Source organism: Salvelinus alpinus, chromosome 36 (assembly GCF_045679555.1).
Source record: "Salvelinus alpinus chromosome 36, SLU_Salpinus.1, whole genome shotgun sequence".
In the NCBI taxonomy this organism is placed as follows: Eukaryota; Metazoa; Chordata; class Actinopteri; order Salmoniformes; family Salmonidae; genus Salvelinus; species Salvelinus alpinus.
The window spans coordinates 9,281,581-9,425,759 of record NC_092121.1 but is presented as its reverse complement, the minus strand read 5'-3'; the positions used below and the strand labels follow the sequence as shown (position 1 = coordinate 9,425,759).

Below are 144,179 nucleotides of genomic sequence, written 5' to 3'. Positions count from 1 at the left end.
GATTAATGGAAGTAGTTTGGAAAACATTTCTGCAATGTCCTGCTAATACTGATGTGTAATGTAACACTATTATATGAAGTTGCCAAACTTTTAAATAAATGTCATTTCAATATTTTTACATCACTATATTTTATTAGGGTATTGTCCAAACATAGCTATAGCTTTTTTAAAGAATAGTAATCAAGTCATCTTCAAGCCCTGTAGGTTATTTAGTCTGCTGCCAGGATCCCAATGTTTCAAGTGGATTTCCCTTTGTACTGAAATCAAAATCAAATCAAATGTATTTATATAGCCCTTCTTACATCAGCTGATATATCAAAGTGCTGTACAGAAACCCAGCCAAAAAACCCAAACAGCAAGCAATACAGGTGTAGATGCGTAGAAATCCTTAAATTATGATCCAAACTATGGCTTAATGTCCTAGTACATATTCACATCTATGTGCACATCAACGCAATCTGCCAGGCAATAATTGAACATGATTTCTGAAATTAAGTTTGTAGGGAAGATGAAAGTCAAAACATCCCAACTTTACTGTATATAAAGAAGATTGGTAGAGTAAGAAATAATAGAATATATTTATTTTTCTAGATTAAGACAAAGACCACAAGCTGGAAGTCAGAATAAAGGTATAAACACCTTTATATTTGTCTTAGTCTCATTCAAGTGGCGCAGTGGATTAATTCCAGGACTAACATGCCAAACCTCGATCCCCTCTTGCGACTATCAACAAAATACAGTTGAACTGTTTGTGCAATAAATGTGTAATAAATTGTAATGTGATTCCAAGTAATTGTCACATGTTGTTGTACAACTCATTTCTTCAACAATAAGATAACACGAACACATGAAAGAAACCTCAAGGACTGTTCAAAACTTAATTTTATAATTCTGGGAACATATACAGTGAATTATTGTTCTTGAATCATCAGGTGAATGTTTTTTTGCACCCCAAAAGAAACATTGTATAATCAATTACGCTACTGGACAGTTTTGTGTTTTGGGAACACATCTTTTGGGATGCCCCTACAACGTTCTCACCAGACTGTTCCCACAACCTAATGAAACATTCTGGAACCTTTTGAAGAACAGACTATGTGCTCTGGGAACATTCTTGCAACGTCAGCCGAATGTTTTATACAAACATTGAAAAATCATCGGCACAACTGGACAGTTTCTTGTGTCATGAAAACCTTTGACGCAACCTAACGAAAGTTCGGGGAACTTTCACACAACCAATTTGGGTTTGCTGGGAGGATTCCTACTGACGGTATTGAATGAGCACCATACATTGCAGTATATGATTTATGTCCCATAGCTCTTATGTCTGTGGTTTGGAATGCTCGGGTCTTGATGGAAATAAAGTGCTGTGTATGTTTTACCAAGACATGTAATCCCAAAGATGAATGGCTCGATTCTATTTACTCTCAAGGTTAGTGATCCTCACCCAGTCGGTGGGGTACAGATGGAGATGCTAAATGTATCACTGAAGACCATGCTGGCCGTCCATGGTACTAGTGTAATTGAAGATCATGGACCACATCTGCATGATGCAAAACTCCCATTAGGGTTGCATGGTAAGGAAATGGAATGCCATAGGTTTGTGTAGTCATGGCTATCTACAAAACCATGTCAACCTGACAGAATGTTGACTCGCTTAAAAGCTTTTAGATCATGTCATGCATATGGAAACTTAGACACAGCAAGACAGAGCTGTAGAGACTACTACCAAACCACAGTGTTGTGGTGCATAGCTTTACTGTAAATTGTGCATTACATTTAATTCCTAGCATCAGATTGTCTAAAAAGTTTTCAAACATTCCTCTGGATTTGCTTGGACTATCTTTATGTAATGGTAAATTATTTACAGATGGATGCTCTGAAATCCTATATTCCAGATATATCCATGCAGCATTTCCATACATGAGCTACTTGAATGAGCACAGTCTTTTCCATTGGGATGGTGGGGAATTTGTGTTACTCAGCAAATCGACCCCCCCGATAGCCGGATGTTTAATTCCCCTGTAGCGCTACACTGAAATTAACAACCCGGCAGCAGCAATTTGAAATGGGAGTGTAGAGCCTGTCATCGGTCACAAAGGCATCAGGACATCTGTGTGTGTGTGTGTGTGTGTGTGTGTGTGTGTGTGTGTGTGTGTGTGTGTGTGTGTGTGTGTGTGTGTGTGTGTGTGTGTGTGTGTGTGTGTGTGTGTGTGTGTGTGTGTGTGTGTGTGTGTGTGTGTTCTTGTGTGTAAATGGTTGATGGGCTTGGTGGGCCCTGCTGTGGTGGTTCTCTGTGTTGATTGCTTTACATCCGAGTGTGTTTTCTCAAGTGTACTTAGTGTCCAGGGCATGTCTGGCAGCAGGAGCAGAAATCTGTCAGGTTCATGTGCTCACTGAGCAGGAACATTATGTTTGACTTCACCTGGTCATCTGCCCCTTGGTAGTATCCTTCTTGTGCTCTAATTTACTTTCTTCGGAAAGGCATTTGTGTAATTATATTATTCAAATGAAGACTACCACAGAATGCATAAATATTATCGAACATGGCACAAACTCATGTAAGAGAGTACTGTTTCTACAAATAGGCTAGTTTACAGGGGAAATCATTCCCCACAAATCCTCCAAAGGGCCTGTTTCAATTCAAATGTTACAGGGGAACCTCGACAAAATCAGAATTTCATTAGATCTGTTTACCAAATCCTATTCTATGGTGCCAGCCAGACTAAGTAGCCCCTGGCTGCAATGCTTTATTAACTTCTGAAAAGTGATATATATACAGTATATACAGTGGGGAGAACAAGTATTTGATACACTGCCGATTTTGCAGGTTTTCCTACTTACAAACCATGTAGAGGTCTGTCATTTTTATCATAGGTACACTTCAACTGTGAAAGATGGAATCTAAAACAAAAATCCAGAAAATCACATTGTGATTGGCAATATGGACTTTCAGCTCCCTCCAAAGATTTTCTATTGGGTTCAGGTCTGGAGACTGGCTAGGCCACTCCAGGACCTTGAGATGCTTCTTACGGAGCTACTCCTTAGTTGCACTGGCTGTGTGTTTCGGGTCGTTGTCATGCTGGAAGACCCAGCCACGACCCATCTTCAATGCTCTTACTGAGGGAAGGAGGTTGTTGGCCAAGATCTCGCGATACATGGCCCCATCCATCCTCCCCTCAATACGGTGCAGTCGTCCTGTCCCCTTTGCAGAAAAGCATCCCCAAAGAATGATGTTTCCACCTCCATGCTTCACGGTTGGGATGGTGTTCTTGGGGTTGTACTCATCCTTCGTCTTCCTCCAAACACGGTGAGTGGAGTTTAGACCAAAAAGCTCTATTTTTGTCTCATCAGACCACATGACCTTCTCCCATTCCTCCTCTGGATCATCCAGATGGTCATTGGCAAACTTCAGACGGGCCTGGACATGCGCTGGCTTGAGCAGGGGGACCTTGCGTGCGCTGCAGGATTTTAATCCATGACGGCGTAGTGTGTTACTAATGGTTTTCTTTGAGACTGTGGTCCCAGCTCTCTTCAGGTCATTGACCAGGTCCTGCCGTGTAGTTCTGGGCTGATCCCTCACTTTCCTCATGATCATTGATGCCCCACGAGGTGAGATCTTGCATGGAGCCCCAGACCGAGGGTGATTGACCTTCAACTTCTTCCATTTTCTAATAATTGCGCCAACAGTTGTTGCCTTCTCACCAATCTGCTTGCCTATTGTCCTGTAGCCCATCCCAGCCTTGTGCAGGTCTACAATTTTATCCCTGATGTCCTTACACAGCTCTCTGGTCTTGGCCATTGTGGAGAGGTTGGAGTCTGTTTGATTGAGTGTGGGGACAGGTGTCTTTTATACAGGTAACGAGTTCAAACAGGTGCAGTTAATACAGGTAATGAGTGGAGAACAGGAGGGCTTCTTAAAGAAAAACTAACAGGTCTGTAAGAGCCGGAATTCTTACTGGTTGGTAGGTGATCAAATACTTATGTCATACAATAAAATGCAAATTAATTACTTAAAAATCATACAATGTGATTTTCTGGATTTTTGTTTTAGATTCCGTCTCTCACAGTTGAAGTGCACCTATGATAAATTTAATACTTGTACTCCCCACTGTATATAAGTTTTCAGAATATAAAATATATATAAATAAAATATATATACAGTATATACACATTTTAAAAAGATATATATATATTAAACTTAAAAAAAAAAAAATATATATATATATATACACACACATACACACATACACACACACGGTTGAAGTCGGAAGTTTACATACACCTTAGCCAAATACATTTAAACTCAGTTTTTCACAATTCCTGACATTTAATCCTAGTAAACATTCCCTGTCTTAGGTCAGTTAAAATCACCACTTTACTTTAAGAATGTGAAATGTCAGAAGTTTACATACACTCAATTAGTATTTGGTAGCATTGCCTTTAAATTGTTTAACTTGGGTCAAAGCCTTCCACAAGCTTCCCACAATATAAGTTGGGTGTATTTTGGCCCATTCCTCCTGTAGGCCTACTTGCTCGCACACGCTTTTTCAGTTTTGCCCACAAATGTTCTATTGGATTGAGGTCAGGGCTTTGTGATGGCCACTCCAATACCTTGACTTTGTTGTCCTTAAGCCATTTTGCCACAACTTTGGAAGTATGCTTGGGATCATTGTCCATTTGGAAGACCCATTTGCGGCCAAGCCTTAACTTCCTGACTGATGTCTTCAGATGTTGCTTCAATATATCCACATAATTTTACCTCCTCATGATGCCATCTGTTTTGTGAAGTGCACCAGAGGTCTTGGCTGATTTCTTTTGACTTTCCCATGATGTCAAGCAAAGAGGCACTGAGTTTGAAGGTAAGCCTTGAAATACATCCACAAGTACACCTCCAATTGACTCAAATTATGTCAATTAGCCTATCAGAAGCTTCTAAAGCCATGACATCATTTTCTGGAATTTTCAAAGCTGTTTAAAGGCACAGTCAACTTAGTGTATGTAAACTTCTGACCCACTGGAATTGTGATACAGTGAAATTATCTGTTTTTAAACAATTGTTGAAAAAAGTACTTGTGTCATGCACAAAGTAGATTTCCTAACCGACTTGCCAAAACTATAGTTTGTTAATTAACCAGAAATTTGTGGAGTGGTTGAACAATGAGTTTTAATGACAACAACCTAAGTGTATGTAATCTTCTGACTTCAAACCACCCCTCCCCTAATCAAATCCAATTTTATCAGTCACATACACATATTTAGCAGATGTTATTGCGGGTGTAGCGAAATGCTTGTGTTCCTAGTTCCAACAGTGCTGTAGTATCTAACAATTCACAACAATAGACACAAATCTAAAAGTAGAAGATTGGAATTAATATATAAATATTAGGATGAGCAATGTCGGAGTGGCATTGACTAAAATACAATATAATAGAATACAGTGTATACTGTACATATGAAATGAGTAAAGCAGTATGTAAACATTATTAAAGTGACTAGTGTTCCACTATTAAAGTGACCAGTGATTCCATGTCTATGTTTATAGGGCAGCAGCCTCTAAGGTGCGGAGTTGAGTAACCGGGTGGTAGCCGGCTAATGATGGTTATTTAACAGTCTGATGGCCTTAAGATAAAAGCTGTTTTTCGGTCTCTCGGTCCCAGCGTTGATGCACCTGTACTGACCTCGCCTTCTGGATGGTAGCGGGGTGAACAGGCCGTGGCTCGGTTGGTTGATGTTCTTGATTATCTTTTTGGCCTTCCTGTGACATCGGGTGCTGTAGTTGTCCTGGAGGGCAGGCAGTGTGCCCCTGGTGATGTGTTGGTCAGACCGCACCACCCTCTAGAGAGCCCTGCGGTTGCAGGCAGTGTAGTTGCCGTACCAGGCGATGATACAGCCCGACAGGGTGCTCTCAATTGTGCGTCTGTAAATGTTTGTGAGGGTTCTAGGGGCCAAGCCAAATTTCTTCAGCCTCCTGAAGTTGAAGAGGCGCTGTTGCACCTTCCTCACCAAACTGTCTGTGTGGGTGGACCATTTCAGATTGTCAGTGATGTGTACGCCGAGGAACTTGAAGCTTTTGACCATCTCCACTGCGATCCCGTCGATGTGGATAGGGGCGTGCTCACTCTGCTGTTTCCTGAAGTCCACGATCAGCTCCTTTGTTTTGTTGATGTTGAGGGAGAGGTTATTTTCCTGGCACCACTCCACCAGAGCCCTCACCTCCTCCCTGTAGGCGGTCTTGTCATTGTTGGTTTTCAGGCTACTGCTGTGTCGTCTGTAAACTTGATGATTGAGTTGGAGGCGTACATGACCACGCAGTCATGGGTGAACAGGGTGTATATGAGGGGCGAAGAAGGTGTTTAGCTTGTCTGGGAGCAAGACGTTGGTGTCCGCGACGTGGCTGGTTTTCCCTTTGTAATCCGTTGAATTGCGACTCCACTTTGTCTCTGTACTGACGTTATGCCTGTTTGATTGCCTTATAGATGGAATAACTACACTGTTTGTATTTGACCATATTCCCAGTCACCTTGCCATGGTTAAATGCGGTGGTTCGCGCTTTCAGTTTTGAGCGAATGCTGCCATCTATCCCCGGTTTCTGGTTTGGGTAGGTTTTAATAGTCACAGTGGGAACAACATCCCCAATACACTTCCTGATGAACTCAGTCACCGTGTCCGTGTATACGTCAATGTTATTCTCACAGGCTACCCGGAACACATCCCAGTCCGCGTGATCAAAACAATCTTCAAGCATGGATTCCAATTGGTGAGACCAGCGTTGAATAGACCTTAGCACGGTTACATCCTGTTTGAGTTTCCGCCTATAGGAAGGGAGGAGCAAAATTGAGTCGAGATTTGATTTACCGAAGGGAGGGTGGGGGAGGGTCTTGTATGCATCCCGGAAGGGGGAGTAACAGTGGTTGAGCGTTTTAATTGGAGTAAACTAATGGAAGACAACACTTAGGCTTCTACTTCCAGCTTATACATACTATATACATTTTACGGACACAGTATATTTTACAATAGTCATATTTTGTTTGTTTTTAGTCCCATCCTTCAGCTACCCTCAACCCCTCCCATCTATCTCTGAAGACCATCCAGAATTGATTTCTAATGATGGAATCTTTGGTTATAACTCTGACCCGTAACACATCTACTTCATATGTTTTATCAATGAAACAGGATACTGGAAAACTATATTAATGGATTGGTTCACCACATGGCTAACACTCAAAGAGCCCAAATATCTCTAGGCTTAGTATTGCATTCCATGTGTATGGTGTACATTTTAGGACAGCCAAACTCACTGTTTTGCAACTCACTGTTATGTAGCGTATGCATATTACTATGATGCAATTAGCCCATTACTTGATTGCATATTCTATAGAGCACATACTGAGGCTGTAGCTGAATTATATAAATTAATTCACTCCCATTGCTTATTGAAAATGACAACTTTGGATAATTGTAATTGCAATCAATCAACTCATATGAATTGAGTGACTCCCTAGTTGATTGTGTTGAAAATAATGCATACTTGACTTTGTAACATTAGCTTGGTTTCTTATTCCAAATACTTCATTCTTCTTTGTAGTGCATTTGTATATTAGTGTGTACTTTGTATTGCTCATGTCAAGGATACACATTTAGACAGTGTTGCTTTTAGAATGGCTCCACAGCCCATGATATTGAATTAATTATAAGTCAATATGTCAGAGGCCCAGTTTAATAAAGTAGCAGGTCATGACTAAGGATTTACCTCTTCATTGGCTATCCACAAGCCATGGCCTTGACTTTGATTTATAATCCCTGACCTCTCCCAGGGTGCACAGTAGGACATTTGCTAATCCTACAATATCATTTGTCCATATACACACAGAGACATCTGTTAATACGTGTTGCTTTATTATTGTCCTTCTCCACCCTCGGTAGTCGTTTTTGAGGCTGATACACATACTTGTTTTCCCCTGAGGTTTGTTGTACTGGTAGTAAATTATTGGGATGCATAGTGCAGACTTGCATCTTTCATGTGCTGTACATCACAACGCTTACAAATAAAATTGTCAGAGACTCCAGTCACATTTACATTTACATTTAAGTCATTTAGCAGACGCTCTTATCCAGAGCGACTTACAAATTGGTACCCAAGTCATAGACTGTTTTCTCTGCTTCCGCACGGCAAACGGTACCGGAGCGCCAAGTCTAGGACCAGAAGGCTCCTTAACAGCTTCTACACCCAAGCCATAGGGCTGCTGAATAATTAATCAAATGGCCACCGGATTATTGCGTTGACCCCCCCTCCATTTATTTTGTACACTGCTGCTACTCGCTGTTTGTTATCTATGCATAGTTACTTCACCCCTACTTACATGTACAAATTACCTCAACTAACCTGTACCCCCACACACTGACTCGGTACCGGTACCCCTGTATATAGCCTCGTTATTGTTATGTTATTGTGTTACTTTTAAATTTGAAGTTTTTGCATTTTCTACTTGAGTTTATTTGGTAAATATTTTCTTAACTCTTCTTGAACTGTTGGTTAAGGGCATTTAAGTAAGCATTTCACGGTAAGGTCTTGTATTACGCACATGTGACGAATAAAGTTTGATTTGATTTGAAACCAGCGGACCCGCAGGCTAAAGCTAATTTGTCACAAATCACCACATCAGAATTTGCGAAGAAAGAATGTACTGTATATGGCGTTCTTGGAAACTGCTTTAGATCATTTCAGTTACTGTCAATAAGTGTCACGATCGTCGTCAGGGAAATGACCGGACCAAGGTGCAGCGTGGTGAGCATACATTTTGCTTTATTTTAAATGTCGCCAACAAAAACGACCGTGAAGCTTACTAGCTTATACAGGCCACTAACAAAGATAACTACCCACACCTAAGGTGGCAAAACAGGCTGCCTAAGTATGATTCCCAATCAGAGACAACGATAGACAGCTGGCTCTGATTGGGAACTACACTCGGCCAAACACACAGAAATACAAAACATAGAATGCCCACCCCACATCACACCCTGACCTAACCAAATAGAGAAATAAAACAGCTCTCTAAGGTCAGTGCGTGACAATAAGTAATTAGAACATATTTCAAGATCATATAACCTGCAGTAAAATAACCTAATATGACCCGATATGACAACGTTAGAGATGCGTATTAGGCCTAAAATCTATCAAGTCAAGATGAACCTTTTCCATGCTCTGGGTCCGTTTTTGTGAAAGCATTTTGACAAAGTAGGCAACTGCTGGGCATTGCTGCGAGGCAACGATATTGTCAAAAATACTATATTGGCATCGATATCCCCCTTTTAACCCAAAAGAGTCACCCTAAAACCTTTAAAGTGGTACTTGATTCAAAGTTCACAAACATTTGAGACCGATCTGAAGGCATCCATCCTGGCCTTTTTTAGATGGTTTGACTTCATCTTTTTCAGATAAAACTCTCTTAAGGCTTGGCATTTGAGATTCATAGAGGATGTTGCTGCCTGTAACCATGCCACATATTGTGATGATTCTCAGATGTTGGTATATGTGAAAGGAACCATTTGTGTTAAAAGTGAGACGTGAATAGTGCGTCTCAAGCTGTTACCATTTCACAGTCTGTGTGATGCAATCACAATACTACGGTAGTGTATTTGCTGTGGGAAGGTAACAAGTGGTGTTGAAAATCCCTCCTGTAATTTGCATGGATGCTGTGTGGCACACAATGTCAAGTTAACACTGTGCCAGGTTTCAGTAGAATCAAGTGTTTACAGCTGTATATGTTTCACATGTTATTTTCAGAAGGGAATACAAGACCAAAACAATTCTAAAATCCTATAAACACATGTTTTATATACCTCGGTTCAAGAGAATAACAGGCGCAAAGTTTGCACCAGAGAAATGCAGGGAATCAGCCCCTACGGCTCTTAACATTTAATTAGAGCCTCTCATGATAAAGCCACGCTCATGAATAATCCATTGCTCTTCCCATCTCATCTGCTATAGAATAACATAGCACACGCTGCCATCAGGGAGAGCATCAGTTATGTTTCTTATATTTTGTAGGCGATGCATATCACCTTCTGCTATCTACCATCTAATACAATCTGTCTGTTGTAATGGATTAGTTTCCCTACAGAAGTCTCCAGAGACCAATGCTTCAGCATACAGCTTCTTGTCACTACAAATCAGGAGGACAGGTTGGAACTTGTGCACTCAAGCGGATTCTGCATGGCCTTTAAAAAAATAATAATTTCAAATTTCCTCCAATTATTATTTTCCCGTCCATGATAAAGAATCCAAAAGTTCAGGGGCCTACATGCCACATTTGAGAGCTTTCATCAGATAGTCCTGTACTTATTCTGACCCCATCACACCATGTGTTTAATGGACTGTCTGTTGTCGGCTCTTTTTTACCCATATCTCATCTCAACACTCCGCTAATATTTCACGATGTGTATGTTTTTCCCCCAATTTGGTATCCACTGAAGTTTTTAATCTTACCAAATGATTTGTCTTTGAAACGCTGAATCTGTCTCTGAGAGTGGTTATTATTATTATAACTCATAGACTGCTGCATTACCTGAGTCCATTGCGTCAATGTGTGTTGTCTTGAATCATTTGGCGTTGACGACTGCTGCTGAACATGCAGGTTAAATATACTGAGTCATATGTGATAAGAATAAGTTAAAAGATGTGGGTTGCTATGGTAGTGGTAGAAATAACTCTGGTGGTAAACGCCTCAAAATAAATATATTATAGAAAGTTAACTTGAACTGACGTAGGTGGATTGAACAGGTTCTAGCTTGTTCTCTGATGATTCATTAAGATAATCACGATGAGGACCATGGGGTAGCAGAGGTTCTCGACCTTGACTATACTCAATGTAGCTACTATGATAACAACCCAGTCTGAACCCTAAACAAATCATATATTTTCATGATTTAATGTCTGCCACTAAAGTAAAACGATAGACAAGTCACATGCAAGCTGAACTGGGTCATAGTGTTCCTATATAAAAAAGTACTTTGTAATGATTTATGCTTTGTTAAATAAATAAAAAAAGTAGCTTCATATCTATTTGCAAACAACACTCCTGCCTTCAGAGCCAAACTGTAAACTTAGTTTGTGTAATGGAGCGAGAATGTGCACCAATAAACTTAGAGATCAATAACTGCACACCCATCACATATTCTAAAGACGGACATTTACCCTGCATATGATTAGTAGCTTTAGTATATATATAAAATAATATAAACTGCTGTATGAAAACAACAATTGACCATGAAAGAGATTTGCTTCTCTCATGTACCTTTTGAATAAAGAATGTCAGAGTACATTTCTGTGTTTCCTCTCCAGGGATCCCTGCGTTAATTATTCAGTGAATACATAACTATGGACACCTACTTCTTCCGCTCACTGAGTCTGTGTGCAATGGCGTGCCGACACCCCGCAGCCCCACAAGGTGGGGGGCCCATGGCTGACATCCATGTTAATTTACAAAATAATTTTGACAGTAACCATCCAAAAGTCATTCATAAACCTTTTTAATTTCCATATGTACTAGGAAGCTAAGTATTTGTTTGTTGGGCTTCAAGAATGAGACAAAGTGCCTCAGGCCTTGAAAAATAAATAATTTAACTGATATTGGTAAGCAAATGTTGTGTTCAAGGCTACGACGACGCCACTCGCCAGTGCCATCAGTGGAACTTACTCAGGTGTTCAAAAAAGCATATCAGACCGAGAGCCTAATGCTTCTTAAGTAGTTCTTTGTGAGTCGTTCAGAGTGCACACTGGACGCACTGGCTGAGGAGTAGGGTTGATCCGAGTGTTCTGACCTCACAACGGCAGTCAAGCACCCAAGCTTACTGGCTAATGTTGGCTAGCTTGCTAGCTACTTTCCGACACAAATGAGAGAACACCTCACTCTGACCATTTTACTCGCCCTAGCAGAGCTGGTAGGCTGTTTTCATGTTATTTAGAGCGCTTGTGACTAACTGTGCTGATCGCAACAATTGAATAACGTTTTTTTTCCGCAGACGTTTACTGACACCGGTCATATTCAACAGGTGTTGCTCGTTAGTAAATGAATCAGTTATTCTGTGGATTGGCACACTCAGACGAGAGTGCTCTGAAATCAGAGTAGATAGCCTGAGTGAATTTACGAACGCTCCCTTAAAAAATGATTTCTCCAGAAGCGACAGTTACAGGGATGGTTAAAAACAGCTTGATTGCCATAGCAACATCAGGGAAACTGGATAGAAGGAAGTGGTGCTCCAAATACTAATTCTCCTTAATTGCCGTCCTCAACACGTTACGGAAAGAGATTAACTGTATAGGAAGCTATGGGGCAGGCCGTCTGGATACTGAACAGCCAATAAATTAGCAGATGCAAATAGATGATCATCTTTAGTAGACAACAGTTCTTGAGGGCTCAAACAAAAAAAGCGGTTTGCGGTTTTGTTCATAATGGTGAATCTGCATTTGAGATGTGTGATTGCAATATCAACAGTCCCTTATCTCTGGTAAAGCTTGCAATACATCATTCAAGATTAAGTTCAAATTGTGTGCAGTGCAATGGACATACAGTGCACAATGTCTCAGGAAAGACTGTCTGGGTTGTCAATACTCAGTATAGAAAACAGTCGGGCCTGCAGCCTGAACCTACAGGCCGTGGTGAAAACATTTGCACACAAAAATGCAAGGCGACACGGTCACATACTGTAGCTACTATAGGCCTCTACATAGAATAAAGAGATTGATATTAATAGACTGGTTTTACACACAACAACTTTCTATTCAAGCTGGGAGAGAGCGTGAGGACTGCTCATGTCATGCAGGTTCAGGTAGGATAAACAGGACAGGTGTGTGTGTGTGTGTGTGTGTGTGTGTGTGTGTGTGTGTGTGTGTGTGTGTGTGTGTGTGTGTGTGTGTGTGTGTGTGTGTGTGTGTGTGTGTGTGTGTGTGTGTGTGTGTGTGTATACAGTGCATTCGGAAAGTATTCAGACTCCTTCCCTTTTTCCACATTTTGTCACGTTACAGCCTTATTCTATAATTCATAAAATATTTTTTTCCTCATGTTTTTTTAATCACAATACCCCATAATAATAAAGCAAAAACAGATTTTTGTAAATATATTTTATTTAAATCCCTGAAATATCACATTTACATAACTATTCATATCCTTTACTCAGTACCGTGTTGAAGTACCTTTGACAGCGATTACAGCCTCAAGTTTTCTTGGGTATGACGCTACAAGCTTGGTACACCTGAAGTTAGGGAGTTTCTCCCATTCTTCTCTGCACATCCTCTCAAGCTCTGTCAGGTTGGATGAGGAGTCGCAGAACTCCACGTGCTTTACCACGTGCTTAACCGTAGGGATGGTACCAGGTTTCCTCCAGACATGACTCTTGGTATTCAGGCCAAAGAGTTCAATCTTGGTTTCATCAGACCAGAAAATCTTGTTTCTCATGGTCTGAGGATCTTTAGGTGCCTTTTGGCAAACTCCAAGCGGGCTGTCATGTGCCTTTTACTGAGGAGTGGCTTCCGTCTGGCTACTCTACCATAAAGGCCTGATTGGTGGAGTGCTGCAGAGATGGTTGTCCTTCTGGAAGGTTCTCCCACATCCACAGAGGTATTTTAGAGTTCTGTCAGAGTGACCATCGGGTCCCTGACCAAGGCCCATCTCCCCCCCATTGCTCAGTTTGGCCAGGCGGCCAGCTCTAGGAAGAGTTTTGGTGGTGACAAACTTCTTCCATTTAAGAATGATGGTGTCCACTCTGTTTTGGGGGGCCTTCAATGCTGCAGAAATGTTTTGGTACCCTTCCCCAGATCTTTGCCTCGTTTCAATCCTGTCTTGGTGCTCTACGGACAATCCCTTCGACCTCATGGCTTGGCTTTTGCTCTGACATGCATTGTCAACTGTGGGACTTTTATATAGACAGGTGTATGCCTTTCCAAATCATGTCCAATCAATTGAATTTACCACAGGTGGACTCCAATCAAGTTGTAGAAACATCAAGGATGATCAATGGAAACAGGCTGCACATGAGCTCAATTTCAAGTCTCATTACAAATTACTCTGTTTATTATTTTGATACGTTTGCAAAAATTTCTAAAACCCTGTTTCCGCTTCGTCATTATGGGGTACTGTTTGTAGATTTCCGAGGAAAATGTTTTATTTAATCCATTTTAGAACAAGGCTGGACAAAAATGGAAAAAGTCAAGACCCTTTGCTATGAGACTCGAAATTGAGCTCAGGTGCTTCCTTTTTCCATTGTTCATCCTTGAGTCCACCTGTGGTAAATTCAAATTATTGGACATGATTTGGAAAGGCACACACCTGACTGGACATGATTTTGAAAGGCACACACCTGTCTAAATAGTGGCCCACAGTTGACAGTGCATGTCAGAGCAAAAACCAAGCCATGATGTGGGATGAATTGTCTGTAGAGCGCCAATTCAGGATTGTGTCGAGGCACAGATCTGGGCAAGGGTACCAAAAATGTCTGCAGCATTGAAGGTCCCCAATAACACAGTGGCCTCCATAATTCTTAAATGGAAGAAGTTTGGAACCACCAAGATTAGAGCTGGCCACCAGGCAAAATTGAGCAATTGGGGAAGAAGGGCCTTGGTCAGGGAGGTGACCAAGAACCCGATGGCCACACTGACAGAGCTCCGGAGTTCCTCTGTGGAGATGGGGAGAACCTTCCAGAAGGAAAATCATATCTGCAGTACTCCACCAATCAGGCCTTTATGGTAAAGTGGCCAGACGGTAGTCACTCCTTAGTAAAATGCACATAACAGCCCATTTGGAGTTTGCCAAATGACTCTCAGACCATGAGAAACAAGATTCTCTGGTCTGATGAAAAAAAGCCTGAATGCCAAGAGTCATATTTGGAGGAAATCTGGCACCATCCCTACGGTGAAGCATGGTGGTGGCAGCATCATGCTGTGGGGAGGTTTATCAGTAGCAGGGACTGGGAGACTAGTCAGGATCGAAGGAAAGATGAACGGAGCAAAGTACAGAGAGATCCTTGATGAAAACCTGCTCCAGAGCGCTCAGGACCTCAGACTGGGGCGAAGGTTCTCCTTCCAACAGGACAACAAACCTAAGCACACAGCCAAGACAACTCAGGACTGGCTTCGGGACAAGTCTCTGAATGTCCTTGATTGGTCCAGCCAGAGCCTGGATTTGAACCCGATCGAATATCTCTGGAGAGACCTGAAAATAGCTGTTCTGCAACGCTCCCCATCCAACCTGACAGAGCCTTTACAATCTGCAATATTTGAATTTACAACTTTAATTACTGAACAAGTAATTACTGCGACACCATATATAGCTTTGTGAAATGTTAGGCTTAACATGAGAAAATTATGACCAAACTGGCCTACCAATAAACATTTATCCATTAGCTAAAGCAAAGCTACAGGCTGCATGCCACATGCCCTGGCACCACAGAAAGCCTATCATCGATTCAATACGCAGCTGCATAGACATGGACATTTCAGCACCATGGACAGCGATCGGTAGTCTATATTTTGTGAGTGGCTGTCTTGTAGGCGCATTCAATTTTATTGCGGGGGTCCAGAGAAACTGTGTTATATCTGTGTGTGTGTGTGTGTGTGTGTGTGTGTGTGTGTGTGTGTGTGTGTGTGTGTGTGTGTGTGTGTGTGTGTGTTTGTGTGTGTGTGTGTGTGTGTGTGTGTGTGTGTGTGTGTGTGTGTGTGTGTGTGTGTGTGTGTGTGTGTGTGTGTGTGTGTGTGTGTGTGTGTGTGTGTGTGTGTGTGTGTGTGTGTGTGTGTAAAATAAGTGCAATGGAGTTGCCAATATTTTGTATATACTGTACCATATGGCAACTGTATGTGTGAGTTGAATGTCACAGTACAGCAGGTGCGTTTGTTTCTCTGGAACAAGAGGGTACTTGAATTAAGCATATTGAGGGTTTTCGTGGCACCCTGTCGTATACGAGTAAGTAATACACGACAATTGAGCAGCTATTGACAATTACAGTGTAGCGTGTTGGTTTTAAAATCCCAGCTCTTCAAGGAAATAGACACATCATATTAGATGACATGCTGTGTTTTGGCCTATGAACATGGTCCCTTGTGTTATTTTAAGAATATAGAGGCCTCCTATACAAACTCCCCGGCACTCAGATTGATTAGCTATTGCATAACCCGTAGCCATGCCAAAGGGTTAAAGCCCAGTTTTAATCTAGTTCATGCATTAATGGGTTTCAGTAGATTTCTTGGGCTGCAATCCAAGAGGACAATTTAAGAGAGTTATTGGAGACACATTAACTTGTCAACGTAACCATTGCTTCCCCTGAAAGCCTGAAGTAACATGTTATTAAGAGGAGAGGTGTACCACAGCCTCCACTGACAGCGGAGATAGTTGGATGTCTGGAATAAATAGGATAGAATGTGGATTATGCATTTGTTTACTGTGGTTTTTTCTGCCACACTTTTTTCTTTCTTGTTTCGAAGATATTTTGGTCCTTTTTATCTCACTGTCTTCTTTGTCAACAATTTTTGTTGTTGTTGCGCTTTCATTAAGGCTCTGGCTGTGTGTGTGGGTTTCCGTACGGTGTCAGTTTGTGTTAATGATAGAGACAACATGCTCTACAGAGTAATCAATGATGCATCCTCCAAACCTAGGAGGATTCAGATCATTCCCCAGTTGTCTCCGTTGTCTATTGATCAGTCTCAAATCGCGGCTCGGCTTGACATCCATTACAGTTAATTAGTGATCACAAAGTGTTGTGTTATGACATTGGGATGTTATGATGATGTCATGAAGTCTCAAAATGGCAAGGGGTTCTAAATAGTTCTGTATTCAAACTTTTTGCACATTGAGCAGTCTGTACTTCGTAGCTATACAGCCAGTGATGGGAGATACGTTCTACGCGAGACGTTTATGGAGACGAGCAACGCTGTAGCAACCTCATTGGGACATGGTCATTCACTGCCAGTTATAATGTCAGGGTTCCTCTGTTATTCTTCATGCCTTGAATACCATGCATTTTACATGTGCATGATAGGCTTTTATGGAACATCACATTTCTCTTTATTAACCAAATCATACTTCTCTAAACCATATGTGAAAGATAAAGCCATTTAGGATCCCAACGTTCAGTACAGCTCTGAAAAGACATGATGTTTTATTGTCTCAATGTCTGTGTTGTGGACCAAAGTATGACGCCTTAAAGTGGGAAATGATAATGTAGATAATAGAGGCTATAGTGGGAGTTCCCCATAATAGATGTTTGCAGATGATCTTTATCTCCCACACATCTGTGCTAGACACTGCAGTGTTTGCTTACTGTATGCTTTTAAAGTTACACTGGAACACATCTCGGGTGTATTTAAACATTGAAGCCTTTGAAGTTACTGCGGAGGAGTTTGATGGTTTAGTTCCCTTCGCAATGCACTTTCATGGAGACTGCAGTAAACTGTCATTGCAAGGCAAATTTATCTAAACTGAAAGTGTCACAAAGTGCAGCTCGTAAGTTCAGTTAGGAAATGGATGCCATGAAAGGGGGCTGTTTAGCAGAAGGGCTACTTAAAAAAACACGAGTCTTCCTTTTGGGGAACTGGACAGAGTCTGGTAGAGTCTTCCGTAATGTAACTTGCAATCTTCTAGTCAGTATCTCATGCCTCCCACCCCCATCCCACCAACCTCTCCATCCTCTTTGATACAATGTCCCTGGATGGATGAGGGCTGTGGAGGAAGTCAGACCAAGTGAGGGATTTGACAGAAAACCCAGCATCCATCTCTCAGGAGAAGTTATATTGACAGGACCACACCACCCACAGCATCCATGTTAACTTGAAGCTATATAGTATTATGATTGGATAGGGACTGATACCATAAAATAACATGTGTCCATGTAATTATTAGGCTGCAGTATCTGGGAAGCCATGAGGGATCATGGAAATATTTAAATTCTTCTGATCATTCTGTAACACTGTTGCTTGTCTCCCTGTTCCTTTTGTCATACTATGATGTCTAAGAAGTAAATGACTGATATGTGGAAATTATTTTAACAGCATGATGAAATGTACAGCATGTAAGTTACACTCATTTTATATACACTGTATCACGTTTCAGGTAAGACCCAGATGCAGATAGTGTCGAAGTAACAAAAGTGTATTACTAGTACAGGGGCAGGCAAAACGACAGGTGCAGGCAGAGGTCAGTAATCCAGATAGAGTACAAAAGGTCCAGAATGGCAGGCAGTCTCAGGGTCAGAGCAGGCTGTGGTCAATAATCCAGTGTGGTGTGGCAAGGTACAGAACGGCAGGCTGGCTCAGGGTCAGGGCAGGCAGAATGGTCAAAACCAGGAAAAACTAGAAAACAGGAACTAGAACAGACAGGCACAAGGGGGAAAATGCTGGTAGGTTTCCCGAAACAAAACGAACTGGCAACAGACAAACGGAGAACACGGGTATAAATACACTGGGGATAATGGGGAAGATTGGTGACACCTGGAAGGGGGTGGAGATAAGCACAAAGACGGGTGAAACAGATCAGGGTGTGACACACTGAGTCATAGCAGAAATGCCGTTGAAACATTCAAGAAGGAAGTAGGGCATGGATCATCCATGTTTGACAGGACAGCACTGTGCTTGCCATCTTACAGAAACCTAACAAAACATCCCATTTATAGGACGATTAGCCACATTCTATATTCTTCCTACTTCATTCTGTACTTCATTCTGTACTTCATTCTGTTCCCTAACTGCATTAGCTCTAATTAGCCGTCTTAAGAAAACACATTATAACGTCAAACAAACATTAAATTCATTATCAAGTTATGAATATTACAAGGACGATGCTCCAAATCTATTATGGACCACTTTAGTATGGGCTAAGAGGCAAGCTAATTAATAAATGAATGAACCATTCAAAGTTTCTCACCATTAATGTAAATGCTAATGTGCTTGTGTTAAGGGCTTGCTGTTCTGTCCAAGCTTTTTAGTAAAATAGCAGTCGGTATTGCAATTCAAACAATCCTGTGTTGCTGTGGTTCACTTTAATTGGGATTGATGCAATGCCAACCCAAGGGGGACATTACAGATACACCAGTAAACCAGATATGACAAGATTTACTGAGGGGCAATCTTGCATTTCCTCAAAATATTCCTTTGTCCACAGATGATCAGTCAATGGGTATTTGACACAAACAGAAGGCATTTTGAGAAAATATGACATTAGTCATGTTGTTAGCGTTCCCATTGACATTGGCTGAAGGTTTTTGTATGTTCACATTCTGTATCATAGTTTTCATTGTCATGGAGAGTTTTTTTAAGTACATTATATGATTCCATATATTTTAGTAGTACACAGAATTCCATATACATTTATTAAGGATTTTTCCCCCAGGGACCTGAGCATTCATCAGATTCATCATGATGTAGTTGCCTGAACTCCCAACATTTGTTACCAAATCCAATGTTAAGGTCCATAACAGTAGTCAGTAAACCAGCTTAGCTCTTCTCTTGACTGCTGTTGAACGTAATCATCAGTGGCGAAAGTACATAGTATATTTTCATAGTCTCTTGCTTGAGAAAAACCCGAGGCACCCTCTAATCTCAATGCAGCACGTGGTTCAAAGTAGGGATTTAATGCTTACAGGTCGAAATTAAATTAACTCTGCCAAGGGTTCCAACCAGGAATCAAAGACCCACAAAATACTGTATGTGTCCCCTCGTATGTTTTCAGTTTCCATTCTGTTTCATGTCAAGTCGTCTGATGTGTTGTCCATCCCAGCAACAGTCAGGGGAAGAAGTGGGAGGTCGGAGTTCTTCCCCTCTGTGGCAAGGCCAATCAGTATCTCCTCTGTTCATACCTGTTATATTCTGATAGGAATTCAATACCTCTGAACATTTATCAGTCAACTTCAAACACCGCATCTGTCCTTAGTTTTAGAAATTGGCTATTTATTTGGTAAGGGACTCCTACTAGTGTACTTGTCTGATTCAGTGGACACTTATAAGGTTTGTTGTGTAACCCTTGTTGCTATGGTTGCTCCTGTGTAAAGCCTCTTGTGCCATGTGTGTTTATGTTCTGATTTGCTCCCTGGTCACATCCGATGAGGTTTCATGTTAGTGGCCACAGTGTGTGGTGGCACTTGAACATATCTGAATCCGATCAAGATTGTATTTAGCATGACCATAGCCAGAAGTTGATGAGCAACCACAGGTCCATATTCAATCCATTTTACTTGCAGCAGCTATGACCTAGAGGACATTGGCAATAAAGTACATTGCTGTGGTTCTGAGTGAAGGCCTTGTTCGGGAAATAGAGGAGCTGTCAAAAAAGCACTGTGTTCTTATTTATTTTTGTGTTTGTTTTCAGACACCCAGCTGCGTTACCTAGGAGATGAAAAGGGGCGAAAGTAGGCAAAATACACTAGAAACTGGAACAACCAAGTGAATGTTTGCAAAGGCAAACAAATGAAGAACACTCGCACTTGACTTTTCTTACTAGCACCGACTTGGCTGATAGCCACCTATTGAGGGAAAATGTGCTTACTATGACTGTGATTTGCGGTTGTCTCTTATCTACCTGAGATGAATGAATGAAGAGCGTCTGCTAAATGACCTAAATGTAAATGTAGAATGTACTCTTTCTGGGTTAAATGTCTGTATGCATATCCGATAACAAAACATACACTGCACAGAGATGCTTGTTGTCTTGTAAGTCAGTGAAACAGAGCCTTGAATATATGCTTATCATCCTGTAACCCGAGTAAATGTTAATCAGACAAGGCCATCATGGTCCGCATAAAATTATCATTCTTAATACCTTCATATTCACAGACCCACTCACCCTGCTGACCCTCACAAAAGAGTAGAAATGTCCTCTGAATTTGAAAGCACCAATAGAAAGATCTTGTTGTGAGAAGGTCAAAAGGCTTCTATTTTCATTCACCAATGGAGTGAGTCCGTAATTGATGCATACTGGCCAGCAAGTCATGATTGACAAACTAACTTGAAAATAGTTGGTTCTAAATCACTAGTGCTATCAAGTGTATTTGATGTCATTCATGGACCAAAACTAACTTTGGCTTGTTTTGCCAACCTATTAAGTATTTATCAAGTTATATTATTCATTTTGAATTAAATGTGTCATCTGTGTGATAAAACTTGCATGGCGTATTTATTGATTAAACAGTTGGGAAGTATACAGAAAGCAACCTTTGAAGTAAATAAGCCATTTTTAATGAACATACGTTTTCAGGATGCATGTCATTTTGAGTGGGCTGCATTGATGTGCCATCTTCTTTGTGTAACTATCTCAATATTTTCAGCTGGAACGCTCCAGGAGTTGTGGTTAAGTTGTTTCTATAGACAAATCCCATGTCGAGCTGCAGTGAATGACAACTTTTTGCAAAAGTGACCTAGAAGAAAATGAGTGTACGGTGATGAGGAAAGGGTTAGAAACTGGGTTTTAAGAGCTGTTCTCTTGGTGAACGGCAAATAAAAGATGCTCAACAAAAATCCTGTGCAGGAGCCAGCAGCAAATTTCAATTACTAATAATGTAAATTCACTGCCTAATTGGCAGCACGCCATCTGTTTCTAAGAAAATAATGAGTCTGATTTTTTGCCATTCAGAGAAAAATATGATCTACTTATTTTTGACAGTGCAAGCTCATTTTTTATTTGCTAGCTTTTAAGATCTGTCTTAAGCACTCTCCAAGGGATCCCTATACAGCAGATCCAGAGTTTACAGCTTTGAGAGTTTTCAAAAGAGTGGGAAAAAGTTTATGGAGGAAAAAAAACAGGCACTCTCCAAACCGGTGAGTGACTGATTCATTTCCCATCCGGTCATTCGGATCGCATACTCTTCATCGGGGTTCTGCTATGTGCTCATCCTCCACTTCCTAATGGCTGGCTGCACAGTTTGATGTATGCAGATGAGGGGACCTGATGAAGATACTACGTGTGCACAGTCATAGCTGCAGGGTTTCAGCTCTGCCACTTGAGTCCCACTTATTAATGATCTGTGGGAGATGAATACTTACCTATCTATGCACGGAGCAATACTGAGCTTAATAGACTGCCTTTCTTTCGGAGTTAAAGTAATCGATGCAGGGAAGGAACGCAGGAACTGGTGGTTAGACTAAAATCTATGTTGAGTGGTTAGATTAGAATCTATGTTGAGTTTCAAGGATGTTATCAGCGTTTTTAAAAAATGTTTTGAGTTTTTGGATAACCATTAGCAATGTAGTATGTTTTTGTTCGTTAATGAGGTTACATCTGTAGATATGTAGCTTCTAATTAAGTTCCTGTTTGCACCTAATTAGCAGACTTTACACAATGTCAAGGAAGGCACTTGAACAATGCCTACTAGGTACTCTCCGGGGCTAAATACAAATATGAATACCTCAAGTAACCCACTGAGCAAAACAATAAGTAAGAGATGCCAAGTACACAGCCTGCTCATTGCACTGCTTATTTTATTGAAAAAGTGCATTTGAAATTTAGGCTGACTTTCAAAAAATACGTGCCAAAACGTACCAAGACCTAAGGTTTTGTTTTTTAACTTACAGGGTAACACTAAATATTAAGGTGTACTTTATGAAGAGTTTATAAAATAACCTTGATTTAAAGTGTTACCGTTTACATAAGTGATAGACCGACATTACAGCGATGATCCAAAGAAGTACATGATGTCACTTAAAGGGAAACTTCAAAATGTTCTACTTCATGTTCATCGTCTCCAGCACCACCCCAACATCAACATATGTGGAAATGGTTCTTTTCTATGTTTTGTAGTCAAACAAAATAGAGGAAGATAAGGGTTTCCAATTACATCATCGGTGTGCATCGTGTGATTTTGACTAATTGTGAGTAGGCATTGCCTACTGATTGCCTACTAATTGGTAGAGGATATCACTGGAAACCCTTATCTTTCTCTATCTTTTTTACTACAAAACATAGAAACACACCATTTTCACATATGGTGATGTTGGGGTGGTGCTGGAGATGATGAATATGAAGTAGAACATTTTTTGTCATGTCAACAGTAAGACTAGAGGCAAACAACCACCGGCAACAAACGGGCTACTGTGGTTCCTACAGAGAACTTCTTCATTTGCATATTCATGAATGCTTATGTTTTATTGTGTGGTAGCACTATGTAAACCGTCTTTGAAATGGATAGTTCCGGTGCTTTGTACATCTACCATTTGGCTGTTAATCATAGAGAATGACTTTGCGGTGACCAGAGTGACAGAAAAATAATGAAAAACTCTCTCTCTCCAATGCAGAACTTCCCATTAATTCATTTGAACATGTCTCTCCCTCTGCTCCTTTGGAGTGTCACAGCTGATGGCAGCTGTGGAACACTACGTGGGTGCAACGCTCGTTAACTGGGAGGAATAAAATCCATTCACAGTTGAAAATATCCAATACAATTTACACAGAAGTAAATCTAGAACAGTCATATATGTTCTCTCTGCTCTTCTATTGTCAAAGGAACCATTGTAACAATATTAGAGTGTTGAATCAGAGAAAATGTATTTAAGTGTGTGAGAACTGAGTTTCAGATTTATCCCCCGCTAAAAATCCCAGTTTGTAAAGTCTCGCATTCAGATACCTTTAGATTTCAATTTAAAATTGTGCATCTAGATAACTTCATTTGTAGTCACAGAACAAAGCTGATCAACTGTCCAGTCTGCAGCCTCAGTGCCTTCTCCTGTTGCTCAATGTATTCAGGAATGACTGCGGTTTGCCCTTGACCTCAATGAAATATTCAATGAAAGGCCACACACATTCAGCCATCCCTCTTTATTGAGAAGTACAGGCAGGTCTGGCCCTACTTTCGGACGGTAACTATTGGACACATTCATCTCCCGCTAACAGTGCTGAGGTCACAGGGTCACCGTTGTCCGACTGAACTCTTCCAAGCTGCACACAGACAGACCTGAATCATATGAATGGTCTCATTCGAACATTCTGTCTCAGAAACATTAGAGAAAGGACTGAGATTTGCTCTGTCCCTGGACAGTGATATGTGTCTGGCTAGTGAGGTCATATTGCAGTGGTGTGTCCGCTGTCCAGTATCCAGTATCCAAGCTTGTGCCACTACGGGCAAAGCACCTGTAACCTACACCAAAATGCTTTTCCATTATGAAAGAACACAATCAACACTGCAGTGTGTATGGTCTTACAGTTCATTTAGATGCTAAAGCCCTCTGTTATGCAGCTTTCTCAAAGTGCATATATTAGCCGTAGATATGTACAATTGTACTAATGCACTTACCAATTACAGTAGCAGCTCCGAAGAAAACACAGCCAACGTCTATGTTATAGGAGCAGTATCACAGGTATACATGGATCAATACATACTTTGCATATGTCTCGTTTCAACCTGATTCAGTCTGCAGAACTCACAGCACTGCTTGGGTACTTGGAGATGTGATCTGAAACCCTTGAGTCTGCAGAATAGTAATGTACTGCACTGGCTCGATATGATTCAATTAAATGCATAACAACAAACTCCAGTATTTTTTTGTTTATATTTCTTACAAAAAAAGTTTGATGTGACGTCATATCAAAAAAGAATCCCTGTAAGTATCCTGGTTCAGTTCCATATGTCTGGGACGGAAACAGAGATTTGTGTCATTTTTTCTTAAGCACCTGGTAGGCTTTTCACTCGACTGCCTCCATACGCTGTATTTTTCACACATGAGAGCCGCGGGCCTTAGACAGGAGTGGAGCTGCTCTCAGCGGGATTGGCTCCATGCTGCCTCCTCTGTCTCTGGGGCTCCACCGTGCACATATGTGAGGCCTAATCCATTCAGAGCACTGGAAACTCTTCTGCCTCACATACAGTACCACACATAGCCAAGAAGCATGTGTTTTCAAATCATCATACAACTGGCAGTACAAGGCAAAGAATAGGTTGTCGTGTGTGTGTGTGCGTGCGTGTATGCATGCACATTGTGTGTGTGTGTTTTGTGTACTGGACAGGGGCCAAGCTCTGTCTATGTTTCTCTATCTATATCGGAGCACCCTATGGTAAAGCAGTCAGGAAAACACTCCCTTAAAGGGGCAGACCCTATATACCGTTGCCTTGTAAGCAGCTTTGTGCTTTTACTTCAGCATTCAAGTATTCATCATTCAGAATGGTAGATTAAGTCTCTCAGGAAAATTGGCATTTGCCACAGGCCATGAAATGAACAAAGCCAGCTGTGGAGAATGAGAGAGAGAGAGTGCAAGAAAGAGGGAGAGGGCATTTGAAAGACACATTAAAGTGGCGTTTCACAATAGCTGCAGACAATGAGTTACAAGGAGCAGGCAAGAAGTGGTAAGGATTATCATCGATGGGAGATGTGTTGTGTCAGCTGTTTGGACTCCTGATCCCCCAATCCAACCTCCTTACTAGACAGTGGGCTGGGTTGTAACATGGCAGCTGTGGATGTGTTAAAATATTCACTAATCTAACTGTTGACTTGTTGGGCTATTTTTTATTTATTTAACCAGGACAAATTCTTATTTTAAATGCCGGCCTACCCCGGCGACGCTGGGCCGATTGCGCGCCGCCCTAAGGGACTCCCAATCACAGCCTGGATTCGAACCAGGTACTGCAGTGACACCTCTTGCACTGGGATGTAGTGTCTTAGACTACTACGCCACTCGGGAGTGACATGAATGTTGTGTTCTAAGTCTCCATGGTGAATATCCATCATCATCACCCATCCTCCTCAACATCATCATGAATACAATGCACTAAGATGTTCAGTTGGTTAAGTATTCACAACATTTCCAAATGTCTTAACCTTTTGGGTTAAATCAGGGTCACAGAGTACTATACTTTGAAACAAAAGTACCCACCTCACACCATGTCAGATATAGAGTTGAAATGTAATACATTTTGAGTTTGCGTTCCAATATTACACTTTATATGCATCACAGAAGACTGAAATATAACAACACTGTTTGACATAGAAACACCGGATTTTCAACGGCTTTTTAAAAATCATGTTTATTAATTATGAAATTATACATATTTTTTAAATTGCATTTCACCCATGAGGCCACTAAGTAATTTGACTGCAGGAAAAGGCTACGTTTATATGAAGGTTCCATGTCTTCTATGAGACCATAATTCTCCATTTAAATCACTCTCTGATCATTTGCATAGGATCGTTTTAAAATGCAAATGACTAGACATAGATATGTCCCCAAATGTCATTTCAATAATCTAAACTGCTTTAAAATATATAGTATCGTGCTCTTTTAGCCTTCACTTGCTTGCTAATGCTAATCAGTGCCATTGTCTCATAATGCAAATGTTTGTTGGAGGCCAGAGTGGAATTCATCCCTTAGATACCACACAAAGCCGATTTGTGTCAAAGCACCGGGGCACATTACTTTGCAAATGAAATGCAGGGAAAGCACAGATTATAATCCAGTTACCAGGAGAGAGGGGCACTACATAATAGTAACACAGCAGACACATACAACTGAACTAGTTGTCTCTAGCATTGAATGTTCTCTAGCATTGAATAGTTATCTGGCATTGAATAGTTATCTGGCATTGAATAGTTATCTGGCATTGAATAGTTATCTAGCATTGAATAGTTCCCTAGCATTGCATGTTCTCTAACATTGAATAGTTCCCTAGCATTGAATAGTTATCTAGCATTGAATAGTTATCTAGCATTGAATAGTTATCTAGCATTGAATAGTTCCCTAGCATTGAATAGTTATCTAGCATTGAGTAGTTCCCAAGCATTGAATGTTCTCTAGCGTTTAATAGTTATCTAGCATTGAATAGTTCCCTAGCATTGAATAGTTATCTAGCATTGAGTAGTTCCCAAGCATTGAATGTTCTCTAGCGTTTAATAGTTATCTAGCATTGAATAGTTATCTAGCATTGAATAGTTCCCTAGCATTGAATAGTTATCTAGCATTGAATAGTTCCCTAGCATTGAATAGTTATCTAGCATTGAGTAGTTCCCAAGCATTGAATGTTCTCTAGCATTGAATAGCTCTTATGAAAAGAGTGGATTTAAATATGTTTCCTCAAGGCTAGTTAACAAGTTCAGCTGATGACTCCGAGCCCACAGATACATGCATCTAATTAGTGCAAATCTCTTCAGTGTCATTAATCTATTGCCTGCCTGCCTGCCCATGGGCACTCATACTAGTGGAGCTGGTAGATTGCTAGAAGCCAATCAATGGCTATATTTGGATATGTTCAAAAGCAGGACCTTTTTAGAAACAAGGTAAAAAGTTGGAAGCGAAGATGTGGAATGTGAAGGAACACTGTGCATGTCCTCGAAGTCATATTCCATTTTTTGAGTTTGTGGAGAATGGTCGAGTGAGATACTTCAAGATAAGGTTGTTATTTGTTTCAGATGTTGGGTACATCTTGGAACTTGTGATATTGTGATTTTAGGGCAATAGTTTCCCAACTCCACAATATATGTATGAAATGCGATATAACACTTACGTTTTAGTCATTTAGCAGATGCGCTTATCCAGAGTGACTTAAATGTATGCTTGATCCAAAGATGTGGTTGGAGGCTCCGTATGGAGGGTGTGACGCAATTGCTAAATGCAGAGGCCAAATCGAGCTCCGTACCACATCGCTGTGCGCCTCCCAAATTTGCATTGCCATGATTGATTGGTTGACGGTAGGTGCTGGCGGGAGGTCCTGTAGAAACACAAACTTCCTTCACAACAGCTCTGTGCTGCTCCGCGAAGCACAAGAAGTACTTCAGCGGAGGCCATATCACGGTAAATGCTGCACGCCCAATGCAGACGTTGGATTGACCATGCGGTGCCTTTTACAGTAATGGGTGCATATGACACGTGTATTTTACAGTAATGGGTGCATATGGCAGTGTCTTTTACAGTAATGGGTGCATATGGCAGTGTCTTTTACAGTAATGGGTGCATATGTCATGTGTCTTTTACAGTAATGGGTGCATATGGCACGTGTCTTTTACAGTAATGGGTGCATATGGCACGTGTCTTTTACAGTAATGGGTGCATATGGCAGTGTCTTTTACAGTAATGGGTGCATATGTCCCATGTCTTTTACAGTAATGGGTGCATATGGCATGTGTCTTTTACAGTAATGGGTGCATATGGCACGTGTCTTTTACAGTAATGGGTGCATATGTCACGTGTCTTTTACAGTAATGGGTGCATATGGCACTGTCTTTTACAGTAATGGGTGCAAATGTCACGTGTGCCTGCGGCTCTATTTAGTAATTTTTCTTTATTACATTATTTGCTTTATTTTGAAAGTATTAACCCTTGAAGGGCTTTAAATATTTATCCTATCCTATCATGTGCTGTGTTTTGGTTTATTTTGTATTTACTAATTAAGTAACTTCCTTTACTTTGAATTGGTTAACCTCCTTGAGTGTTTGTCTCCTTGTGCAAATGAGTGTCTTAGTAAGGGACCTGAGCCACGCTCCCCCACACCTGAGGAACTTTGGGGCTAACGAGCTGTACCTGCACAAAGGCAGCTCTCTGACATTGTTCAGCAGAGTCAAGCCAGCAACGGGAGAGGACAGGTGCCACAGGCTGTATTCAGCCACGGTGGCGTCTGGGGAGAGGGGACCGGATGAGTGTGACCCTGCTCGGGATGAAGAGTTGACCGGAATGACCCTGCTCGGGATGAAGAGTGGAACGACGTGAGAGTGTGTACCAGTGGTTCCCAGTATGTTGACGGTACTGATGAAGAGTGGAACAACGTGAGAGTGTGTACCAGTGGTTCCCAGTATGTTGACGGTACTGATGAAGAGTGGAACAACGTGAGAGTGTGTACCAGTGGTTCCCAGTATGTTGACGGTACTGAGGAAGAGTGGAACAACGTGAGAGTGTGTACCAGTGGTTCCCAGTATGTTGACGGTACTGATGAAGAGTGGAACAACGTGAGAGTGTGTACCAGTGGTTCCCAGTATGTTGACGGTACTGAGGAAGAGTGGAACAACGTGAGAGTGTGTACCAGTGGTTCCCAGTATGTTGACGGTACTGAGGAAGAGTGGAACAACGTGAGAGTGTGTACCAGTGGTTCCCAGTATGTTGACGGTACTGATGAAGAGTGGAACAACGTGAGAGTGTGTACCAGTGGTTCCCAGTATGTTGACGGTACTGATGAAGCTTTCTCCACTCTCTCCAGACGTAGCCTGCTAGACTACCGCATCGGAACCCCATGATGCCAACTACGATGCGACAAACCACCATGCTAATTCAACAACAATGGACTAGTGTGTATGTGGAGTGAGTGTGCCCAGGGCCTGTCCTTGTGTTTTGTTCTGTGTTGGTTTTATCCTGTAACCCCCTTTTTTAAATACTAAGGAAAGAAAGATATTAAAGAACTGTAGACACTGATTCTGTTATTGAAAGAACTTACTGGTCCCCCATGGGAATCAAACCCACAACCCTGGTGTTGCAAGCACCATGCTCTACCAACTGAGCCACACGGGCTAGACATGTGGCATCATATTGGAAGCTTTAGGCTAAGGACTTCATGAGGAAGTCATTTTAGGACACGTTAGCTTCACTATTGCAGCGAGCTGAAAGTGAAAAGAGATCTCCTGGAGCCTATTAACAGTCACTGGGAGTTCATCCATCGTTGAATTTAGAGCAGCATAGATTCAATCTTTTGGGGAATATAAATTGTCAAATTTCCCTTAAGCCATAAAAGATGGCTGTCAAAACATGGCAGCCACATTTTGAATGGAAAGTCTGAGTCTTCATATTGAGGGGAACCCAGTGTGTACAGTTTATATTGACTGAAGTAGGAATGTGCAGGGAACTCTATGACCACACATATGTAAAGAAACGTATCTTGTTCTAAAACAAAGATGAGCCAGTTAGTTGACAGATTAAAAGTAATGGGAGTCTTAGTAAATAATGGACATGGTGAATTAAATTGTCATTCTCTTTTAGGAATGGGAATTATTTCTCCTAAACAGGAGATCATGAAAAGCAGACTGTATATAAAGGCAGGCAGTGCCGCAGGCTTTTGTGAGGAAACGATGGACCCAGCCTTAAACTTACCTGGAGTTCTCTGTCAGCAGAACCCCTGGAAGCGGTTTCCCAGCCTACCTTGAAATGGACGAGGCTTGATACCTCCACAAACTGCAGGAGTGACGGTTGGATTTTTCATCATTCTTAAAGTACTAAAAGTACTGAAACTATGAACATAAAGTGACTGTCAAAGTCAACATTCTGGACTCTTTCACTCCGTTTTGTGCACTGTATATGGTAAAGTGCACAGTATAAAGTACATCTTAAGCATGCATATCTTTACGTAATTGAGAATGTAGACGTTTTACTAACATGCTATTTTAACCCCTGACCATGTATTTTTGGTTACTACATATTTATCAATATAATTTTTTTGGTGGCTGTGACTCAGAATAGTATACTATGAATATATACGGTTATGCCATGACACATTCACTACAGTCCAATCACTCTGCCCTTTGAAAGCTTTGTTGTAAATATTGCATTTAACTGGGTAGTATTTTAAGTACGGTTCAGCTCACTAAAATGTATTTCTGGGTCATGCCTTACTAAAACATTTTGGTTTGATAAAAAAAAAGTCCTGTCTTAATGTCAATCTTAAATCTGCTTTTCAAATGAATAATTTTGCATCGACCTTCAGCATGTTTTTATTTATGTTGCATAATATCCATTGCTGACATTTTATCCCTGTTTATTAACGTATACCAAATTAATTTCTAACATACTCTAGCGCAGATGGTGTGAAGAAACACAGAGGTCTCAGAAGTATTGTAAAGAAAAGAGAGAACAGTTAGTCTCAGAATTATTGTATAGGAAACAGCAAGTCTCAGAAGTGTTGTAGAGAGAACAGTAAGTCTCAGAAGTATTGTAAAGAAAAGAGAGAACAGTTAGTCTCAGAATTATTGTATAGGAAACAGCAAGTCTCAGAAGTGTTGTAGAGAGAACAGTAAGTCTCAGAAGTATTGTAAAGAAAAGAGAGAACAGTAAGTCTCAGAAGTATTGTAAAGAAAAGAGAGAACAGTAAGTCTCAGAAGTATTGTAAAGAAAAGAGAGAACAGTAAGTCTCAGAAGTATTGTAAAGAAAAGAGAGAACAGTAAGTCTCAGAATTATTGTATAGGAAACAGCAAGTCTCAGAAGTGTTGTAGAGAGAACAGTAAGTCTCAGAAGTATTGTAAAGAAAAGAGAGAACAGTTAGTCTCAGAATTATTGTATAGGAAACAGCAAGTCTCAGAAGTGTTGTAGAGAGAACAGTAAGTCTCAGAAGTATTGTAAAGAAAAGAGAGAACAGTAAGTCTCAGAATTATTGTATAGGAAACAGCAAGTCTCAGAAGTGTTGTAGAGAGAACAGTAAGTCTCAGAAGTATTGTAAAGAAAAGAGAGAACAGTAAGTCTCAGAAGTATTGTATATGAAACAGCAAGTCTCAGCAGTGTTGTAGAGAGAACAGTAAGTCTCAGAAGTGTTGTAGAGAGAACCGTAAGTCTCAGAAGTATTGTAAAGAAAAGAGAGAACAGTAAGTCTCAGAAGTATTGTAAAGAAAAGAGAGAACAGAAAGTCTCAGAAGTATTGTAGAGAGAACAGTAAGTCTCAGAAGTATTGTAAAGAAAAGAGAGAACAGTAAGTCTCAGAAGTATTGTAAAGAAAAGAGAGAGCAGAAAGTCTCAGAAGTATTGTAGAGAGAACAGTAAGTCTCAGAAGTATTGTAAAGAAAAGAGAGAACAGTAAGTCTCAGAAGTATTGTAAAGAAAAGAGAGAACAGTAAGTCTCAGAAGTATTGTAAAGAAAAGAGAGAACAGTAAGTCTCAGAAGTATTGTAAAGAAAAGAGTAAACAGTAAGTTGTGGTAAGAAAAGTTGATTACAACTGTAGACACATGACCTAATGTTGTCTGCAACATTCGACACGGACACATAGCACCCTCAGGCTTGAGCAGCTGTGAAGCTATTAATATCATATGATTTCACAGCAGGTAGATTAAAAACATTGTTTCTATGTCAAATCATCAGTGAGTTTCCTTATCCATCAGGAACATCACCACTAGACTGTAAGATAGAGCTTTTGCACAACCGTTTTACTCTGATCCAAGCAAACGACCCTTGAAAGCACATCAACAGACTGCAGAAGATGGGATCAATGCAATTTAGAGATTTAATATCACGCTTCATGTTGACATGGCACATGAATACAAAACGCCAGGAGGAGCCCAGGAACTTTTACCTGCATAAAGCATCACCTATTAAAGCTGCGTATACGGGAACACAGCGGTTTGAAGATGTGTTAAGTTGTGAAGGACTGAGGTGGGAAATAGCTCATCCATCCTTGCGAGACCTCTGCTGAGAATGCGAAAAGGAAGCATTCATGTCACTTCACATCTCTCTTAGATATCAAGCCTCAGACAGAATCTCATTGATACAACTCTGGAATTTCAATTTCAGATGGGAATGGAAGTGTGTGTGGTGGTTTTGAGTTGGAGTGTTAGTCAGCGTGGCTCTGGATGAAATGCAAAGACTCTCTCTGGCGGTGAAGGAGGGAGATGATGAGGGTTCAGTTCAGGAGAGAAGAGGCCATTGTACTGACTGCTGTTTGTCCTGAGGACCATGTACCAGGACAGGAGGATTTCACAGCTCAGATCTGATGTAAGGGACTATCTTCCTATCCTGAGAAGCTTAAAGGGACTCTTCGGGATTTGGGGAATTGGAGGTAGCATATTGTTAGCAGAGCGGAATTGCTGGAATTCTCCAGGAACTACTGGCCAGCTCCTCTCAAAGCAGGGAAATAGACTTTCTAACTACTAAAAAGCTGGGCGGTTGGTCATTTATAATCTTACAAAGTTATACATAGTAATCAATATTTAATATATGTGTTAATTTTACTAATAATCGTCAGAAACAAGATTCTATCCACTTCTTCATATTCTGTCAAGTTGTTGCATAAAGAAATAGAGATCGCCACATTATATCTGTCTCAATGATGCTGCCCATACACATCAAACACATGGTTCCCATGTGGTTGATACCATTCCATTCCATTGACTCCGTTCCAGACATTATTATGAGTCGCCCTCCCCTCAGCAGCCTCCACTGGTCTCTATACCTCTTTATGCGACAATGGGACAGAATATGAGGAAGTGGATAGAATCTTGTTCCTTACGATTATCAGTCAAATTAACACATTTATTAAATATCAATTACTATGTATAACTTTGTAAGACTAGAAATGACCAACCACCCAGCTTTGGAGTAGCTACAAGATCTATTTCCCTGCTTTTGAGAGGAGCTGGCTAGTAGTTCCTGGAGAGTTCCAGCAATTGGGCTAAGCTAATGATATGCTATCTTCAACTTCCTTAAAACTGCACTCAGAGACATATAACTGGTATCCATGAGTTCGTCTGACTCTGGGTAAGTAGGAAAAATAATTCCCCAAATCCCAAAGTATCCTTTTAAGGCACCTTCATAACTTCTATGTGCTAACAGTCAAGTGCAGACGTTTCAATTCCCTTTTCTACAGATCTAAATGGCTCAAGGTTATTTTTGTCTTGATTTAAAGGAAAGTGTTAAATTAGAGAGCAATCTTCTTCGAGTGTGTCAGTCTACCCTCGAGCATCTGTTACATAGAAGAAACCCAGACAGAAATTGAAACTCCATTTCAAATCCAATGGTAAGGCTTGTCAATTACAAGGAATTATAGAAAATTAAACCAACAGTTTATAAATGGGTATATTAAATATAACAATTGTGTTTTAGTACCCTCATTATGTAACAGAAAGCACAGTCCATTAATTTTAATACACTTTAGTCAGATATTTTGCTCCCAACAACTCAACCGAGCAGCAAATTGTGACAAAAAGTAATTATTACAGCTTAGACTGAACATCTTTGAAATATTAACATTTCAAACTGGAATTTTTAAATGAAGGAAGAATGTAATTATTCTGAAAAGTTACAGCCCAACAGGACTTCATAAATGAATTCATGTCTTAATGAATAGTGATTATCAAGGCAAGCTAATGCTCATGCGGAATTTAGAGATTGTGGTTAATGGACACATCCAATCCTGATTAAACTTTCAGCACAGTTGGATCACCTTTTTAGAGGATTATCAAACCACAACAAGAAGGGTTTGTGTGTGCGTGCATGTGTGTGTGTGTGTGTGTGTGTAACTTGTGCATTAATCCACTTTGAACCTGTCTTAGCTGCTGAGAAGTAAGTGCTCCCAGGGCACAGGGTCAGAGACCTTTTCCTCCACAGGCAAGAAAGGCCTTTCAACTAAGTTGATTGAGAATCTTCCTTTACCAACAATGTATAGGCATTTATTAGAAAACTACATATCACTTTTGCGGACCTAAAGTCGTGGGAGTATACGAGTGACCCTTGGATCTTCAACAACATTGCTTCCAACTTCCAGAGAGACGTTGTGCAAAAACATAAAAAAGTAGTAGAGAAAATGAGTCAGGTATTTTTCAAAATCACCACCCCCTCCCTGTCATCATGCGGCACTCAATTTATTTATTTTTCTCTCCACTGCTTCGTGAGCTGGGAATCACTTGGCCAACAAAGCGTAGGAGGATGTCCCCTTTGTATGTGCGCTGAGCGTCTGCGTGGGAGGCCTGCTGGGCTGGGCTCTCTCATGGAAGGGCCACAGAGAACCACACACTCCCCGACTGCTGCTGCTGCTTCTCACAGACAGATGCATCCTGGTGGGCATCCCGATGGGAACTAACCGCCTGCAGTCAGAGACAGACAGAACCACAGTCCATGCCAATGTAGAGTGATGTAAAGAAGCTCTGGAAATGGATATAAATATGCATGTGGATCTTTCTAACTCAAGCTTTGCTTGCCTTTTGTCCCCTGACCCCTAGTAGTAGCTAACGGTATACGCTTCAGGTCTGGTATTTGTCTACAACGTCTGTGGGAGTAGAAGAATTACATGAGATGAGAGAGAGTGCACATTAATGTTTCATCTTAAAAAGCCCTTTGAATGAGTAGACTGCACTGTATCGCTAGATAGATTCCTTTGCAGTGGGTGTTCGCAGTGCACAATGAGTCTAACAGTACTTGTACAGGACTTTACTGAAGAGAACATCAATGTGGACCCTCCATGATTTATGGTAACTAAAATCACAATATCATGACCAGGTGCATCATGGTGATGTAAGAGAATATGTTTGAGAGATCTTTGGTAAGTGTTCACAGTATCACAGGTGAAGCATTCACTATACTGTAAATCTATAATGACATTTCCTAGGCCTAAATAATTAATCCAGTTTCTTTAACTCTCTTGGACATGAATGAGGTGCCAGTATGTGTGCACAGGTGAGAGGATTGTGGACTGCATAAACGACTGCACTGGCAGGGAGTCAGAAGGTCCCATGGTTTCACAGGCCTCACCCAAGCTAGCTAATTAATGACTTGCTTCTTTCTAGGCGTATACCACATTTAAATGCAGCCTGCTGCTTTCAGATTTCTATGATCTAAACCCCCAACATGTGAAGGCTCAGTCTTCCTTCTCGCCTCTTGATCAGTGTATACAACATCATTACCCTCTTTCAACGACACAGTCAGGGGAATGATCTGAAACACTTCCTACATACACTGCCTCAACTCTCTTGGGTACTGTATTTCACACTTGTCTTTGGAGATTTTACACCTTTACAAGGGTGTCAATTAATGCAAAGGAACCTGCACTAGCAAGCATTTCCCCCCTCAATTGTTACCTTTCACAAAATCCTTCTGCCAGCTATACATTCCGTTTAACCCCTTCCTCCCAGAGATGCATATGTCTCTGTCAAATAGAGTACATCGCAAGCCTGGACAAGTCAAATATAGACCCTGTAAGTCTCTGAACCATGCAGGACAGGAAATTCTCCGCTGAGTTATCAGGGGATGCGTGATGTTTAGCCATAGCATACGCCATATTTTCCCCCCTTTGCTCCACGGCGAATAGAGAGAGGGAACAACTGGAAGGTAAAAATGACCAAGGCAGTGCGCCCAGGCACTTAGCCAATTTTAATTATGTATGGTCTGCATCCACTGTCAAAGTAACTATTCTGCTTGTTCCTTGTAAGTGTATCAATCTGAGGCTGGCACTATTTCCAGACATGGAGCGCTGCCCCCACAGGGAGCCTAGCCCCAGATCCTGCTCCCCGCTGCAGCCCAGAGGAGCTCCAGACCCAGAGAGCTGAAAGCACAGACGTCAGGCCGTTTCTGACTGTTTTCCCCTCTCCATTTAAGCCACAAATAAACCTTGTTCATTCCAGAGTCATGGGGGTAGAGGCAGCATGTCACAGCTGTTTGAAAAGCCATGTGTCTTTTGCAAGGCTTCTAGTGTAGGTGGTGTGTTTATCCCAACGGCCAGGCCGAGGGAGCCACCATGGGGCCCCACTGTTCCTTACTGAGTGAAGTCTGACTGAGTTAGCCCACGCTCAGCTCTCCACTCCTCTCCTCTGAGCCTTCGACTCATGCTGTGCTGAAGCCTTCAAAAGCCTTTACTGTAAATTTAGAGGGAAAAAAATAATTTGCACTAAATAATAGAGTGAGTTTGACCCCCCGCTGATTCACTCCGGGTTGATGAAAGATGATGAAAAAAACGGACACCTCCACTGTTTGATGCTTAGCATAGAGATAAGCCATTTAAATGCATGTAAAGTATAATCCAGGAAGCTGCTAAGGAGAAGAATTGAAATAAGGACAATGCACTAAGGACAGTGCACTGTAGAAGGCAAGTCTCTGGAACGCTTTTGACTGCTGTATCTTCTATATCAATGATGGATTGTATTGGCTACATGTTAAACAGTAGGGATAAACCCATGGTGTGATTGTATCATATTTCGTGTTGTCTTCTTGGGTTTGCATTTTGCATGACAGGTCTTCCTTGAAACAGAACCATGTAGCATCTCTTGTTTTTTAGTAGGAATGGATGCTGGATATTCTCCTCAGTGAATAAATTCCTTGACTAATTTAGTTTAGAAACTTTCATAAACTTAAAGAGAGTGAAATGTGAGGGCGAATCTGAACAGGGATACTGTTGTTCATAGAGTCTATCGCTTCAGACAGCCTATTCAAATGAATTCAAATGGAACTCCCACGAAATAAACTGCTTTGGTTCTGTGTTTGAACCCAGCCCCACTCATTGTAATACCTAGTGTTTATGTAAATCATCCCTTGCACCTCATGTAACTACCCCAGAGTTAGTTGGCTCATTTCAATTCTTTGGTAAAAGTTCCATGGTAAAAGTTCCATTAGTTGCTGCATAAATCTTTCAGTCAGAGATTCCTTCTTCTGTCTGTTTCTTGTTACTGTTTCATTGTGCACTCTGTAGATGAAGTCCAGAACGTTCAATGAAGACACTTGTCTCACTTTTTACTTATAGCTTTTAGAGTACCTATGTTAGCCTGTCTGTGTCTCACACATCTATGTATCTCATTAATAATTCTTTAGAGGCCTCCCGAGTGGTGCAGCGGTCTAAGGCACTGCATCGTAGTGCTAGATGCGTCACTACAGACCCGGGTTGGATCCCGGGCTGTATCACAACCGGACGTGATTGGTAGTCCCATAGGGCGGCGCACAATTGGCCCAGAGTCATCCAGGTTAAGGGAGGGTTTGGCCGAGGGGGGGACTTCACTTGGCTCATCGCACTCTAACGACTCCTTGTGGCGGGCCGGGCACCTGCAGGCTGACCTCAGTCGTTAGTTGACCAGCTGGCTTCCGGGTTAAGCGGGCGGGTGTTAAGAAATGCGGTTTGGTGGGTCATGTTTCAGAGGACGCATGACTCGACCTTGGGGAGTTGCAGCGATGAGACGAGATCAAAATTGGGGAGATAAGGTAATACGAATAATAAGTAAAAATAATAATAAAAAAGTATTATTATTATTTAGAGTCTAAGAGGTTAGGGGAGGTGGATGGAGGATGGTCATACTATGGATCATTTATCTATTTGATTTTAAATTTTAGGACCCCTTTAGGTATAAAAATATATATATACACTACCGGTCAAAAGTTTTAGAACACCTACTCATTTAAGGGTTTTTCTTTATTTTTACTATTTTCTACATTGTAGAATAACAGGGGAGACATCAAAACTATGAAATAACACATAACATGGAATCAAGTTGTAACCAAAAAGTGTTACTCAAATATAAAATCTATTTTGATTTGTATATCTTCAAATAGCCACCCTTTGCCTTGATGACAGCTTTGCACACTCTTGGCATTCTTTCCACCAGCTTCACCTGGAATGCTATTCCAACAGTCTTGAAGGATTTCCCACATATGCTGAGCACTTGTTGGCTGCTTTTCTTTCACTCGGCGGTCTGACTCATCCCAAACCATCTCAATTTTGTTGAGGTCGGGGGATTGTGGAGGCCAGGTCATCTGATGCAGCACTCCATCACTCTCCTTCTTGGTCAAATAGCCTGGACGTGTGTTGGGTCGTTGTCCTGTTGAAAAACAAATGATTGTCCCACTCAGCCTAAACCAGATGGGATGGCGTAACGCTGCAGAATTCTGTGGTAGCCATGCTGGTTAAGTGTGCCTTGAATTCTAAATAAATCACAGACAGTGTCACCAGCAAAGCACCCCCACACCATAACAACTCCTCCTCCTCCATGCTTTACGGTGGGAAATACACACGTGGAGATCATCCGTTCACCCACACCGCGTCTCACAAAGGCACAGCGGTTGGAACCAAAAATCTCAAATTTGGACTCCAGACCAAAGAACAAATTCCCACTGGTCTATTGTCCATTGCTCGTGTTTTTTGGCCCAAGCAAGTCTCTTCTTCTTATTGGTGTCCTTAAGGTCTGGTTTCTTTGCAGCAATTCGACCATGAAGGCCTGATTCATGCAGTCTCCTCTGAACAGTTGATGTTGAGATGTGTCTGCTACTTGGACTCTGTGAAGCATTTATTTGGGTGCAATTTCTGAGGCTGGTAACTCTAATGAACTTATCCTCTGCAGCAGAGGTAACTTTGGGTCTTCCATTCCTGTGGCGGTTCTCATGAGAGCCAGTTTCATCATAGTGCTTGATGGTTTTTGCGACTGCACTTGAAGAAACGTTCAAAGTTCTTGACATTTTCCGTATTAACTGACCTTCATGTCTTAAAGTAAAGATGGACTGTCATTTCTCATTGCTTATCTGAGCTGTTCTTGCCATAATATGGACCTCGTCTTTTACCAAATAGGGCTATCTTCTGTATACCCCCCTACCTTGTCACAACACAACTGATTGGCTCAAACGCATTAAGAAGGAAATAAATTAACTTTTAACAAGGCACACCTGTTAATTGAAATGCTTTCCAGGTGACTACCTCATGAAGCTGGTTGAGAGAATGCCAAGACCGTGCAAAGCTGTCATCAAGGCAAAGGGTGGCTACTTTGAAGAATCTCAAATATTAAATGTATTTTGATTTGTTTAACACTTTTTTGGTTACTACATGATTCCATGTGTGTTATTTCATAGTTTTTATGTATTCACTATTATTCTACAATGTAGAAAACAGTAAAAATAAAGAAAAACCCTTGAATGAGTAGGTGTGTCCAAACTTTTGACTGGTACCTCTAAGTGAATTTGTCCCAATACAGTTGGTCTCCTAAAATGGGGGACTACGTACAAAAAGTATTGTAATTTCTAAACGGTTCACCCGATATAGTTGAAAATACACTTCAATTAAAGCTGACAGTCCGCACTTTAACCTCACAGTATCATATTGAGTGATAGTTGATTTCACGAAAATGAGAACGTTTGGGGAATGTTCTGTGGTGGTTGTTACAGATGTTGTGCACAACGTTTCAGTGAATGTTAGGGGAACATTCCAAGGATATAACAAAAAAAAGTTAATTTAAATATCCTTGGAATGGTCTCCAAGGATAACAACCACCACAGAACATTCCCCAAACGTTCTCATTAGGTTTCCAGGTAAAGAACAGACAAAATGTGTTCTGAAAACATATCAGTCGAAGGTTTTATACAAATATTCTATAATCATCAACACAACTGGACAGTTTTTGTGTAAGGAGAACATTTGCCGCAACCTGACGAAGGTTTTGGGAACTATCACATAATGTTAGATATTTTTGAGACATGATTTCCATTGCACTCGTTAGATGGTCTGGAGTCTGTAATATTTTTTTCATGTTAGAGTACACATTCATTTTCTATTAAAAGCCCTGTCAGTGTCAAACAAAGATATGCTTTGGTTATATTATTTCTTTACGTATCTGGATTAATAGCTTTATCTAGCTTTATCTACACTTCCATTCTATTTTACATATTAACAAAGACAAACATTATTTTCTGCTTATGAATACTGTCATACTAGGCCAGTGCATAATTCATGTGATTTTCATAAGAAGAAGAAGGGAATGTCAGGACAGCAGAGTAATACGTTATCCTCACTGACTTTACTGAGCAATACGGATTTAGGTTTGGATCAGCTGGATTACTTGGGTTGGTCCTTTAAGTGAAATACAAGTTTGAAAATGTCAATGGTTATGCCCCTTTGTATAGAAAGACCCTCCTTTAATCTGTTCCATTTTTTTTTATCCAGTGAGATTTCCATTCCTAAAAAGAGGCCTTTTGGTCACAGGGCTCAAACCCTCTAATCCTCTAAACATGGATTTACTCAATCCAGTTTAGACAATACACAATACCGTGGGGCAATGAAATCAAATATCACTCATTTAACATTTAGAAAAGGGCAAATACCGTTTTTGGTTGCTCCCACGCTTTTACGACGAGACAATCCCATCCACTTCAAAACCCGAATCAATACATTCTCCACTGGGCTATATCAAAGGCGTCGTGGTACTTCATCTGTTACACCGGATGAATGCTTTAATGCGGAGACAATGACAACCATGTTACAGGGGGTGTTGAAACAAACATTTCAAACAACCTCCGAGTTGATGGGATCTCATTTACCTTGACGCAACACCATCAATAGGAGAGCTGCTGCAGTAGGCGTCTGTTCGTCTGTCCCACCGTCCAGATGTTAAGATGGATCTGGAGCATTCAGTGTCAGCAGATGCTCCATTATACCAACCGCGACTCACCATGTCCTGCCCTGAATTATAACTAGCCCTGTCGTCTCTTCTCCTCAGCCCCAAACAGGCTTAGCCAGTAAATGGAGGATTTGAATAAATAATACCCAACATTCCCACCTATTGGCCTGCTTCGCCTTCTTTCCCCAAAACTCAATTTACTGACATTAAAATATTCTCTTTTGCATTGAAAGCTACTTAAAATATTTCATGTTGGCTTTACATGCAGTTATTACTAGAACCTGTACTGTATTCCCCAGTGCATCTTGGTGTCAATGTCTATGAACAGACAAACATATCAAAGTACTGTAGACGACATGCTGTGGTATTATCATTTCCCCTGTTACTTCACTGCTTCACTCCCTCAGAAATCAATCCCATTTGTTCTGTCACAGAATAAAACAGAAACAGTATAGAACAGAAAGTTCCTGTTCATATGATGTATCATTTGAAACAGTTCAGATCCAGATACACTAGCATTGACATCTACTTCTTCATTCATTTGATGTTAGTGCCATGTTTACTGTTAGCTGCCCTGCAAACTTTGGTCGACAGTCCATTCACTTTGGTTATGATCAAAGGCATTTTTTTTGTGGGAAATAAATTAACATTGAAAAGATACAGCACAGCTCCTGAACTGAAGGTTTTGATGGACTGTGCAGAGATAACAAACAGAATTGGGTATGTTGTTTGTGGTTGTTTGTGGTTAGTGGGGGGGGGGGGGGGGGGGGCAAAAGTAATCCCAAGTTCAACCTAGGCAGGTTACAACCTAAATGAATTAGTGCTGCCTGCTGAAACAGAATAAAGAGTTTTTACTGGAGGCCAAGGGAGGATGGAGGAATAACCCAAATGTCTCAGAGAGAGAGAGAGCTGTAGCCCCTGATGCCTGACTGAGGAGTGGGGCGTGTTCAGCTGCTGCACCAGGCCCAAAGACATCCAGGCAGCTAGGCAGCACTGCAACAGCCAGAGCCAGGGAAACCCAGCCCAGCCCAGCAGCAGGCCTCCCCCAGTATCATAAAGATATTAGTGAGAGTGACACAGTGCTCCTGCCAACCCCAGTGCTGCAGCAGCAGAACCATGCTGCCCGGCAGTCCGCCTGTCTATATCCAGAGCCTGAGTGCTGCAATGAGACAGGGGCAGTGCAGCCTCCTGCGCCAGCTCCTCACAAGCCCACTCCCTCACTCTGACAGACAAGCATCTGCAGCCTGGCCAGCCGGCCACACCGGTCATCCCCCATCCAGCCTACGTCACCATAGAGGACATCAGGCTGCACTCTCTATAAATCAAATGTAAGAGCTCTCATGGGCATCAACGGCTGCCAATATGCAGCTTCAGGAGTTGAACTACCTGTGGTTGTTATGGCATGGCCCAAGTAATACTGGGTGGTCTTAATGTACCGTTAATTTCAACGTCTTTATATCAATTTCAATACATTTGTGTTTGTATTTTGGAAAGCTATACCAGCTTATCTTTCTGCCCAATTGACAAACACAAAATTAAAGGAAAATATGATGTAATTGATTTATAAAAAATACATACTTATTACAAAACAGTGTCCCTTTAAGTATTTACTAAAATAATGTACCTCAGTTTGAATAAGCGCCATGTTTGCATACAAGCGAACCATGTCTATCAACATTATCTTGATGAAGTTCCACCATAGAACAAATATTTTTCTATATGAACATGTTGTGAGGTCAGGTTAAATATGTAGGCCGTATAATATATATGGCTGATCTATACTATATTTAGAGGTGCAGTGGCACACTTCAACAAAAGGATTTACAATTACCCTCCAGACTGTGTTGAACTCCACCATTTATAGACTTGCGGTGACAAACAATCTTATTATGAGATTTATCTTCACCCCAACTGGGTTTGAAGTTCAACATGCTTCTTCTCCCGTCTCATAGTTCTCCACTGAGCTTCCCAACTGAAATAATAACCCGCCGATTATGGTTAAAACGTGGTGTCAGCCCCGATATGATTGAAAAAAGAGCCCTGTCGCGGCATAATGGAAACTCCCGACTCCTGTTCGGAATACATAAAGGCAAGGAGTGAAAGAGATTTCGATCAGGGCTCTCTGGCTTGAATTAATCACTCACTGTTTAATGGATCTTTGAGGCTTGTGCTTGACGCAGTGAGGAGCTGCATTTCTTGTATTCCGAGACCAACAGAACCCTGGATTTTTCATCAGAAATCTGCTGCCTCCTTGAAAATGTCTTGGGGTTGGTTCATGGTGACATAGGGTTCCAGTTTTTGATCGGGAAAGGCTAGAGGGATTCTGCTCCGCTGTTGTAAGCAGGTAAGTGCTTAAATGTTTCTGGTTAGTGGAGGAATGCTGTACTCTAATACGCTTCAATGCCGCAGTAAACACAATACGACTTAATTCTCTAACATATTCAACGTACACGTTGTAGTCGTGTCTTTAAATATCGGCACAGTACATTGAAACTCAACGATGTAAAAGTGATTGCATGTTATTAGCAAGAATAGTTTTCACACATGAGCCATATTCCAATGGCTACGTGTGTTAGCAACACATTGTAGCATATCACTTATCCTTGAGTTAGCTGTAGAAAATGTAGAACTGGTTTGAAGTTGCATATGCATGCATAAAACTTAAACACATTTTGCACATGCCCTTATGATGACATGCATAGTTTAAGTGGTTTGGAATGTGTTTATTTGATCAGTGAACGATCAAATCTAGGTATTTAAACTGTAGCACGTTAAAAATAATATTCACGTAGAGTGGTTTCTAAGTTATTTGATATAGCTAGCTTCATAATAATCTGTCCCGTATAGAGAAATACACAACCATGTTGACTAAATACAAAATCAGCGTTGCCATCCCCCAAACATCTTGATCTTAGCTAATTTCATGTTCATTGTATGTAATATGCAATTGGAATGCAAAAGTAAAAAGGGACGCCAACATTGAAGTAGCCACTATTGCCAGAAATGCATTTCAGCACCATGGACAGCGAACGGACCCTCTTTACCGCTAGAGTTCGCCTTGAACCGTAGAAGATATTTCTCTCATGGCTTCGCTTCATGGGTTTTCTGAGAATTATATGACAACTGTGTTACTTTCCTATTTAATTAAATTATGAAAAATGTGCTAAATGTACACTAGTGCGCAGATCCTTGCTGACGTCAAGGCGACACCTTATCGGATAATTTCTCAGAGCTTTTAAACGTTCAGAATTTGAGTTTGCGTGCAGGATTGTAGGTTACAGAATAAGCAACATACAGAGTACAGCCCGATGTGCTAGGCGCGCCAGGTCCGTGAGGACACGAGGAACTGACCCAGTCAACAGGGCTAATCTGTACTGGTGAGTCTACATGACATACCCTACAGTACACAGAAATACTTAGCCTACTGTAACATATTGCTGCACCATGTGCAGTTAAACATCGCGGGTATAATTAATCGGTGACTATGTAGACTCTTAGTTGCATGCCTCTGAGCATGGTAATACATTTTGTAATTCATGTGAAATAGGGGTTTGTGACGTATATGAACACCCAGGCAGGCTAAGTTAGGGTATGGATTTATCCCTATAAAAGTGACATCAGATGATTGAATTATCTCAGAGATTTTGGATTGCAGTTGATTTTATTCAACGACAAATATTTGTTTTTATCCTGTGATTCATATCCGTCGTCACATATTCATATGGTTGAAGTCAGACCTACACAAACAACAATATGACCCTCTATGGATATAGGCAGAGCGTGCAGCCTACATCTACTTGGTTGAATATAAGGCGTCTTTGCTATTCATCTTGTATGCAAATGTATATTGTATAGCCTAGGTGTTTGTAAAAATTGTTTACAAATATTGTTGCAATATCTTTTTACCCCGTCGTTTTTTGTGCAAATCTTCTTTTCTTTTTTCTTATTTTTTACAATATTGTATATTGCATGATTATTGCATGATTTTTGTGGATCAACTGCACCATTTGATGAATGTGTGGCATTGATAATGACATTCTAAATTGATTCACGATATTGAGTAGGCCTTATTTGCATGAGTGCTGAGAAAGTGTGGTTCGCTTACAAAGGTTGCCATGACAAGAGCCTAATGCTCAGCTGATACTCAGCCAAACATATTACGACAACAGCTTGAGCTGTTGCGTATAGTGGTGCGTAAACCCTCGGCTTACACAGTTGACAAGTAAAATAAAAGGTATACTCATCTATTACGCGCTCACCTGGCACTTGGCACAAGTGCATTATATCAATATGTTGAACGAAACATGTATGCATAAAGACAGTAGGCTACGAAGACAATAATTAAAACAAATCTGTTTTTTTCTTCCTCTTGTTTACCCCTCATTTTCATGACACCATTTACTTTCCACGTCTTTGTAAATGGTATTGGGATGAGCAACCTAACTTGATATTTGCAGCTAAACCGGGAGAGTTTTGACGATTTTCAAACATCCTCACACAGTTTCATAGCTACTGTCGCTGGAGCTTTGCCTCACATTAGCATCCCGCATCTCCTTTTCCTGTCCCTGTCTTTCTTATCTTGATTATGCAGCTTGAAGATTGAGTCAGCTATTTTGTATGCAAGTTGCCTTAGCTTGGTTATTTGTGGAAGAGAGTGAGATCGTGCTGCGGATACTGAAAAGAATTACAGCTTCTCATGACGGTAAGGAGTGGAAGAGACGAAGCTGTCCTGATCGATATTGCCGTTGGAAAAAGACATACAGTATCTTCAGAAAGTATTCACACCCCTTGACGTTATTCCACATTTAGTTGTGTTACAGCCTTAAATTTAAAATGGATTACATTTTGATTTTGTGTCACAGGTCTACACACAATAACCCATAATGTCAAAGTGGAATTAGGTTTTTTGAAATGTTAACTAAGTAATAAAAATGAAAAGCTTGAGTCAATAAGTATTCAACCCCTTTGTTATTTCAAGGCTAAATAAGTTTAGGAGTGAACATTTGTAAACAAGTCACATAATAAGTTGCATAGACTCACTCGGTGTGCAATAATAGTGTTTAACATGATTTTGTACCCCACACATACAATTATCTGTAAAGTCCCTGTATCTGTCTTTGTGAATTTCAAACACAGATTCAACCACACAGACCAGGGAGGTTTTCCAATGGCTTGCAAAGAAGGGCACCTATTGGTAGAATGAAAGCAGACATTGAATATCCCTTTGATCATGAAGAAATTATTAATTACACTTTGGATGATGTATCAATACACCCAGTCACTACAAAGATACAGGCGTCCTTCCTAACTCAGTTGCCAGAGAGGAAGGAAACCGCTCAGGGATTTCACCATGAGGCCAATGGTGATTTTAAAACAGTTACAGAGTTTAATGGCTGTGATAGGACAAAACTGAGGATGAATCAACAACAATGTAGTTAGTCCACAACACTAACCTAAATGACAGAGTTAAAAGAAGGAAGCCTGTACAGAATATAATATTACAAAACATGCATTGTGTTTGCAACAAGGCACAAGTCGCAGTTGTAAATGAGAACTTGTTCTCATCTGGCCTACCTGGTTAAATAAAGGTGAAATAAATACATAAAACAAAACAAAAACTCAAGTAAAACTGCAACAAAATGTGGCAAACAAATAAACTTTTTTTGTCCTCAATACAAAGTGTTATGTTTGGGGCAAATCTAACACAAGAAATTCACTGGGTACCACTCTTCATATTTTCAAGCATGGTGGTGGCTGCATTATGTTATGGGTATGCTTGTGATCACCAGGGACTAAGGAGTTTTTTAAATAAAAAAATAAACAGAATACAGCTATAAGCACAGGCAAAATCCTAGAGGAAAATCTGGTTCAGTCTGCTTTCCAACAGACACTGGGAGACAAATATACCTTTCAGCAGGACAATAACCTAAAATACCAGGCCAAATCTACACTGGAGTTGCTTACCAACACAACATCAAATATTCCTGGGTGGCCTAGTTACAGTTCTGACTTAAATCGGCATTAAAATCTATGGCAAGACTTGAAAATGGCTGTCTAGCAGAAATCAACAATCAACTTGACAGAGCATGAAGAATTTAAAGAATAATAATGGGAAAACATTGTATAATCCAGGTGTGCAACGCACTTAGAGACTTACCCAAAAAGACTTACAGCTGTAATCGCCACCAATGGTGCTTCTACAAAGTATTGACTTAGGGGTGTGAGTACTTATGTAAAGATAAAATATATATTTAATACATTTGAATTCAGGCTGAAACACAACAAAATGTGAAATAAGTCAGGAGGTATGAATACTTTCTGAAGACACTGTAAGTAGTGATGCTTATGATGATGATGAGGAGGAGGATGATGATGATGATGATGATGATGAGTCTACTGGTGGTGATAGCTTGTCAATGTAGTCGTAGAACTAAAGTAAACACATGCATAACTTTGTGAAGACATAGTACCTTTAATCCGGCATGGTAAAAGGTGACTTCCTGGACAAGGCAACAAAGCATTATTCTCTTGTTGGATAAAATTGGATAAAAAGTACTACACAATAAGGAATCATACTGAAGATAAAAGAAAACATGACTGTCTTGTAGAAGGCATCCATGCTTTGTTTCAGAATTGTTTGCAGTAGATGTGCTGCATGTTGTAGAGAAATTACCTAAGCATGACATACTGGCGTGCTCAAACCCAGATGCTCTGTGTATATGGTTAACAATGTGTAAAGTGTAATCAAAGAGACCAGTCATGCTTTGTGAACAGAGCTAAGAAACATATGGTACAACAGAATGCCAAAATCTGCAGTTACAATACCACAATACTGTAGCGGCCCCAGCATCAGTACGACATCAGTATCCTCCTCAATAGGGCCTCTTAGTGGAATGTCTTAAGCTTCTACAAGCTCTACGCAGACGCAAGATTCAGTATTGCAATGTCGTTTTTCATCACAAAAGGGGAAGCTCCTTGTAATACCTGAAAACTGAGTGTGAGACATGCCTTATTTGACATGGAGATGTGGGATGCTAAAAAGGCTAGCTAGCTTGCTATGTTTTTAGCCAGGCTAAAGTCAGCTAGCCAGACTGCCGACTAAACTCAGCAAAAAAAGAAACAGAACAGAATCCTCTCATTGTCAACTGTGTTTATCTTCAGCAAACTTAACATTTGTAAATATTTGTATGAACATAACAAGATTGAACAACTGAAGCATAAACTGAAAAAGTTCCACAGACATGTGACTAACAGAAATTGAATAATGTGTCCCTGAACAAAGGGGGGGGGGGGGTCCAAATCCAAAGTAACAGTCAGTATCTGGTGTGGCCACCAGCTGCATTAAGTACTGCAGTGCATCTCCTCCTCATGGACTGCACCAGATTTGGCAGTTCTTGCTGTGAGATTTTACCCCACTCTTCAACCAAGGCACCTGCAAGTTCTCAGACATTTCTGGGGGGAATGGCCCTAGCCCTCACCCTCCGATCCACCAGGTCCCAGACAGGCTCAATGGGATTGAGATCCGGGCTCTTCGCTGGCCATGGCAGAACACTGACATGCCTGTCTTGCAGGAAATCACGCACAGAACGAGCAGTATGACTGGTGGCATTGTCATGCTGGAGGGTCATGTCAGGATGAGCGTGCAGGAAGGGTACCACATGAGGGAGGAGGATGCCTTCCCTGTAATGCACAGCGTTGAGATTGTTGTCATTGCAGGCAATCTCAGTCCGATGATGCTGTGACACACCGCCCCAGACCATGACAAACCCTTCACCTCCAAATTGATCCCGCTCCAGAGTACTAGCCTCGGTGTAACGCTCATTCCGTCGACGATAAGCGCAAATCTGACCATCCCTCCTGGTGAGACAAAACCGCGACTCGTCAGTGAAGAGCACTTTTTACCAGTCCCGTCTGGTCCAGCGACGGTGGGTTTGTGTCCATAGGCAACGTTGTTGCCAATGATGTCTGGTGAGGACCTGCCTTACAACAGGCCTACAAGCCCTCAGTCCAGCCTCTCTCAGCCTATTGCGGACAGTCTGAGCACTGATGGTGGGATTGTGCGTTCCTGGTGTAACTCGGGCAGTTGTTGTTGCCATCCGATGATGTCTGGTGAGGACCTGCCTTACAACAGGCCTACAAGCCCTCCGTCCAGCCTCTCTCAGCCTACCTGTCCCGCCGTTGTGCTGTTCGGATGTACCGACCCTGTGCAGGTGTTGTTACACGTGGTCTGTCACTGCGAGGACGATCAGCTGTCCATCCTATCTCCCTGTCTTAGGAATCTCACAGTACCGTCATTGCAATTTATTGCCCTGGCCACATCTGCAGTCCTCATGCCTCCTTGCAGCATGCCTAAGGCACATTCACGGAGATGAGCAGGGACCCTGGGCATCTTTCTTTTGGTGTTTTTCAGAGTCAGTAGAAAGGCCTCTTTCGTGTCCTAGGTTTTCATAACTGTGACCTTAATTGCCTACCGTCTGTAAGCTGTTAGTGTCTTAACGACCGTTCCACAGGTGCATGTTCATGAATTGTTTATGGTTCATTGAACAAGCATGGGAAACAGTGTTAAAACCCTTTACAATGAAGATCTGTGAAGTTATTTTGATTTTTACGAATTATCTTTGAAAGACAGGGTCCTGAAAAAGGGACGTTTCTTTTTTTGCAGTAACCTTTAGGTGTTGGATTGGCAGCTGCGAGGTCATGGAGTCCCATTTGGTCTAACCCAGAAGTGGGTTGGTGCTGCTGTGAGAGCATCAGTACGGGGCCTTGGCCTGAGGGACCATCACGCAGAGAAGCATAGGACCTGCAGCGATCACAGAGTCAATACAACACCAACGATCTTGTCAAGAGGTTTTAAGACCTGTTGGTATTATAGTTTACAGTACTGATGACTTTGAGTCCAGTTATGGCTACAATATGATGTCATGAATAGCTGTTTGCATTGAGTGTTGACTTGTATGTGGACAAACCAAGAGGTTTTGAGTGAGACCAGCATAGTCCAAGTCAGCACCAAGAGGTGTCTTGGTAAATTATGCAATAACACCAGCTGGAATCTATAAGAATCTTTTTTTTTTTTTTTCATATTAATGCAGGGGTCATAATACGTTATGTGCTTTACTTTGCATGTTTCATCTCACCTCATACGGATGAGGAAGAGGATTAGGCCTGCTATGGAAAATAGATATCTGAGATGCTATCATGTCAAACGTATTACATGGCAGGATTATGAGAAAAGTTGTGTGTAATTGTGAAATAATCATCTTTAAAATTCAGACAAGATAATTAAATGGCACATGTGAGGGAAGTGTCTGTGGTGCTAATAGGATATCAGCTTGAAGTAGCATATGTGCTGCAGTTCCTCCCTCTCCTTTGGGATAACAAGCATCCCACTGGGCACACTATGTCATTTCAACGCGGGTAATTGGGTCACATTTGGCTGAGACGTTGATCAATGAAATTACAACCTATATTCACCCATTCAAAAAGACAGCCAAAAGTTAGTTGAATTTCCAATGTGTTATCACTATTCTTTCAACCATCTAAAAGCCCAACCAAATTCAAATGGAAAACAATGTCGGATTTGTGGTTTAGTTGTCACCCAATGTCTATCCCTGTACTTTCAACCATTATTTAAACCTATCATTACATTTTAAATCAACCAGGGCCTGAAAACCTAGGCCTATTGTATTGTCTATTTCTGGTTGAATTCTGGGTTGAAATGAAACAATTGATGTTGATGACTTTGCAAATGCTATATAGGCCTAAATAGCATCATTGATGATATACTGTAAGTGATCAAGTATGGTCACGTTTCATTTGCTCTGTTAAAACCTACCCTATGGAATGACTTTGACAGCAACAGTGAATCTATTTCGTTTTAAATGTTAGAGCTCTCAACAATTATTCTCAAAATAGCACATTGGCAATGGTCAGTGACACATATCTTAGGTAAACAGGGCTGGGCTTGGTTAACAACCTGGATGGGAGACCAAAGGGTCGCTGTAGATGTGTCAATTCTCTTGTAGGACTTCTTCTTCTCTGATAGTGGATATAGTGCTGAAGATCTGACGTTGTTTTAAAGGTGAGAACATGACATATATTTTAAAGGTAAACATTAAATATATTTTATAAAAGGTTTGTCTATGCTGAAATGTGGTTACCATGATGACATAATCACCCTCAAAACAAGTTTCACCCTCAAAACAAGTTTCAACCTCAAAACAAGTTTCACCCTCAAAACAAGTTTCACCCTCAAAACAAGTTTCACCCTCAAAACAACCGCTTTGATGACTTTTTTCAAATCCAATGTATTTTCCACGTAGATTCCATGTCACAATACGTTGACAAATTCCATTGAAACAATGTTGATTCAACCAGTTTGTGCCCAGTGGGATGTGCCTTTGATAAATGTCTCTCATTAACATATGCAGACTGTAATCTGTTTGTTTGAAATGGATGGAAATGATTGGTGAATTTAATTGTAAATGTTGACGGTGTTTAAAACCTCTCCATTATAGTGAACATCACACCCGGTCTCTTGTCATTTAAAGACAATGAACACTGTGACACAGGCATTGTACCACACTGTGGTGGCATATGCTAGATCGAGCTACAGTTCTGTAGTCAAACTGCATCCGTTTAAATTAAAGGTGAGATTCCAGTTTGCAAATCCCAACTGAAGAAACTGCGTAGTTCTATACTATAAAACACAAGTTCAACATTTCATTGAAACATGGAGGGTCTATAAATGCCTCTGATTTGAAGGACATGTTTGTCATATTGGCATTGTCTGCATTGTATCTCTGGACAATTGAAATCCAAAATGAAGTCTATTGACAGTCCCTGAGCATTCAGTTTGCAAGAAACAATATGACTGAAGGTTGAGGACTTTCTGTATCTAATGGAGCCTGGAAATTGCAGATAAGCTGGAAATAAAAAGCTGATGTCCTTAAGCTGGATGGTTGCCCTTGGGTCCTGTTGTATTTCAATTCTGCAAAGCAAAGATGGCACAATTGCCGAGATAGTATCTTTTAGAAAGCATATAAAATGGCATTTGCAAACTTCACCTTGAATCAGCAGCCTGTTTGACTCATTAACTGTGTATGGCGTTTACTGAGCTGTGACCAGGACCCGTCTCAAAAATAAATGTGTTGGCGTTTACTTCGGAGACTTTATTGAAGGTGGCAGAGATGGCCATTTAGATCCCTGATACATCTAGAAACAAATGGGACCAGATGATGCAAAACATATTTTGTACTTGAGAAAAGTTGCTTCCAGTGTCAGTTTCAGAGTGTTGTTGGGTTGACGATTAAAGTCTCCAGTTCACAAAGATCTAATTTCCTCAAGATCACTGTTGTTTAAAAGCAGTCGAGCCCCTAATCATGCCGTACCACCCTGCTGAAGAAGAGTGTCAATGTGAAAAGGAGACAGATAAATTATAATCGGAGTCTAATTGTTGAGAAGTTTTCCTTCGCAGGGGTTGGCTCGGGGGGTAATTTGAATCAGTCACAACTCATATACGAGTGCACAAAGATGAAAATCGTTCTGGTGTGCCAGGCATGTAGTTCCTCAGCCTCATGCTGACTGATTTATGATGGAAGAAAACCTTTAGCAAACAAGCATCACACAAGTGGCACGGCAGCGAGGCATATTGAACGTCCCTCTCCCCCTCCCCCCGTCCCTCTCTCCCTTGCCATCTTCTCTGCAAAGTAATTACAGGGCAGGGCTACAAAATACCACGGGGGCTGTATACCTGCAGGCTGCAGCACCGCACGGGTTGATGAATATCCTGTGCATGAGAACCCATTAAAACTGGTGATACATAACGGGTTTGTCAATGTGCTCACTTCAGAGGCTTTCTTATTGATCTGGCTTTATTGAGTGAGTGTACGAGAAACAGTATTTCCTTCCTTCACTGAATGACATACTCTTGGATGGCAGAATATGCATACGAGGCACACTGCAGAAATTCAGGGTGAAAAGGTCAACTGCATCATACAGAGGAAAGATAAAGCAATGTATGTACATGCCAAGAAACTGTCAGAAATAGTAACAATAATAGCAAATGTATTCTTTTAAAAACATATTCAATCAGGCATAACAACACAACATCATCTTTTTTGTTTACTTGTTTTAAAAACCTGTCTAAAACATTTTTTCTTCAATACGTTATACATTTACAAATGACATGAACATTGCCGTTTTGAAACAGCACACTGTCTGTGAAGTCTCTGGCCGAATACATTGTTTGTGTCAATGCGTTATGCATATCAGATGATAGGAAAAGCTAAAGAAGTTGAAGCCAAATATATTGATGTTGTTCATATTGTTTAGTTGTATAGCAAAATATGTGTTCCACTAGGTATGATGCTTGAGTCTATCATTCACCCTTAAGTGATTAGACTGGTTGCAAGGGGACTGGACACTACTGCAAAACGTGAGGTGGGACCAACACACACACACACACACACACACACACACACACACACACACACACACACACACACACACACACACACACACACACACACACACACACACACACACACACACACACACACACACACACACACACACACACACACACACACACACACACACACACACACACACACTCATCAGCAACATCCTGTTCAATGAAAAGACTGGATACCAATCACTTTAATTATAACCTCTGTGAAATACAAAACCTCAGGAGTAAGACCCGCAAAGTCCAAATAATTCTGGTTCCTCTGTAGCTAGGAAATAAATTGTATGAATGTATTAAAGCAATATGTAACTTTTTGACATAGAAATGTGTGTTATAGATCTGTCATTCTCATTGAAAGCAAGTCTAAGAAGTGGTAGATCTGTTTCGTTTTTGAGTCTTTTACTTTAGATTTTGTACACAAACTTCGAACAGCTGAAAATATTATGTTTCACAACGGTTTAGATGGTACAATGATTCTCTATACTATACTTGCTTGTTTTGTCACATAAACTGAAATTAAGCGAATTTTAGCAACCACGAAAAAAAGGTGAACTATCAGTGTCTTAAAAAAATGTACATTTAGAAATGCAGTGAATTTGCTATGTCTTACTTCAGGTAAATATATATGTATTGACTGAAGTTAAACATCTCCCCTTTAGATGAGATTGGATTCATAATAGTTTGATAATTACAGTAAATGCATGTATGGTATGATGGTGGGCGAATCAGTAAACTGTAAATATATTATTTAATATAGTCTATTGTCTTTACAAAGCAGCAGTCTCTCAGCAAGCTCAGGTAATAGATCATTAAGATAAACACTTGCCTACCTAGATGGATTTTCCATACAGAGTTCCATCACAGTGTGGGTGGGTGAATCACTTTGCAGTAATGGCTGAGGTTCCGGCGGAGAGGTGAGTGTGCACTGCCCAACCCTGTGCTGCATGTTTTTACTGTAGCCACTTCAAGCCGTGGAAGTGCCAAACCCTCCTCACCATAATCAATACTTATCTCTCTCTCTTTGAATGTCAAGTGATCACATTGCCTCAGATGTGCCCCTGTGCATGCTAATGCTGTGGATAGATGCTTGTCTTTGCCTGAGAGAGATTCTATGATTGACAGTGCTTTCAGTATTTGAGTGAATTATTAACAGATCAAATGCAATGTGAAATCCATGCAATAGTACATGTCTTTGTGGTGTTTAGTATGGATCTATATGTGTGGGCTTTTGATGATACACACCCTGTAAAGCAATTGGTTTTATATGATGCAGAGCATTACTCCCATTGGTATGTACAGCCAAACAGCTGAGACAACAGGTATGTTTTAAAAAGGGAAGAAGTGAAGTCAATGGAACAGGTGGGATTTGATGGAGACAGCCTCACTGCCCCTTTGAATGGATTGTCTAATACCCTGCTTGCCTAATTAATAATGTGCTTGTCTGCTAAACAGACAAGGAAAAGTTGACAAAACATGAACGTTACACACTGTAATTCTGTCAATTCTACCGTGGGAAATCAAGAGAGCGAAGGAGAAACCGAATTGAAAGGAACTCATTGCCTTAGAGAAAAGTCCAAATTGGCGCTGCCGCAGCACAGCAGCAGACAAACGCAGTACTATTTTCCCCCTTTTGATAGCATGTAGCTGTCTCCCACTCATATGTAAGGCTGATTTGCACACGTTGAGTCTGGCTTGTTTATCAGTACAAATTATACTTCCGCCACATCTGACAAATCACAACGGGTTATTCTTGCAACCTCCGTTTTGCATCTTTGCACGGCCATCGCTGATGGGTAATCTGGCGCCTGTGGCTATGAAGAAAATACTCTCCCTTTGATTTCAGAAGATTTCTTATCTCCCCCATCGCCAGGTAATGACAGGTAATGCTTTACCCATAAGGGATCGTAGACGGAAGATTGACTTAGTTCGTTGCCCTGCACGTTTAAGTACCAACAGAGAAATTCAAGGATAACTCCTGGATTAGGGACATTAAAAGTCAGGAAGTTTCAAAGATGTTGGTCCCTTGGGGACAGTGGTCACAAACAATGTTATTTTTCCTTCTTCCATGAAGCTGTGCCATATCAAAGTCTCTGACATCTTAATATGAATCGTGTGATTGCTATATTTAAAGAGTTGCAGTTGTTGATCCTAGATGGAACACATCCCTTTGTATCATAGTGTTTTATTGTGAGTTAAGCATTTAACTGGATTAGTGTGATGCGTTTTCCTAATGAAGAGTAATGCTACACAGGTGGCTGTTGGTGATGAACCATTTCATCCAATGGCAAATGCTTGATTCCTCCGATAGGCCACAGTGCGGCTGTCGAGGCAGAGTGCTTTAATCTGGCAAAAAAATTGAATAAATCACCAACATCTGCTGTGCGAGGGTTAAGTCCAACATCTGTTCAACTACTGGGAGCCCTCTGGTGTAGAAGGTCTAAGTGGTTTTTCCCTCTCTCTTAAAAATGGATCCCCAAACAAAACAAAACTATGATTCATGAATATTCATTTGGAGCACCATCAATAGTGTCTGTCCTGGTCCAGTGAGGTGTTTGGATGGGCGTGTGGCTGGATGAGCACCCCTCTGATGGATGAGGTGAGGTAGGAGGCATGGCAGTGAACAGTGGTGACAGTGCCGCTAGAGCCATGCCATCATCAGTCATAGGTAATGTGAGCAGGTTTAGTGAAGCATGACTTCTATGTTGAGCCTCTATGAGCGACCTTTGACCTCAGACATAGCATCAGTAACCACAGTGTCACACCAGACGAGAGAACGGGGATGACACTTGACATCCCTGCCTACGTCATTTGAAGAAAGATGATTGATAGCTTACAAAGCCATGGACAGGGAGCTACTTTTTCATGTGCGATATCCATGTTCTCAATTCAGACCCATTTTTAGGGGCACCATTTAGGACCAAAAGTCCCTTTTTAAGGCAGTGAGATAATTAAGCAAAATGTATTTTAAATTATATTGACTGCTATCAGCTGTAGCTTTAATGCAGCTCTCAATTTTTAAGGGTCTCTAAGCACTTCTGTCAAGATGCACCATAAATCAACATTCTGGCCTGCTGAGGCTTCGCAATTACCTAAGCTCAAGTGTTGATACATAATTAAAGACTATTAGAGATTTAAAATCATTCATGCAATGTCCGCATTAGGAGTTAAAATAATCTCTGTTCCCCTCCTCCTCCCCCTGCCTACCCAGACCCCCCCTCTCTCTTTATGGACATTTCTATATACATTTATTTGTATTATTATCCATGTTTTTACTATATTTTTTTATATATTTTATTTCAATGCATTGTTGGAGTTTGGCGCTCAAGAATTACATCTGTCACTCTATATATGCGACTATTAAACTAAACTAATCTAATCTAATCTAAACTCAGGATTTCCATCAGTATTACTGGAGGAATCTAATGGATTGTCAACAAGAGAGTGAAGAGATGGCATTGTTACCATAGGAACTGCCTCTAAACATACTAGCATCTACTTATTAAAATGTGCCAGTATTCACACCGTTTGCCGGCCACAGTGTATGATAACAATTATGTTGGAGAGCATGCTTTACTTACTGGTCCTCCCTCTTCCTTAGACTGTATGTACGGAAAACATGTCATTACATTATAATGTAGTGGTCTTTCAACTGCTTTTACTATTGGTAACGCATACGAAATAAAACATGATTTGCATATTGGTTTGTTTGTAGAACAGTAGTACTGTCAAGTATTGTGTGTGTTGAAACCCTTGAATTTAAAAAATAAAATAAAACAATTTTGGAATAAGGTAATTATTTTTTGTCCCAATTTAGAAACAGTTTCTGTTGTCACTATTGTTTTGTCTGAGATCTTTAAGAGCATGTAGACCACAGCCTAGTCATTTCCAAAGAAGTGGCTGCCCAGATGATGATCGATTGCAGAGTAATGAAGGTGGACACAGCATTGGGCATGCAGGGCAACAGCTTCACACAGCAACACCAAATGAATTAAATACATTTAGCTCACTATATGTTGTGTGCGCAATGAAGTCGATCCCTTTCCGTGCCAAGTTTGGAGAGTGCCGTTGCACAGAGCCATGCATCATGATTCAGATCAGACTCTAGATTCCTCCGAGCAGTTGCAGTGCCTAGTGACAGCCTACCCACCCCTTGCACAGTCTTCACATTTTGCTGCCGTACAATTTTACGTTAGGAATTACATTAGATGTATTTCCTACCGATGTACACAACCTACTCCACAAGTGAAATAACTATTATAGAAAATTGTCCAAATGAATACAAATAAAAAACAACATGTATTGATTACTTATATTAGTACTGGGTGAAAATACATTTTGCAGTCATTACAGCTGTGATTCATTTTGATTAAGATCCTACCAACCTTGCACAACTCTTAGGGAAACATATAACCATTGTTTTTGTCAAAATTGCTCAAGCTCGGTACATTTGGTTGGGAATCATTGATGGACAGCAATATTCAAACCTTGTCTCTGATTTTCAAGTCCGGACCGGACCATTCAGGAACACTGAAAACCTCTTTATCATTAGAATCTGTGTAGTTGTCCGGTTGGGCGGGTTTTCTTCTTTTTGCCTGGGCTTTGCTACTTTCATATTTATTTTGATTCTGACAAACTTCCCAGTCCCTGCCGGTGACGGGCATACTGTACGAAAACATAATGCTGCCACCACAATACTTGAAAATACAGAGTATCAACCACATTGCATTCACTCCACATTACTGGCCTCCGTGACAATGTCAAAATAATGAATCCACTCCAAATCATCTGTTCTGTTTGCAACAAGGCCGTTAAGTAATACTGCAAGGCAATTTGGCAAATAAATACATTTTTGGGCCTAAATTAAAAACTACAGGTTTGGGACAAATCCAATACAACATAACACAGAGTGAAAGTATTGTGGTGGCAGCATCATGTCAGTAGCAGGACAGGGGAGTTTTTCAGGATTTAAGGAAATATTATAGCAGCAAAGCCAAGGTAAAAAGGTTAGAGGAAAACCTGCCTTAGTCTTCTGAAAACATAACCCTGAGATACAAATTCACATTTCCGCGGGACAATTATCCAAATGTTAATGCCAAAGACACACCAGATTGGCTTTCCAAGAGGTGTTGAGTGTTCCTGAGTGGTCCAGTCTCAGTCCTGACTTAACTGTCCATCAATGATTCCTATTGATGATTCAAATTTACTGAGCTTGAGTTATCTTGGCAAAAACAATAGACATACAGTTGAAGTGTGAAGTTTACATACACCTTAGCCAAATACATTTAAACTCAGCTTTTCCCTAGTCCTGACATTTAATCCTAGTAATTAGACATTTAATTCCCTGTCTTGCGTCAGTTAGGATCACCACTTTATTTTAAGAATGTGAAATGTCAGAATAATAGTAGAGAGAATTATTTATTTCAGCTTTTATTTCTTTCATCACATTCGCAGTGGGTCAGAAGTTTACATACACTCAATTAGTATTTGGTAGCATTGCAGTAAAATTGTTTAACGTGGGTCAAACGTTTCAGGTAGCCTTCCACAAGCTTCCCACAATGACTTGGGTGAATTTTGGCTCATTCCTCCTGACAGAACTGGTGTAACTGAGTCAGGTTTGTAGGCCTCCTTGCTCGCACACACTTTTTCAGTTCTGCCAACAAATTATCTGTAGGATTGAGGTCAGGGCTTTGTGATGGCCACTCCAATACCTTGGCTTTGTTGTCCTTAAGCCATTTTTCCACAACTTTGGAAGAATGCTTGGGGTCATTGTCCATTTGGAAGACCCATTTGCGACCAAGCTTTAACTTCCTGACTGATGTCTTGAGATGTTGCTTCAATATATCCACATAATTTTCCTTCCACATGATGCCATCTATTTTGTGAAGTGCACCAGTCCCTCCTGCAGCAAAGCACCCCCACAACATGATGCTGCCACCCCCGTGCTTCACGGTTGGGGTGGTGCTCTTCGGCTTGCAAGCATCCCCCTTTTTCCTCCAAACATAACAATGGTCATTATGGCCAAACAGTTCTATTTTTGTTTCATCAGATCAGAGGACATTTCTCCCAAAAGTACGATATTTTACCCTATGTGCAGTTGCAAACCGTAGTCTGGCTTTTTATGGCGGTTTTGGAGCAGTGGCTTCGTCCTTGCTGAGCGGCCTTTCAGGTTATGTCGATATAGGACTCGTTTTACTGTGGATATAGATACTTTTGTACATGTTTCCTCCAGCATCTTCAAGGTCCTTTGCTGTTGTTCTGCGATTGATTTTCACTTTTCGCACCAAAGTACGTTCATCTCTAGGAGACAGAACGCGTCTCCTTCCTGAGCGGTATGACGGCTGCATGGTCATATGGTGTTTATACTTGCGTACTAATGTTTGTACAGATGAACCTGGTACCTTCAGGCATTTGGAAATTGCTCCCAAGGATGAACCAGACTTGTGGAGGTCTACAATTTTTTTCTGATGTCTTGGCTGATTTCTTTTGATTTTCCCATGATGTCAAGCAAAGTTTGAAGGTTGGCCTTGAAATACATCCACAGGTACACCTCCAATTGACCTACATTATGTCAATTAGCCTATCAGAAGCTTCTAAAGCCATGACATAATTTTCTGGAATTTTCCAAGCTGTTTAAAGGCACAGTCAACTTAGTGTATGTAAACTTCTGACCCACTGGAATTGGGATACAGTGAAATAATCTGTCTGTAAAGAATTGTTGGAAAAAGTACTTGTGTCATGCACAAAATAGATGTCCTAAACGACTTGCCAAAACTATAGTTAGTAAACAACAAATGTGTGGAGTGGTTGAATAACAATGTTTAATGACTCCAACTTAAGTGTATGTAAACTTCCGACTTCAACTGTATGTTTCCCTAAGAGTGCAAAGTTCATTCAAAATGATTCACAGCTGTAATGGCTGCCAAAGGTGCTTCGACCAAGGGGGTGTGAAGACATGTGCAATCAAGACATCTTAGTTTTTGTGTTATTCATTTTGTAATAAAATAAAAACAAATCTTTCACTTTGAAATTGTGGAGTAGGTTATGTAGATCTTCAGAGAAAACATCTAAATGTAATTCCTTTTTAGATCAAATTTTAAGGCAGCAAAAGAAGAGTGTGCAAGCGGTGTGTAGACTTTCACTAGGCACTGTAACTGGTGCATGTTCTGTAGACGGGGGCCACACACATTTCAATATTTACATGATGCAACCGCCATGAGTGAAGCCATGCAGTGTCACTTAAACCAGAGGAAGGAACAACATCTCTATGTATATAACTTATTCTCCTTCCCGCCCATGTGATGCCGGAATAGACAAACATCTTGGCAGCATGCTAGGTTCTTTGCAAAGATCCCTTTTTTAATGATTATTATTCAGGCCGACAGCTGGCAAGAATAGTGGTGCTTCCACAGCTGCGGCGCATCAATCTGACGGTCCACCTGTTGTCTCCTCACTCACACGCCCTGCGCTGCTCGTTAAACAGTGCTGCCTTTCAGGCCGCATCAGCTCAGCCTGGTGATCACCCACTGTGAGACCAGAGCACTGAGAGAGAGGGAGAGGAGAGGGAGAAAGGAGAGAGAGAGGGATCTGGGGTGCCAGATTGCTGAGCCTGTGAGGTGTTATCCCTGAGATAAATGTGGAGATCTGTGTAAATCCTGCATGTCAATTATGCCATCCTACCTTTTTAGCAAGACCATGTGAGTCTTTGTGCCGAGCCAGTGTGAGATGGGGAAGAGAAATATAGAAGGACATGTCCAGATCAAGGGGACATGGAGATGGATTTCTAAACTATTTTGCCTTGCAAAAATATTAGAATTCACTCGCAAACTCTCAGCTAAGAACTTCAAATGATATTCTTAATTAATGTGCACCAGTCTGGTTTTAGACTTGGACAAAGCACTATTGAAGCAGCTCTGCTTGTCTTAGATTCTGAGTTAAATTGCTTATTTCATAGGAATCACTACGCTGCCACATTTATAAACCTATCGAAAGGCCTTTGATACTGTCGACCATCCCCCACTCATTCAAAGGTTGTCTGAAATGGGCCTCGACCATGCGTCTTGCAAGTGGTTTGGGAACTATCTGTCAAACAGTACACAATGTGTGCTTTCTGATGGTGTCACGTTACCTCGATAGTAATAAAGGTGGGACCTGTCCTCTACTGTATATAAATAATATTGGTCTATCTGCAAAAACCTGTAATATTAATCTGTATGCAGATGACACTGTTATGTACGTTATTGCCCCTACTGCTGACCAGGCTATGTTGGAGCTGCAATCTGATTTTGTTGCCTGGCTGAAAGACCTTGCTGATTTAAAATGGGCACTTAATGCGGTAAAAACTGAATGTATGATGTTTTCTAATTCTCATAGAAATATTTCAGATGGTTTACACATTTATACCTGTAAATATCGAGGCTTTTTGACATTTAAAAACGTACGGATGAGCTAGTTAAGAAGCTGCGATTTATAGAAATAGATGACGCCTCTCCCTAAACAGCAGGAAGCAGGTTGTACAGGCAAACTTCCTGTCAGCTCTTGATTATGGTGACACCATTTATCAGAGAGCAGCAGCCACTACTCCAAAACCCTTGGATGCAGTGTACCATAGAGTGCATATCACAGGTGACAGGTTTAATACTCATCACTGCATCCTTTATCAAAAGGTCAACTGGACCTCTCTAAATTCCTGTAGATCACTTCATTTCTCCCATTTTGTTTACAAAGCTCTGCTGCACACGCTTCTAAAATATCTCACTTCTCTGTTAAAGTAGAATAATACGAGGCACCGAACCCGCTCACAGGGTTGGTTAACTCTTGAGGTCCCTCGTGTCTCCACCAACCTATGCAAATCAGCCTTTCGTTTTAACGCACCCCATGTTTGGAAAAATGACAATCCTCATTACATCTTGAATCCCTGGTGCCAGTGGTGTAGTTTAGAGCGAGGAATGAATTCACTGAGGTATGCGAACGTTTTGATTGATTGGAATCATTTATTTGTGTTGTTGAAATGTAAGTGTATCTGTTGAATTTTTTCCCACTGTTTTATTGAATTATCATGTTGATTTGTGAATTGTTTGTTCTCAGGGCACCATTGAGAATGAGAATGCAAGTTGAAATTTACATTTATGAAACCAAATCCATTTGGAATCCACATCTGTGTTACAATCAGCCTTCTTAAATTAAACTGCACCCCCTGCAGTTTTCTGTTTACTTATTAGTATTGCAGTGACTGGACTGAACCTTACTCTTTGTACTCACGGCCAGTAACCCAATGGCCATGTTGTAGGTTAACAACTGCACACCATAATCACATTCCTGGATCATAATTAACCATGTCTGATTGCATTTTCTAATTTGATTCACTTAAATATGACCAGATTAAAGGATGTTTGATCTTTGAATTAATCATCAACTAGTATTATTTATTTATCCACCACCAGTATCAATTACGTAATGTGAGGTATGTATTCCATTGCTTCTTTCCAGTAATAAGAGTGTAAACACATCCCTAGAAACACAGTAAATAAATAACAAGTAAATAAGGGCATCTAAAGTGGTCTGCAATGCATAAATTAAGTTGGCACATTAATCACACCATAGAAAAAGGCTGAAAATCCAATTAATTCTCTTTGATACTCCTATAAGATCTGAGCTGATTATCATCTATAATCCCTTCTGACCACCATGGAAAGCCACATTAACCACACCCCAAACACAGGAAACTGTTTCATCCTGTAGGGGCAGAAGAAAGTAAACCACGTCCAATGCTCGTCTTTGGCCCCTGTTATTTCTGAGATTTAAACTCAACAACTGTATCCTCCTTTAATCTGATGTTCACGGCTAAATGCTTATCCTGGGTGTTACGTGCCCATGTCTGTTTACTTTTAATTAGGCCGGTTTTGGGCTTTTGCTTCTCATTACCCTGGCTGTTTAGTGAGCTCCAGCCTTATCAGCTGTGCAGAGACAGGGCTGGGTCTACCAGGGAGAGATAGCAATGCCTCGGTATTTATAGTATACTGCTGGTCTCAGTTTGCTAAGAACATATCTGAAGCCTGAAGGCATGCCGAATAGTGAACCGCATGACCAATGGAGGAGCAACTATGGTGGTTAAATATGCAACAGGCTCTGCTCTCCGACTCGTTTCCACAGAATCAAGAACCTATAGGCCTTCACCTGCAGTCTCTCTACTGTGAGGAGACATACTGTAGACACACATTGCTTTGAGCATACCTACCTTTCCACTTCGATTACTCCTCATGTCAACTCCGTTGGCCGTGAACCTGTCCAACAGAAATGAGCAAAGGCGTGTCACGTGACACATTCATCTTTTATTTAATCACTGTTAAAGAGGGATGGCGGTGTGCTTTTCCCCACACACAGTGTGAGGTGTGCAGAGGAACGTGGCACTGCTTCTCTTTCATTCAAAAGGAAACATGAGTGTGTCAGTCTTTTTACTTCGGCAGAAGAACAGTGGGACTTAAAAGCTTTTCATGTGTGTTTGTGCGTCATGGTCTCTCCAGGTAGAAGTGGCAAAGTCAGTGGGTTTAAGTGTGTGTGGACCTACACTCTTAGACAAAAGGGTTCCAAAAGGGATCTTCGACTCTCCCCATAGGATAACTCGTTTTGGTTCCAGGTAGAACTCTTTTAGGTTCCATGTAGAACCCTCTGTGATTGTTCTACATGGAACTCAAAAGGGTTCTAGCTGGAACCAAAAATGGTTCTTCAAAGGGTTCTCCTATGGGGACAGCCGAAGAACCCTTTTAGGTTCTAGACAGCATATTCTTTTCTAAGAGTGTAGGAGAGACGTCCAGGCTGTGAGCCCTGGGGCTGTAATGGAACTACAGTCATGGGGACCGCTGTCTGTTTCTTTGTTATTTCTCTACCTAGCAGACCGTTTGCGTTCATACCACGCACAACATCCTTGTTTTTGTTTGTCTGGTTGCAGGTGACACAATCCTAGATTTGTACATGACAATGGTTTGTGTCATTTTATGTCCACCTGTGTTCATTTCATGATGTCTTGCCAAGTAAGAGCTTGAAAATATTCCTTTGAAAGATGTGAATGAATCCACTCTCTTTAGATACACAGGCAGATGGGGGTGAAATGTGTCACTCTCGCTGCACATTCACAACCAGAGATATTCATGTCCTTAAAACTGCATGGGGTAGTCCATAGAGATCCTATCTAATTCCTGTCACGTTCCTGACCTTATTTTTCCTTTGTTTAACTTTGTTTAGTTGGTCAGGACGTGAGCTGGGTGGGTAGTCTATGTTTTGTGTTTCTATGTTGGGGTTAATGTGTTGCCTGATATGGTTCTCAATTAGAGGCAGGTGTTTGACGTTTCCTCTGATTGAGAACCATATTAAGGTAGGGTGTTCTCACTGTTTGTTTGTGGGTGGTTGTCTCCTGTGTCTGTATGTTTGTACCACACGGGACTGTATCGTTTGTTTGTAGTCTATACCTGTTCGTGCGTTCTTCGTTATATGTAAGTTCTCAAGTCCAGGTCTGTCTACATCGTTTATTTGTTTTGTATTTCTCTAGTGTTATTCGTGTTTCGTCGTTTTCATTTAATAAATTATGTCTACCTTCAACGCTGCGCTTTGGTCCAATCCCTACTCCTCCTCTTCAGACGAAGAGGAGGAGAACGACCGTTACAATTCCTAATTCTGTGGGGTAGTCTTTCGATCTCATATGAGGATGAGATCGAAAGGATGAGATCAATTTTTTTGTTGGGGAGACAAAGATGTGCTGCATGATGCGCCAACATACATATTTTATTTTCATGATCAGCAGAAATGTTTCTTGCGTGCCAAAATGCTTACTTTTCCAAATCTCCTGGGTGTTTATGTACTTCCTGAGATGTTTCATTTACTGTCTGACAGCGTCTGAATCTCAGCATTTTGAGACAACATTCTTTTCTTTTTTGTGTATATTTCTTTTTTGAATACCTGTGTGTTTAGAACAAAGACAATCTATGAAGCGTTTTTTTCTTGAGTATTTTGTGGTTTAACTTCCAAATATGGAGCACTAGTCTGTATATTGCTCTACCTGTGATGTGAATGTTAAAATCCTAACACTCTTGACTTCACCCGGCTTCTCAAACACATTAACAAAACGATGGTCTCTGGCCTGATGTTTTTTTTTGATGCAGGCATGTTTGGTGAATTGGCAGCACAGGTATATAGGACTGTGCTGAAAAGCAATAGCCACGTATCAGAGAAAGAGGCTCTTGTGGAATTACATAACAGTGCCTCTCTCACAACCCTGGAGCAGTGCCAGTGACAGCCGTGAGACACCAGCTAGGCTGGGCCTCTTTTCTCTCTCTAATGCCCTCAGGATATACTCCGGCAACAACCTCCCCTAGTAACCCGTCCTCCATTTTCCTCCATTCGTTTTGGCTCCTATTTAGAGATGTGCTCATTCCAAACGGTTAAGCTGTTAGTGTACAATTCTGGCCTTGACTCATTCTGTAAACTGTGTTATTTGCACTGGTTCAATACAGCTGGCGTAGTATATGATTCTACATTGTGAATGTAACAAGTATACTGTCCTTAGGAGCAACTAAGGAGTTCTAGGGCCTATTGTCAGTAGACAGCATGATATATGCTACAGTGACAGTCACAACATTACTTTGGAACATTTGGAAGGCAGTTGAGAACCCTGCAGAGCTTTGGCAGAGTCAATTGTTATATACCCCTCAAACTTAACTGTGGACATCGACGCCAGTTCCACTGTATTTTTTCATTGTTTCCCTCTAATCAGGGACTGATTTAGACCTGGGACACCAGGTATGTGTATTTAATTATCAGGTAGACCAGAAAACCAGCAAGCTCTGGACCTCATAGGGTAAGAGTTGAATACTCCTGTTATAGACAAACGACTTCCTGTGAATGTTCAGAGTTTAGTGGTGGAGATTTTATTCTCCCATATTGTTAGTACCCTTAACGTCCACTCGTGGTTATTATATATTACATAATGTTACCCATTGTGGTCTATAATAGAGGAGAAAAGTGCTCCTGAATGAATTGCCGTGGCGGAACCTGAATGAGTGTGGGGGGGGGGCTCTACGTCTACGAATGCTATGCTGAGGCTAGCTGCAAGCTGTAAGCTCTCCCATGCACTCGTCTGAATTACCTGTCGGCATCGATTAGAGGGAGTCAGCGTGGACGGTATCTTGGATTTTCTTGCCTTCAGAATTAAGATCATCTCCCGCCGCGCTGTTTGTGATGCCCCTTGTTGACCCTCCTTGAGCATGTGATGTGAGGTCTGTTAGCTCTGCTGTTGGTCCCCCAGCACTAATATCCTGCAGCCACACACAGCCAATCTCTCCACCGCACACTCTCATCTGTTCATGTCTCCACTCTGCCCCCAATCCTCATCTCACCTTATCTTTCACTTCTTATTTTCAGTTATTCTTATCTCCCCTCCCCTCTTTTACCTCACTTGTCACTTTTCATTCGTTCTCACCTTTACTCTCCACACCTCTCATTCTCTCTCTCTCGCTCTCTCTCTCTCTCTCTCTCTCTCTCTTCTCTCGCTCTCTCTCTCTCTCTCGTAGAATGGTAGATATAATATGTTGGCAGGGAATTCTAGTGTGCCTTTTTACCATGCAGAACGTCTAGCTCGTTCAGTACATGATATTGGTTTGAAGAGGGTCAAATAGCGCAATTGAAAATGGTCAATTAGCATTAAAGTGCATAGTCCAAATGTAAGTGTTTAGCCTGTAGCAAAATATCACAGTTCAAGGTACAGGAAACAGTCATTTTAGCTCTATATGATACACTAGTCTTGTATCTAACCTGAAATGAGTGTCAAGTTAAAATGGTGTGCAAAGGTTGATTCGATGTTACATCATTATTCCTATCGTGCCGTCTTCTCCTTTCAAATCAGCAGACTCCAGTGGCCTCTTGCTTTGCCACGACTTCTGTCTGTCTGTCTGTGTCTGTGTCTGTGTCTGTGTCTGTGTCTGTGTCTGTGTGGGTGGGAGTGACTCAGCCACTTAACATTCTGCAGACGGACTCTTAGAGCCTTTATCAGCTGGATTCTAACACAGCACAGTGGAACGATAGTGTCCTCGTCAAGCCATTTTGTTATTGTGTTTATCATTCCTAATCCCCCAGGTAATCCCATCGACTGACTCCATTATGCCCACACGGGCTATACCTTCCAGGGGGAGGGAACATTGCTGGACAGCCAACTCCCCTCACTCTATCTCTCTCTCTCTCTCTCTCCATTTAACTGTCTGGCTCAGATATGAGTTCATTAGCACTGGATGGTGATGGTCAACAACTTTTCATTGTCTTTCCCTGGGTGACGAACTGTCCCCAAATGAATAACTCTGTAGATTCCTGAGGTCTGAGAATAACACTCCCTTAATTGGATTCATTTACAGATGATCATCGTCCTCATTAACACCATTTCTGCACAATGATGTAGACTCATCCTTTTATTGCCTCTCCTCCCTCCGGAAATATACAATTATCTTTTTTAAATTGATTTCTGCCACATGCAGAGTTGTAACAACTCACACATGCCCACATAAAACTGCTCTGGACAGAACACACACACACACACACACACACACACACACACACACATGCACATATATCTAGGTCAGAAGGAGGTTCAAAACATATCTCTTTTCATGTTTGTCTGACTTTAATCCACTCTAATCCATTATTTGTCATGCTTAGAGTGCGCTGTAAGTATTAAAGTTCAGGAGGAAAAGGAGATCATGGTGGGACTGGAGAACAGGACTTGGGGCCCTCTCTACTGCTAGCTGACATTATCAATGTCTACAGTGCCTTGAACAGATCACTCCCCCCAGTACTGTCCATTGATCTTAGATTTCCCAAGATCCCTCTGAGGGCTGGTGCCTCAACCAACTGTCCAGGAATTTAGGGAGTAGTACACAGAAGTAATGTTATGCAGGACACCTTTCCCTCAAACAGCTCCTGCCCTGCGTCAAACCTTCCCTTTGGCTCCTTGAAGTGGTCAAGAGGCTGCTAATGTCTCTCCATTTCCTACAAAGCGTCGTAAATTAGGTTCTCAGCATGTCGTGTTGGCACAGAGTTGGATTAAGTGCAAGACTGTTCAAACCAAGTGAGCAGTATTCAAATCACACTGGGATTGCTTTCAATGGTAATTATCTCCTCTCCATTATTTTCCTGGAAATTGTCAGGTAATCCAATATGTATATACAGTATATGTGGATTGGTCTACTAAATTATATTGTATTTTATATTTGAATGTTCAATATAAACACACATGGTTCCTTTAACTATTTTAGTTGTTAACTTGGGGTCTCCATTCAACATTAGGGCACAAACACAACATGCCTTTCCCACAGAGCCTCAGAGATTCTTCACAGTATATTAGAATGAAAATGGTAATCTGCTCTGCTCAAATGCATGTTAAACATTTTCATACACTGTAGCTTCGCTATGACATTTCGTCTCACCTTTACCGGATCACTTCCTTTTTAACACCAGTTTTCATCCATACTGCTCAAGGATTCAAGATCTGAATTCCTGCTACATTACGTGAATTCAGTCAGCCAGATGAAGACATCAGGGCGTTGTCGTATCACTAGCAGCACCTCAACAGTGAGGTACAAAACGACTAGCTACTCATGTTCAGGAGTCGGACTCATTTGTGAGAGACTCGTGGTTATCAGTCAAACAATATGACATTTTCATCTGGGGATAATGTGTTAAGCAGATCCCTCTTCCCCGAGGCCTAGAGAAAACGTACTCTCAGACTGAAAGGTACATTTGTCACACTGAGAATTTGATCGGATTTGTAAGTTCCAGAGGTGAAACTCTGACCTGCGTAGAGAGATAACAAGATACTTGTACTGGTTTGGGGCAACTTTCGATCCACACTGTATTTTGCAAAGAGGAAGAGCTAAGGCAGAGTAAGAAAGAGAGGGCGTGGGAGAGAGAGAGAACAAAAACAGACTCGACTGCTCTACTGACAGACTCCTACAGTACCTTTCCAAAAGAAGGCTCAGTCAATCATAACTCAAGGCAGAGGGGAGAGGGGAGAGAGGACGACGTCCATCTCTGGGCTCTCTTTCTCCGCGGTGCTCCTTTAACACATTAGAGTGATGGACGTGTGTCAGCCAGCGTGGATCAGGGAGGTGACGTACGGGGATCATTTGCTGTCTTACATCTCAGCTGCTCAGCTGCAGTGGCAGAAGAGCTGAAGGAGAGGCACGGAGGGTGTGGAGATACAGTTCACCAGGACAAGCTGTGCTACTCATCTCTTCCAAAAGCTCACCTGTCAAACACTTCTCACCTGTATGTACAAGCAAGGGTTCAGTTAAAACACCATGTACAAGGTCTATTTACAGTAAAACATTTCCACACGACTTTAGAGACGTGTAAAAACATTTAAATAAAAAACAAAGTACTGGTACATTTATATGACTATAGCATTCAATACTATTTTGCCTGTGATTAAATTGTATCATAGAATAACTCCGAATAAGAATAACACATTTAAAAAAGTAATACCAGCTTGAGTAGTGAGGATGTATTTCTCTCTAGACAGAAAAGAAAGATCTGCTTTGTAGTTGTTTGTGAAACGAAAAGGCTGTCCTCTTCCCTCAACAATTTGTTCAGACATGCCTTTCCCACATTGCGTCTCACGTTGTGTCCCTTTTCCCTCGTGTAAATTGTCTTTCTGTTAACAGGATAGGCTGCGTCATAATACAGATCAATGGCACGTGTCGGAACATCAAAGGAGAGTATTAAAAGTGTTGTGACTGGACCGTGTTTACAGAGAGATTATAAAAGCGCAGTGGAAGCTCATTCTCTGTCTATTGTTAATTAGCTGTGCTGTGTGATAGCTGAAATAAGAACAATCTAGAACAAGTCGTCAGGCCTTTATTGTTCCAGCTTGGAAAAGGTCAAACATTCCATTCCCTGAAGTTTACTCTCGGGGGCTCGGAGCCAAAGCAAACAACCAATAAAGATATCTTCAAGGGGATATTTAGTTCACATTATTATCTGGGTTGGGTACATTTCAGGCTTACTTACTGATTGCAGGCATGGGAGAAATAATTAAATGAAGACACCAAATGGGCAGTCATTAGGGAAGCAAGCCATTTGTGGGCCTGTGGATCGAGCATTCTGCTGGCTCCTACAGGACGGAGCATCCTCGTGGAATCATTGTTCTAATGAGGTTGGCACTATGTTTCCCCGTGCCAGCACAGTGACAAATCACTGTCAAGCTTCCACTAAATGAGCCATTTTAAAGACAAACAGTAAAATGCCCACCATATGCATTACATTACAGATAGTTGTGCGTGTCAGGGAAAGGTACACTCTTGTTTTCTGTCTGGCGGAAAGGGAAGTAGACATCTCTTCTCTAACTGAACTTTTCTAATCCGTTAAAGGTTACGCCCTTGAGTCAACATAGCTCCCTTGTTATTTGAGCTTCATCAAAGTATTCACGTCGCATTAACATATTGAGAGCTGGGGACTGTAAGGTTCTAAAAAAGAGAATTCCTAGATAATTGGCTTTAACATTTTTGAACCCTCATTGGTTTGAAAGGTGTCAGCAATTTTGGTATAGTCTTCTTTTGAACATCACATGAATTGGGGGTACAGTATTTACAGTACTATATACAGTTGAAGTCGGAAGTTTACATACACCTTAGCCAAATACATTTAAACTCAGTTGTTCACAAGTCCTGACATTTAATCCTAGTAAGAAATTCCTGTCTTAGGTCAGTTAAAATAAAGTGGTGATCCTAAGAATGTGAAATGTCAGAATAATAGTAGAGATTTTTATTTATTTCAGCTTTTATTTCTTTCATCACATTCCCAGTGGGTCAGAAGTTTACATACACTCAATTAGTATTTGGTAGCATTTCCTTTAAATTGTTTAACTTGGGTCAAACATTTCCAGTAGCCTTCCACAAGCTTCCCACAATGAGCTGGGTGAATTTTGGCCCATTCCTCCTGACAGAACAGGTGTAACTGAGTCAGGTTTGTAGGCCTCCTTGCTCGTACATGCTTTTTCAGTTCTGCCAACAAATTTTCTTTGGGATTGAGGTCAAGGCTTTGTGATGGCCACTCCAATACCTTGACTTTGTTGTCCTTAAGCCATTTTGTCACAACTTTGGAAGAATGCTTGGGGTCATTGTCCATTTGGAAGACCCATTTGCGACCAAGCTTTAACATCCTGACTGATGTCTTGAGATGTTGCTTCAATATATCCACATAATTTCCCTTCCACATGATGCCATCTATTTTGTGAAGTGCACCAGTCGCTCTTGCAGCAAAGCACCCCCACAACATGATGCTGCCACCCCCGTGCTTCACGTTTGGGATGGTGTTCTTCAGCTTGCAAGCCTCCCTCTTTTTCCTCCAAAAATAACGATGGTCATCATGGCCAAACAGTTCTATTTTTGTTTCATCAGACCAGAGGACATTTCTCCAAAAGTATGATCTTGGTCACCATGTGCAGTTGCAAACTGTAGTCTGGCTTTTTTATGGCTGTTTTGGAGCAGTGGCTTCTTACTTGCTGAGCGGCCTTTCAGGTTATGTCAATATAGGACAAATTTTACTGTGGATATAGATACTTTTGTACCTGTTTCCTCCAGCATCTTTACAAGGTCCTTTGCTGTTGTTCTGGGATTGATTTTCACTTGTCGCACCAAAGTACGTTCATCTCTAGGAGACAGAACACGTCTTCTTGCTGAGCGGTATGATGGCTGCGTGATCCCATGGTGTTTATACTTGCATACTATTGTTTTAACAGATGAACGTGTTACCTTCCGGCGTTTGGAAATTGCTCCCAAGGATTAAGCAGACTTGTGGAGGTCTACAATTTTTTCTCTGAGGTCTTGGCTGATTTCTTTTGATTTTCCCATGATGTCAAGCAAAGAGGCACTGAGTTTGAAGGTTGTCCCTTGAAATACATCCACAGGTACACCTCCAACTGACTCAAATTATGACATCATTTTCTGGAATTTTCCAAGCTGTTTAAAGGCACAGTCAACTTAGTGTATGCAAACTTCTGACCCACTGGAATTTTGATACCGTGAATTATAAGTAAAATAATCGGTCTGTAAACAATTGTTGGAAAAATTACGTGTGTCATGCACAAAGTAGATGTCCTAACTGACTTGCCAAAACTATAGTTTGTTAACAAGAAATTGGTGAGGTGGTTGAAAAACGAGTTTTAATGACTCCAACATAAGTGTAGGTAAACTTCCCGACTTCAACTGTACATGTACAGTGCTGCTAGTGTAACATTACGTTTGTTTTGCCCCAAGGGCAGTAGTATGGTTCATAAGCCTGATCTATATTCACATTAGCAGAGCCACATCTCCACTGACACATAACTGGCAGACCCGGGATTCGATCTGCAAACCCTCCGGCTGTTGGCTCGCCTCTAACCGCTAGGCTACTTGCCGTTACAATGGTCCATAATGAACACGGTGCCACCATGGTCCTCTAGAGTGTGTCCCTGGAAGCTAAGGTAGGCCTGTGTTGCACACAGTCGTTTGCAGAAAGGAAAGTCATCCTTGTGTAGCAACATACCAATGTCTCATCAGTCCCCTGATGGTTGTCTAGGTAAGAGTGTTGGAGGCAAATCTCTCACCTCCCATCCTCATTGGAAGTGTAATGTATTGTAAGCACAGTGGTTCTCTATGTGCCTGGTGCCCAGCCAGGCACAGTGCAGTACGGTTGGGGAGAAAGCGTGAACATTGCTACAGTATATGCTACACATTACTCTCTCGAGTGCACACAATCTCTGCCATGACTTTCAAAGGTCCCATGAATAATGCAATTGTTTCAAAGGAAAACATTTGAATTACCCAAGAGCAAAGACAAATACCTTTAAAGTTCCATTTCATATTACTTACTACGGTAAATGATTCATTTTCTGACGTAGGCTCGCGTGGTAACCATGCGAACTGTGAATCTGAGTCTACTTTATACTCAGGCACGTATTACATTTCGATGAATCCATCTTTCGGTTCAGAAGGTATGGTACCTTTATGGCAAAGAAAGGCGTGGTCGAGACTTCCCTAGATAAGGTGTGCGTGTCCTTACAATCTAGAACCTTAAAACCTCAGATAATACTGAGGGAAATGGCATTATGTCGAGTGTGTGCGATTGCCTTAGGCAGCACATCTTGGTTCTTTAATATAGCCCATGGCTTTTGAATGGCGGTGAGGAGATATGGTTTGTTAATGGGGTGTTAATGGACTGCTCTTTTGGTTATCAGCATAGAAACAGTATTACTACTACTAAGTGCTTATATAACCATATTAAGCACCATGTCACTCAGGCACGTACTGTTAGAATGTTTAGCTGGTACAGTAGTATGCACTAGTGCTAATAGTGTTTCCAATCCATTAGCACTGGAATAATAGAAAAAGAAAGATATATGCAGTACCAGTCAAAGGGTTTTTCTTTATTTTTGCTATTTTCTACATTGTAGAATAATAGTGAAGACATCAAAACTATGAAATAACACATATGGAATCATGTAGTAACCAAAAAAGTGTTAAACAAATCAAAATATATATTTTATATGTGAGATTCTTCAAAGGAGCCACCCTTTGCCTTGATGACAGATTTGCATACTCTTGGCATTCTCTCAACCAGCTTCATGAGGAATGCTTTTCCAACAGTCCTAAAGGAGTTCCCACATATGCTGAGCACATGTTGGCTGCTTTTCCTTCACTCTGCGGTCCAACTTATGGCAAACCACCTCAACTGGGTTGAGGTCGGGTGATTGTGGAGGCCAGGTCATCTGATACAGCACTCCATCACTCTCATTCTTGGTCAAATAACCCTTACACAGCCTGGAGGTATGTTTTGGGCCATTGTCCTGTTGAAAAACAAATGATAGTCCCACTAAGTGCAAACAAGATGGGATGGCGTATTGCTGCAGAATGCTGTGGTAGCCAAGCTGGTTAAGTGTGCCTTGAATTCTAAACAAATCATAGACAGTGTCACCAGCTAAGCACACACCATCCCACCTCCTCCTCCATGCTTCACGGTGGGAACCACACATGCAGAGATCATCCGTGCAACTACTCTGTGTCTCACAAAGACATAGCGGTTGGAACCAAAAATATCACATTTGGACTCCTCAGACCAAAGGACAGATTTCAACTGGTCTAATGTCCATTGCTCGTGTTTTTGGGTCTTTTTTCTTCTTATTGGTGTCCTTTAGTAGAGGTTTCTTTGCAGAAATTCGACCATGAAGGCCTGATTCATGCAGTCTCCTCTGAACAGTTGATGTTGAGTTGTGTCTGTTACTTGAACCCTGTGAAGCATTTATTTGGGCTGCAATCTGAGGTGCAGTTCTCTAATGAACTTATCCTATGCAGCAGAGGTAACTCTGTGTCTTCCATTCCTGTGGCGGTCCTCATGAGAGCCAGTGTCATCATAGCACTTGATGGTTTGCGACTGCACTTGAAGAAACTTTCAAAGTTCTTGAAATGTTCCGTATTGACTGACCTTCATGTCTTAAAATAATGATGGACTGTCGTTTCTTTTTGATTATTTGAGCTGTTCTTGCCATAATGTGGACTTGGTCTTTTACCAAATAGGGCTATCTTCTGTATACCACCCCTACTATACCTTGTCAAAATACAACCGATTGGCTCAAATGCACTAAGAAGGAAGGAAATTCCACAAATGAACTTTTAACAAGGCACACCTGTTAATTGAAATGCATTCCAGGTGACTACATTTACATTTACATTTAAGTCATTTAGCAGACGCTCTTATCCAGAGCGACTTACAAATTGGTGCATTCACCTTATGATATCCAGTGGAACAACCACTTTACAATAGTGCATCTAACTCTTTTAAGGGGGGGGGGGGGGGTTAGAAGGATTACTTTATCCTATCCTAGGTATTCCTTAAAGAGGTGGGGTTTCAGGTGTCTCCGGAAGGTGGTGATTGACTCCGCTGACCTGGCGTCGTGAGGGAGTTTGTTCCACCATTGGGGTGCCAGAGCAGCGAACAGTTTTGACTGGGCTGAGCGGGAACTGTACTTCCTCAGAGGTAGGGAGGCGAGCAGGCCAGAGGTGGATGAACGCAGTGCCCTTGTTTGGGTGTAGGGCCTGATCAGAGCCTGAAGGTACGGAGGTGCCGTTCCCCTCACAGCTCCGTAGGCAAGCACCATGGTCTTGTAGCGGATGCGAGCTTCAACTGGAAGCCAGTGGAGAGAGCGGAGGAGCGGGGTGACGTGAGAGAACTTGGGAAAGTTGAACACCAGACGGGCTGCGGCGTTCTGGATGAGTTGTAGGGGTTTAATGGCACAGGCAGGGAGCCCAGCCAACAGCGAGTTGCAGTAATCCAGACAGGAGATGACAAGTGCCTGGATTAGGACCTGCGCCGCTTCCTGCGTGAGGCAGGGTCGTACTCTGCGAATGTTGTAGAGCATGAACCTACAGGAACGGGTCACCGCCTTGATGTTAGTTGAGAACGACAGGGTGTTGTCCAGGATCACGCCAAGGTTCTTAGCACTCTGGGAGGAGGACACAATGGAGTTGTCAACCGTGATGGCGAGATCATGGAACGGGCAGTCCTTCCCCGGGAGGAAGAGCAGCTCCGTCTTGCCGAGGTTCAGCTTGAGGTGGTGATCCGTCATCCACACTGATATGTCTGCCAGACATGCAGAGATGCGATTCACCACCTGGTTATCAGAGGGGGGAAAGGAGAAGATTAATTGTGTGTCGTCTGCATAGCAATGATAGGAGAGACCATGTGAGGATATGACAGAGCCAAGTGACTTGGTGTATAGCGAGAATAGGAGAGGGCCTAGAACAGAGCCCTGGGGGACACCAGTGGTGAGAGCACGTGGTGCGGAGACAGATTCTCGCCACGCCACCTGGTAGGAGCGACCTGTCAGGTAGGACGCAATCCAAGCGTGGACCTTGCCGGAGATGCCCAGCTCGGAGAGGGTGGAGAGGAGGATCTGATGGTTCACAGTATCAAAGGCAGCCGATAGGTCTAGAAGGATGAGAGCAGAGGAGAGAGAGTTAGCTTTAGCAGTGCGGAGCGCCTCCGTGACACAGAGAAGAGCAGTCTCAGTTGAATGACTAGTCTTGAAACCTGACTGATTTGGATCAAGAAGGTCATTCTGAGAGAGATAGCAGGAGAGCTGGCCAAGGACGGCACGTTCAAGAGTTTTGGAGAGAAAAGAAAGAAGGGATACTGGTCTGTAGTTATTGACATCGGAGGGATCGAGTGTAGGTTTTTTCAGAAGGGGTGCAACTCTCGCTCTCTTGAAGACGGAAGGGACGTAGCCAGCGGTCAAGGATGAGTTGATGAGCGAGGTGAGGTAAGGGAGAAGGTCTCCGGAAATGGTCTGGAGAAGAGAGGAGGGGATAGGGTCAAGCGGGCAGGTTGTTGGGCGGCCGGCCGTCACAAGACGCGAGATTTCATCTGGAGAGAGAGGGGAGAAAGAGGTCAAAGCACAGGGTAGGGCAGTGTGAGCAGAACCAGCGGTGTCGTTTGACTTAGCAAACGAGGATCGGATGTCGTCGACCTTCTTTTCAAAATGGTTGACGAAGTCATCCGCAGAGAGGGAGGAGGGGGGAGGAGGGGGAGGAGGATTCAGGAGGGAGGAGAAGGTGGCAAAGAGCTTCCTAGGGTTAGAGGCAGATGCTTGGAATTTAGAGTGGTAGAAATTGGCTTTAGCAGCAGAGACAGAAGAGGAGAATGTAGAGAGGAGGGAGTGAAAGGATGCCAGGTCCGCAGGGAGGCGAGTTTTCCTCCATTTCCGCTCGGCTGCCCGGAGCCCTGTCCTGACTACCTCATGAAGCTGGTTGAGAGAATGCCAAGACTGTGCAAAGCTATCATCAAGGCAAAGGGTGGCTCCTTTGAAGAATCTCACATATAAAATATATATTTTGATTTGTTTAACGCTTTTTTGGTTACTACATGATTCCATATGTGTTATTTCATAGTTTTGATGTCTTCACTATTATTCTACAATGTAAAAAAAATAGTAAAAACAAATCAAAACCCTTGAATGAGTAGGTGTGTCCAAACTTTTGACTGGTACTGTATATCGGGCAGAGAGCAGCTTTTATGCAGTAGGTGTGATTTAAAATAAATACTGAGGCAGTAACCCTGCTGTACTGTACACCAGAGGCAGTAATGCTACTGTCCACCAGAGACAGTGTCGCTACTGTACACCAGAGGCAGTATCACTACTGTACACCAGAGGCAGTAATGCTACTGTACTGTACACCAGAGGCAGTAACGCTACTGTACACCAGATTCAGTAACGCTACTGTACTATACACCAGATTCAGTAACACTACTGTACTCTACACCAGATTCAGTAACACTACTGTACTCTACACCAGATTCAGTAACACTACTGTACTCTACACCAGATTCAGTAACACTACTGTACTCTACACCAGATTCAGTAACACTACTGTACACCAGATTCAGTAACACTACTGTACTATACATCAGATTCAGTAACACTACTGTACTCTACACCAGAGGCAGAAACACTATTGTACTCTACACCAGATTCAATAACACTACTGTACTATACACCAGATTCAGTAACACTACTGTACTGTACACCAGATTCAGTAACACTACTGTACTGTACACCAGATTCAGTAACACTACTGTACTGTACACCAGATTCAGTAACACTACTGTACTCTACAGCAGAGGCAGTAACACTACTGCACTCTACACCAGATTCAGTAACACTACTGTACTCTACATCAGAGGCAGTAACACTACTGTACTATACACCAGATTCAGTAACAATACTGTACTCTACACCAGATTCAGTAACACTACTGTACTGTACACCAGATTCAGTAACACTACTGTACTGTACACCAGATTCAGTAACACTACTGTACTCTACACCAGATTCAGTAACACTACTGTACTGTACACCAGAGGCAGTAATGCTACTGTACTGTACACCAGAGGCAGCTACAGTAATGGTAGTGGTGCATAGGAAACAAAGCATTTGGGCTTGAGGGTTTAGCTTCACCTCTTGTAAATTGTAGTCATTTACTTGTCTATGGTAATTAGTCGAAACCTTTCCATTACTGCGGGCTAACAAACAGCAGTCCACTGAAAATGAAGGATGCTGGAGATGCTGGTACAGATTACAGCTTGTGGACATCTTTTTTCCAATTACTCCAATCTGTAGCTACTCCTTGTCTGCGCTCCAGGTGCTATACATGTTGCCCCGTTGAAAGGCGAGCTCATCAATCTATTTTGGGGCATTGACTGGTGTTTCTTTGCTTTGAGATTGTAAACGGCTCTGTCCCCTTGTGCTGCTGTGTGATTGACATGGCAGGAGTCCCAGTCTGGGCTAAGCCTCAGCAGGCTCTCAGAGTGTCTCTCTAATGAAGGCATCACGCTTCAGGCACACGAACACAATACAACACAGAGCCCTGGAGCAGGCAGGGGGGCAGGGAGGAGTGGCGACAACAAGCAAACAATGAATTGTGTGAACTTGCCGAGTCGCAAGTCACTTGTGGAGTGTCTTGCAGCAGTGTTAAAAAATTTATAAATCAAGACTGGATCGTTGGGCTCAGGCATTGCCTCCTAGAAAGAGAACACATTGAGTGAGCCAATATTATTATTTGAAACGAATAATTTAATGCATAATGTTTTCCTTTGTAAGCATTTATGTGCAAGTTCAATCATGCTTCAGAATCATTCTAGATACATGACATTGACCCAAAAGATATATGATGATTGTTTCGTGTCCCGTTTTGTGTCCTCTAAAATAGCTGAGAATGTGCAATTTACATTAATTTGGCATAACTTTCATTCAATTCAATTTAAGAAAATGAATTTCTGCATCTTAATAGTTGACTGGCATCTACCCTTTGTATCAACGCATAATTAAATAGACTAGGGTTATTAAGGATGGTTAACATGTCAAGCAACCATTTCTCTGCGCTACGGATTCCTTTTACGGGATCATTTTCCTAAACAACCGCTGAATTGCAGGGCGCAAAATATTACAAAAGATATTTATAATCATGCAATCACAAGTGAAATATACCAAAACACAGCTTAGCTTGTTGTTAATCCACCTATCGTGTCAGATTTTGAAAATATGCTTTACAGAGAAAGAAATCCAAGCTTTTGTGAGTGTATCAATCAATGCTAGAACAGCTAGCCCCAAATTAGCATGGTCACGAAAGTCAGAAAAGCAATACAATTAATCGCTTACCTTTGATGATCTTCGGATGTTTGCACTCACGAGACTCCCAGTTACACAATAAATGTTATTTTTGTTCGATAAATATTACTTTTATAACAAAAAAACGCCATTTGGGTTGCGCGTTATGTTCAGAAAACTACAGCCTCGTTCCGGTCCTGAAAGGCAGAAGAAAATTCCCAAACGAATCAGATTCAAAAATATTACAAAAAATATTTATAATCTTGCAATCACAAGTGAAATATACCAAAACACAGCTTAGCTTGTTGTTAATCCACCTATCGTGTCAGATTTTGAAAATATGCTTTGCAACGAAAGCAATCTAAGCTTTTGTGAGTGTATCAATCAATGCTAGAACAGTTAGCCTTATATTAGCTTGGTTAGCTTGGTCACGAAAGTCAGAAAAGCAATAAAATTAATCGCTTACCTTTGATAATCTTCGGATGTTTGCACTCACGAGACTCCCAGTTACACAACAAATGTTCTTTTTGTTCGATAACCCCATTTGGGTTGCGCGCTATGTTCAGAAAACCAAAGCCTCGTTCCGTTCGACGGAAATTCCAAAAAGTATCCGTAATGGTCGTAGAAACATGTCAAATGTTTTTTATAATCAATCCTCAGGTTGTTTTTAACAAACATAATCGATAATATTTCAACCGGACCGTAACCTATTCAATAAGAGAGAAAAATAAAATGGAGAGCTACCCTCTCGCGCGCAGGAACTAATCAGAGGACACCTGACTACTTTTGAAAAATCTTGCTCATTTTTCAAAATAAAAGCCTGAAACTATGTCTAAAGGCTGGTCACAGCCTGAGGAAGCCATTGGAAAAGGAATCTGGTTGATACCCCTTTAAATGGAAGAAAGACGGGCCAGGAAACACAGATATAAAAAATAAAATAAAATCGCTTCCGGGTTAGATTTTCTCAGGTTTTCACCTGCAGAATCAGTTTTGTTATACTCACAGACAATATTTTGACAGTTTTGGAAACTTTGGAGTGTTTTCTATCCTAATCTGTAAATTATATGCATATTCCACGATCTGGACCTGAGAAATACTCTGTTTACCTTGGGAACGTTATTTTATTTTTTTAATAAAAGAATCTGACCCCTAGCGTCAAGAGGTCTAAAAATCTTTGAAAAGACAGTCTTGATATATTATAGTTATTGTATCAAACCTGTATGCTATATAATGCTAGACCACAGCTGTGTTTGGAGCAAGTTGTTGCACTGAGTTGCTCTGGATTCTAAGCTACAGCAGACGTCACCACTGTGGCTTTATCAGACCCAAAGGCACATTACCAGCTCTCTCAGGCCCTTTAATGAATCAACTGTGGCAACAGTCATTAATATGAAGACGTTGTGTAATGCTTAGAGTGCAAACACTTAGCTACTGAATCTATCTATAGCTATTCATGACTGTTTCCACTACTGAGCACTCTTGAAGTAAACTGAAAAAAATCAGCTGCGGGAAGATTTTATTACAATTTGTCCGTTTCTTGATTTATGTATCCATTTGTGTTTGATCACTTAGAGAATCCAAGAGCCTCATCATTTTAGAGAACCCAGTGTGTGATTTTCTGCAAAAACGAATGCTCTCAAGGCTAAAATAGTGTCAAGATTTGGTCCAGCAATACGTGCAAGGCTTTTGACATTGGTGTCTATATTCAGAAGGGCCACCCAGCTCTTGTAAAGGATCCAGGTTATTGTGTGGTGATTTATTGAGCTCATACTGCAGCCAGAACAAAGTGCCCTAACCTGGCAAGTAGGATGTCGTGGTGGTGAGTGATTTCCAGAGGCTTCAGTGGGCCACATTGCAGCAGAAGCCCAGTGTGCTCTGAATGATAACATGCTCATAATGGAATCAGAAGCAGCAAATTGATTTTCCACTTTCAGTTTTATCAATTTTGAATATTTGAATGGGCATACGTTAACAGTGTGGGAGTACTTGGCCGGATGGCTGGATGACTGTTCACTTTCACTGATTGCTTTGGAACATTGGACATGGATGTGTTAAAAGTACAGGGCACTTCTCTCTGTTCCGTAAAGCAACTAGGAGATGGTGTCTCATAACATAAGCTTGTTAAACAAACTCCTGAAGCAGGAGCAGAACACTTGGCCCGCTACCGTCACTCCTGTAGAGAGTACTGTATGTGTGCATTGGGCTTGTTCGACACAGCCCTAATGATTGGTGCAGCCCTGCTGTCAGCCACCCTCAACATTGCACGTCCTTACCTTCAACTCGATACTTTAAAGGAGTTAGGTGAAGTAGGGGAAAGACAGCTCGGGTCATTTCTTCATTGTGGATTGTCCACAAGGAATGTACAAACCTCCCGCATTGGTCACTGCAATACAATTCAGTGAAGCCACAGGCACACCACGAGTTAACGCTCGTCAAGTCATTAGCAATCTGCAATTGTTTTGTTTATGCATTTGGAGAGGACAATGATATTTGTTCCAGCGTCATGCCTCAAGCTTGCTGAAAATGTGAAGGACATCAACATGCAGCACAGGGTGGAGGGACTTACACCTCACAGTGCTCTGCTTCCATCAATTAGAGTGCAACTGGCCTTAATGGGGGGCTCACTATACAATGTCCTCATGGAATATCAATCCTGTTGACCCTTTACAGGCCACATCCTTCATTCAGATCTACATGCAGAACTTAATTCCACACATAAGGGAGGCATTTATTACATTATGTGTAAATGAGAAGATATTTGTTTCCATGGTGCTGTAGCTCATGATTCTGTGGCACTGTGCGGTCTGACACATTACATCTGCAGTCCACTGTCACCAGGAGTTCATTTTGGATTCGCTAGTTGTTCTCCAAGTCTAGAATAGTACATTTTGAATATGTTCAACTTACTCTGATTAATATTCTTCTCAGACAGAGAGAGGAACTTTATGACTCAGCACTGTGATGCTCTGCAGTGCTCCAGTGATCCTGCTCAATGTCACCAGAATTCCACTGAGTCCAAACCCACTAATGGCGGCACTGATGACAATAGTTATCTCCTTTTTCTGGCAGGGAGATTTGTTGAGCAACCAGGAGGTACTGCAGGCCTTCTCACTCTAATTTCAAGCTTGGGGCATATCAGGAGAGGATCTACCCCTAACTGTTTTGATGTTTTGCTGAAATTCTCTGGATGAGATCTTCTTCTTGGACGTAGTTCTGTTGTGCCTCCAGAGTTTTGTTACCAAATTTGTTAACACCTGACTTCCTTATAACATTAACTTGAATGTACATTTCAGTGAGACGTGTCGGTTATCGGCGTTCTTGGTTGTGATCCAGGTAGCAGGCTTAGCTGTATCCCTCAACGGAAGTGTACCCCACGAGGCCTGTTAATTAGCCTCACTTTTGTTTTGTGTTTCCTGATTAGCCCGCTACAGTACTCCAGCCCTGTAGCAGGGGTTACAAAGGAAATGAATCTTCCACATGAAAACAGATACATAAATATGATGTGTTACTTGATCTGTTTCATTAATAACTGAATACCAAGAGCTGGTTAAAAATAGATGTTCTTCAGGCTGCTATATTGTGATAGCAGCCTGATAGCAGCTTATATTGTGAAAAATGCATCAGGCACCAGTGAGCAGACTACTCGTTTCATGGTGTTGTGTTCTAGTTTCAATGGATTATCTAATAATTATTTCAACCCGACTTGAAAAAGACTTCACACAAGGAGGTCAGTTGTTTGTGTCAGCATGTTGACTTGAGGTGTTTCAGAGGTTTACAGATGGAGTCATGGGTTAAGAGATTTAATGACAACTATTCTAAAGCTCATCTCATCACTGATCTCTTCTGTTAATTATAGCGGGTCACACTTATAACAAACTGTACTATCAACAAAATATCCGTTGATAAGCAACTGCATGCTAAGGTTACGTTTACGTTTAGGGTTAGGTTTAGAATCAGGGTTAGGATACAGATTAAGATTAGTGTTAGGGTAAGGGTTAAGTTTAGGGTTAGGATAAGGGTTAAGGTTATGGTTAGAACTAGGGTCAGGGTTAGTAGATACAGTTGAAGTCGGAAGTTTACATACACTTAGGTTGGAGTCATTAAAACTTGTTTTTCAAACCACTCCATAAATTTCATGTTAACAAACTATAGTTTTGGCAAGTCAGTTAGGACATCTACTTTGTGCATGACACAAGGAATTTTTCCAACAATTGTTTACAGACCGATTATTTCACTTATAATTCACTGTATCACAATTCCAGTGGGTCAGAAGTTTACATACACTAAGTTGACTGTGCCTTTAAACAGCTTGGAAAATTCCAGAAAATGATGTCATGGCTTTAGAAGCTTCTGATAAACTAATTGACATCATTTGAGTCAATTGGAGGTGTACCTATGGATGTATTTCAAGGGACAACCTTCAAACTCAGTGCCTCTTTGCTTGACATCATGGGAAAATCTAAAGAAATCAGCCAAGACCTCAGAAAATAAATTGTAGACCTCCACAAGTCTGGTTCATCCTTGGGAGCAATTTCAAAACGCCTGAAGGTAACACGTTCATCTGTACAAACAATAGTACACAAGTATAAACATCATGGGACCACGCAGCCGTCATAACGCTCAGGAAGGAGACGCGTTCTGTCTCCTAGAGATTAACGTACTTTGGTGCGAAAAGTGAAAATCAATCCCAGAACAACAGCAAAGGACCTTGAAGATGCTGGAGGAAACAGGTACAAAAGTATCTATATCCACAGTAAAATTTGTCCTATATTGACATAACCTGAAAGGCTGCTCAGCAAGGAAGAAGCTACTGTTCCAAAACCGCCATAAAAAAGCTAGACTACGGTTTGCAACTGCACATGTGGACAAAGATCCTACTTTTTGGAGAAATGTCCTCTGGTCTGATGAAACAAAAATAGAACTGTTTGGCCATAATGACCATCGTTATATTTGGAGGAAAAAGGGGGAGGCTTGCAAGCCGAAGAACAACATCCCAACCATGAAGCACGGGGGTGGCAGCATCATGTTGTGGGGGTACTTTGCTGCAAGAGCGACTGGTGCACATCACAAAATAGATGGCATCATGAGGAAGGGAAATGATGTGGATATATTGAAGCAACATCTCAAGACATCAGTCAGGAAGTTAAAGCTTGGTCGCAAATGGGTCTTCCAAATGGACAATGACCCCAAGCATACTTACAAAGTTGTGGCAAAAGGGCTTAAGGACAACAAAGTCAAGGTATTGGATTGGCCTTCACCAAGCCCTGACCTCAATCCTATAGAAATTTGTTGGCAGAACTGAAAAAACATGTGCGAGCAAGGAGGCCTACAAACCTGACTCAGTTACACCAGCTCTGTCAGGAGGAATGGGCCAAAATTCCCCCAACTTAATGTGGGAAGCTTGTTGAAGGCTACCCGAAACATTTTAAAGGCATTGCTACCAAATACTAATTGAGTGTATGTAAACTTCTGACCCACTGGGAATGTGATGAAATAAATACAAGCTGAAAAAAATAATTCTCTCTAGTTTTTTTCTGACATTTCATATTCTTAAAATAAACTGGTGATCCTAACTAACCTAAGACAGGGAATGTTTACTAGGATTAAATGTCAGGAATTGTGAAAAACTGAGTTTAAATGCATTTGGCTAAGGTGTATGTAAACTTCCGACATCAACTATAGTTAGCTGAAATGTTACTGATCTATCCAAATAAAGTGTTACCTTATAGTGTGCCATGCATGTTCGAAAAATACCCAATCCATCAATCACTTGGTGTCTTCATGTAGCTTTGTCTTTGTTGTACTGAAAGCACACAATATTGGAAGAATCCTTTCTATTCCTGAAAAGAACCTCTATCCATTAGTATCTTAAGGGTTCCCAAACTTTCCTTTTTGTGCCTCAGAAGCAATCCTAGATACCATTATACAGTGGATTTCCATGCAACTCTCCGTAGCTTTTAAGGCCCCGGAGAAAATATGCTCAAAGCAATAATAGCCCCAGAGTAAAAAACACATGCAGTGAGCCTGTTATACTTTCATGCTAATCTTTCCACCCTACATATCCAGTATAATAACACATTATTGCCTGTGTCACTTAAGAGATCCTGCTTTGATGAAGTATAAAAGTCATTATGGCCTTTTAGAAATCTCTATGAAGATGCTCTTGGTGAATGATTCTTGAGAGCAAAAACAGGCAAGGGAGTACATTCATCTCTTTGTCACATCTGTGTGGATGAGGCCATTCGCAGGAGCACATTACTATTCATACACAGAGCCTTCCCAAAGAGGCAAAGATCAGCTACTAAATGAATAATTCCCCCGGCGAAGTACACAGAAACCCCCTGAGTGCATGTCATTTAATAGCTTCCCCTAGCATTCCTCAGTGTACCATTCAGTCCTTTTTTACGTCAGAGCAGAACAGCCATGTTCACAACCACCAGTCCCTATACTCCATTAAAGTCGCACAGATCTGCATAGTCCTCTTTTACAGTGTAAGAGTTAAGTGTACAGCTTTTATGTGTTATAACATTGAGCGCGACATTTGTTACATTGACAGATTGAAGCATTAACTCTCCATAATGGAATAGTGAGCAGACGTCATATTTGGACATGACGAGCTTCTAATAGGACAGTGGGTGGGGGGGGTCCATACAGTCATGACACTGTCATCTTGATGTATTCATGACGCGATGACATTTTTAGATGGCTCATGAATGTTATATGAACGTTAGCATTTCGACTGACAGGTCGTAAAAGGTGAAAGCCATCAAGTAATGATGGTATGTTATTGTATCACAGCGTACTTGAAGAGTTTCACTCTATTTGTAGTTGTAGCGTTTGTCAGAGCATTAACATTAGCAAACGTGTATGGGGTTACAAAATATGGTTATATACAGTACAGGACACATTACACAAATGCGCCACTTAACCTCCAGAATCCAATTAAGACATAGTGTGCATGATGCCAACGTTCGCTGCTGCTATCAATTCATGCAACCCTTTCTAGGCTAGTCAGTCAACCTCACTATTACAGCTGGTCATGAGTATTAAGCTGAAAAATGAGTTAGTCAAGCTGAACAAAAATTTCTGACAAAAAAAAAACGAATAAAAAACTTTGAACAGTGCTCCTCTCTTGTGTCCTGAGGTCCTTCCTTTAACTAAGGTAGTGTGTTAATAAGCATGTTGTTATGATTCATTTTTAGCTGACTAGCATTTTGGTGGTTGGTTCAATGAGATCGCCTGAAGATTCCAGCTCCCCATGGACTAAAGAAATGTATCTCACACGTGTTGTGTTGGTCTCACACTTCTTTCAGTATAACAACTCATCTTAACATCCCAAGTACACATGCTTGTACAATAATGCCATATACCTTCAATATTGAACCAGTAAACTTGTAGTAAAAGTATCTGGAAACCCATTTTGTTTGAAATGTGTTTGGAAGGGCCAGAGAATATTTACATTGCCTGATGGTAGACAATAATACTGTATAATCTATTTTTGGCATGTTCATTTCAAGGATTTCGGTGTGTTTTGTTTTCCAAGTGGCTTGCTGTTTGGTCCATCAGAAAAGTCCAGTCGCTCAGGCTCCCTAGAGGGAACCAACAGTGTGGCTCCTCGCTTCCATGCCTCCAGGTCTAACGGAGAGACTGACTCACTCAGATGTGAAATCAAGTTCACAAAAACAGAGTCTGTTTTCCTACTGGATCTTGAGCATAGCGCAACAAAGTGAGAATTCAACAAATACGAAACAAATAGTTGCCTCGGGAAATGATCCATAAGGTCTTCCTGGAAACAGTCTTTTCCACCCAAACATAATTTATTAGCCTGAATCCATTGTTTTTAGATTAACTTGGTTGTTACTGCATTTAAAAAGGTTGGTTGCATTGCACCACCACAGAATATAGTCACTTTTCAATCCAACTGATGATTAATTGTGTGGTCTAAATATTTCCATTTTAGAGACCAGTATAACGATGATTTAAATAGTTTGACTATGCAGCTCTGTTTACACATGATTGATATCCAGACACAATGGATCCCTCCGGAGGTAGTCAGGAAGATCTGATCACAATCAGATCACAATGAGTCTTTTAATCATCTACACCTCTCTAAATATGTGTGCACAATCAGAATGTCGACAAGATCAGGACAGTCCATGTTAGAACCAGGTGTAAACGGGGCTTCTGTTTCCATCATGTGGAGGCTGTTCTTTGTCATAGGGCGTCCCCGCGGTGATTGTCTAAGCATAATCCCAGTGTGTGCATCTCAGCCCACCACAGAGAAGAATTATAGGGATACTCATGAATGCACAACTGCATACTTCTCCTCTTAAAATGGCCTCCAAGACAGCCAGCCGCGAGAGGCAAAGCGCTCAGCCCTCTCTTATGGCCGTCTTTCTTTTAAGACACCTCACATCAAAGTTTATTGGTCGCGTACACAGTTTAGCAGGTGTTATAGCAGGTGCAGCGAAATGCTTATGTGACTAGGTCTTAAAAATGCAGTAAAACCTTACATCATTCTTATGGTTTCACTGTATGTTACTGTGCTGTGTAGTGCTGCATCTGTCTCCAACTCTGCCTTTTGGGAATATTCCATTGGAATTATGCTCTTGTACAAAAAGCCACCGCACTTAGCAATTCACTTTCTTCTTCTACAAAGCTTTTGTGAGCCGATGGCATTTTTTCATACCTGGAAGATTATTTGAGTTTTTATCTCATTTTTGTATTTGTATTTTCTGCAGATCACACATATCACACATGATTAAATATAGGATATTTTCAGAGCAGAGATACACATACTAACCCATATTTTCTTTCTGTTCAAAATGATCTTTAAATTAATTGGCCAGGGGTTCTTTCATTATTCATTGAATTCTTGGGGAATTCCAGTGCTCTTTTTGTTTTCAGATGAATCGATCCATTCCCGTCTCTGTTGTTTTCTTTGTACACTCGTTAAAGTCTCAGCTTTAACCAACCAAGCACATTGAGGTCCCTCAGAGAAGGGTTGCAATGCAGTACTAAGTTAACAATGTAATTACCATCCCTATTTTGTGCTGCACTGCTTTGAAGTATTAATCATAGAGGGGAATACACAACAAAGTTTGTAATTGGGAAATGTTGGATTTCCACATTAACAGCCCCAGTTTCATCTTCTATTGTTCAGCCTTGTCATGTTCTTCTTTAGTACAATATTAATTGTATTTTCTTGTCGACAGACCGAGGGAGTGGAATGGACAGATGGTTATCTCACAACTAACTGGCAACATCTTTCTACTACACATCTTCCACAGTGAATCTAGTACAAGAACAACCGAGCCAGACAAAACAATGGATTGGGAATCCATATTGTTGACATTCCATCCAAATCGGTGTGATGCGTGGAATCTGTGTGGTTTGAATCCCGGGCCTTAACGTAATTCCAGTACCATGGATAACCAATGCCATGACATTACCGTTACTTTCTGTGGTTAACTTTATAATATGTGTGATATTTGACATTGAACAGATTGTAATGCAATCTGTGTATCTTGGCAGACAGAATGTTCTACGTGCAGTATCTTCATAGCAATAATTTATTAATGGTCTAGGAAATTCAACCCCATACTCATGGGGAACATCATTAACTTGAGACAGTAATACCTAAGGACTTCACTAATCGCTTGTAGCAATGTCCTGCAATATTGCGATCATTATCACGAATTGAAACAAGGTATCCAGGGTGTCCTCAATAATGAATACATGAGTATATTATTTCAGACACAAAGGGAATGCATTTCCAGTGCAACAAAGCTTATTTTATGGAACGCTATCTTGGAGGAAAGTGCATGCCAGTGATTTGTGAGCAATTGCATCAAACTGAAGTGGACCACAGCACGGCTATTTTGGTCCACATACCCCTGTGTGCCCCTCTGCACTTGTCAGCAGCTGAGCAGAGTCAGTCAGTCAGATTGGACTGAGTTGATGCCCAGCCTTCCAGTGCTCAGGGTCAGTGTGCAGGTGATGTGCCATAAACTCATGCTCTCTCTCTCTCTCTCTCCAAGGCCATATGGGGCCTTCACCTCCTCCTGGGCTCCGGCTCCCCCCTGCGGCCCGCTCCCCACCCCCCACCCCACCTCAGAAACACTTACATCACAAATAGGTCAGAATCCTGTCAAAACTACACGTACTGTATGAGTAGAGAAGCGCTTCAGCCTCTGAGATAACATGGGGGGAGGGGATGATTCGGCTCTAATCGGAGATGTGATGTGATTCCTGTTTACTTGTCATTTTGTTTCCTTCGTTTAGTTACTTCATTGATTTTTTACAAATATGTGCAGGAAACAACATTTACTTACATTTCAAGTCCCCCTGGGGTTTTGCGCTTCTCGTCCGTTTATTTTTTTCTCTGTTTGCATTTTTTTTCTCTGGAAAATAATGTATTGAGTTACGGTTGTGTTTAACAACAGTGAAAACACATGTAGACGTGTTGTTTTTCATGTCAATATTTGAGAGACCCTTGTATTCCCCCAGGGGTCTGAGTCGAGGGAAGGGTTTTCAGTTCTGCAGTGTAGGCTAGCTGGGGCAGCTGCAGGATCAATCCTGCCAAGGACACAGGGCTTCCCAGGCCTGTTCAATGCCATAAAATGGGTCATTGAACAGCTAAATGGAGTCATTATGATGAGTAATTAAAAGAATAGTGCCCAAGACTCCCCAAACTCTTCTTTTGGTTCTTGTTTCCGCCGTTTTTGGGGGGTTTTCATAGGCCCGCCTGCACTATATGGCAGCTGCCTCAGGGCACTCAAACTATCACCTCTTTCAACAGAATGCAAATTGCATCCTTACCAGCTAATTGAATGGTGTTATCTATCGTCCTCGGATTTATTAAAATTCTAGCAGTGTTTCAGATTTCCATTAGCTACTGTTCAACATTGCATTTCTGTCTGTGTTTTCCCCAAGATACTGCATGTCACGCAAACAGTGGATCACAGGAGAGGGGAATAGAGAATAATTTCATTTCAACAAGAGTACTAATATGAATACTGATAGCGCACTCATCTGAAGCTTGAGTTAATATGTATGTAGGTGTCTCTATAGGAACTTTTCAATAGTGCAGTGTTACATATAGACTTCATAAACAAGATCATACCAACATGAGTAAAGACAACAGCAGGGCTATACATCATATTCTATTTAGCTAACAAATGACATATACTGGGTACAAAGCATCCGTTTCTCATCATTGTCTTGCCTTTCCGTAATATGAACAGAGAGAGCACCCATGTTCCCCCTGGGCAGTGAGTATGGAAAATAGTCATTGGGTTTATACGGGAAGCCATTTAGAGGGAGGAAAGCAAATTGAGTTTTGTTTAATTAGTATGAGCAGTTTGCTGATCACAGGAAATTGCATGGCCAGAATATGGTATACAGGATTTCATTAGCTTGTTCCTGTTAATTGAGGTTTTGAAAAAAGAGTTGTGCTGTTGGACGTGCTCATGAATTGCTATTGCAGGGAGCCCCGGCAATGATAGGTCATTATAGGTAATAAGGGTCACCCATCTAAGATGAATTCCCATAATCAATCCTTTATGACAGGGGTTCCCAACTCCGGTGCTGGAGTACATCCAACAGTATACATTTCTGTTGAAGCCCCAGACAAACACATCTCATTCTACTTGTTAAGGGGTAAGGGGTTGATGACTAGTTGATAAGTAGAATCAAGTGTGCTTGTCCTGGGCCACAACAGAAATGTATACTGTTGGGGCTACTGGAGGACCGGAGTTGGCAACTACTCCTTTATGAGCACTACTAAAACCAATGACCCTGTTCCGACCAAAACAGCAGCGTGAGCTGGCTAGATACTAAAATATGGATTTCTACATGGATTTCTATCTTTGTTTGGGCAGAAATGTTTTTCAAACCACTCAAACGTTATTAAGAGATTCATTCACACATTGCACTCTGCCATATGTTTTCCTGTGCGTAGAGCAAAAAGGAGCCGTTTGATTTACCCTTCGATTATCTGTGTTTCCCCAGAGGACCAGAAGAAGGATCCATGAGGACTGGACTGATGCTACTGGAGGATCCCAGAGATGCTTTTACTTATCGGAGACATTAACCCAGATAGCAGAGGTAAGTCCAGTGACTGGCATGGATTCAACCTTAGCATGACTCCCTCCAGGTGTTACGCTGCCCTGTAATGTGTGTCCCTAAGAGGATCCCGGGGAATCTATCTCTAATCTACCGGTCACAATACACATGGATAACTACATGAGACAAGACAAGCCCTCACAGGACATGGCATTCTCCAACAAAAGAAAATGAATTCGAAGGGTCAGTTCTAAATTCACTGGGTGGGGGTCATAAAAATAAGCACCCCCCTCCCCAACGTTACAAATATTTTCACTTGACCCTCCCTTTGAACTTTAAAAATAAAAATGAAAACCGTAATAGAATTGATAAAAAAGTATGTTTATGTCCACAAATAACAGCAACTCTAGCGACCCTGTGGTTATAAACGTGGATAAACATCAACGTTGCCACTCGGGCATGTTTTTGTGACATAGTGGATGCCACGCAGGGCTACAGGCCGGAAGGTTGAGGGTTCGCCGACCACCACGGACGAGCTTGCTCCCCCTGCTTGTTTCACTAGGCCTACACTACGACCAGAGCCGACTGCAGACCATGATAAGCTAGGGGGAAATCAGATTTTCTACATTTTGATGCCATATTTATAGTTAAATAAAATATATGCAACAAATGTTCCATTAACAGGTTTCTGTGCCACTGCACCATACAACCAATTAACAAAGCATAGCTCTTAGTCGTGGTATATTGGCCATATACCACAGTCTACCTGGTAAGAACAATTAAGCAATAAGGCACGGGGGGGCCGTGCCTTATTGCTTAATTGTTCTTACCAGGTAGACTGTTATATTTAAAACAGTTAATATTACACTCTCTGGCTCTGGTATTTTTCTGGTGGACAGCTCTAACAAATAACAAATAGTTGGATAGGTACCTGGGGGCTGAATCTGGGATAATTCTGTGGACCAGACCAAGTTGAATTAATACTACAATTTTTTCCACAGATAGCCAGCCTAGCTGCTGAAAATGATTGACCTCCAGATGAGTATGAGAGGGTAGTTCAAGCACAATTCTTAAAAGCTTGTTTTGGCTGTAGCTTATTCTTTAGACGTTTGGGGCTGCTGTTGAACCTTGATGTGCAGGCATAATCAAAGTGACACTGGATTAGAGCACTTGCCAGAGTCTTTATGGTGTTTATAGCTAGGTTTCAATCCAATTGCGAAAGATTTTCATGCAAATGTTCAAACATTTGCATAAAAACAATATTTTCCACATCCAACACAATCTCACACTCAATTCGTGCAAGTACTGTATGTATAAAAAGTATTCCAGAAGATTTCGTGGATTTTTGTGTCTTAATTTGTGTGAAAAGACACATTTTTATGTAACTTCATTCATAGGAAAATACATTTTGGGGTGGCAAACTTCAGAACTATGTTTTGAAAGTTATTAGAGCAATGCATGATGGGCAATAGTGTTCTACACTCCCTTTTTTGTTTCCCACTTATTTATAAGTGGCTTCAGAAAGTATTCAGACCCCTTGACTTTTTCCACATTTCGGTACGTTACAGCCTTACTCTAAAATGGATTTAAAAAAATACTCAGCAATCTGCACACAATACCCCATAATGACAAAGCGAAAACAGGTTTTTAGAAATGTTTGCAAATTTATAAAAAAAAAACTAAAACAGAAATACCTTCTTCACATAAGTATTCAGTCCCTTTGCTATGAGACTCGATTTTGAGCTCAGGTTCATCCTGTTTCCATTTATCATCCTTAAGATGTTTCTACAACTGGTTTGGAGTCCACCTGTGGTAGATTACATTGATTGGACATGATTTGGAAAGGCACACACCTGTCTATATAAGATCCAACAGTTGACAGTGCATGTCAGAGCAAAAACCAAGCCATGAGGTTGAAGGAATTGTTCGTAGAGCTCCAAGACAGGATTGTGTCACGGCACAGATCTGGGGAAGGGTACCAAAACATTTCTGCAGAATTGAAGGTCCCCAAGAACACAGTGGCCTCCATCACCACTAAGACTCTTCCTAGAGCTGGCCGCCCAGCCAAACTGAACAATTGGGGGAGAAAGGCCTTGGTCAGGGAGGTGACCAAGAACTTGATGGTCACTCTGACAGAGTAACAAAATGTGTAAAAAGTCAAGGGGTCTGAATACCTTCCGAATGCACTGTATGTCGAGGTTGCCAGATTGGAGAAAAAAATACAAATTTGTCTCCTTTTTTTTGTGGTATCGAGGAAGATATTTGATTGGGGAATGTGGATACAATTTTATGTTGGGAAATGATATAATACACACCATTATACACTTACACTTACACTTACACACCAACACTTACACACATATATACACACACTCACTTTGTTTTTACTGATGTTATAGCCAACTCTTGACTTTTGTATTCATCATTTTTTATAAAATATTTGTATCTAGTTGCCATCTATTCATTATCTTTGACTGGTTAAATGTTTGTAGTTTGCATGTTTCAGTAATGATTAACATGGTTAAATAGCCCTAAATCTCTACCTGATTTAGCTTTTGGTAATCTTGGTAATCTTTTTTTTTACATATTCTGTATTTCCACTAAAGAAATCAATAATTAATCAACACTCTACTGTAAATAAATGGACACTACCTGTTATAAAACGGAAATTGCTCTCCATAAATAAATGAAGCCATTCGGCTATGGGTTTCACAGCCCTATAATAATGATACAAGTTGAATCAGCTTAAAAAGGGTTTATTTACAACCTATGGGGTATAAGAAGTTTGGAAATGTGGTATAGGAGAGTCTGAAATTAATTGAATAACCTAACCCTAAACTATGTTCAATGTCAGCAGCAATCTCCAGTGAGAAATGCTCAGTTTGGGTTTTGCAGCCCTATAATAATGATACAAGTTATATCACCTTAAAAAGGGTTTATTTACAACCTCTGGGGTATAACATGTTGGGCAAAGTGGTATAGGAGAGTCTGACATATAACCCCTAATTTGAGTTCAGTCTTTGCCAATGAGAACCAAGAGGCCTAGCTTCATCCTTCATGACTGGGAAAGGCCTTGATTCTAGGCCGTAGAAAATCCTACATCCATCTCATTAGATCAGAACAGGATGGATCAACAGTGGTTCATATTATTGGTTTGCATCCTAAAAAAAGGATAGTTGTGTTTTGCTGCAGAACACACTTACATTATTTGTCTACCCACATGATGTGGATCATTGTCAGGTTATTATATGTATAAGCTTTAGTAACAAAAGAACATCATGTTTGTAATAACACTTTAAACAGGTATTTGTAAAGGTGTAGAATGTGTTTGTTTTGGGTCCACACAGGTAAGTTAACTTATGCAAATTAGACATACAGAGGATTTTCTTCTGAATAACTGGTCTGGGCATGGCACTTTCCACTCAGCAAGAGGCAACTTTGATGTAAGGCTTGATGACACCTGTAGTGACTACTTCTATCCGTCACGCCCATTGTTGCTTATCCATTGTTCACTAGATATATCAATGTAATTACACCCAACACAATGTTGAACAGAATGCTTCCCACCACTAGATCACATAACTAGGTGTGAGCTGAACGTAATCCCAACACTGCCACCAATGTAGCGGAAGAAAGTGAAAGCTGCAACGAGGACTCTAACCAAGGCTCATATGTGGCAAAGTGAGCTCTAACGGCCGTTGCCATGAAAGCCTAGTAGGCCTCTGGGCAGAGGCAGTAGTCCTACAATGCTGGCATATGCCTTGTTACAACAGCTTACGTATACAACATGATTGACACGACCATAACAATCATCGTGAAACGGCCTTGGAAGTGCAATAAGTGTAAGTCAACATAATTCATTATTTGACATGAACCTGTTTAACTGCATTGATATGGCTTAATTGATCATAGTCCAGACTCGTTATAGTTGTAAATACCATGCAGTTGCACCAGGGGAATTTAAACCAAACAGATGTTTTTGCGGGTCTTCTGTTTTTCCACACTTATTGAGTATTTAATTTCCCATCATGATAATGTATCCCCATTCCCCAATCAAATGCCTTCATTGATACCACAGAAAAAAACTGACAAATACAGCTTTTTACTCCAATCTGGCAACCCTCATAAAATCCGACATAGCACCAGTGTCACGCCCTGACCTTAGAGATCCTGTTTATGTCTCTATTTTGGTTTGGTCAGGGTGTGAGTTGGGGTGGGTATTCTATATTCTATTACTTGTATTTCTATCTTTTGGCCGGGTAGGGTTCTCAATCAGGCACAGCTGTCTAACGTTGTCTCTGATTGAGAACCATACTTAGGTAGCCCTTTTTTCCACCTGTCTTTGTGGGAAGTTGACTTTGTTTATGGCACATAGCCTTTAGCTTCACGGTTTGTTTTGTAGTGTTTATTGTTTTTGTCGGCGTCATATGAAATAAAGGAATATGTACGCTCACCATGCTGCACCTTGGTCCAGTTCTTTCAACGGCCGTGACAACCAGTATCCCAAAGTATTAAGCGAAAACAAGCATAGAAAACAATATTGACATTAATAAAACCATTTTTTTAACCTAAGGCTACTGTTATATTGTAAGTATTTCGGTGACTACCTGGTTGATATTTTTAATTACATTTTTTTATTTCACCTTTATTTAACTAGGCAAGTCAGTTAAGAACCAATTCTTATTTGCAATGACGGCCTACCGGGGAACAGTGGGTTAACTGCCTTGTTCATGGGCAGAATGACAGATTTTTACCTTGTCAGCTCGGGGATTCAATCCAGCAACCTTTCTGTTACTAGCCCAACGCTCTAACCACTAGGCTACCTGCCACCCCTGATTAACAATATTGGGTTGTTAACACTTGTTTTTTTATAAAAAATAAATTTGGGATACAAAAAAAGGCAGTGTAGAACACCATTGCCCAAAATGCATTGCTCCAATAACTTTCAAAAGATTGTTCCAAAGCTTGCCCCCCAAATATGTATTTTCCTACAAATTAAGCCTAAAACGCAAAATAAACACAAATTCTGCTGAAATACTTTTTCTACATATTAGCACGAATTGAGTGTGAGATTGTGTTGTCCCATCAGAGTTGTGTTTCCATCTAATTCAATTTATTTGTGGTAAAATTATGTGCATAAATACATAGTGCACATGAAAATAACTTTTGTGGTTCAATTCTCATGTACCGAATAAAGAAAATACAAGTTAAATGGATTTCCATTATATTTTCAACTCTAGGTCTACTGGTTTTGTCACCTAAAATGTTGTGTAGGTATAGTGAATGTGTCCACTCTGGTATTGGCATGTGTGCTCCAGACAACAGCTCACAGACACAGTGTGTGTATAGGCTACATGATCAGATTATTATGGACAAAAGTGAAATATTATTTTTATTTGTCAAACTGCAGCCAAGCATCGATCATTTTGACACCAGAATAAGACCCTGGATATTTATTGAAAGGCGCATCAAGCTCACCACTGTGCACTTTCACCACAATGTGAAGTTCATCATTATTTCATCTGTAACGTAATAAATTGTATGCTTTTCCATGATATCCTGACATTTTTCATACGACATGTACTTTCCTCGCATAAAAAGGTTGGATGGAAACCTGCTTAATGTCAAGCCATTTTGAGGACGCTGAAATTATATTTTGGATGAACGTGAGCACGCCTACAAGAGAATTTTGAAGTAGCCTAATCCGATTCAAACATTGTGACTGGTTGTGTTTCTGCCACATATAAAAAGTAATACATTGAAAAGTTAAATGACACATATTTAGGCTCGGGTTGGAGAGGAGGCAGAGCATGTGTTAAGCTTTCCTGAGTAACTGGGACTGCCAGGAGCGTATGTGCCCACACTATTATAGGACTTGGGAGAATGATGATCTGCAACAGACAGCGCAGCTTAGTAAAATATAAAATAAAACAGAAGTAAAAATACACCCAGACTGGCTTGCTACTGTTCCTTTCTAGACCGGAGTAAGACCTTCAATGTATTACTTTTCAACCTTCAACCTTTTCAACCTTCCCAAGTTCTCTCACGTCACCCCGGTCCTCCGCTCTCTCCACTGGCTTCCAGTTGAAGCTCGCATCCGCTACAAGACCATGGTGCTTGCCTACGGAGCTGTGAGGGGAACGGCACCTCCGTACCTTCAGGCTCTGATCAGGCCTTACACCCAAACAAGGGCACTGCGTTCATCCACCTCTGGCCTGCTCGCCTCCCTACCTCTGAGGAAGTACAGCTCCCGCTCAGCCCAGTCAAAACTGTTCGCTGCTCTGGCACCCCAATGGTGGAACAAACTCCCCCACGACGCCAGGTCAGCGGAGTCAATCACCACCTTCCGGAAACACCTGAAACACCACCTCTTTAAGGAATACCTAGGATAGGATAAAGTAATCCTTCTAACCCCCCCCCCCCCCCCTCCCCCTTAAAAGAGTTAGATGCACTATTGTAAAGTGGTTGTTCCACTGGATATCATAAGGTGAATGCACCAACTTGTAAGTCGCTCTGGATAAGAGCGTCTGCTAAATGACTTAAATGTAAATGTAAATGTTATAAACTGTAGAGGGAAGACCCACAACTGATCCACCGATCCCATAGGGCGGCGCAGAACTGGCCCAGCGTCGTCCGGGTTTGGCAAGAGGTAGGCCGTCATTGTAAATACGAATTTGTTCTTAACTGACTTGCCTAGTTAAATAAAGGTTCAATAAATAAAATAAATAAATACAAATTGAATGAAACACTCAAATTACAGGGCTTTCCCGCTGCTATTCAAATGACATTTTCCCTGCAACCTAGAGTATAACAATGCAATTATTCATTGTATTGTGGTGTTGTAGACTACTATAGGTAGGATAATTGTAATGTCCCTAAACAAGATCAATAGGAAAGGTTTTTGAGCTGCATCTCTCATGTCTTCACTGTCTTTTCATGCGCAATTATGCACCTGGTTCCTCCGCTGCCTATCAGCTATACCTATTTGTTCTTGTGGATTCATATGGAAAATTGATGCAGCTTTGAATGCTTTTATGTGTGGTATGATTGCTAGTTAGCCTAATGCAGATCTGGACAAACGATCCACCTACCACTATTGTCACTATGAATGGTGGATAGTGTACAGGATAGACAGTTAGTCTGGTAGACTTTATACAACGGATGGGTCTAATCCTGAATTCTGATTGGTTAAAAGAGCATTCCAGCCGGTGTCTATTCTACCAGCTAAATCTATGACACGAAAATGACTATTTACTCTGTTCCATCTTACTGTGCAATCCAGTGTCTCATCAGCCCAACCAGGCAATTTATAAACTTGATTTCCACTATAAAAAGCATCTAGACACTATCTTACATTTCTTTTAGACCAACATTTGGTTTTCAACAGTGAAGATTTGTATAAACCTTGCTGTCTCCAACATTTGCAACATTGTTTCCATATTCAATTTCAATCTCCAGCTGTCCCATAGTAAAGAAGGTGTAGGGGTCGGTAGTCGAGACGAGACAGAAAGGCAGACAGCGATTCTCAGACAATCGAAATCATGAATCAGCTGGCATAATTTTTATTGATATATACAAAGAAATGTCAATTGAAGAAAGGTAAAACAAAACGAAGTGCAGGTAGTTTGCAGTCTTTCCAGCTTCAGTTTGAAGTGAAATTGTTAACTGAACAACAGTGTCCTGATGAGAGAGCACATTTTCTATGCCAGGCGAAATCGTGCCTCATTAGCTCATTGTTATGGATATATCCAAATAAATGACACGAGAAAACAACTTAAACAAATGTAAATGCAGCTAATGTTGTTATTCTGGCTGCACTGTTTGACATGACAGTAAATTAGCTGTAGTTGTCTAGCTAGCAAGCAAGGGATAAGAGCGTTGCCAGCCAGTATGGCAATGGAACATTTAGAACATTAGATACAGAACAAAAAGACTGAATGACAGGGTCAAGTCTCTGGCAATCGAACCGATATACGAACCACCAGCCGGCTTGGGTAGCAACCCTAGATTTGTGTCGGGACTATATCTTGTGGAAGGATAAAATAGAATTATTAAATTCATGAAAAACATTTTTTTAATGAAAATATTATTTCAATATGTTACTAATCCGTTGTATAAAAGTGATAATGCCCTCAAAGCCGGTGTTTGGAGGATATATTGGCACGATTTGCCAATTGGCACGATTTGCTAACAACACCAGTGCCAATGTATCCTCCAAACACTGGCTTTGAGGCCATTATGACTTAAATATTAACCTGTCATATAGTTAGTGTACGGAAAATAGTGCATAAGGGAAGTACCAAGCAGATGAGGAAATGTGTCTAGGATGGCAGAAATTATATTAAACCTGCAAAAGAGTGAATGTAAACCAGGGAAGAAACACACTACCCTCCCTATGCTTGAGCACCAGCAATCTAGAGACTGAATGGTAAAGTGATTCAAACGGGTCAATCTGAACATATTCTCTTAGAACTTGTAGTCAGTACCTCAACTGTCATGTTTTTCACATTGTGGAGAATCCGAGGGCAGTGGAGAATAAACAGCATGGGAACAGGAATTTAACCAAGGTTTACTGCTAGAAAGTCTCAAACTCTCCTTATTAAACCCTAAAGGGATGGAATCTGTTGGTAGAACCACAGATAGCCATGTTGTCTGCTGCTAAGGTAAAGGCTCAAATCTCTGTCATTTTTTTAACACAATACAACACTATCAGAACTCAGGATAAGACCCAGATGCAGACAGCTAGAGTCACAGATGTTTATTGACCCAAACAGGGGGCATGCAAAAGACAAGTAAAAGGCAGGGAGAGGTCCGTAATCCAGGTACAGAACAGCAGTCAGGCTCAGGGTCAGGACAGGCAGAGGTTCGTAAACACGTGAGAGTGAGGCAGGTACAGAACAGCAGTCAGGCTCAGGGTCAGGACAGGCAGAGGTTCGTAAACGGATCAGAGTCAGGCAGGTACAGAACGACAGGCAGGCTCGGGGTCAGGACAGGCAGAGGTTCGTAAACGGGTCAGAGTCAGGCAGGTACAGAACGGCAGGCAGGCTCGGGGTCAGGACAGGCAGAGGTTCGTAAACGGGTCAGAGTCAGGCAGGTACAGAACGGCAGGCAGAATGGTCAGAACCATGGAAACGAGGAAACAGAACTTGAGAACGCAGCGAGACAGGAAAACACACTGGTAAGACCTGACAAGAGAAGACGAACTGGCAACAGACAAAAAGAGAACACAGGTATAAATATACTGGGGATAACGAGGAAGATGGGCGACACCTGGAGGGGCGTGGAGACAAGCACAAAGACGGGTGAAACAGATCAGGGTGTGACAAACACATTGTGGTATGCTGCTCTCTGTCAATCTTCGAAGAAGGCATCTAAGAACTTACACAATTGTGTATGGACTGAATTGTAGATACTATGAAGAGAAATCTTTCCTGAGTCCATAATGTCAAACCATCAATAGTTATAATATGCTCACCAATGCAAGGGTCACTAAAATATGATATTCATTATGAACATCAGGAGCAGGACTAGAACTCTTAAATCTATTAGTCTTTCATGTTTTAATGATTTTTACCTGTTACAATTTTTGTATTATAATTTCAAACTGGAGCTAATACTGACACTGTTTCCCTTTGATTTCAAACAATGTCAGTGTCCATGGCAACTAGATTTCAATGTGAGCCAAATCGGCTTTTGACGTGTCTTTGTCAATCACGAGCGAGAGTGGCACATTTGGAAGGACTTCAAAATGTTATCACAGTTGAACACATCAATGTGAACGCCTGGATAGCTAGATCAATTGACTGGCGTTGATTTAATCTCTCCAGTATAGACAGTGGTGATGTACTGCCCTCGGGAGCCCTACTTTAGTAAAAAGCAACATGTTGACTTCTCATCTGAGGATGATCCAAGGGGTCAACTTCAAGTCCATGCACTCATTCTATTTAGCTCCTCTAACTGAGCCTTGAAACTGAAGAGACAATACAGACTGTGAGTATGGTTTTTAATGACCACTTTGAACCTGTGATTGACACTTTGCTTTGACGGATGCTGAGGACGTCTGGAAGTTAAACAGTTGAAAAGAGGTGAGGGCCCTCTGTGCCAAGCTGCTTTCTTTGACACGTGTCACAAGGGACAGAGCCTGTCCAGAAAGAATGCTGTGTTAAAACTATGGAACATTGCCTATTGTTCCCATGGTACTGTAGAGGCGATTGAGATCAAGATTCACTGTGGCATCACGTGCAATATGACACAAAATGGAGAATAGTAAGAAACCAGCATGGCAGTGTTTAAAACCTTTACCCTCTAAGTTATAGAGACAGGGGAGGTTTTATTTGTTTTTCTTTATTCTGTACATCCAGGCCTTGTCATTAAAGCCCCAGTGGGGACAGTAAATCTTCCACTACTAGTGAGACTAGAGGACTGAGAACCCCCCCCCCCCCCCCCCCCCTGGAAGACATGCTCATGACATCAGAGAACGTTGACTGACATAGACTCGGAATAGATTTCCACTGCTAACCTTCATGCTCCCTTCACCTATGGCCTTGAATCACATACAGCCTTCCTATTTATTGTTTGTCTCATAAGGTTGTGCTGCAAATATACTATCCCTCACACACATACTGTGCAGTAAGGTCATTCTTCCTTAAAATTGCATTTATCTGAAAAGAAAAAATACGTATTATAAGAATATCATACTCTGTGAAGGCTACTGTATAGGTGAAGTTATTGCAAAATACCTCAAGCGAGAACTGAAATGTTGAGATCCGTCGCTGTCCTATAGAGCTGTTATTTTTCAAGCCACATGCAGTATGTCTCACACAACAAAATACTATTTGTTGTAAATATGTTTCCACTATGTCATGAATGCTGTTCTGCAGCAAAAATCTGCACATTTGCATATGCCAAATGTCACAATTTCCATCATCAAGGGGATCCCTGGTGCTTTTCCCTCCCATGGCCATTAACTCCCCTGTACAATCATTTTATCTATATGAGTAATTTAAAAAGAGTAGAGTAGGTCTGTGCAGCATCAGCTTTAAACTGCTTCTCATCTCTACTGACTGACATTTAGCACCGTAGTGCCACTGCACACTGGACGGTGAGAATATGAAGAAACGCCAATCACACCTCTGATAAGGTGCAGTTTGTGAAATATTATCTCTATGTTAACCTCTAATGGTGAGAGGAACAAGAACTATCAGCCTGGTCTCATAGACTAGACGTAACATAGTAAATGTCAATCCGGGACACACAAATTAGTATGATATGTTACGTTTGGTATGGTTAGATAAGACGGATGGTTACTTAAGGCTGGTCGATGTGGATAAGTGGTGTATAACACAAATGTCTAGCAACCCAAAGGTTGCGAGTTTGAAACTCATCATGAACAACCTACTTTGTAGGTACTTTGCAACTTCTTAGCATGTTAGCTAACCCTTCCCCTAACCTTAACCCTTTTATCAAACTCCTAAACTTAACCCTAACCTTAACCCTTACCACTAACCCCTAGCCTAGCTAACATTAGCCACCTAGCTAGAATTTGTAAAATGTCATAAGTTTAGCAAATTCATAACATATAGTACATTTTGCAAATTCGTAACATATTGTAAGTTAAGCAAATTCATAACATATAATACGAATTGGAATTCATAACATATCATACGAAATGGGGGATGGACATCCACAAATTAATACATGCCATATATGAAGGATACTATCTTCCCAGCTCTGCAGATTTTGCTGCGAGGAGGCAGAGTCATTAGATCATTTATTCTGGTACTGTCCATACTCGTTTTTTGGTCACAGGTCCAGGAATGGCTGAAGAATTGCAACATTTACCTAGAACTCATTTGAAAAGTCATAGTCAATCGATCAATGATATTATAATTATTTTAGCAAAACATGTTATCTTTAATTTACAATCTGTAGAAGCTATGAGAATAGAAAGGTTCAGTACTTTTGTGAAGCACCACAGCACAGTTGAAAAATATATGGCAAATAGAAATCCAATATGGATGATGTTAAGAGATAGATGGGAGGGGTTGAATGGAGCTGAAGGGTGGGACTAATAACAACACGATAACCAATGTAAAACATACGGGGTCTGTAAAATGTATATAGGATCAGAACTTTTGTGAAATAGCACAGTTACAAATATATGGCAAATAGAAATCAAACTGGATGAACATCAGAAATAGAGGAAGGCCAGGACTAAAAACAAACATAATATCACTATTGTAAAATAGATTGTGTCTGTAAAATGTGTATAGAATGTATATGCCGGCAGTAAAAGCCTAAGTGTTATTGTTTGTTAGTTTACTCCAATTGAGGGAGGGGTATATTCTAAAAACAAAAGTGTGTATGTGTATATATGTATACATGTATGTGTATGTATGTATGTATGTATATATATGTGTATATATATATATATATATATATATATATATACATATATATACAGTTGAAGTTGGAAGTTTACCTACACTTAGGTTGGAGTCATTAAAACTAGTTTTTCAACCATTCCACACATTTCCTGTGAACAAACTATAGTTTTGGCAAGTCGGTTAGGACATCTACTTTGTGCATGACACAAGTAATTTTTCCAACAATTGTTTACAGACAGATTATTTCACTTATAATTCTCTGTATCACAATTCCAGTGGGTCAGAAGTTTACACTAAGTTGACTGTGCCTTTAAACAGCTTGGAAAATTCCAGAAAATGATGTCATGGCTTTAGAAGATTCTGATAGGCTAATTGACATAATTTGAGTCAATTGGAGGTGTACCTGTGGATGTATTTAAAGGCCTACCTTCAAACAAAAAAATATATGGGTGATTGGAAATGATGCAGACAATTACATTGATGGAAGCAACAATCTATACGCAATTTTAAAGCTTTGAAAAAAGGAATACATGCCATACAAAATGTAACATATCATACTAAATGGACTGTATTGGATTTACATACAGAATAATACAAAATGCTCTGAGACCTGGTCGGAACTATCAGATACCAGTCTTCTGATTAGTTGTTTTTATATACAGTACCAGTCAAAAGTTTTGACACACCTACTCATTCAAGGGTTTTTCTTTATTTTTACTATCTTCTACAATGTAGAATAATAGTGAACACATCAAAACTATGAAATTATACATATGTAATCATGTAGAAACCAAAAAAGTGTTAAACAAATACAAATATATTTTATATTTGAGATTCTTCAAAGGAGGCACCCTTTGCCTTGGTGACAGCTTTGCACACTCTTGGCATTCTCTCAACCAGCTTCATGAGGAATGATTTTCCAATAGTCTTGAAGGAGTTCCCACATATGCTGAGCACTTGTTGGCTACTTTTCCTTCACTCTGCGGTCCAACTCATCCTAAACCATCTCAATTGGGTTGAAGTCAGGGGATTGTGGAGGCCAGGTCATCTGATGCAGCACTCCATCACTCTATTTGGTAAGATAGCCCTTACACAGCCTGGAGATGTGTTTTGGGTCATTTTCCTGTTGAAAAACACATGATAATCCCACAATGAGCAAACTAGATGGGATGGCGTATCGCTGCAGAATGCTGTGGTAGCCATGCTGGTTAAGTGTGCCTTGAATTCTAAATAAATCACTGACAGTTTCACCAGCAAAGCACCCCCACACCATCACACCTCCTCCTCCATGCTTCACAGTGGGAATCACACATGCAGAGATCATCCGTTCACCTACTCTGCGTCTCACAGACACGGCGGTTGGAAACTAAAATCTAAAATGTTGACTTTCCAGCGGTCTAATGTCCATTGCTCGTGTTTCTTGGCCCAAGCAACTCTCTTCTTCTTATTGGTGTCTGTTAGTAGTGGTTTCTTTGCAGCAATTCAATCATTAAGGCCTGATTCACTCAGTCTCCTCTGAACAGTTGATGTTGAGATGTGTCTGTTAATAGAACTCTGTGAAGCATTTATTTGGGCTGCAATTCATGAACTTATCCTCCGCAGTAGAGGTAAATCTGAGTAATCCTTTCCTGTGGCGGTCCTCATAAGAGACAGTTTCAACTGGCTCTCATGGCTTTTAGCGACTGCACTTGAAGAAACTTTCAAAGTGATTGAAATGTTCCGTATTGACTGACCTGTTCTTGCCATAATATGGACTTGGTCTTTTACCAAATAGTATACCACCTCTACCTTGTCACAACATAACTGATTGGCTCAAACGCATTAAGAAGGAAAGAAATTCCACAAATTAGCAAGGCACACCTGTTAATTGAAATGCATTCCAGGTGACTACCTCATGAAGCTGGTTGAGCGAATGCCAAGAGTGTGCAAAGCTGTCATTAAGGCAAAGGGTGGCTACTTTGAAAAATCTCAAATATAAAATATATTTTTGGGTTACTACATAATTCCATATATGTTATTTCATAGTTTTGATGTCTTCACTATTATTCTACAACATAGAAAATGTTAAAAATAAAGAAAAACCCTTGAATGAGTAGGTGTGTCCAAACTTTTGACTGGTACTGTATATATGTTGGCACCCAGAGAAAGACAAATGGCACCTATTTTTTTTGTAAGTTTCATACATAACTGATACAGGTGTCAATACTAAATTGATACTGTGGGGGCAATGTATTCAGTGCTGAGACAGGTTAAGGGTTGGAGGCATAGGAGTGACCTTGTGATTTATTTGAGGTGCTTTTATCACTTTCAATGAAGCAAACATATGTAACATTTCCCCAGTGCAATCCTATCCAACCTGACAGAGCCTGGATTGAGAGAACGAACAGGCTTGATGATGCATTCTGCCAATGTTTTTTTCCTGCAGCCTGCTAAATGTGATGCGTTACGATTCATATAACTACAGCCTGAATTCAAGGAAAAACACAGTTATGAGAATTCAAATGAAAACATCCACAGACACCTGTGAAAAGGCCAGGGCCCAGTGGTGCTCAATCAACACAATTGATTTTCCATGTTCTATATTTAGTCTACAAGAAACAGCCGTCAAATATCCTTGAACGTAACAGCTGAGGTTGAATGTAAAGCAGCAATGTGTAACGGCAGATTTCCTAATTTTCGTCTGAAGAGGAGGTGTAGCAGGGATCGGACCAAAACGCAGCGTGGTAAGTGTCCATGTTTTAATAGAAACAACTGAACATGACACAATACAAAATAACAAAGAGAATCTAACCGAAAACAGTCCCGTGTGGCACAAACACTGACACAGGAAACAAACACCCACAAACCAACAGTGAAAACAGGCTACCTAAATATGGTTCCCAATCACAGACAATGAATGACAGAGAACCATATCAGGCCAAACTAGAAAACCCCACATAGAAACAGACAACCTAGATAATACCCACCCAATTCACGCCCTGACCAACAAAATAAAGACAAAGCAAAGTAAATAAGGTCAGAAACGTGACAGTACCCCCCCAAGGTGCGGACTCTGGCCGCAAAACCTGAACCTATAGGGGAGGGTCTGGGTGGGCATCTGTCCTCTGGCGCTGGACGTGGCCCCCATTCCACCATAGTCAATACCCGCTTCCGTGGCCTCCTAGGAACGGCGACCCTCCTAAATGGCCCCACTGGACTGAGGGGCGCCTCTGGACTGAGGGGTAGCTCCGGACTGAGGGGCAGCTCCGGACTGAGGGGCAGCTCCGGACTGACCGGCAGCTGCGGACTGACGGGCAGCTCCGGACTGAGGGGCAGCTCCGGACTGAGGGGCAGCTCCGGACTGAGGGGCAGCTCAGGACTGAGGGGTAGCTCAGGACTGAGGGGTAGCTCAGGACTGAGGGGCAGCTCTGGACTGAGGGGCAGCTCCGGACTGAGTGGCAGCTCAGGACTGAGGGACAGCTCAGGACTGAAGAGCAGCCCCGGACTGAAGAGCAGCTCCGGACTGAAGAGCAGCTCCGGACTGAAGAGCAATTCCGGCATCGCCGGCGTGACAGGCGGCTCTGGCAGCTCCTGGCTGACTGACGACTCTGGCAGGTCCTGGCTGACTGACGGCTCTGGCAGGTCCTGGCTGGCTGGCGGCTCTGGCAGGTCCTGGCTGACTGATGGCTCTGGCAGGTCCTGACTGGCGGGCGGCTCTGGCAGCTCCTGACTGGCGGGCGGCTCTGGCAGCTCCTGGCTGGCGGGCGGCTCTGGCAAGTCCTGACTGGCGGGCGGCTCTGGCAGCTCCTGACTGGCGGGCGGCTCTGGCGGCTCCTGGCTGACGGGCGGCTCCTGGCTGACGGGCGGCTCTGGCGGCGCTGGACAAACGGGCGGCTCTGGCGGCGCTGGACAGACGGGCGGCTCTGGCGGCGCTGGACAGACGGGGGGCTCAGACGGCGCTGGACAGACGGGCGGCTCAGACGGCGCTGGACAGACGGGCGGCTCAGACGGCACTGGACAGACGGGCAGCTCAGACGGCGCTGGACAGACGGGCAGCTCAGGCGGCGCTGGACAGACGGGCAGCTCAGACGGCGCTGGACAGACGGGCAGCTCAGGCGGCGCTGGACAGATGAGAGACTCTGGCAGCGCTGGAGAGGAGGAAGGCTCTGGCAGCGCTGGACAGGCGGGAGCACCTGTAGAGAGAAAACGGAGCGACAGCCTGGTGCGGGGGGCTGCCACCGGAGGACTGGTACGTGGAGGTGGCACCGGATAGACCGGACCGTGAAGGCGCACTGGAGCTCTTGAGCACCGAGCCTGCCCAACCTTACCTGGTTGAATGCTCCCCGTAGCCCGGCCAGTGCGGCGAGGTGGAATAGCCCGCACTGGGTTGTGCTGGCGAACCGGGGACACCATGCGTAAGGCTGGTGCCATGTACGCCGGCCCGAGGAGACACACTGGAGACCAGATGCGCTGAGCCGGCTTCATGGCACCTGGCTCGATGCCCACTCTAGCCCGGCCGATACGAGGAGCTGGAATGTACCGCACCGGGCTAAGCACGCGTACTGGGGACACCGTGCGCTCCACCGCATAACACGGTGCCTGACCAGTACGACGCCCTCTCTCTCCACGGTAAGCACGGGGAGTTGGCTCAGGTCTCCTACCTGGCTTAGCCACACTCCCCGTGTACCCCCCCCAATACATTTTTGGGGCTGACTCTCGGGCTTCCAACCGCGCCGCCGTGCTGCCTCCTCATACCAGCGCCTCTCTGCATTCGCTGCCTCCAACTCTGCCCTGGGACGGCGATATTCCCCTGGCTGAGTCCAGGGTCCTTTGCCGTCCAGAATCTCCTCCCAAGTCCATGAATCCTGTGTCTTTTGCCGCTGCTGCTGCTGTCCTTTACCACGCTGCTTGGTCCTTGGTTGGTGGGTGTTTCTGTAACGGCAGATTTCCTCCTCTTCGTCTGAAGAGGAGGTGTAGCAGGGATCGGACCAAAACGCAGCGTGGTAAGTGTCCATGTTTTAATAGAAACAACTGAACATGACACAATACAAAATAACAAAGAGAATCTAACCGAAAACAGTCCCGTGTGGCACAAACACTGACACAGGAAACAAACACCCACAAACCAACAGTGAAAACAGGCTACCTAAATATGGTTCCCAATCAGAGACAATGAATGACAGTTGCCTCTGATTGAGAACCATATCAGGCCAAACTAGAAAACCCCACATAGAAACAGACAACATAGATAATACCCACCCAACTCACGCCCTGACCAACAAAATAAAGACAAAACAAAGTAAATAAGGTCAGAAACGTGACACAATGGACCTACAACACCATAGACTACCCATGACTAGCCACTAGGAGATGGTGGTCAAGCCGGCTCCAGTCCTAATGGGTATACAAAACATTAAGGACACCTGCTCTTTCCATGACATAAACTGACCAGGTGAATCCAGGTGAAAGCTACGATCCCTTATTAATGTCACTTGTTAAATCCACTTCAATCAGTGTAGATGACAGGTTAAAGAAGGATTTTTAAGCCTTTAGACAATTGAAACATTGATTGTGTATCTTTGCCATTCAGAGGGTGAATGGGCAATACAAAAGATTTAAGTGCCTATGAACAGGGTATGATAGTAGGTGCCAGGCTCACCGGTTTGTGTCAAGAACTGCAACACTACTGGGTTTTTCACACTCAACAGTTTGTGTTTATCAAGAATGGTCCCCTCCTGTACTCCCTGTTCACCCATGACTGCATGGCCAATACTATCATTAAGTTTGCCGACAACAATACAGTGGTAGTCCTGATCAACGACAAATATGAGACAGCCTATATGTTGTGTGGTGCCAGGATAACAACCTCTCCCTGAACGTGATCAAGACAAAGGAGATGATTGTGGACTACAGGAAAAGGAGGACCGAGCACACCCCCATTCTCATCGATAGGGCTGTAGTGGAGCAGGTTGAGAGATTCAAGTTCCTTGGTGTCCACATCACCAACAAACTATCATGGTCCAAACACACCAAGACAGTCGTGAAAAGGGCACAAAAAAGCATATTCCCCCTCAGGAGACTGAAAAGATTTGGCATGGGTTCTCAGATCCTCAGGTTCTACAGCTGCACCATCGACAGCATCCTGACTCGTTGCATCACTGCCTGGTATGGCAACTGCTCTGCCTCCGACCACAAGGCACTACAGAGGGAAGTGCATACGGCCCAGTACGTCACTGGGGCCAAGCTTCCTGCCATCCAGGATCTCTATACCAGACGGTGTCAGAGGAAGCCCCCCCCTCCCTTTTACGCTGCTGCCACTCTCTGTTTATTATCTATGCACAGTCACTTTAACTCTACCTACATGTACAGGTGAAGTCAGAAGTTTACATACACCTTAGCCAATGTAACGTTCGTCGTCTGAAGAAGATGATGAATCATCGGACCAAAGCGCAGCGTGGTCAGTGTTCATGGTAATTTATTAAAAACAGAACACTAAACAAAATAACAAAGAGAATGAAACGAAACAGTGCTGTCTGGTACAGACACAAAGACAGAAAACAACTACCCACAAAACACAGGTGGGAAAAGGCTACCTAAGTATGGTTCTCAATCAGAGACAACGATAGACAGCTGCCTCTGATTGAGAACCACACCCGGCCAAACACACAGAAATAGAAAACATAGAACACAAAACATAGAATGCCCACCCCAACTCACGCCCTGACCAAACCAAAATAGAGACATAAAAAAGGAACTAAGGTCAGGGCGTGACAGTCAAATACATTTAAACTCCGTTTTTTACAATTCCTGACATTTAATCCTAGTAAAAATTCCCTGTTGTAGGTCAGTTAGGATCACCACTTTATTTTAAGAATGTGAAATGTCAGAATAATAGTAGAGAGAATGATTTATTTCAGTTTTATTTATTTCATCACATTCCCAGTGGGTCAGAAGTTTATATACACTCAATTAGTATTTCGTAGCATTGCCTTTAAATTGTTCAACTTCGGTCAAATGTTTTGGTTAGCCTTCCACAAGCTTCCCACAACAAAGTTGGGTGAATTTTGGCCCATTCCCCCTGACAGAGCTGGTGCAACCGAGTCAGGTTTGTAGGCCTCCTTGCTCGCACACACTTTTTCAGTTCTGACAACACATTTTCTATGGGATTGAGGTCAGGGCTTTGTGATGGCCACTCCAATACCTTGACTTTGTTGTCCTTAAGCCATTTTGCCACAACTTTGGAAGAATGCTTGGGGTCATTGTCCATTTGGAAGACCTATATGCGACCAAGCTTTAACTTCCTGACTGATGTCTTGAGATGTTGCTTCAATATATCCACATAATTTTCCTACCACATGATGCCATCTATTTTGTGAAGTGTATCAGTCCCTCCTGCTCAAAGCACCCCCACAACATGATGCTGCCACCCCCGTGCTTCACGGTTAGGATGGTGCTCTTCGACTTGCAAGCCTCCCCCTTTTTCCTCCAAACATAACGATGGTCATTATGGCCAAACAGTTCTATATTTGTTTCATCAGACCAGAGGACATTTCTCCAAAAAGTAGGATCTTTGTCCACATGTGTAGTTGCAAACCATAGTTTGGCTTTTTTTATGGCGGTTTTGGAGCAGTGGATTTTTTCTTGCTGAGCGGCATTTCAGGCTATGTCGATATAGGACTCGTTTTACTGTGGATATAGATACTTTTGTACCTGTTTCCTCCAGCATCTTCACCCCGTCCTTTTCTGTTGTTCTGAGATTGATTTGCACTTTTCACACCAAAGTACGTTCACCTCTAGGAGACAGAACGCGTCTCCTTCCTGAGCGGTATGATGGCTGCGTGGTCCCATGGTGTTTATACTTGCGTATATTGTTTGTACAGATGAACGTGGTACCTTCAGGCGTTTGTAAATTTCTCCCAAGGATGAAGCAGAATTGTGGAGGTCTACTTTTTTCTTTCTGAGGTCTTGACTGATTTCTTTTGATTTCCCCATGATGTCAAGCAAAGAGGCACTGAGTTTGAGGGTAGGCCTTGAAATACTTCCCAGGCACACCTCCAACATGGGCCAGCATTCCCGTGAAAAGCTTTCGACACCTCGTAGAGTCCATGCCCCGACGAATTGAGGCTGTTCTGAGGGCATAAGGAGGGGTGGACCTCAATATTAGGAAGGTGTTCCTAATGTTTGGTATACTCAGTGTATACCCATTGATTCTTGAAGAATATAACTTATTCTGTAAATGCCTCATGAGCTTATTAGTTCAACAGTCATAACCCATCAGAACCCAGAATACAAGCTTGTTTAATTCCAATGTTTGTAATGTAAATGTAAACAAACACTGTATAGCCTTAAAAAAAAGTGTTAAAACTATCATTTAGATATCATGGATGGTCAGTCCTTGTATCTACATCTCTGTCTATGAATTTGAGAGTGGTTACATTTCTTCAGGCCCTCCCTCAGCTTTTTACTAAAACACAGGCGGGGTGACGCTTTGTTATTGCTTCAATTAAGGGTTCTAGCTTTAAGTGCCCGGTTCTAGTCCACCTGGAACAGTAATTCATTGAAGTGAAGAGTCATTTGAATGGATTACCACAGACCATCTATGATTAGCCCATGAAAGATGGAGTTCTAGAGGGAGCCTTTAGGTGGACACATAAAGTGATCATAAAACAACATTATAGAGTCAGCCATTGATGCTTCTCAAACTCAGCAGAGAGGGGATTTAACCCTTTCTTTCCCATTCTTCAAAGGCATGCTCTCATGCAAACTGCCGTTGTGACTTGCAAACTGAAACATATATAGGCCTTGTTCCTGTGGTGATTTTTCCATCCCTGCGTTCCAGTAATGCGAAGATAGACATGATCAGTGCTCTCAAGGGCGGAACGAAATAGAATGCCTGTTCATGTCTCAGTCATTCTATTTCATTCAGCCCCGAGAGCAGTGATCAGACCTGCTTATGTGCTCCGCAGGCACTATTAATGATTACGTTAGCGCCATATCACCATGGTAATGTCTTAAATACAGTGTGACATTATAAAACCAAAGTGGGGTATCGTTGCTTACTATTTTACTGTGACCTTGCGACAAGATGGATGAAGCATGCTGTATTCCTCATGAGGGGATCGTCCATATTGAAAAGGGTAAATGGTTGGTTTACACTTCATGATTAATAATGAGTGTGATTAGTGTCGCGGCGCAAACTAGCTCGTTAATGGAGGCTGGCGCAGTCTGCTCCACAGCGAATTAGCATTGCGAGAGGCAAAATAAATGTAAGTTAAAACAGGGAGATGGATGCCGTGTTGAGAGACAGCTGTCACCCATTTATTACAGACACCCCTGACGATTCTCTACTCACTGCTGACAGTAAGCTGTGACTAGGTTGCCCTGCGTGAAACTTCATTTGTGCTCTCTGTTCCATCACATCCCATTCACATTGAAGCCAGCTAGCCACCCCAGTTGACCTTCAAGTCATGTCAAGCTCCCGGATAGAGATTGAACGGTTGGTTGGGGGGTGGGGCTTTGTAATATTGTGACAATTGGAAATCCATTTAACATGTGAATATCTGATGCTCTGATTCACATAACGAGTGACGGATTGCACAAGGAATGTTTTATTTACTCGCATAGTACATGAGATTGGAGAATTGCCTTCACTTCACTTTGTAGCGTACTCAGGCGAGGAAAGGAACGGTACAGGCTTTGGTTTATCTTTTACAGCTCACAACAAAAGCTTAGACCTGAGGCCACTCACCTTTAAAGTAGGATCTTTGACCATCTGTTTTTATGCCTCCCCTCCCCCACACTCATCAAGAGGTGCATTTCCTTTTATAATTCTATTTTTAATTTATTTAACTAGGCAAGTCAGTTAAGAACACATTCTTATTTACAATGACGGCCTGTTAACTGCCTTGTTCAAGGGCAGAACGACAGATTTTTCCCTTGTCAGCTCGGGGATTCAATCTAGCAACCTTTCTGTTACTGGCCCATTGCTCTAACCACTAGGCTGCCTGCCGCCCCTTTGAAGATGTATTTGTAACATTTACTATTCAATCTCGTGTTGTAAGAACACTGGGAATCGTTCTGCTGAAGTCGTTTGCCAGTTTCGTAAATGCTGACACTGTGTATGAAAACACATTGAAGGAACAATTGGGCATACCTGTACTTAAAACAATTAATAATATTTGGTGAGACCCTATTGGTCATAGCTGCTGTTGGTGACTTGTTACTATTGTCCCAGACATAAACCACTGTTAAATAAGTCTGTTCTGTAAATAATGTATGGCAACACTGAACATGACTCAGAATGCACGGTTCTCTGAAGGAGAACATTATTTATTCTCCTTAACTGCCTGAGAACAGGCTATTGGCCAGACGGAGAGATGCGTGTTGGTGTTTTCTAATGTAATGTGATCTTGCGTTGAGAATTTCCTTGAAATAGCTTGAAAGGATTTAAAAAACAATTTTGGAAACTGTTTGTGCTGAATGTACAGTACTTGAAGAAAGAACATATCATAGACTGTCTCCCTTTTACAGGCTTCATTTTACATGTGTAGGCTGCCGTAGTAATGCTTTTGAGATGTTTGCAATGATCTCAGTGATAACCGGATTGTGGGAGGTGAGATAGTAGACCGTGTGAAGTGGGAAAAGTGCCATCTACTGGCAGACGAATCCTTTTAATTTTGAATACTGGTTATCCTACTCCGTTTTTCCTCACACCAGGGCTTAGTCAACCCTTGGCTCTAACAATAGCTTACTATTTTGGCAAACACTTCAATGTAATCTGCCTTTTCAGAGTTCAAATTGGTATGAAAGACTAAATTTCTACTGTCCAATCTTTACATACTGTAGTTAGCTCATCAATGTAATATGAACGGATGAGTACAGTCATTCCGTGTCTAAATTCACTTCAGCCTAAATCCCACCACATACTGTGCTGTATAGCAGATGCTTACCACCAAGGGAGACTCTTATTTGGAATAATACTAACGATCAATGGAAGAAAGCTACAGTTCAGGCTTCTCATTTCCCTGCAGGTATCAAACCTGCATCTTCAATGGGTCCTGGATTATTTTGATGAGGATGACTCAGTTCACATGGCTTTCTTTTCAAAGTAGCCTAAAGGCACCAGTCTCTGTATCCCATCCAATCCGTTTTGGATGAGGCTCCATTTAGCGTGACTAATTGAAACCTTAATTAATTTGGGCGAGTGCCCCGTCTGCTCAAAGGATTGGGTCTGGGACAAAGTTCAGAGGAGAGCACTCTGACTGAGTTAAGAGGACCTTAGAGAGGACTCCCATATTGCTCTATAAGGGTAATTGTGTCAAAAGTAATTAGAGAATGGCATCCAATCTAGTCTTGATCTTTACATCTATACCTGAGCCTCTCCTTCAGAATAGATTCGATTATAGTTGCTGACTATAAGCCAGCATTCTCCCCGCTGGAGCCTCCCTACAACACATTCTGCACTGTAAGCTGGTTTATACTTCATCAGACATGCACTACAGATACATGTCATGACTATCAACTCTAATCGGATCATCACATCAAACGACAAAATAAACTGCTGTCAGACCGTCCAGGAGTGTGTCGACATATATGTGGATTTTTTATTAAAGTGGCCCCCGCCATGGAGCCATCAATCCTAGCATTCTGTGATTATTACAGCGAGTGTGGAGGGAGTATTTAAGAAAATAACCTGTCTTTTGTATTAGTCTGTCTCTTTCTGTATCTGCACCTTCTTGTCTCTCAACTATTTATGTAACAGGCAAAGACCTTGAATGTGTCACTGTGTGAACAAAACAGCTATGGGACCTGATTGTGCAACATGTCTCTGCAGTGAACCGTATTATAACTCGGTTCAAGGGAACTCAACAAAGATACTCGATAGCTAATTAAATTCAGAACGTTATTAATCGAGGGATCATTACAGCACATGTACCCTTTGTACGCTTCCGACAGTATTCATATTTTACAATGGACACAGCTCCCGGATACACTTCATTATTAATGTTGTTGAGGCAATTATTAAAGAGTAAGTCTCAAAATTACAGAACAAGCGTTTGTTTGAAATCTTTTGTGAAGTTGGTTTAGATATATTTCAGTATTATTGAGACTCTTTTATTTGTTGCTTTATATAACTCAAAATATTCAATTTTACTCTACTGCACAAAAGTAGCCCTCCTAACTTCATATTTTGTTGTGAAGTAACTCCAGTAAGTGCATAAACATGATAGAAATATGAATACATGGCACTTATACTTTATGTATAATTGCTAGTGTGAGTTGCTGTGAAGCTGTCAGGCCAGGAAGGCACCAGCCACTGGGAATACAAAATGACATGACACCTGCCAGAGGAACACCTGATGTTGCTTGGTTGGGTATTGGTGACTCCATCATCCCTGTTTGTGAGGGAACCTGTGGATCACTGTGGGTGGGCGGATGGAGGGTGCAGCTTCCACAGCCAGGCTGCTGCTGTGGAAGAAGACGTGCTGCCAGGGAAGGGAACTGCTGTATATCGAACCAGAAGGGTGCCGGCATAGCTGTGACATTACTTGGGAGGGCTGTAACTTAAGCACTTGATTCTTTCATTTCACAGGAAATGTAGCATCGCATTTGATGTCTGTTCTGCCTTTTACGTGAGGTAGCATCTGCTCATACACAGCCTCGCAAATGCTCATCCCATTATCAATGAGTTTTTGGGAGAACATTCAAATGGACAATAGCAATAAAAATGCAAATGCTGACAAGTTTTATCAGAACATTTTGTGACAGATAAATTCTACCAGCAGTCAGCATTTAAATGTTAAACTGTTGCATCACTCCCACCTTAATTGAGATAATATTCTTTCCACCAGCATGTTCTTGCCTACCTCCCCTCTGAGTATAACTTTACTATTAATTTTTTTGTGATACTGTATGCCAGACATCCTACCCTGTCAGTTCAGTATAGCTTAACCTTAACTAAAAAAAAATCCCTTCCATATTGTCCTCTCTGGAATATATACTGTACCATGTCAAATTCTTTCATTTCAAAAGACGAAAACAATTTTATTCCCCAACATAGCCATCTCACTAGACAGCTTTCAATGTTTCCATTTTGCCTCCAACCTTCCTATTTCCATCGCTTTCTCCAGCCAAGAGTCTGAGGCTTTCTGTATAGATCAAATGTGGCCAGTGGAATCGTCTGACAAGCCCAATGTCCTTGCTGCCACTGTGCCTCTCAATGATTGATTCCATTCCTTACTATCTCATCCAATCCTGAAGCTTTCCTTCATTCCGTTGCTGACTGCTATCATCTGCTACTCATATCTTCTATGTTTGGGAATGGAGGTTAGAGATATTGTACAGTATCTCCATAGTGACAAGGAGATGTAGCCTATCATGTACAGTCACAAACATAGATTATTCTGAACATGCTTCTTGTACTGAAATGACTACAGCATGACTAAGCAGAATGACTAAGTAGATTGTATTTCCTTATCTGTTGCTAAGTCGGAGGATACAGTATATTCAGTAACCACTACAGGTATTTCCATCTTCAACTCTACTGAATCAGATGTCTGCATCGCCAAGTATTGAGGAGTCATATTACAAGCTGAAAGGAAATGCTCAGATAATTATTGAAGAGAAGTTGAAATAGACACAAAGTAGAAAATACGAGCACTGCAGAATACTGTATGAAACTAAAGTAAAACAAAGAAATGCACATAAAGGCTCACTACCTGTAGTCTTATGCTAACGCTTCTATGTTCCACGTCTTAACTCCCGAGCCAACTTTTAATAAAGATGCATTGCACATCATGGTGGCGGCTGCAGGACCATATGTGTTCATGATACAGCTGCCACAGCACTATTATCAGGCAGGCTTGGTTTCTTTAGGGGTGATGTATTGGAGAGGGACGGTGACCTCTGAGGGCTGCCAAGGTCAGAGTGAATCAGATGCGCCATGTCTATTATTGGCATAGTTCCTTGTCACCACAGACTGGGAGAGCATCGGGGGTTGATATGTGTAATGCCGTTCTCTGGTTCGCTGGAGCTTTTAAAGCTGAATAGGGACTTGCAACAATTAGCCTAAGAGTCCAGACTGCAGTTCCATTATTGGCGTACATATTAAACGTAAACAACCACACAAAGCCATTATCATAAGACATGCAGCATGAAAAATTCTGTCAGGGAATTGTGATTAGTATTTAAAAAGATAAAGAAGAGCAATTTGCTGGTGTATTCATATTAAAACATTTTTTAAATATTTTTTCACAAACCAACAGTGCTTTTGACTTGAACATTATGCATTGTTTTTTTAACATGTCTACAAATCATCAACGATAGATTGCCAAAGTACCTTCCTTATCTCCCAACATTCCATGTATTAATCAATAGTTAAAATACAACAACTTAATATGTACATTATATACAGTAACTCCACTGAGTGCTGATAATGTAAAATTATTGGCATAAGGACTACAGACTGTGTGCGTAAGAATCTGGCAGAGGAATGATTCAAGGAAACAACAAATACATCTCTGAAATAAGCCCTACATGTTGGCTGTGAAATCCCCACATTCTGCAATGTTATGTTGATGTAGGTACTTGGTCCTTGGGCAGGTGAGTCACAGTGTCACAGACATACAGTGTACTCTGCTGTAGTGGTTCCAGGTGCTGTTGGGATTTCAACAGTGAGAATCTCTTCGCTAGGTTAAAGGTCCTGAACAGTCATTCTGAAAAGTTCTGAAAAGTACTCATGGCTAACTACCAGGAAGTTTGAAAAGACGGGCTGAGTGGGCGGAGAGCTTATATTCATGAGCTCACCTTGACTGACAGCTCTTTGAAACTCCTATGTCAAGAAACTTGGATGCAGTGAGCAGTGTTGCACTAAAATCATCTCAAGCTAATTTGGTGATACAGAAAGCAACTCAAACAACATTGAAATTGCATCAATGATATATACAGTGAGGGAAAAAAGTATTTGATCCCCTGCTGATTTTGTACGTTTGCCCACTGACAAAGAAATGATCAGTCTATAATTTTAATGGTAGGTTTATTTGAACAGTGAGAGACAGAATATCAACAAAAAAATCCAGAAAAACACATGTCAAAAATGTTATGAATTGATTTGCATTTTAATGAGGGAAATAAGTATTTGACCCCTCTGCAAAACATGACTTAGTACTTGGTGGCAAAACCCTTGTTGGCAATCACAGAGGTCAGACGTTTCTTGTAGTTGGCCACCAGGTTTGCACACATCTCAGGAGGGATTTTGTCCCACTCCTCTTTGCAGATCTTCTTCAAGTCATTAAGGTTTTGAGGCTGACGTTTGGCAACTCAAACCTTCAGCTCCCTCCACAGATTTTCTATGGGATTAAGGTCTGGATACTGGCTAGGCCACTCCAGGACCTTAATGTGCTTCTTCTTGAGCCACTCCTTTGTTGCCTTGGCCGTGTGTTTTGGGTCATTGTCATGCTGGAATACCCATCCACGACCCATTTTCAATACCCTGGCTGAGGGAAGGAGGTTTTCACCCAAGATTTGACGGTACATGGCCCCGTTCATCGTCCCTTTGATGCGGTGAAGTTGTCCTGTCCCTTTAGCAGAAAAACACCCCCAAAGCATAATGTTTCCACCTCCATGTTTGACGGTGGGGATGGTTTCTTGGGGTCATAGGCAGCATTCCTCCTCCTCCAAACACGGCAAGTTGGGTTGATGCCAAAGAACTCCATTTTGGTCTCATCTGACCACAACACGTTCACCCAGTTGTCCTCTGAATCATTCAGATGTTCATTGGCAAACTTCAGACGGGCATGTATATGTGCTTTCTTGAGCAGGGGGACCTTGCGGGCGCTGCAGGATTTCAGTCCTTCACGGCATAGTGTGTTACCAATTGTTTTCTTGATGACTATGGTCCCAGCTGCCTTGAGATCATTGACAAGATCCTCCTGTGTAGTTCTGGGCTGATTCCTCACCGTTCTCATGATCATTGCAACTTCACGAGGTGAGATCTTGCATGGAGCCCCAGGCTGAGGGAAATTGACAGGTCTTTTGTGTTTCTTCCATTTGCGAATAATCACAGAAACTGTTGTCACCTTCTCACCAAGCTGCTTGGCGATGGTCTTGTAGCCCATTCCAGCCTTGTGTAGGTCTACAATCTTGTCCCTGACATCCTTGGAGAGCTCTTTGGTCTTGGCCATGGTGGAGAGTTTGGAATCTGATTGATTGATTGCTTCTGTGGACAGGTATCTTTTATACAGGTAAGAAACTGAGATTAGGAGCACTCCCTTTAAGAGTGTGCTCCTAATCTCCGTTCGTTACCTGTATGAAAGACACCTGGGAGCCAGAAATCTTTTTGATTGAGAAGGGGTCAAATACTTATTTCCCTCATTAAAATGCAAATCAATTTATAACATTTTTGACATGCATTTTTCTGGATATTTTTGTTGTTATTCTGTCTCTCACTGTTCAAATAAACCTACCATTAAAATTATAGACTGATAATATCTTTGTCAGTGGGCAAACGTACAAAATCAGCAGGGGATCAAATACTTTTTTCCCTCACTGTATAGATTTTTATTCATCTCCCATTTGGCATGTTTCTTTTGATGCTGTTCACAGCAACACTGACAGATGTGTTGACTTGACAACTGCGTCTGAGTTTTGAATGACAACCCCCACCCCCCACCCTTTTTTGTTCCGTGTTGGCTGAAGACCTAGTTAGCCAGTAACTAGCTAACATCCGATACAGATGACAGGTGAAACATATAATTATCTTTGCCGTAGATGAATAGGGTAAACTCTTAATTATATTTGCTGACACCTTAGTCAAGCTATTTAAACCACGCCCCTCTGCAAACACACCGATGTTGGTTACAAGCCGGTACTTATTTCAATTAGGTAAGAGAATATCATGTTACCATTGGTGTATTAAAATGAGAGTTAAGGTGATGTCACCTTGTCCCCTTAATAATGAATCCTAGTGTTTGACATGTGGGAGGGGGCCAGTAACTTTATGATCAAACTTTATCAATGTAGAAGCAACAGTCATTTTTCATACTTTGGTCATCATATTTTGATCTCGTTTCCCTCAAATATCATCCAATTTCATGAAAAACATGATTTTGACTGTTCATGACCTTTAAGCTCAGGCCCCCAGGTGTTCTCTGTCTCCCACCAATCTGTTTTTGGCCACCCTGACATTTGTTTTTGGCCAAGCTGGATATCACACAGTGTCAGTGTTCTGTCCCTAAACACGCCATGTAACCTCACAGGTTCCTGGACGGATAAAAAAATGTTAATGTGTAATTTGATGGACTTGAGTGGAGAAAAAGGAGGAGACAGTGAATCATTCTGCTCATATCCTCTTAATGAGAGTGCTGAGGCAGGGTTCGCTGTCACTCAGAACCCTGGTTCTCCCACGGCATAATTTGATTGAGGAACTCCACTCGGTTTCAGAAGGTTAATTGGTGGGGTAGAAAGCTGCGTTGGCAGAGCAAAGTAATTGACAAGAAGAGGAAATTAGTGCTGTTGTTCCTGTACACGCATAGTTAGCAGACATGAACTTCATGCACTGATTTTACCGTACAGACAGCCCCTATATACAGTATGACACAACATGTACTGACAACAGCAGCAGGACGGTGCAGCAGGCAAATGGAACATATCAATACAAACACTCAGGCTTTACAATATGTGCTCCGTCTAGCGTCACACTTAAAGGGATAGTTCACAAATCCCATTCAAGTTATGGTACCGATATTAGCATTTTTCGCGCATCATGTCCAAATCACCCGAAAGTATCGAAATTGATTGTGAAGCTTAACAAAGTCACATAGATTATTTGAATACAATGTGCGAAAAATGCTAATATCAATACCATGACTTGAATGGGATTTGTGCCACAAATGCTAAAACGTTGGAAAGAGTGCCAGGGAAACTAAACCAAAGCATGGTTTGCTGCCAAACCTTGTCCAAAGACTGCTTACAGCGTAAGGAAACCAATATGTAATTTTGTAATTTGGGTGAACTATCCATGTAAGACTGTATGGTAGATCCCAGTTTAGCCTGCCATGTCTTGAGTCAGCAGCAGGAGAGGTGTCGGCAGCTGGTGGGCTCAAAGGCCAGAGAAGTGAGTGCTGAGTTGATGGTCTGTAAAATTGCAATAAAACCTGCAGGTATTATCCCAAGTTGTATCTTACTCTTACATGAACGGAATTAAATGAAACTGTAAGTGTTGGTTGTGCTCTCCTTGTTCTTATGACAAATACAGGCTGTCTCCAACCTAATTGTTTTCTCATTGGATTCGTTCTACTGTTGTTGGTTAAGACAATTCTGACAATACCTCAATTGGTTTGTCGGTTTGTAATAGGCCTTAGTATAATTGAATTGTCTACAAGATTACTCAATACAAGTCTGTGGCATAATGCACAATTATTGTTTGGGACAAATCCATAACCTTTTAGTTTGTTTATGTTGCAAATCAATGAATGTTGTTAAAGGAAGGTTTTGTATATTAGATCTACAGTTTCAGACGATTCTATTTTCTTTTTTTGCTCATTGTACCAACTGAGCAAACTGTACGAAGTGCTTTCATACTGCAGTTCCCAATAACTCCACTTTGGATATGACTTTAGCTCTAAAAGCTCTATCCATTAAGGCTACTGTTTCCATCAGTGCACACTGTAATTCTAAGCCATTCTCCATGGCTTATCATCTTTTTTTAAAGGCCCATCCAGAATGGAGTTTGTGCTTTGTAATGAGATTTCTTGCTCCCTGGAAAGGTGAGAATCGTACTAGGTCATCAGCCTGTTGAAGGACTCGATCCACTGAAGAACAATTGAGTGTGGTATTGGGAATTTACAAGAGATGCCAGAGCAGTAAGTCATTTAAAGTTTTACAAAGCATCACACCGTCAGGAATACCAAATAGCCTGTTGTAGAGTAGAACATTTGTGTCAAATTCTAATTCTCGAGGTCTGGACTTACATAGTTGGCCTCATCCCTTGGCCCTCAAGCTCTTAATTAGCCCAATCATTCACTATTTAAGCAAATGTTCTACCTTCAAAATGACCAAATACACTACACTTAAGCTAGATTTATGACGGAGGTGGATGTATGAAATGCTAATATATGTGGCTAATTGGCTATTTAGAGTAATTAGCTGGGGGGAGATGGAAACAGGCATGCAAAAGGGTGAGCACAGTTTCACCCTCATTTGGGTGGGCAAGTGGAGCTGTTTTCAGCATCTTACAAAGTGCTCTCCCAGTAGATATGCATTTGAAATAGATTCCGCACAAATGGTCAACATTTACATATATTACAGTTCATCCTGACGAAAGGATAACTGTTGCTCTTTAGGATTCCTCCTGTGGGGAAGAGTTGTGTAAGGCTGCGTTTACACAGGCAGCGCAATTCTGATCTTGTTCCACTAATTGGTCTTTTGACCAATCAGATCAGCTCTTTGCCAACAATTGGGCAAAAGATCAGCATTGGGCTGCCTGTGTAAACGCAGCCTTACTTCCTTCTTCCAGCACTTCATACTGATGCAACATCTTAATTTGATCACCCATTTGCAGGAGAACGTTCCTGCAATGCAGAAAATGTAAAACGTGTAGTGTATTTGAGGTTTAAAAAGGCTTCTGAAGATTGTAATTGCCACTTTGAAATTTCAGACTTGATTTTCCTTTACGAAAAATGTATCAACCCTAAAAAAATATAGATAAATTATAATCCACATAATAATCCACATTTCCTGTTACTGCAGGATTATGTTCCTGCTGTAGAAAACTGACTCAAATTAAGATCTTATGTCTTTATGCATTGGTTGACCTTTTATCCCTTGCTGCTGTCCATCGTGCTGAAGTTGTTAGCTGGTTTGTAGTGCACTGTCCATACATAGTGCAAGCGTGTCATTCCACCACAACCACCATCCCCCAACACCACCACAGGATATACCGTATGTGACAACACTGAAAAGCAATCTAGCAAAACATTAAGAAAACTGGTATAGTTCTTGCTACACGTCCTTTTCTGCCTCTGCTGTAGAAGGTCATGAGTACTGCATTTCAAGTGGTTTCAAAGAATGTCTGAAGAGCACATTGAGAGCACGAACCTGGAAATTGTGTGCATCTCCACATTCACAACTTTATCATTACGTATTTCCTTTATTCGTTTTCGTCACGTTTTTGATCACTGCGGTGACATTCATTCTCCTACATTGAGATAAATACCATTGTGAAAGCTTTTCCTGGCTGAATTTATATGAGGCGATTCCAATTGTCATGGGGAAAGAAAAGGGCTTTGTCTGAAAAACAATTCAAATCACAGAGCTGCGGCACAATACCCCTCACTTATCAGGGAAGTAAAGTTAGATATAAACTCATTAGTGTGCAGTGCCTTGCAGCTGTTTGTGCTCCTGTACGAGGCCCTTTTTCTGAAGAGGCCTGGCATGTCCACAAAGTATGCCATTGATGCCACAAAGGAAGCAAGCACATTTCCAAACAAACAGGATTGGGGGCTAGGGAGAACATTCCATTCAATTCCAGGCAATATTCCTTTTAGTAATTAATGCATGACTTTAATATCCGTGGATATAGCTGAAGCATGCATCCACCTCCTCCCTTTCTCTCCAAAGCAATTCAGTACCTCAGTGAGCACAATGTTTTTCTTCCCCAAGAGAAGCAGTTCCATTTCAGCTCAATTGATTCTCCACTTCTGGTCGCCCATCTTTACCTTTTTCATTCTTTCCCAGCAAGAAGCGCATGCATTTTCAATGACATCAACTAAAGGGCAGTCATTGGGAGGGATGAGGACGGTCTCAGGGGACTGAGGCACCGTCACCATCCAAAAGAGAAAGACAGAGCAAGATATAAAGACGAACAGCAGAGACGGGGGGGGGGGGTGAGGCCTTGGACACATAGACATGAGAGGGAGATAACATGACTATATATAGCAGTACAGATATGACCAGATTAAACTGAGAATCCAGTCTCGCTGTGTCCTTCTGACCAATACAGGCTGTCTAATACAATTTGCAAATGTGTGTTTTCCTCCGAGAGAGCAAGAGAGAGGGAGAGACAGAGAGAGAGATACAGAGATACAGAGAGAGCGAGAGAGCGAGAGAGCGAGAGAGCGAGAGAGCGAGAGAGCGAGAGAGCGAGAGAGAGAGAGAGAGAGAGAGAGAGAGAGAGAGAGAGAGAGAGAGAGAGAGAGAGAGAGAGAGAGAGAGAGAGAGAGAGAGAGAGAGGATACAGTATGACAGCTTTACATACAGTATACCTCATTGGGAGACAGTTGCACTAGTTACTGTATCTGTTTCATCCACGAGGCTTATGGGAGATTCTGTCATGTCTTTGCCTTGAAGCCCTGGCTCTCCGCTGCGGAGGAGAGAACCCCAGAGGCTCCGCATATGAGAGCAGAAGCCTGTCTCGCAATCACAGACTTGAATTCAGTGCATTGAAAGACTTCCCTTCAAGGTAACATGAGCTCTCAGCTTCCGAAGCACCCTTGTCTGCCCCCTCCTATCAAACAGTAATGCTAGTTGGCCTCACAGTTACGCTGTGTTATGTCAGTTGTCAATTGGTAAACATTGGGTCTATGTATTGCCCCAATATGTTAATTGTAGGCACTTTGAAGGCAACTACTTACAACAAAGATCAAATAGCATCTACACTCTCAATTAAACATCATTTGAAAGAAGTATCTTTCCTCAATGCTGACTGCTTATGGAGAATACAGTATCTCTCTCAAATAAAATCCATCAATAACATATTCAATGCAAAAAGTGTAGCTATGTAAGTGTATGAAAGTGCCCTGAGCAAGCAAAACAGTGGGAATTTACAATAACTTAATGTACGACCATTGAATCAGGGCGACATTAGTTGTTCATAGGGGATGACAAGAAAATCCATCATTACCCTGTATGCAGCAGGGCCTCAATGGGAACAAGTAGACTGGGGAATGGCTGCCTGGGCTGCCTGGGGGTCCACTGGGAGAGGAGCTTGGCTCTGATGCCTTGGGTGTTCTGGCCTACTGCCCTCAGGGCTACACTACCACTGGACCATAGAGATTGCTCCCAATGGGGATTTCTGCCAATGGAGATTGCTGCCAATGGGGAAAGAGTCCAGGGCTGCAAATAGACCAATAGGCTCTTCTGAGGCCGAACATGCCATGCTGCCCTAACTGCCTTAAGCTCATTTTTAGTATGTGACACGTTTTACAAGCATTTCGCTACACCCGCAATGACATCTGCTAAACACGAGTATTTAACAAATAATAACATTTGATTTGATTTAGGTGAAACGAATGCATACACATGGATTCCAATGTTGGTTGTTCTTTTCCCACCATCTCCAAGCTCTTTTTATTAGTTAGCACTGCAGTGTTTGTTTGTTAAGCATATAGGCACCAGGGGGGCATTAAAGCACTCGGAGACACTAAACCTGAATGTATGATGAGAGGTTTGTTTATGCAAAAGGTAGTTTACTAAATCACTAACATTCATTTGCAACAGCGGGTTACTCTAACAAGGCGAACTAGCAGGGTTGTAATTATGCTGTGGACCGCAGTAGCGGTGGTGGAATTGATGAGGAGCCCACTGGAGTGAGTCACAGCGGACAAACAAACCCCTCTAGGCATTATTAATGAGAGAAAGTCTTTTCAGGTTTAACTTCAACTTCCATGTAACACCTAAAGGGGTCCTGCAACAACACCATGCTAAGAGAGAGCTGAGGACGGCTGCCGGTATTTACGATAAAGGTTAGAGAAGGAGGGGACAACGATAGGAGACAATTTTCTCTTTCAAACGTTTCGCCTCGCCAGATATTTCCCAGAGCCATACTTTTCATATTCATTTCATGGAACATTTGGTTTGGGTTTCCAAACGGGAACCTTCTTTCTTTCAGAGGGTTTAAAAAGTGATTACATTTGAATGCCCCTTGGTAAATGCACTTTTGTGGTAGGTGGTTTTGTATTGGTAGCCTTTGGCATTTCCTTGCAGAGCGTTCCACACAGTGCATGGAGGTACACAATGTACTTCCTTGTTCTGTGTCTAGGTTAGCAGGTGACAGGGTGACTCCACCCACTTTACCATGCCCATGATATAGTGGGAAATAGGTATACTAAACTAAATGTCACTTAAATACTTTGGACAGATGCCATCCGTGTACTCAAAAAAGGCCGTCGTAATGTGCTTTTGATTCAAATCTGGGCCACATGCATTTTTTCAGCCAACGGGCACAGTCCTCTTCAGTGCGAACAAAATCCTCCAGTTTCAACGGACAGACATTAAAAGTGTGCTCCACATAAAGTGTGGCCATCAGTGGTGCCTGGTGGGAGGAGCTATAGGAGGACTGGCTCATTGTAATGCCTGGAATTGAATCAATGGAACGGTTTCCACATGTTTAATGTGTTTGATCCAGTTATACTACTGTATATTGCGTCGCTACAGTTATTTTTCACTGTCTTTTTACTGTTGTTTTTATTTCTTTACTTATCTATTGTTCACCTAATACCTATTGTTCACCTAATACGCACTGTTGGTTAGGGCCTGTAAGTAAGCATTTTACTGTAAGGTCTACACCTGTTGTATTCGGCGCACATGACAAATAAACTTTGATTTGATTTATTCCATTCCAGTCTTTACAATGAGCCCATCCTCCTATAGCTCCTCCTACCAGCCTCCTCTGGTGACCATGTCATACAGCAGTGGAACACAGTGATGTGAGGGGGCCGGCACGGCCCCAGCCTTATAGAAACCTGTCAAACGCAAACATCCACCTAACATTTTATGTTGAGCAGCTCACAGCATATTACTGCCTCAAGACATCCCCAAGCTCAATGGAAACTAAGTAAATTATTGTATCACTGCTTCGAAGTCCCCCACAAAACGCATACCCAAAATGGAGGATCATTGGTATGTGTGGGGACAGATTGTGTATGGGAATGGTGAGGGTGCATAAATATGAGAAGGGGAGACAACCCAGTTTGCTACTGTGCTGTATTACAGTGTGCTTCCTTATTTAGTATTCAAATGTATCGGGTTAACGATTCACACATAACACAGGCACGAGTAGACAAAGCTGGGCTTTAGATGTATGTGTAATCTCTCCCTCAGGGCTCATACAAATCCAAGCAAAACAAACAGTCCCTCAGTAGGTTACTTCAGCACTGCTCCCTCCAATCCAGTGGTACATATCTACTGTCAGAACTCATCCATAGCCACAGTATGCTTTCCCCCCCCATACAAGACAGCGCTACGAATGGCTCCACTCTTCTGTTTTAGTTAGGCTTAAACACCTCAATTGAAATGGAAAACGCATATAATTTGTAGAAGTGGCTTGACTCAGTTACAGCAGTGATTTGAATGAAAGGTGCTAAGCGCATAATTAATCATTGCACGGATATAACAAATGTTCTTTTCAAGGTAGAGCATATTGAGAAGATGAAAACACTGGGACGTTTCCACTGACTGATGACTGTGTCAGTAATACATAGTGATGAATCTTAGCCTCAACAACCCTGTTTCTGTCCCAATCAGCACTTATGTGCAAACACGCTGACCAGTGTAGTCCTGAATAGGTTTATGTTGAACAATGGACATACTTCCTCTATTATCAGTGATTCCCATTAGAATCAAGCCAGCATCATGTACACTGTGCGGTAAGAGGATACTAAACAATGGAAATTGTATTCATATTGTCCTTCAGTTCGTGGAATGTGGACAGTTTTGTTTTTGAATATGAACCGTTCAGTATTGTGCCCTAGAGTTCATGGTATGGCTGTTAGTTATTTTCACTTCCTGAAAACATATGCTCACTTCCTCATTTATGATAGCAATGCTAGATGGCAACACAACATTTGTTTAGGCCTAATTGGAGCGTGGTGGGCAGACCACACGAAAGGTCAACAGACTGCTGGAATGACCTTAGGTCCACGGTTCCAATTTGAGGTGTATTCCCTCTGCAATAAACTGTCACAATTATCCTGTTGTAGCAACATGATTATCCCCTTTATGTAAAGGCCCATGTCCTCTAACACCTAGGTACACCTTTCTTCTCACCCTCTGTGGCCTCTCACAAGGCAACACATCCACTTCCTGGCCTGTGTCAGCAGCTGCATCAGAGGGCTAAGAGAGGCTAGTGATGAGGGCGCACACCACATACCTCTGGGTTTAAAGTATTCAACTGCTGTCCTCTATGATTAACCTATCCATCACTTGAGTTTCCAGCCCACTTTCATGGTCAGTCACTCCCACACCATTCACAATGAATTAATGGCTGTAATAACACAGTCACCGGATCTAGAAGAGTTGAATATGTGATGTTACTTAAGGGAAGTCCACAAGTACCATTTCTCGAACTGTGACTTGCATTTCTAATATATTGTATTCGATTGGATTAAAATTTGATTTGCTTTCTTTAAAAAAAAATACGTTATCTACAGTAGGAATCCTTCCAGGTCTTAATATGAATAATATGTATAATACGAAGAAAAAAAATACTTCTCCTCATAAACATAATTTTCATAATTGAAACAACTCTCATTGGCTTTGTTAAATTATGAATATACACAAATCCCTCTGTCTTTGCAGGTTAGAGGTTGGTTGTCTTCTTGATTCTCATTATTCTTAGAAATGTTCAAGTGTGACAGCAGTAAGCATGGCAGACGAGGTACCGGGTGTTGTTCTGTACAGTAGCCTACACATCTCTGTGAGGTCTAAACAAATATCTCCCTCAGAGATGTCTGGGCTGCTTTAAGTGGACCGAAGAAGATGTAATTAATCGCTCTGAGCCGAGACCCCTGCCTTGGTGGTGAGCGTTCCTCCTGTGGCTATGTTTGCCATCATATTGAATTTTAACAATGAAAAATGAATAACTGACTGAGTCCAATCTGATTTGAAAGCTAGTTAAGTGGCTCAGGTTTGGATAAAAAGCAATACTAGGTGCCAATGACAATGAAGTATACTGTAGGCCTTGGGTCAGCAAGATGTATTGACTACACATTAGTGAATGCAGATGAAATGTTTCCCCTCTCACTCAGAAATGTCTGGCATGCAGTAAATCATTTTCATTCCTCCATAAGCATTTTGTAGCCTCAGTTCTTATTCTCAAAAAGCAGGACAAATACTTTTATATTTGGCATGCAGTCATAACATATAAATCAATATCGTAATTGGCACGTGCAATAGCCTATCCCATAATCTTTTCTTTTCAGCACAATGAAATCCGTTAAGAAATGGAAAAAGCATCATGATTTAGTATGGTGGGAATATCAAAGTTAAAAGGTAGTTCTTTGAATGGAACTAGTGTATGCAATTCATAGTCCAAACACAAAAGTATTGTTCCAGGAAGACGAAGTGTCTCAGTGTTCCTCGCTGGCCACTGCTGCTGATTATGACCACGGCTGTGCTGGTCGACCGTGGTACAAGTTCATAACTAAGACTATTTCGAGAATGACTCATATACTTAAACATTTGACTTTCCTTCCTTTCAGCACCTCCCATGCTGAGGTCATCTGCTGTTTATGATTAATAATTCATTAATATCTCTCCATAAAACCAGGATCTATAGGCTACACACCCAGCTCCAACGTTTTCTCCTGCAGCTATCAACTTTATTCGGAAACCTTGGGCTGTTTGGACTGTCTGTGTGCTGTGTCTTTTTTTGATCAAATTGATTGGGTCAAATGATTTAACCAGACCCAATGGAACACTGCAATTTCCCAGGGGAGCTATCTGACAGGGTTAAATTGACAATGAACAGTTTGCTATTTTTGGTTCACGGTTTGTATCCGCAGTAGTTACCGTAAGATGTTTAAGAGATACATCCATGGCCTGAAAGACATTAAGTTCTATTTCTGTTGTCAAATTAAATGTCACGATCGTCATAACGATTGGACTAAGATGCAGCGTGGTATGTTTCCATCCCTTTTATTAGGAAGAGAAAACTCAAAGAACAAAAACAATAAAGCGAACAAACAAAACGTGACGCTATAATAATGCTCACAGGCAACTATACATAGTCAAGATCCCACAAAGCACAATGGGGAAATGGCTACCTAAATATGATCCCCAATCAGTGACAACGATAAACAGCTGCCTCTGATTGGGAACCATACCAGGCCAACATAGATATATAATTCCCCTAGATAACCCACCCTTAATCACACCCTGACCTAACCAACATAGAGAATAAACAGATCTCTATGGTCAGGGCGTGACATTAACACATCTATAAGGTTCTCGAGAAGACAGTTTCAAAGGAACATTTCAGTATGGTGCAGAGTAATTAATTAATTTCATGCTGCATCTAAACATTAGTTGGACTCAGTTGTGTTTGACAGTCCCTAGGTTAATGATGTGAAAATAGGGACCCTGCTTTCCCCAACCTGTCAAGTGGTAATTGGCCAAAGATTTCCTTTAATAGCAATATGCCACAGGGAACGCAAAGAACCTCTGAAATTGTGTACAAAATAATTGGATGGCAATGAAAGAGGAAGCATACACATTAATCCTGTTTTGCCTTTAAAATGATATTTGCTATTTTTACTTAACGTGCAAAACAAAAATGTGTCTTGATTATTTGGATCCATACTGTTGTTTTTCATTGTCTTTTTACTGTTGTTTTTATTTATTTACTTACCTATTGTTCACCTAATACCTTTTTTGCACTATTGGTTAGAGCCTGTAAGTAAGCATTTCACTGTAAGGTCTACACCTGTTGTATTCGGCGCACGTGACAAATAAACTTTGATTTGATTTGATATGTGCAGTATACATGACAGATTACTAGAATGTAAAATATAAAATACAGATTTGGTACCATGTTATTTGACTGCTACAAATGGTCTATAGAGGAGAAATATAATTCTACTTGTGCAGCACGGCATGTATTCTGAATATTTCTGGCCAGAAAAATATATACTTTTTACATTTAGTGGTGTAAATGTGGCTATATTCAAATTGAAAACCTCACATTCAAGCAGTTATTGATTCCCCTAACATGTGCCTGCTTCTCTTTTCTTCACAGGGAGTCCCTCTGAGCCCATGAATGCGACACAGCAAGAAAGACAGAGGAAGAAACAATAGGATGAGACCGATCAACGATGTTATCCCTGGGGAAATAAGCACAAGACAATCTGAGGTGGTGAAATACTGAATCTCAGCGAACCATCTCTAGAACTTCACTCCAGGCTAAAGTCATTGGATGGATGCTGGTCTAAATGCACATGCCCAACATCTTTTTGTAAATGGCTGGAACATTGGGACTGAATTATCCTTCCGTGGACACAAGGCCAATATATTGATTGTCCTCACGGAGGAGAACACTTGAAAGTCTAGCTAGATTACAAAGAGTTCAGTTCAGCAACTTTAGAAACCACAGTGGTGTTCCCGTCTTAGAGCTTTTGGGCCCTGCCCATGACATCAAGAGGAGCACCAATGGCCTGCGGTGGAGCTATGGTAATGAGTGCCTTTTTCTGGTCTGTGGCCATAGTATATTTGACCCATATAGGCAGAGTCAATGGGGACTGCTGGCTCATCGAAGGCGAGAAGGGTTTTGTGTGGCTGGCCATCTGCAGCCAAAACCAGCCTCCATACGAGGCAATCCCCACGCATATCAACAGCACCATTGTGGACCTTCGGCTCAATGAAAACAAGATCAAAAGTATCCATTTCTCTGCCCTCAGCCGCTTCGCCAACCTGACCTACCTAAACCTGACCAAGAATGAGATCAACTACATTGATGACGGGGCCTTTTCTGCCCAGTTCAACTTACAGGTCCTTCAGTTAGGCTTCAACAAACTCCGTAACCTTACTGAGGGCATCCTCAGGGGTTTGGGCAAGCTGCAGTACCTCTACCTCCAGGCCAACCTGATTGAGACTGTGACACCCAATGCCTTTTTGGAGTGCTATAGCCTGGAAAACATCGACCTCTCCATGAACCGTATCCAGCAGCTAGATGGGACCACGTTTACCAGCCTGACTAAACTGACTACCTGTGAGCTTTACACCAACCCTTTCAACTGTTCCTGTGAACTACTTGGCTTTGTGAAGTGGCTCTCTGCATTCCCCAACAGGACAAATGAACGGATGGTCTGTGACTCCCCATCAGGTGTCTCTGGCTACAGTCTGCTCAGCCAGAATCCTAACAACCCGACTTTTCGGAATGCCCTCCATATGCTCTCCACTGTGTGTACAGACGACTATGTGACGCCGTACATACCTGTGCCTCCTGAGACCACCACACTCCCACCAGACTACACTCCCTGTGGGCTGGAGGACTGTCCCTCCGGAACTGAGCCAGATGAGAGTATGAGTATCAACCCAACGGTGATTAATGTGGATGTAAAACCCAGTATGAAGCTCAAGCAAGTCTCTAAAACAAGCGCCACCATCACTGTTCAGATCCCCCATCCCTTCAAGAAGATGTACAGCCTGGTTCTCTACAATAACAGTTTTTTCACTGATATTCAAAACCTCAAAATTCAGAATGAGGACATTGAACTTAAAAACCTGAAACCCCATACTGAATACACGTACTGTGTCGCTTCTATAAAGAATAATCTTAGATTCAATCATACTTGTCTGGCAGTCTCCACAGGACCCTGGAATGGGAACGAGAGATCACAGAACCATGCAACAGCTACCCACTACATTATGACCATCCTAGGTTGTCTCTTTAGTATGGTGATTGTCCTAGGGGTGGTCTACTATTGCTTGCGTAAAAAACGTCAGCAAGATGAAAAGCACAAAAAGGCCGGCAGCCTAAAGAAAAGTATAATTGAACTAAAATATGGACAAGAGCTCGAAGGGGGAACCATTTCCAGGATGTCACATAAGCAAATGATGGGTGGGGAGAGTATGTCCCGCATGCCATACCTACCATCTGGTAGTGAAATGGAGCAGTACAAACTGCAGGAGATAAGAGATGACACGCCTAAAATGGCCAAGGGAAGTTACATAGAGGTGCGAGGAACCGGGGACCACCATGAACGCAGAGAGTGTGAGATGTCCATGCCTGGGATGTCCATGCCTGGGAACAGCCAAGGGTCAGTGGCCGAGATTTCAACCATTGCAAAAGAGGTGGATAAGGTAAATCAGATCATTAACAACTGTATCGATGCTCTGAAGTCAGAATCCACATCTTTTCAAGGGGTGAAATCAGGAGCTGTGTCCACCCAGGAGCCCCAACTGGTCCTAATATCAGAGCAGCCGCAGAGCAAGTCTAGCTTCCTGTCCCCGGTGTATAAGGACAGCTACCACCACTCGTTACAGAGGCACCACACCTCGGATGTCCCGCCAAAGCGGCCCAGCACTGCCACTGGAGGTCCAATGCGGAGCCCAAGGCCTTACCGCTCAGAGTCCAAGTACATAGAGAAGACCTCACCAACGGGTGAGACCATCCTCACTGTAACGCCAGCCGCTGCCATCCTTAGGGCAGAGGCGGAGAAGATCAGGCAGTACAATGATCACCGGCACTCCTATCCCGACAGCCACCAGCTGCAGATCGAGGAGCTGGAAGGGCCCGGAAGCCACAAGCCCTCCATCCTGGAGCCCCTAACTCGGCCCCGTCCCAGAGACATGGCGTACTCTCCGCTCTCGCCTCAGTACCATAACCTCAGCTACTCCTCCAGTCCTGAGTACTACTGCAAACCACATCACACTATCTGGGAGCGCTTCAAACTCCGCGGCAAACGGCACAAAGATGAGGACGAATACATGGCTGCAGGGCATGCGCTACGTAAAAAAGTGCAGTTTGCCAAGGATGAGGACCTGCATGACATTTTAGACTACTGGAAAGGTGTATCTGCTCAACAGAAATCTTAATCTCTCCAAGTATTTTCTACTGGACCACAACTTTCAGAAATGACACGGAAACCTTATATGTGAAACTCACTATTGATTGGATGGATACGTCCATATTGCGATCAACTACTTAAACGTATATATAGCAACATATTTTGACTGTGAGTAAAATAGGAAAAGAACCTTGGAAATGACCACCTTGGAAAGGACCATCTTAAATTTGTCACATTATGTATGGAATTTATGGGAATAAACTGTAATCTAACGTTTCAAGAAGAAAACATATTGCAAATTAAGAATATACATATTATATGTTGCAATGGATTATAGGTATTTGGGTATCGCATGGCCAAGTCCTGTGACAGTGGATTTGCTGTTGTGTACTTTGAGAAAATACTGTAACAAATATTGAAAAACATGTCTACTGAAACCTCATTATTTTTTCTTCAAGAACTACTGAACAATCATACGAAAAAGAACATTTTTTCTCCCCACATATATTTAATTCTACAATGGAACTATGTACTGATACAGTTTCTATATCTGCAATGTTTGCTGTTAATAAGATTTTAAAAATGATGATTGATTCCGGTTTAGCCCATGGATTTCAAAGACAGCTCATTATTTGTTTTCTAATGATTTCCGTGTCCTAACTGATACACATTACACTGGTCAGATAATTGGTATTATCTTACCCAGACCACTTAACTTTCCCTTCCCCTATTTGCAGCACTTTCACATAATACATTTTAGAGGCCACTAAACAAACTGCACAATATTAAAAGGCTGGAATTTTCTAAATGTAATATTCCACATAACACAGTTAATTGTATTATTCTGATGCTGATGGTCTGTCTTAGGCATCGGCATCGTGAGCCATTAGTCATATCTTTAGAACCAAAGTAGAAAAAGCTGAAGTGTTTACAACATTTTCTTTCTGCATGGTCTAAGAAAGTGTTTCCCAACTCCGGTCCTCAAGTACCCCGTCAACAGCACACATTTTAGTTGTAGCCCAGCACAAAAACCCCTGATTCAACTTGTCAAGGGCTCGATGATTAGTTGATAAGTAGAATCAGGTGTGGTTGTCCGGGGCTACAACAAAAATATGTACAGTTGGGGGTTGGGAAACACTGGTCTTAGATATGTGTGAACATAGTAAATCAGGTTCCATATGCATTTAATTTGAATATGTTCTACTGTGTTTCAAAGAGCCAAAACATTTTAAGAATTACTTTTGTTGAAAGTGTAATTGACCGTTCACCTTTATATAACCAATATTTTCCACGGAAGGCACCTTTAGTTTCCCACCTGTTGTTTAGTCAGAATGCTAAGAATGCCGTTCACATTCTTTACTGGAATATCTGTTCTATAGCCCGATGGATGAATGTACAATATAGATGATGAAATCTGTATATGGCAGCTTTTTAATTTTCTTTCTGAGCAATTTTTTTTATTTGCTATTTACAACCATAATCTCGAGTTTCCTTTGTCTCTACTTGGTTTTTCAATTCATATATTTCCCATAACTTATCATATTTTATATTTGTCTCAGCCAACAAAGTAAAAAACAGCAAAGTTGTTGGTTTCACTGAAGGCTCTTGTTGAAGGATATTTTCCTATACTGTGTGGCTGTTATGACACTTTTGTAAATTAGAAGTCACCTATCAGAGGTATATCCACATGCCTGGGTAACTATTAAATAATATCCCATGAATGCCTGAACTAAACTTCTGCCGCTGGATTTGTATATTATCTATACACTATTTTTGAGTGGATACAAGAGGTAACTTGGCTGTATGAGTTCTTATTTCAACCGCCTTAAATTTCTGGGATATGTCTGCGACTGTAATTTTCTTTATTTTCCTTTCAGTGTTGATATTGTTGACAAGTCCTTATTTGATGTAATTTTTCTAAATGCATTTCAATAGATTCCAAGAGCTGTCAGATTTATAGATAAATTAGCAAGTAAGCTACATGTTTTTATACTGCATATTGTAGCACTTCTGTGTCTCATAAAAGTTAGAATTGTTGGGAAGCCGGTGGAAAAAACAGTGAAAAGCTGTTGTTTAAGTACACCAGAAACAAACAAGAGCACAATAAAGTGTTTTTATTTCATTTCTTAATACTATGTTACCTGCTTTCAGACAAAGTACTGTGAAATAAAGGGAAGGGTGCACCCATCAGTATCCTCATTATGTTATTTTGCTGCTTTTGAATTCTGAATCAAGGTATGAATCCTGAATGTATGAATCCTGAATGTATGGAGTCCTGAATGTATGGAATCCTGAATGTATGGAATCCTGAATGTATGAATCCTGAATGTATGGAGTCCTGAATGTATGGAATCCTGAATGTATGAATCCTGAATGTATGGAATCCTGAATGTATGGAATCCTGAATGTATGGAATCCTGAATGTATGAATCCTGAATGTATGGAGTCCTGAATGTATGGAGTCCTGAATGTATGGAATTCTGAATGTATGTGAAGACTTGCTTATTTGTATCAAACACATCATTATCGTGTTTTTATGATAGTTTAGTGGTTCTACCAAACTATGAAATGTTCATAATATTCTGTAGTTCAGGAATTTCAGCAACTTGTATCATTCTTCATGTATAGCTAAATATTCAAATGTAGGCTACCCTGTAATACAACACCTTTTCCATCGGAGTATTGGCAGTGTTTCCAATGCTCTGCTGAACATATCCAAGCAAGTGCTTATGAAGAAGTGACTGCATGCATTTATCTTGGGAGCTGAAGATATTTATTACGTTCACAAAATGCTGAGGGCTCGATTCAATATGCAGTGCTGAAGACCTACGCTGAAGCGCGATATACATTTAAGTTAATGTTCCTGCGTTCACGGAGACTGCGTTCACGGTAAACGCTACATGTCGTCTCAATCGGAAATGACCTTTACATTTCAATCGCACTACAGCGCTTCTCTTCAGCTGTATGGATTGAATCGAGCCCTAGGACTGCCTATACTTTGAAAAACAAACATCAATTTGTCTTGTCCCCAATGGTTGTCAGATATCTTAACCTTAAAAGTGCCAACTGTGGAACACTGAACTTAAAAACCTGAAACCCCATACTGACTGCACATACTGTGTTGCTTCTATAAGCAATGCTCTTAGAGTCAATCACGCTTGTCTGACAATCTACACAGGACCGTGGAATGGGTAAGGAAACCAATACGTTTCCAAAACATTCAAAGCAAAAGCAGGTTGACATTTATTGTCATGAATCTTGCCCTGAAGAAAGAACTGAATGTCACGGTTTTCTTCCTGGGATGAAGGAGAGGACCAAAATGCAGCACGGCTAGTGTTCAACATGTTTAATAGACGAATAAACGGTAACACTACTACAAGTAACAAAATAACAAATGTGAAAACCGAGACAGTCCTATCTGGTGCAGAACACAAAGACAGAAGACAGGAAACAATCACCCACAAAATCCCAACACAAAACAAGCCTCCTATATATGATTCTCAATCAGGGACAACGAATGACAGCTGCCTCTGATTGAGAACCATATTAGGCTGGACACAGAAACAGACAAACTAGACACACAACATAGAATTCCCACCCAGCTCACGTCCTGACCAACACTAAACAAGCAAAACACATAAGAACTCTGGTCAGGACGTTACACTGAACTGAATTTTTCGCTATATGGGCAAGCTGCTAAGTCAAAATTGGCTATATCATAAAAATTTATGAAAACAAAATATTAGACATTAGGGTTAGACATTAGGGTTAGACATTAGGGTTAGCAGTGTGGTTAAGGTTAGGGTTAGGTTTCAAATCAGATTTTATGACTTTGTCCCTGTGCCAGCTAGTGACCACTCTGCAGTGCTGTCTCCAGGGCAAGATTCATGACAATAAATGCCAACCTGCAAAGCAAAATCCAAAGCATGTATTGCTGTTATACTTTGTCCATAGACTGCTGGCAGGGAAAGGAAACCAATATGTAATTTCTAATTTGGGTGAACTATCCCTTTAAGTGTATTTTTTTTGTATTTCATCCACCTCTGGCCTGCTCGCCTCCCTACCTCTGAGGAAGTACAGTTCCCGCTCAGCCCAGTCAAAACTGTTCGCTGCTCTGGCACCCCAATGGTGGAACAAACTCCCTCACGACGCCAGGTCAGCGGAGTCAATCACCACCTTCCGGAGACACCTGAAACCCCACCTCTTTAAGGAATACCTAGGATAGGATAAAGTAATCCTTCTAGCCCCCCCCCCCTTAAAAGAGTTAGATGCACTATTGTAAAGTGGTTGTTCCACTGGATATCATAAGGTGAATGCACCAATTTGTAAGTCGCTCTGGATAAGAGCGTCTGCTAAATGACTTAAATGTAAATGTAAATGTATTTGGCTTAGAAAGTGATATTTTAATTTACCTTTTGAGGTTATGTGAATATTTCAGCAAAAGTGAAGAGGTAGTATTCAGCACATCAAAAAAAGCAGGGAACACAGTTATCATTCACAAAATGTAAGAGTCACCTAATATATGTATTTGATTTGTTTGTAGGTTAAAACAGCACTTCTATTTGAAATTTGTGAGGAATGATGGGAAATAACACAGGTATTTGTTATGAAAGTGTATCTTCATATCTCAGATAAGATTTCAGCATCTGAAAGTGACTGGAAAATGTCCAATAGATAAGGAGTCAGGAGATTGTTAGCAATTGTGGTACCATTTGAAAAAAGCTATTTCCTTTTCTCTCAGACATGACGTAACTGTCTCCAGAGAATCTCAGGTGTTATCAGATTACAGTGCTTCTGAAAATATTCAGACCACTCGACTTTTTCCACATTTTGTTACGTTACAGCCTTATTCCAAAATGGATTAAATAAATATAAAATATCATCAATCTACGCACAATACCCATAATGACAAAGTTAGTTGACATTTTTGCGTATGTATTCAAAATAATTGTTTTACTTAAGTATTCAGACCCTTTGCTATGAGACTCGAAAGTGTGCATCCTGTTTCCATTGATCATCCTTGAGATGTTTCTACAACTTGATTGGAGTCCACCTGTTGTAAATTCAATTGATTGGACATGATTTGGAAAGGCACACATTTGTCTACAGTGCCTTCGGAAAGTATTCAGACCCCTTGACTTTTTCCACATTTTGTTGCGTTACAGCCTTATTCTAGAATTTATTAAATAAATGTTTTTCCTCAGCAATCTATAGACAATACACCACCAAACAGCTTTTTAGAATAAAAAAATAACTATTCAGACATTTTTCTATGAGACTCGAAATTGAGCTCAGGTGCATGCTGTTTTCATTGATCATCCTTGAGATGTTTCTACAACTTGATTGGAGTCCACTTGTGGTAAATTCCAATGACTGGACAGGATATATGTAAGGTTGGCAGTGCATGTCAGAGCAAAAACCAAGCTATGAGGTCGAAGGAATTGTCCGTAGAGCTCCGAGACAGGATTGTGTCGAGGCACAGATCTGGGGAAGGGTACCAAAAAATGTCTGCCGCATTAAAGGTCCCCAAGAACACAGTGGCCTCCATCATTCTTAAATGGAAGAAGTTTGGACCCACCAAGACTCTTCCTAGAGCTGGCCGCCGGGCCAAACTGAGCAATCGGGAGAGAAGGGCCTTGATCAGAGAGGTGACCAAGAACCAGATTGTTTTATTTTACCTTTATTTAAATAGGCAAGTCAGTTATGAACAAATTCGTATTTACAATGACTGCCTACCCTGGCCAAACCCGGACGACGCTGGGGCAATTGTGCACCACCCTATGGGACTTCCAGTCACAGCCGGATGTGATGAAACCTGGATTCAAACCAGGGACTGCAGTGACCCTCTTGCACTGCAGTGCCTTGGACCGCTGCGCCCCTCGAGAGCCCAGATGGTCACTCTGACAGAGCTCTAGAGTTCCTCTGTGGAAATGGGAGAACCTTCCAGAAGGACAACCATCTCTGCAGCACTCCACCAATCAGGCCTTTATGGTAGAGTGGCCAGACGGAAGCCACTCCTCAGTAAAAGGCACATGACAGCCCGCTTGGAGTTTGCCAAAAGGCACCTAAAGACTTTCAGACCATGAGAAACAATATTATCTGGTCTGATGAAAACAATGTTGAACTCTTTGGCCTGAATGCCAAGTGTCACGTCTGGCGGAAACCTGGCACTATCCCCACGATGAAGCATAGTGGTGGCAGCCTCATGCTGTGGGGATGTTTTTTAGTGTCAGGGACTGGGAGACTAGTCAGAATCGAGGCAAAGATGAACGGAGTAAAGTACAGGGAGATCCTTGATGAAAACCTACTCCAGAGTTCTCAGGACCTCAGACTGGGGCGAAGGTTCACCTTCCAACAAGACAACAACCCTAAGCACACAGCCAAGACAACGCAGGAGTGGCTTTGGGACAAGTCTCTGAATGTCCTTGAGTGGCCCATCCAGAGCCCAGACTTGAACCCGATCAAACATCTCTAGAGAGACCTCAAAATAGCTGTTCAGCAATGCTCCCCATCCAACCTGACAGAGCTTGAGAGTATCTGCAGAGAAGAATGGGAGAAACTCTCCAAATACAGGTGTGCCAAGCTTGTAGACTCATACCCAAGAAGACTCAAGGCTGTAATCGCTGCCAAAGGTGCTTCAACCAAGTACTGAGTAAAGGTTCTGAATACTTATCTAAATGTGATATTTCAGTTTTTTATTTTAATACATTTGCAAAAACTTCTAAATCTGTTTTTGCTTTGTCATTATGTGGTATTGTGTGTAAATTGATGAGGGGGAAAAAACGATTTAATACATTTTAGAATAAGACTTTAATATAATAAAATGTGAAAAAGTAAAGGGGTCTGAATACTTTCTGAATGCACGGTATATAACTGACTTCTGCATGTGATATCATGTTCTCTATTTCAGAAATTAAAAATGAAATACTAGCCCTTGCACGCTTCAGCGGCTATACAGATAATACCATATGCAAAAGGAAAGCTAATATCCTTGAATAATTTATCTGTAATACACACCTTCCATCTCCTGTTACTAATTGTGATGGGGTGAAAGAGGCCTCTTATAAGTGTTGAAATGAAACTCGGTGTAAACCAGACAACAATGTATCTTAGGTAAGACTAAAAACACATGTACATTTGCACATTTGTGTTAATTAAAACAGTAAGTAATGTATACTGTGTTCAAATTCAACTCCATATGCCCATTGAAACTGTTAAAGCATTTTGTCTCGGGCTCCTCTGGTTTAAAAAAAGGAATAATGATAGATAATGATATTTAAAATAGTTTGCATGTGGGCTGCAAAGACTTCTAGATTAGATTATGTTTAAATGTATTAATAAATCTATTAGCCTATAAAATATTCAGATTCGACTTAGAATAGTATTTATATTACCCTGCATATAGTACTTTCAGAAAGTATTCCCACCTCCTGACTTGCTTCCCATTTTCTTGTGTAACAGCCTGCATTTAGACTTTTTTGGCAGTGGCCTACACACAATAATTCATCATGTCAAAGTGGAATTATATTTTTAGGAATTTTTATACATTTTAAATGAAAAGCTGAACTGTCTTGAGTCAATAAGTATTCAACCCCTTTGTTATGGCAAGCCTACATAAGGTCAGAAGTAAAAATGTGCTTAACAAGTCACATAAGAAATTGCATGGACTCACTCTGTGTGCCATAATAGTGTTGAGCATTATTTGTTATGACTACCTCATCTCTCTATCCTACACATACAATTATCTATAATGTCCCTCAGTCGAGCAGTGCATTTCAACCACAGAGTCATTCACAAAGACCAGGGATCTTTTCCAATGCTTTGCAAAGAAGGGCACCTATTAGTAGATGTGTAAAAAAAAGCAGACATTGAATATCCCTTTGAGCATGGTGAAGTTATTAATTACACTTTGGATGGTGTATCAATACACACAGTCACTACCAAGATACAGGCGTCCTACCTAACTCAGTTGCCAGAAAGGAAGGAAACCCTCAGGTATTTCACCATGAGGCCATTGGTGACTTTAAAACAGGATGGATCAACAATATTGTAGTTACTCCACAATACTAACCTAATTGAAAAGAATGAAGCCTGTACAGAATAAAATATTCCAAAACATGCATCCTGTTTGCAACAAAAGCAATTTACTGTTTGTCCTGAATACAAATTGTTGTGTTTGGGGCAAATCCAATACAACACATTACTGAATATCACTCTCCATATTTTCAAGCATAGTGGTGGATGTATCATGTTATGGGTATGCTTGTAATCATTAAGGACTGGTGAGTTATTCAGGATAAAAAATAAATAGAATAGAGCTAAGCACAGGCCAAATACTACTGGTAAACCTGGTTCAGCCTGCTTTCCACCAGACACTGGGAGATGAATTCACCTTTCAGCAGGACAATAACCTAAAACACAGGCCAAATCTACACTGAAGTTGCTTACCAACCTTGCAGTTAATGTTCATGTGTGGCCGAGTTACAGTTTAAACTTAAATCTACTTGAAAATCTATGGCAAGACCTGAAAATGGTTGTCTAGTAATGATCAACAACCAATTTGACAGAGCTTGAATAATTTTTTAAATAACAAAAGGCAAATGTTGCACAATCCAGGTGTGGAAAGCTCTTAGAGACATACCTACAAAGTCACAGCTGTAATTGCTGCCAAAGGTGCTTCTACAAAGTATTGACTCGGGTGTGAATACTTATGCAAATGAGATATTTCTCTATTTAATTTTCAATAAATGTGAAAAAAAAAAAACACTTTGTCATTATGGGGTATTGTGTATAGATGGGTTACAAAAATAATTAATGTAATCAATTTTGAATTCAGGCTGTAACACAACAAAATGTGGAATAAGTCAAGGGGTATGAATACTTTCTGAAGGCACTGTAAATGTTTTTCTAAGAAGGTAATTATTGGAAAGTATCATTCCGGTGCTTCGACCTGCTCCTAATTGTTGCGATTAGCCAATGTTATTAGAGGCAATTTGTATCAGAAATCTGAGTCTAACATGAAGGTGTTCTTTGATTGCTCAGTCAAGGGCTAATTATATTGACTTGGTAAGCATTTTGTTATTGGAGGCTTTGAATGAATTTGAAAAATAACACTTACGAGTAGTTAACATATTTCCTCAGTGTGATACTATTAATAGACTCCCTTTTACTCCTCTGTAAATCCCCTGTCAATATCAATCTTCCTCCAATGCATCTAAAACTAGGGACTCATATCTCCAGGAAGGTATGGTACTTTTGACAGCAGAAATAATAGGATGGGTAGTGTCATCAGAGATTATTCTGGAAAGAACTGATAAGTATGGAACCATTGCCTTAGGGCTTT

The 144,179-nt window shown here is 41.4% G+C and overlaps 1 protein-coding gene across 2 annotated transcripts; it reads left to right on the top strand.

Annotated features, from left to right (window-relative positions):
- The first annotated feature begins 42,851 nt into the window (after positions 1-42,851).
- Positions 42,852-137,043, top strand: LOC139565043 (protein ELFN1-like). Of its 2 annotated transcripts, none has more exons than XM_071385055.1 (3): positions 42,852-43,334; positions 91,639-91,734; positions 132,067-137,043. In XM_071385055.1, the coding sequence occupies exon 3, from the start codon at positions 132,456-132,458 to the stop codon at positions 134,862-134,864; it is 2,409 nt and encodes an 802-aa protein (XP_071241156.1). In that variant the 5' UTR covers positions 42,852-43,334; positions 91,639-91,734; positions 132,067-132,455; the 3' UTR covers positions 134,865-137,043. The 2 variants fall into 2 exon arrangements, with proteins under 2 accessions (XP_071241156.1, XP_071241157.1); XM_071385056.1 differs by lacking the exon at positions 42,852-43,334 and adding an exon at positions 44,077-44,367.
- Positions 137,044-144,179: the final 7,136 nt, after the last annotated feature.

Excerpts from the sequence above, each read along its gene's own strand:
- LOC139565043 (XM_071385055.1), top strand. The coding sequence starts at position 132,456 with ATGACATCAAGAGGAGCACCAATGGCCTGCGGTGGAGCTATGGTAATG.